The 144179-nt window shown below is 44.5% G+C and overlaps 3 protein-coding genes across 3 annotated transcripts; 2 read left to right on the top strand and 1 right to left on the bottom strand.

Moving 5' to 3' along the window:
- Positions 1–32031: 32031 nt before the first annotated feature.
- Positions 32032–34573, bottom strand: LOC131262637 (mucin-22-like). The gene is made up of 3 exons (XM_058264689.1): positions 34505–34573; positions 34177–34426; positions 32032–34090 (listed from the first exon to the last, which is right to left on the bottom strand). The coding sequence occupies exons 1-3, from the start codon at positions 34547–34549 to the stop codon at positions 32196–32198; spliced, it is 2190 nt and encodes a 729-aa protein (XP_058120672.1). The 5' UTR covers positions 34550–34573; the 3' UTR covers positions 32032–32195.
- A 10057-nt stretch (positions 34574–44630) lies between these two features.
- LOC131262626 (neural cell adhesion molecule 2-like) lies at positions 44631–106587 on the top strand. Its single transcript, XM_058264678.1, has 11 exons — positions 44631–45108; positions 70711–70827; positions 78425–78625; positions 92622–92762; positions 92850–92981; positions 99303–99400; positions 100021–100398; positions 101170–101378; positions 102887–102945; positions 103402–103467; positions 106427–106587. The coding sequence occupies exons 1-11, from the start codon at positions 44631–44633 to the stop codon at positions 106585–106587; spliced, it is 2040 nt and encodes a 679-aa protein (XP_058120661.1).
- On the top strand, positions 63712–64564 carry LOC131260569 (proteasome subunit alpha type-2-like). The gene has a single exon (XM_058262331.1). It carries the CDS (start codon positions 63811–63813, stop codon positions 64513–64515), a length of 705 nt encoding a protein of 234 aa, XP_058118314.1. The 5' UTR covers positions 63712–63810; the 3' UTR covers positions 64516–64564.
- Positions 106588–144179: the final 37592 nt, after the last annotated feature.

Here is a 144179-nt window from a genome sequence, read left to right as displayed (position 1 = left end):
GCGCTCGGTTCCGTTCGCTCCCTTTTAGCGAAGGGCGTTTGCGATCGGGCTAAAGAAAATCGGGCTGCAAGAGGGGAAAAAAAATGCTGGAAGAAAAGACGTAGGAAGTGCAGCAGGGTTCTTGGACGACGGCTTAAAAGCAACCATTTCCCGTTAAGCGCTCCGGTGGAAACAAGTGAAGAAGTATGGCAAATATCTAACGATGGACTATCGGTCCAGTCTGCCAACGGACTATGTAGGTAGGTAGGAACCAAAAAAATAAAAGGAAATGTATCGTATCGCTTCATCGGGTTGAGATTTTATCACCCCGTTCCGGTACCGTCCCCCAGGCGGGCGGTTCCGGTTCCAACGAAACGCACGAGCACGACCAGAAACACATTCCTCCCGGAAGAAACGAGCTTTCGCTGATGGCAAGTTTATTTTGCTTCAATAAAAAAAAGTTCCTGGGAGCTTTACAATCTCCCACCCGCCAGTCCAGTGCGCGTTCGTTCCTTTTTCCACCTGTTTTAAACGTCGTTGCGATCGTCGGATGGTTGGTTTTGCCCTGTTTCTTGAGCACACCGGAAGTAGTATCAGCGTACCGCTGGGAACTGCTGGAAGCGATTACGAGTAATTATCTTCCTGTTGTGAAAGGATTTCGTTTTCCGTTCGCTTCACCCACGTGTACGGCGAATACGTTCGAAGGTCCCGTAATGGAAGCGTCTTTTACTGCGTTGATGATCGTTAGGCGTAAGGCAAGCGAAATGCTGACTGAGTGCTGAGAAGCAAATGAATGGGAAGCGGTAGGAAGAGCAATAAAATGGGTTTCAACGAATGGAAATGGTTTAAACCGAACTTATACGGGGATGCATTCAGCAGGGTGCGAGACATCGAACACTGGAGCTAGTGAGTAAGAGAGGGTTAACGAGTGTTTAAGGCTGGCTAAGGAGCAGCTAGTCCGGACAAAGAACTATGTGTTCAAAATGGAATGTAATACATCGATTGTATTTATGTGCATTCAAAATAAATTGGTTGTTACATTGGTTATACATTTCAGATAGTGGCATAATTTTGAGAAGCATTTTACTATTTGTAGATTCGACTTCTTCGTAAACCTATTGATTAGTTATAAACCAAGTAGTTGAATTGCCTAAATATATTTGAAATTCTTAAAAACAAGCTAAAATAACTGACTAAATTCGCCTTAACTGTACAAATTGATCCTCTTGTAGTGAAACACTTGTACACTGGCAGCAACACTTCAGAACTAAATGCCATAAAATAGAACGTCTCGGTAAGGAAAAAAACTTCACCTTCTTCAACTCTTTGACCAACATCCGAAAAGGAAGCAACAATGATTTGCCGGGAGCTGTCGAGAACCCGGTACCGGCAAGCAACCGGATTTGTGTTCTGCCTGCGAATTCCAACATTTTAGCGCATTTTTGTTCCAGCTTCAGCACACAGCCCACCAGGGTTGTTGCCACGGTTGGATCAAAGCATTCTTTTCCACCTGCGCGGAATGATGCCGCCGGCTTTTGCAGCGAGCCTTGGTCGAGCCAAATCTAGCCGTGACACCGTTGAACGCTCGCCGTGAAAATCGCCGATATCGCCTATCCGATGGGCAACTGTCGCCGCCGGGATTTCCCGCTATGCACGGATGTGCGCATTGTCCGGTGTGGTCTTCAGATGGTTCAGTCTTTGCCTGCTCACGTCCCACCGTTCCGTTCAACCGAGCAAAACCGCAGCATAACTCAATATTCGCCGCCCAAGGCTGGGCGAATGCTTGTTTTGCTTTTTTCTTTGTATGGTGATTCCTAGCGTCTTCCGGTTGTTTGCTGGCGAATCCTGGTGGATACTTGACCAGTTGCAAGCGCACGGTCATCGCATTGTTGCAGGGAATATCACGGCATTCCGGGTTATTCGATGCACGGGACCGATCGATATCGGTCGTGGTTGGCACGACCGTGCACACGGATTAGCAGAGGATTATTTCCTCCGGTCGTGCGCGGATTTATCATGTTGTTTTTCCCGTATCCCGGAATGTATTTCCCTTTTTTTATGTGCTTTCCTCCGATCGTTCGGGTGGTTCGGGTTCCCGGTGGTGTGTCTGATGGCGGAAAGGCGATCGGCGACCGGTGCGCAGGCGAGTTGCTTCGCTCCGGAAGGTAAACGTCAAACTGCAAATGAATTGACGTTAAACTGAGGCTTTCACTTAAGGCCAGGACGTGAGGATAGTTTCCAGAAATCCGATTAGTGATGAAGCATTCGTGCCTTGCGGAAACCGCTTGGCATTGAATGCACCGGCGCTCGGAAACTCCCTCGTGCTCGTAAACTAATTTTACTCTTCTTGGAATAGTGCAAACAAAAATGAGGATTGTGTTCATGGATTCTTCGAAGAAATTATTACATTTTCCCATTTACTCTGCTACCACGTGACACGAAAGCCTCTTTTATGGTTCACTATTGCCACTGTGCAACTTGCAGGTGATTGATATACAATGGAATATTTATTTCAAACCTCTATTATGCATTGTCCTTTTGTGTCGTTACTTCTGCCACCGGAATGCATTCTGCGTATCATTGTGGGTTCGCAGCAAGGAATAAAAGGTGCACCACGTTAGTCGCGGTTCGAAACGGTTGCATAAGGTGAAAAAGAAAAAAAACCAATCAAGGCCAATTATGATTTAAATTCTATCGTATAGTGCCGGCAGTGGCAGGAAACTGGGAACTGGGCGAACAGTAGCGAAAAGGTAAACCTCGGAAAACTCATCAGGCCGCTAATGCAAACGGGGCACAATGAAACCGTCCTGTGCGACACAAAAGCTCACAGTTGATTGGGAAACTGTTGGAAGCTAGCAAAAATGGTTCTCCCTGCATCGATCCTCATCTGAACGTGGCGTTTCTGCTCTACTTCAATGATCCTCATGTAATAATGGTCGTGTGCTGCTAGTAGTGGGCGAACACGAATGAAGGAGCTTTTCTTCAATAACTTTCCCCGAAACGTGCCTCTTAGGGCCTTTCTGAAGCTATTCATGCCGAAATATCGTGCGTTCATGACAAAGTTGTACACTTTCGGGCACATAATGTACGATGAGCTTCTCCAAAGCCGAAATGGTTTGCTCTTTCGCTCGGCGCGTTCAAGAAGAGTTTCAGCCAAGTTTTGTTTGACTGAATGACAGAGTGACAACGGAAAGGCAGTATCGATGACCGAAATAGTCGCGAAAGTTTGTTGGTGCCGAAATTTTCCAAAAGAGACGCCGAAAATTCAAACGGAGGCTTTGTATTAGAGTTAGTTTTTGAATGAGTAAATTTTGTCGTTCCTTTATGGTGAAGTACTTACTCGCGGGCGTACTATGGACAAAGGTTTAAGGAAAGAATACAATATTTTCGTGCTAGAAACTTTGACCTAGGAAATCGTTCAAATTTAACATTTTCTTTTAGTTTGTGCCAGCGGAAGTTATGAATAATTCCAGCTTAAAGAGTTAAAGTACAAAAATGATTATATGAAATGGCACAAATATGAAAATTAAAGATACTAGAAACGCATTCAAAAATGGTAAAGAAGCCTTATTCGATAATTCGTTCATAGAAATTTAATTAATTGTACATCCTCTACTGAATGTTCAAAAGTTTGCTAGCACTCCGTCCATATTTCACGGGTATAAAATAGAGATGAACCTTTTCATTTCCAATGAATTCCTTTATGTTTAAATGATGACAAATATTTTCCAACTGCAGGCTTTGTTGTGGAGCGAATTTTGCTTTGCCAAATCAACAACCATAATATATTGATGCAATAAACAAACGTTTTCTCTGTTTTCGATTATGAGCGATGTTTAGCTGTTCGAAAGGATTATGTATTTTGCTGTGAATAATTTCTTTCATTTTGATCATTTTTCTTCGATCATTCGCTTTCTGCGGCATTGAAAACTCGAAACCAAAAGCAATTTATTGTGTCTATAAGCGATTGGGTAGAATTCTTTATTGCTTTTGCCGCTTCCAGCTATAACACTCATAAAAATGAGTTCAAAGCAGTGCAAGCTGGTGGTGCGAGTTAAAAATACGGGGCTAAACGAGAAATGGCATTTGGGATACGCAACAAAGCATGGCTTTTCATTCAATCGATTCAGTGTTTCGTCATTTCACAAGGCCGCGATTTCGAAGCAACACAGTCGTGTTAGTATCCGGTTAGCCAATGTTATAAAATTTAACTTTAATTTGAATGAAAAAAGCGTAAAAGAGTCACGACAAAAAAAAACTAAAGTATAGTTTATCATGCCTGGCACGAACGATTTCCTTTTAAATAGAATTTTTCATGGAAACGATGAGATTGTGAACGTTGGAAATTGATTTTCCACTTTTATTTGTCTTTTTCAAATGTTAACAAATATCGTATTGATAGCCAAATTAATAAACACACACAGTGCTTCTAGTTCGTTAGGTTTCATAACCAGATACACAATTTTCTTCCCACGTGTCCAAACGCGTGACGCAAAGACTTTGTACTCTTTTTTGTAACACATTTTTCCCTCTTTCACAAAAGTGAACTCTTTCCAATTGACATTTTATTACATCGGCTATTTCATATCGCACCTTCCATCGTCGATTTGGCTGTAAAAAAAAAAAGATCCTTCTGCTTCAAACCGCGCACCAACGACAGGGACACTTGTACACGCTCGTATGAACGGTACGTCTTCGCAGGCGCCAGGTGACGAAAAGAACACACATTCAATCGTGTTTTGCAATCGCATCGCAACGGAGATGTTGAAAATATTGAAAATTCATGTACTGAACAAGTTTACGCCGGTTTATTGCCCTCACTTTCGGCGCAATAAAGAACGAAGGTGTGGAGGGGTAAAAGAAACAAAAAACATACCTGATAGACGTTGGCAGTGAGGTCCTACGTCAGGAAGTGTTTCCTTTTCCGGGGCCCGCCACGTAGGCACAATAATAACAATGATAATAAAACAAAACTGACGCGATTGGTGGGCTGAGGGGGAATATGGGAAAATAATAGTAATAATACTAAACAGTATAGAGCACGTGCATACCTATACACACACATACATCCATACACATGCGGTTATGTTTTGCACAGCATGCACTAAGGTGGAAAAACGAAAACGAGTAAGAAGGTTCAATTTTTATGGCTTACACCAAAAGCACCATTTCTTGTTCCCTTCTATTTTGGATGGCCTTTGCCCCGAGGTGGAGCGTTTGGTGTGACTTATTTCGGCGGCGACGAGGTGGTGTTTTGGTGCAAGGTGAGGCTGAATCGTGACGCTTTTTTTATTATTACTTTTGGCCGTGGGATCAAATTGCCATTTTTGTGCCGCTGCCGGCGTCCCGATGAGATGTGTTTTGCTTCCGGGAAACCTGGGGAAGCACTTTCGTAATAAAATAAGCGCCGAAAGTTACCCAAAATTCTCCCGTCGGGCCACCACCAGCTGGTTCCGGTAGGTGACACATTAATGGCTCATTTGCAATGGCTTTATCATTAGGAAGGGAAGTCGATTTAAACTTGCGCGAGAAGTTATTTGTTTGTCCGACGTTACAGATGGCAGCCGGTGGGACGATGAAATTGGAAGCGATTTTTTCGTCACTCGAATGCGGCCGCTTAAAAGTTGGCCCAAACTTCATTACTTCCGCAAATTGATCCGTGAACCTTCGGGGCGCAACGGGACGCTCAGTGGCCGTCTGGACGGGGCTGAAGCGTTGATGATTTGCTTGCAGGACCATAAGTTAATCGCTTTGTGCAGCATCTACTGGCCGCACCGAGCGAAATCCGGACGAATGGCCATGATTGAGCACTTACAGTTTCGTGTTTTCGAGACACAAATCCTACACCCTAGTTGTTCGAATGCGAAGCGAAATTTGTTCTCGTTTTTCAAGAAAGTATGTGAAACTTATCCTTCACAAATAACAACCATTACTATCGCTCAAACAGTTCTAGTGCTAAGGGAGGAGCTGGAGGATTGTAGCTAAGAAAGACGAAAAGATTATCTCGCACGAGTAGTGGACGGATTGGAAAGGATAATTCCAAAACTTGGACTTGAATTTTCGAACAAGATTTTGAACCGTGAACTTCCACCAAGACAGCCACGGGGGAAAAATACTGTCGTTGTACGCGTTTTTTATCCAAGTGCGGCATTCGGTGGGTTGGTAAGTAGGAGCTATGTTTTGATGAAGGTGGAAGCGTATAATGTGTTTATTGCATCATAAAAATAAATTGGTAATTGCTGGAAAATGCCGAAGTGGAAATTTTATGAGAAATGACGAGCACGTTCTGTATGTTGTCTTCGGCTGTGTGGATGGGAGAGCTGGGGCTGCTTGAGGGAAAGCGAACGGGGTCCTATAACCTGTTATTGTTTCGCTTGGTGGCGCTGCTCACTAACGAGCTGGAAGAAAGGTTTTTCTGTTCTGTTTTCCTAGCGTTTCTTTATTACCATTTGTGTTGTTGGTACAGCTCGCTGCGCGACTGTTGCTGGTCGCGTGAAGCAGTGTCCTACTAGGCGTGCTACGTGAATTGTGCTGTTTGTCACCGAAATCGAGGAAAAACAAATTTCTCTTCCCTTGGCCCAGCACACTCAATCATTCACGCGCACGCACTCTCGAAGAGTTATGCTGGCAAAACATTTTATTGTTTTACTCCCTTCCCTCTGATGGTGGTGATGGTGGAAGAGTGGTATGGTGGTAGAGTGGTGATGGTGGTGGTGGTAGTAGTAAAAAAAATGAAATCGAAAGTTTCCCTTTGACTCGGCAATTCGATGAAAATCAAAGCGGATTACAGACGCATGAAAAGAAAGTATGGGCAATAAAAAGAATAAAAAAAATGTACCAATAATAAAACACAAACCTCGAATGTTTCGCATGTTTAGCTTTGTTTCGCGGCGTGATTTATCCCTACCCAACCACTTCGCTCTTCCCCTCCCAACCCGTTCTGCCCCCGGGGTTTGTGGATCGGAGTGAGGGGAAAAATCAAAGCCAAATCATCGACGCTTCCCGCGGTACGGATTGCACTGGTATCTTAAGCGGGTGCCGGATTAGAAGTGGCTGCCGGCTAGGGCTCGGAGGACGCTCGGGAAAATGGTGCGCCATTAAACGGTTGCAGATGGAGGCAGGAATTTATGGCCCCGGGGTGCTGTTTGGTTGGATTTTGAAAGAAATCCAGCGCCCTCCGAATGGGTTTATTTCTTTGTTGCCGCGTCCGATAAATGCCAAGAATGGAATTTGGGTATTTGGTGGAGTTTCTCGGCTTTCGGTCAAGTGTTGGAAGCGCGCGTAAGCGTTTTCTATGGAGAGCACAGGCATGTAGCAAAGTATTGGTAAACTTACGTTAGTCTTGAACACTTGTACTGTTTTGCTTGTAAAAGTTGTTACTTGTAAAAGTTGTGTAGAAGTACACAAAATCATTAAGCAATTGTTTCGTTTGTAAAACTTTACCAAAGATTTACAGTTTGGGAACAGGGAGCATGTTATGTGCAATGTACGCACATTTAAAACCAAATGCTGAAGACAAACCATACATTTGTTGTCATTTTTTTATTGTCACAAGGACCTAGAGCGTAAGCGGTGCGGTTTATCAGGTTCAAAATGTCCCAACCAGCTACTTAAACTAATGCAATTCTACGTAAAAAAATTATACATTATACTTACAATTATTTAACTTTAACTTCTATCGTATTCAGGTCAAAAGTAAGGCGCAATTGTGTGAATAGTTGAAGTACGGAAACTTTATTCTACTATTGAGTTCAAGTACTGACCTAGCCCAATATACACCTTTTTAAGCATCTGTAGTATTTTGGACCGCGACAGCCAAACGGTAGCGCCGGTTAGAAAATCGGACCATGAGCGCCGGGGCTCACCGCCTCGACGGCGTGGGTTCGAATCCCAACCGAGACCGGACCCTCTCCTGTACGAGAGGGCTGACTATCCACGTACAACAGGGAAACAAGTCTCGTAAACCCTTAACGGGCAGGCATGACCAAGAGGTCGTGAGAGAGAAGAAGAAGAAGTATTTTAAGGACTAAGTTTTGCATTTTATTTACTTTAACTATTATATGTTATTACTATGGTCATAAAATTTAAGCCTGTTGCTTAGAATACTGGTTATTGTTTTACAATGTCAAGAATGTTTTCAAATAAGAAAATGTTTCAAACAAATATGTTATTTATTTATTATGGTATCACGGACGATGTCGTATTTTTGAATGTGTTTCATAGAATTTATTTTAAATTTGATTTAGATAAACTATCAAAACAGGCTGAGAAAACTTTTTTTCATAACCGGAGCCTGAAAAAGAGCCTATGGCAACACGAAAGTAAGCTGATCGTGTAGATTATAAAATATTGAAAACATGTGAGGAATATAGTTGCTTGTTTTTGTTTCTTAAATCTCAAAAATATGAAAAGCGGATAAGTTACAAACCAACACAAACTAAACGAACATGCATTAAAAAAAAATGAAAACTACTAGGCGCCTCCATTGGGAAACTACTGGGTGCCCCCATATCTTTCCTCGATCAACAATGCGCGTACCGTTTTTTTTCTCAACCATTATTTTTTGTGGAACAACAAACTCCAGCACAAATGAAGCGGGATAGTGTGAAATGGATGCAAACTTCATACACTCTCAGGGCAGAGGACGAAGCGTTTTACGCACAACGCATTTCCCGATAATGATCGATCTGATAGGCTCAAAGAGGAGGCAAAGTGTTAACGCACTGTACAAACCGAGTGTTGCATCGCTTCACCGACTGGTGGAGGGTAGATTTAAAGCTTATTTATTGAATTATAAAATATATGGCGCTCACGCTTGCACGTGTCGTTGCAGGCGTTAGCGCGAATGTTTGTTTATGGTGTTTTATTACCACCCGGAACGTTGGGATTTGTTTGCCATGTCGGATTGAATACTGCGATTGATATTATTTACTCGTATTAAAATCGAAGCGCTGGCAATGGCTCGCGATTCAGGAACGAGGAATAAGTGAGAGGGAAAAAACAAATGAGCTCATTCTGATTTCAGCAATGGACAATGTGGTTCTCTCGGAACAGGGGAAAAAAGGCTTTGTGGTGGGCTATAATAAATCCGAATTTTAAACAAAAATATATATTAAGTAGAGTTAGCTGCAAGCTGAGAGCTTAACATATCTTGAAAATGTTTACACTTTTCTGTCGAGTGGATGGACATTATTTAAGCATCATGGAGAACCGTTCGACTACTTTTAATTAAAGTAGACGACACGATATCATTTCGTTTTTCCACATTTTCAATTGACTTATGATTTGAATGTTTTAAACGTGTACCACGTATGACGTATGTTAAATACAAGGTTAAGGAAAGTCAATTCAAATCCGTACCGGTTGTGAGTTGTTGAATCACAACAAAATAAGCCAAAAGTGATTTTTTGACAGTGTGTTTTAATAGAATGTTCGAAAATGTTAACCTCCAACCAAGAGGATTCATCTTCTCCTAAATATTTTTCGAAACAGTAAGAAATGAACGAATGACAACAAGTGCCCAATGAATTGTCCTTTCGGTGCACCTGGTGAATGTGTTTTTCTCCGGATGAACCAAAACAAGTGAACAAATAAACTTCCGGCCGATCATGCGCCACTGCTTCCGCTCAATACCTGCGTGCACCCAACCCTCCAAAGAGGTTTTCTCTCGCGACCTCAACAAACAGGAGCAACAATGCGTGAAAAATATGCTCTCAGCATTAAGTTATACTGTGCTCCCGGTGAAAATACACCATCGGATGCTGAAAATGCTCTCTCAAACACGGCAAGCACAAAAGAAAAAGCAAAACATGCACAGCCGTTCGTTTCGTGGCATACATTCGGCTAGCGTTCGACGCCGGTCGTGGCACGTTCGGGGCACGTTCGTCCTTCGCAGGGAACGGTCGGGCGGAAAATTCGTCGCATAACGTCGGAGGGAAGCAGCGCGCTGTTTTTCCACTGCCAGCTGTCAGTAGACGTCGAAACATTCGCCGATACGGTCCCGTTTGTCTCCGCTCTGGAGTTGACCGTCAGCCGTTTGGGGTGCGATTTTCCGTGCGAAGACCGTGGAAAAACGTTCGGACGGACGCGAACCGAAGCACGAAGTAAATCCGGATAAGGTGAACCGTATGGATTTTGTGCCAACCAGGCTGTCCTGCATACACGAGTAGGAAATGTGGATTCGTTGCATGGAAGGTGGGGATCTAATTGCGGAAAATCCCCTCCCTGTTTGCGATCGAATAAAAAATGTCTCTCAAACCAAGAGGACGTGTCGTAACGAGCACATAAACTCAGACCCGTATGCGCCAACACCACCGGGCGTTCAAGAAAAACAAGGATTAAGTGATTGAATCAAGTGTGTCCCGGTGTCGTTTGGGAACCGAAAAACGTTGCGGTGTTCGTGTGAACGTTCCATACTCATAACGTTTCGGGAAACAAAACCATTATGGAGCGAAGAACGGGGGTTATGGGAAAATACAGCCTTCCCCGAGTGGAAAAAAAACGTCTGCTACCATGAGGCTGGGCTGAGGTGTCTCTTTGCCATGGAGAGTGAGTGTGCCCGGTCACATGTGCCCGTTTTTTGACTGGCGTCGGTGAGTGGCGGTTGCCGACTTTCCGGTAGTTCATAATTCATCGTAACGCTTCTGCATACGTGACAACGCGAACGGTGGCTTGAAACCGGGCGGAAAAGAGGCCTCTTGCGGTGGGCCCGGGGATGCAAAACCAGAATTGTGTTATGCGATATGATTTATTGCCAAAACGTGTCCTGCGGTAGACAGTGGGCCTACAGCTAACCGCGCGTGCGGGAAAGTGAATAAGTGAACCCATTTTACAAGCACGTGAAAATCTGTCAACACGCAGCACCAGACTGTGGGAGATTGCATTAAATAATTTTCAAATAAATCACCTTCCCTGCGTTAGGGAAGGGTGCGCCGGGAGGCAAGAAAACGGTTGTAAATTTATCCACCCCGGCGGTGACTCATAATAATAATCGGGAAAATCCGTCACAGGGATTCGGTCGTGTGCAAGATCAGAAGAAAAGCTAAAGCAAATTTTCTAAAGATAAATTTGGTTTGCAAATAAACCACGATGGCAAATGGTTCACAAGCATCAAAGCGTGTAAAACAACAAGAGTTTAGCGAATGACGAGTGGAGTGAATGTAAATAACTGTAAAACCGTCAACCGAGAATGTGCTGATGATGCTTCTTCCCCCCTCGAAATAAGAATACAGAAGTAAATGAGCAGAAACAAAAGGAAAAGTCCTCCTACTACACCGCTACGCTTTTCACGCAATGATTACACTGTCTCGCCGTCGTGCGTTGGCGAGCAAGGAGCGGTCTCGGAGGGGGTCAAAAATTAAAAGAAAACACCAGCATCGTAGAAAAAGGACGCAGGGACTCACAAAGGGACGGCCCCCACAGTCGGCTCGTCTTACTTCATTTTCTGTTTCGGTACGCAAACAGAGAGGAATAAAAAGCAAAGCTGGAACTGGAAAAGCAACAGTGCGTGAAAATTTGGTCGTCACAAGCGGGGGCTTACAAGAAAAGTGTGCTACTTCCTAAGCCCGGCGAGTGGCAGAGAGATTGTCGGTACAAATTGTTGCGCCACGCGAAAAATCCCCCAATCGTTGGCGTAATAAAAGCTATAGTTTAGTGCGTCACTGTGTGCTGTGCCCCGCGTTCGCGTTCATAGCTACTGGCTGGTGGTACTGAATGGCAGTAGTGCCACCGGCATGTCCTTTACCCTCCATTTGTTTCACACCGAGAGCGAATAACGAAACGTCGTCGGTAGGAAATTTTCTTCGGGTGTTTAGGTTTCGGTGCCGGATCGAATGGTTTTTCCTTTGTGCTTTCATTTTCAGCTCGCATTGTTTCTCCTCCGTTCTGGTTTCGTTTCACGGGTCCTTGCCTTTTTTGGTGCTTTTGTTCCTTTAGTCTTCTCCGTACCCATACTAAGCTCCAAAGCCAGTGTGCAAATTGCGTAGAACTACGGGAAAAGAGTGCTTTTGGTGAAAGCATTACGTTTACTTTTTTTGCTCAAAACCTTACCGAGCTGGGATTTGTTTTTCCGTCGAATGGAAAGCATTGTGCTGTGGTGTGGTGACTGTGGAAAAAAGGAACCAGAATACTGAGGCACGCTAAAATGATGGTTGTGTCTGCGCTGTTACGACCGTACGCATGGCAAGCAGTTCTTTCCGTCGGAACCGGAAGAAAAGATCATCGGTGAAGAAACCTCAACATCAACATGCGTTCACTTCGAGTTATGTTCTCAGTGCAGGCATCAAAATCGCAATAAAATACCCGTCAACATCAACCCTAGCAAAGGGGGATGAACTGATCTCAAAGGTTGGTAAATTCATCGCTTCTCATAAACGATTGGGGTCACATCTCATTTGGCAGGTTTCCAAAAAAACAAAAAACGGGGATACTCTTATGGGATGATTTAGTTTCTTGAAGTGGCGAGCGAACTATTTTTCATAGTCCAGCAATACTCTCGAATAAAATTATTTTTCCCTTCGTGTCGTTTTTCTTACTCGATAGACTCAAGGCCAAGCGACAGCGAGGGTGTGAAATGTGCCACCATAAGTTTTAAAAATAGAATCACACTCGCGTCGACTGGAGTGGTTTTATTAAAAAGTTAGCCCGTACACCTGTTGATGGATTGCACAGCCGGAAAACTCAAACGCGTTTCCTCTCGTGCATCGAAGGGGTTATAAAATGGGAACGTTGATTTATCCATAGGAAAGGAATGTTATTGAACTTCGCTGGGAAATAAAACTCTATCTCGGGTGCCAATTTTCCACCATTCTCCACCCTTCCGGTCCCCGGAGGTGCATTGCACGGGTGGAGAAAAGTATCACTCCCACCGCCTATGTAGAGCAAGTGTACCGAGTCGATCCGCGAGTCGTGTCAGGTTCAGCGGTGCAGAAAGTCAATTTGTTACTGGCATGTTCAATACCATCCTAATCGCTCGATTGCACTTGAAGAGCTTTCAAATAGGCAACGCAAGAGAGAGAGAGTGGGAGGAGAACAAAATGAAAAGAAAAAAAATGTCCGCATAAAAACACGAAAAGTTTCGTCGCGGCAAGATTGTTGGCAAAAGTTTCCCTCGGACCGCGCCCCCCTTCCGTTCCGACCCGAGATCAAACGTACCGTGCTCGCCCGCCCACCCGCACGGCGACAAGGCGCGGCCGAAGTCGAACGGAACGGTGGAAAAAAGTTCACCCGAGTCGAATATGATGGTGGCGGTTGTCGACTTTCTGGAAGTCGACGCAAAGCGTGGTAAAGAAATATATAAATATAAAAAAAAGGCGAACCAAAATCAACACCGACGCATTAGAATGGTAGAAATATAAAGTTGCGCTCTTGAAGTCATAAAACGGGGCTCGAGCGAAGAGAATTCTCTTGGAAGTGTACAAAAGCCTCCATCGTCCCGGGATGGATGCGGGCGAGGATGATGATTGCCAACAACTTGTTGTCGTGACGCAACGCCCGCTCAGTCGCCCACCCGCCCGCTCGCCCGTCTCACCGGGAGGCGGTGAATTTGCGTCAACTTTTACGAAGCCCTGTGCGTCAGCCCGCGCCCTGTTCTGTCCATTTCCCGCACCGCGCCGGATTACCTCCCCGTGCCCACAAAGTGCGCAAAGTGTATTTTTATTCACGGCTGAGTGGTTTTAAACGCTTTCCCCTGCCTGGTTCACCGTGTCGGCGGGCTGGGTGAAAGCGGGCTGGGCGGAAACATTTCTCGGACGATGGCGCCCCGGCTGGCTGATTGGCCATTTTCCCTTTGTTTATCTTAAAATTTTGGGTATTTTTTTGTTGTTGGCTCTGGCCGGGTTCTGTAAATTCGCCCCGGTTGTTGCGCCTTTTTTTTCCTAAATCAACAATCAAAGTTGGTCCTGGGTCTCGGTGGATCGAAGCCTGGCTGGCGTTGAACGTTCAGTCAATCATCGATAATGCTGATTTTATAGGTGGTTTATTTTATTTCGCATGCTAATGCTGGGGGTTTTTTGTGTTGTGAGAGGAAGGGGACCGTATTTTTTTTTTGTCTTGTTTGTTGTTGCGTAAAGATTTCAGCTCTTTCGGGTGGCTTTTAGCTAAATGAACCGTTTTGCAGCTGACTTAGAATTGTTGCCCACTACCCTTCCAGAAAGATAAGGGAAAAAGAACCATCCCTATCGATTCTGCCGATGTGAAGTGTTACCACCGACTGCCCTGCCAGGAACGATGCTCTAGTGTTACGTTTCACCATGCGCGATAATTAAAGAAATCATCAACCACGGCACGTTCCGGCCGCCGACTTACGATTTCGCCCTTAAACGACACGCCCCGACACCGATCTGTGTCATAAACCCGCTGTGTTCCGGTGCCAGCCAGCGCAGCGCTGCCATTACTTACCATTCATATCGCGCTATCGCACGGCGCAAACGTGCGGTGGTCGGGCTTTCGTGCGAAGTTTTATGGCGACATAGACATCGAGGACACGATCGTCCCGCCGGCACGTCCTCACCAGGGCGAGCGCGCTGCCGTGCGTCCCGACGACGATGCTAATTGAAAATTGACATTTAAAATCAACAGTTTTCGTGAGCGTCTACAAATTCACGTCCTTGTCGGCGCGTTCGGGTGAAGGATTCGGCGTGTTCGGCCCGGGGTGAAAGTTTCCCATTTACTACATTCTATCCGCCGTTGGGCTCGCGCTGGAAACCGTGGCAGAAGCGGTTGGTGGCGATGGAGAAAAACCATCATGACATGTTACCGACGGGTATGTTTGCCAGTAGCAACCTCGAGAGCGTAGTAGTACAGGTTGAACTTTTACTTCCACCACCATCATCATCATCATCATCATCAACCGCAGGTGTTCACGGGGCGCGTGTTTTTGAAGGAACGAAATTCTTATGCCTTGAACACGCTAGATAACCACTCCGGCAGGGAACGGCCGGCTATGGGAGGGATGGAAATTTGAATCTTACCGTGGTATGCACCATTTCCCAGGCCTTGCTTTCCAATTTCCATGTCAGCGATTTGTGTGCTACCGAACGGTGTACTGCTGCTGACAAGTTTTGATAAGTCTCCGTGGGAGTTGGGTTTGTCGAATGTAAGCATGCGATGTACGGAGTTTTTGTTTTCACTGGCAAAATGTTCCCAGAACCAGATGCTTTAAGTCTCTCGACCGAATGGCGAGGGTAAGCTACGTGAAAGAATACGGATCCGACAAGCGGTACAAAAAAACTCGTTTGATGTTCATAACATATAGGATGTTGGAATGAAATTCTTGTTATTTCTCAACGACAGCAGAGGTTTATTGTTCTGTTCTTTATTTGTATTTGTATGTATTTTCTCGTGTCAGAATTTGTTGCATCCAAACATATCCTTGGCACGTAGTTTTACGTAAAACGTATAAAGAAATCCGATGAGGTTTTTAGAAAACAATTTCTTTAAACATTTTATTCATGTTTACTGCAATTCTCTCAGAAAAATGTTATGCTATAACTTTTGGCATGTAACAGTCAAAGAAATGTCATAATTTGTTAGTACTGTTGAAACATGAATGTATAGTAAAAGCCGGTGAAAAATTAGTGAACTAATGATTATTATAAACTACAAGCTGACCCAACGAACATCGCCTCGTCCCATATCAACAATACGCTAATATTGAAATAACAAAATATTGAAACTCAAGGGAAGCCCCATAGATTCGGTTCATGAAGATGTCGACACATAACAATAAAAGATCCATCTTTAAGTCGCGGCATATCCGACAAATCCAAAGAATGATTTAAAATTCCAGTTTTTCCATTTTTTGTTCAAAATTTCCTTTTCCAAAGCGATGTGAAATATCTTCGGCGATGTCATTTTTATACGTATCTCACAATCAACGGAACTTTTTATGGCTTCATCGAAATAATCTTTCTATTAAGTATATACGCTTTAGTCCTCTCCTTCAATGCAAAAAACCGCCATATCCCATCAGGCGACGTACTTGCAAACTTGTTTGATAGATTTCCCTGAACTTAAATACTCAAAATTCATATGTGTTTAGCAAGAAAACTCTTTCTGCCACTCAACAAAATACATTCAACGCCTATCAGAACCAAATATACGTGATCTAGGCGATCGCTTGTCGATTAACCGAGATGAAATTATTCGACGATCCGTGAATTCGGACTCATGATTTGTCACAATTTTAATCGGTATGGGTAAGAAGAAAAAAATCCCAGAACTTCTTTAACATTGGCCAAGCGGTTTCTTAGTTTAAATTATACATCGAATATTTGATTTGATTGTATGGAAAATACAATTTTCACAAATCTTTCCATTTTCCGGCTTTTCCTTAGACAATATTAAAGTTGTCTTTTCTTGAAACCTTCCATGAATAAAAACGAATAAATAATCTGATTACATCGTCAAGATTGGCTTAGCCGATTTTGAGGTTTCGCGTTAAAAACAAACACTCACTCACTCAAGTTTCAATTTTTTTATGAAAAAAATCATTTATCGAGTTTTCTGGGTTTCTAGCTTTTCCTAAGAGTTTTTCTAACTTGGATTGTATTTATTGGGCCAAAAGAAACAAATCATCGGAAGACTTCGTTGGGATAAGTCCAACCGTTTTCGTTACAGAAGGTAAATTTTTTTTATATGGAAAAAAGCCGTTTTTATCGATTTTTCCCATTTTCCGGCTTTTCCTTGGGAATTTTCAAATTCTCTTTTTTCCTAAACCTTCCTTGGATAAAAAGGAACAAATCATACGAAGACGTCATCAAGATTGGTCCAGCCGATTTTGAGTTTTAGCATCACGAACATACGAACATTCATTTTTATAGATATAGAGAAGAGATGTCCTTAATTTGTTAACATTGGTGTACCTTAATGAGGGACATATATTCATTTACGCCGGCAATAAACATCTTCCATGAGGGTTGCTAAGAACAAGCATGGATTATGTGAAACATATATACGAATATCAAGTGTGATTTCACGAAAAATGCGGATTTGGGACTTTTTCTAGAACCTGATCTGTTTTTAATTTATATTTTCACCACTTCACCGCCTGTTCCGAGGCGTTTATTGCAGTTCAGCTTTAATTTCATTTAAATGCTATATGAGAAATTATTAACTTAGAAAAGTATAAACATATCATGTTTTGGAGCGATAATTATTTAATAAGTCTTCATAGACGAAACTGGAGATAGTTTTTTTGTGGCTATAAAATTACGCAGATGTGGCAAAAACAAATGTTCTGAATCCAGCCTAAACATTGATTCCGTACGTTAGACACACGAACCACTACTTTCATTAATACGAGTATGAATACCATTCAATTTGTTTTCAATTTTCTTTTATTGTGATGTACAAAAGTTTTGAATAGACGTACGGAACTGTTTGTGACAGCCTTATTGTTGATTCTAATTGTTGCAATTTTCAAAGGGACACAATTGATGTGTTTTTTCAAATATTATATTTAAAAAAAAACGGCATCCGTAAAACAATAATACGAATCCACCGATGCTCGGCCAAACCTCAATCCCCGCTTAACAAGTCCAGCGAGAGGTTTTATCGTCTGTTTCCCCTTCCTTATCATGTTTTTGTTCCGGCGCATCCTACCACATGAAATGCATTTCGAGATTTTCCCGAAACCAGATTAAACACGAACCGGCAGCACGGTTCAGCTCTGTTTGCATGCGTCCGAAATAATGCCACGTGTACACGCCACACAATGGGGCACAGACTCGCTGGTTGTGCCCCCGCCGTTGCCGGATGTAACCGAGCTTAACCAAGCGGGTGTTCCACCGTTCGTACAACGTCCATCGAACCATCAGCAGATGCAGCGACATGGGGTTTTCATAACATCCTGCGCCCGGGACGCACACAAACTCCGCCCTCCGTGGGAAGCTGTCGTCGTATATCAAACATAAATATTACCCACCCACTGCCGCGCCGGATGCGGGATATGTTGGGAAACATTCACGCTTGGTGTGTTGTAGCATAAATGTTTTACGTGTTTCCTTTCGCACTCGTCGCGCACTCCTTTCGTTCTTTGGAAACAAGCAGCCTTTTATAGTCAGTATGGAGAATTTTTTTGTCTCCCCCATCGCCTTCCCATGTTGCGGCCGTGGGTATCCTGTGATCGATAACGCGTCCGACAGTTCCGCCGGTTTGTGTCGGGTTGATTTTTTCTTTCCCCCATGAGCAATGTTTTTCACCCGCAAGTGAAACAGTTTAAAATATAAAAAAAAAAATTAAAAAATAAAACACGACGAAAGCCCGACGCTGGAAGGCAGTAAAACATCGCACTCCGACGCGCCCCAACCCAACCACCCAACAGGGGTGGTGGAAAGCTAACTTGGGAAAGGCGGCCCCATGTGTTGACGGTGATGCCATTTTCCCATCAGCCATCAACAATCACCGATCTTCGTCCATCCGTCCGACATGGGATGCCGTTTTTTCATCATTTATGTTTGCCCGACCGCTCCACGCCACGATCGTTTACGCGCTGACAAGCGAGTGAGAGAGGGAGTCAATTTTCTCCCAACTTTCCCGGAGCCCGTAGTTTGGGCTGGTTTGCGCTGGTGTTGTTTGATGTAATCAATCAATTTTAATTTTATATATAAATTTACAGCACCATACCTCATTAATCATTCGATGCATCGACGGTGCGTGCACGGCGGTGCGAGAAGGTGAAAATGTGTGCGAAAAAAGGGACCGAAATGTGTCGAAAAATGGAAAAGCAAACAAACTGACGAAAAACATCCCTGGTAGGAGGACGGGAACACGCGTTCTCCACCTTCGAAACAGGCGCGGCAGGCGAACGCCGTCGATTAGCGGAAAAGTTTTTCATTTTTCAATGTTTTTCTTTCCTCTCCAACCGAAAGGGAGGAGGAGGAGGAGGAGGCATGGAGAAACCTTCGTCAGTAAGGTAAATTTTTTTTTTTGATCAGCCCAGTTTTGGCACTTGTTTACCGACAGGGAGTGGCCGGGAGGGAGAAGATATTCAATTAACAGACCGGAGCACCCATTTTGGTTTTGCGCTCATCAGCATCAATATGGGCCGGGTTTGGAAGGCGTTGGGTACCGTTGTTGTTGATGTTGATTGGATGGTACACCTGTAGCAGCAACGGTCGTGCGAATCGGAGTGCGGAGTGTGGTTTTTCCTTGTGCTAAAGGTATGGGTACAGGTTGATTGATCGGTTCGATTTTATTGGATGTTTTATTTTTTACTTCCAATCCACCTGCGATCAAATGTTTCTTCGCTTTCCTCCCAGAAACGTCGGGAAGGAAACATGGCCGAGTTTAGAAAGCGCAACAAAAAAAAATCAGTCGGTTCGAGAGAAAAGAAACTTGGTCAATCGCAAACCTCTCGGACCTACTCCTCGGGCGACCACCGAACGATTGGCCGTCTAAAGTTGCTTCAAATTACCCACAGAAACGGTTGCTTTGACGCGGGAGATAAATCTAGTGCTTGATTGATCGCCTGAAGCGAGTCGCTACACAGATAAGCACTGGACGGGACGGGGGGTTTGAAGGACCCCATCGGCCATTCCCGGTCTGCTGTGTGGTCTTCCGGTCCGGTGCTCAACAGACGAGCGCACGGACGGGCGGATGGTGGTTGCGATGGTGAAGGAGAAAATTCAAATTAATTTCATCCCGTTTCAAGGCATGGCACGGCTTTGGTCAGACCCGGGTGGAAAATGGAGCGGTTCGCACGCAAACAACTGGCGCACGAGTGAACCACCGGCCGGGACGGGTTTCCTAGCAGTAGGAAAGTCCTTCTGCTAAGCCAGCTAGCGAAGCTCGGGACATCGAAGCCCGGTGGAGCGGTGGAAAAGAAAGTGCCGGACTCCCCGCCCGGCTGGACTTTATTGAATCGTAGCGAAATGAATTTTCCACCATGCTGCCCGAGACGCCTCGGGCAAATCGAACGGCTACGTTCCCCTTTCGTGGCCTGGCAAACCCCTTGGTCCAAGGAAGCAGCCGAACCAAGTGAAGAAAATTGCACAATTCGGTGCCCAGACTTGACTTTCCTGTTTTTTTTCGTCTTTACCGACTCACTTCATTTATGTGGAATTTTCCTCCCCAGCTTTCTCTGTCGCCTTTCGTGGATTGTAGTTCCCGGCCCTTTACACCCTCGTGACAAATTTCGGCAGCGAGCAGCCAAACTAATAAGCAAGAATTTTAGTGAATGGCTAAGTTGGCCAGTTGGCCAACAAATGAGCAAAGTTTTAATCGTCTCCCGGTCGAGCGTGTTGTGGGGGAGATTTTTCATTTTCTTTTTCCATCCCACGTTTACTGGTAAACAATCCGGGCGGAATGCTGGGCCAACTTAGGGGAGCTTAGGGAATATATTGTTGGGGAAAATTGTCCCAATAGACCCAGATCCTTTGCCAACGAAACATAATGTTGAATATTGGTGGAAAACATAAATATAAAATAATTAAAACATCCACACCATTTTCGACAACAATTCCTTTCAAATCGAATTGTCACAATCGAGAGTTTAACAAATTCGTCGATTTCTTTTTATATATATTGATATGTGGGTATATCTTTACGTGTGTGTGTGCGTGTGTGGTTTTCCTTTATTAATCTGCCGATCGCTAAATAAAGCGACGACGCTAATAAAAGGATGTCGGTCAGTTCGATGATTAATGTGACCGCAGCTTTGCAAGCCACCACTCTATGGTTTCCTGGGTTCCACGGGAAAATCCGTGCCAACCACTGCAGCATCGGAACCGGATGGCATTCCGATAGGGAAAAGCTTCTCGTTGGTTTGCGCTGCCCGTGCCCGGAATTGTTTGTGTTTGGTTTTAAAATTTATGAGCACAATTTTCCCTCCCCGCTCGATGTGTCCTCGTGTCAAACAAGCTGACGTTGTCTAATATTAACCGCGGTGGGGGAAGAAAAATGATGAGGGAAGACGGGGTATGGGTCCGAGGTCCAACCACTCTTCCCAACCTGTCCGTGGGGTGCCCTGGAATGATAATTTATTTGCCACGAAAATTCTTCTACATTATTAAAGCGTCGTTACCGGGAAATGATCGTGGGGTAGCGCATCCCCGAATGCTTTCTGTGGTTTTTATATTTTTGGTTTCTTCCTTTCGGCGCATACGGGAGAGTGATTCATGGTGGCGCTTCTTCAGTTGTTTGTTTTTTCCCGCAACGGTGGCGAGCTTTTTTCTATTTTGCATAACACAAATGCGCCAGGAACGGATCTGAGGCGAACGAAACAAAAAAGCAACCTCTCGCTCGGTACGCTTCGCTTGAGTTATTAATTAATCCGAAGCGAGATGCAACCGGAAGTCTTGGTTGGGGGGGATATGGGTCGGTAAAATTTGGCTCCCTAGCGTAAGCGGATCGCACGGCAAGCCGCAAAACCCGATGGTCCTCCCCGTGCGCCTGACTTCATTACGGAACGGTTCGCGCGGAAAACACATTAGCTGTAAGCCGGTTCTCAAACAGGAACCACCGCAACGAAAGCGGGATGCAGCGGAACCTACAGAGCCCACTAACGATCTGCGCCACGGCTGGTCTTGCCGGTCCGGCGAAGGTTTCGCTCACTTTCCGTGTGGTGTGCGCTTTGTGCGAAAAATATCCTTCCCGGATCCACGAACACGAAACACAAAAATTAAGCTCCACCGTTTGCGCGTGGCCACGTTTTCCAAACGCTAAGATCCGGCTCGGTGCGTTCGGTGGATGATAATAACTGATAATAAAACTGCGCGAATGCTGGCCGCCGAACCGTCCGTCGATGTCATCCGTTATCATCAGCCAAGACGTGGCCCGTTCGAGCGGAATAAGGCACGGTGCTTGTGGCGAACTTTCCCAACAAATATATATATACACATTGAGCGGGAGACATATCCACGGCCGCAAGTAAATCAATCAAGCCCGGCTAATGAATGAACGATGAAGTGACAGGCGGTTCGGTGCCTCTGCATTATGGAGCATTAATTAGTGACCCGCGGAGCGCCACGGGGGCTATTATGGGCGAACATTCTGCCGTCCGAAATGCTGCGAGATGATGGAAGCGATTCCACCACCGAGGTAGATGATGGATGGATGTTTCCGGACGAAGGACAGCGACATGTTGCGTGCATGTTGTTTTGCCTGTCTTCCGAGCGCCGATAGGCGAGTGCGTATGTTTCGATGAGTTCATCGGAAGGTTGTTAATAGAGGAATAACATCTTCATGGAATGGGCTGTCCAAAAATATCCTATCTAGAATCAAACGCTAACAAAACCATCTCGCAATACGAATTGGAGCCCGTATGAAATACGTATATCTTTCATCATCGTACAAAGTTGTTCCGCTCGGTTCATATCATGCAGAAATAGAGTAAAAATTGCACTCCCACTCGAAGCCACACAAGCAACAAGTACGGACCTCCAGTCCGACTAATATTCATCTAATTAGGCCACTTAATAAGGCTCAGGTCCGTTTCCAGGTACGAAACAAGCGAGTTCTGTCGATGTCTGTCTACCGAATTTATCCCGAATCGCTTCGAATGGAAGTATCCCTTGCGTGAGTCCTTGCAGCTACATTTCAGATGAAATGATTCCCCGACCGTGGGCTTCTGGTGCGAGAATGGACAGTACCTCGGGGATGAGAAGCAAAATCGGATAAATTCCTGCCGCTTAGCAGGATTTAAGCTTCGAAAACTTCCTCTAATCACGGCGCTGCACGATTAGCGGGATGACGTTGAGCAGGCATTTGATTTAACGTTGGCTGCAGATACGCCGGTTTTAATGATCCTAGCTTGGATAAAGTCGGGTTCTATGAATGAACTGTTCAGGCTCTGCGTTGGCGAATCACTCCGTGACCTTTGATGAATGCTGCCAATCAAAACGAGTTTAATTTTAATCCTGTTTCCAACGCAAATCTATTCTCGCTCCGGAATCGTTCCGCAATTGATTCGTCGAAAACTGAAATAAAAATGTGTTGGCCGTTCCTGGGTTTGGCACATTCTTCTTTCTTCCAGTCCAGGCTCCACTCCACCCAAAAATATCGGCCAATCAGAAGCTGCCCTGTCAAATCTATCGACCATTGGCTCCGCACTTCGTTTTCCCTCGGTGTCCCGCTAAAAGCGCACCCACATTTCCCGCGGGCTACTTAGTCGTAAACTGGGCACCACCGAAATCTAATTTCCCCACATCGGTTTTAACACCCGCAATGTTTCCTCCGTCAAGCGGCGATGCGGCTTGAAGGATAGTGCCGCAAAGATGGGAAAATATTGGCCCAGATGGCTGGCTACCCGTTTGCGCACAAGCGCTTCGGTAGCGAAAGAATAAAACCCGGTCAGGAAACGAGACAGGAAACGTTAAGTTTTTGGGAGACGTCCTTCGGGTGGCGGGTTGGGCTCAAAGAGTAAAATTCAATCAATAAAACCTCCCACGGAACCGGTTGCTCGGAATCTTTATAGTGGCACATATAAAGTAATTCCATTTTATTTTATAGCAATCTCCCACCAACGGTTGCGTCCCATCGCCCTTCCCGGTTTCGCCGTCAGCTGGCATTCAATCGGGGAGAGAAAGTCGAGTGACGTCCGAGATCCGGTCGGGCTCCTGCAATGGCAAACGTGGGCATATATGGCGATGCGAGCCCCCTCCCCGAAATATCGTTCGGTCGGAAGGAAACGAATTCATAAAGTGAAAATGTGAATAAAATAAAGGTCCCTTTTCGGTTCGGTTGGCGCAAAATGCCGTACGACAAAAAAAGAAGTCCCGCTTTCGGGCTATAACGCACGAAGAAACCTTACGAACCGACCGCCGCATCTCTCGGGATGCCATTTGGAGTGAAAATAAAGTCTGGCCGGCGGGAAACTGCTGATCCGGCGAGAAAATAGAAGCAACAACAACAACAACCACGCAACGATGGAAGACGGTTGGGCTTAGCGAGGTCACACTCCGGTTCGATGCCGATGCTCGAGTTCGAACGCGCTATCGATGACTGCGACAACAAGGAGACTGCACAAATCCATCCCGACACCCTCCCCCCCTCGTCCGATGGTGGTGGGGGTGGGTGGAAAATCCAATCCATCCATTCTGCCGAGGATACCGGGCACGTTGCTCGCTTCCGGGTCTGGGTTTTCTCGCCACCACATCTCCAGCGACGCCAACGTGCGAACGTCGGAGTGCGAAAATCTAGGCAGCAAATTTATGTTAATGTTCTCGTCGGTTCGGTCCGTCGGTCCGGACGGTGGAAGTGGATTACGCTCAGCCAACAAACCGTTACCACCGGCCGGCCGTTCCGAAAAACGGCGCTCGAAGCGAAAAGGTCGGTTGTTTTATCTCGAGATTGCATCGGTTTTTCCGGGCGGTTTTTCCTGCCCATCCCAGGCGATTTCCACGGAGGGCTGCCACCTACGCTTCGGTTTCCGGACCACGGCGACGGCGACGGCGAGTTTACGCACTCTCGTTCGGGCGCGTTCGGGGCACAGTTCATTTGATACATGTATCACCCTAACTCACCCAACCCGCCCTTGCTGCGTACAACAAGCTGCCCATGAAAATGGGGGAAATGGTGTCGACGCCAAGGAAGTGCCGGTAGCACGATGGGCGAGGAAAACACCCCCGTCCCTTGCGGTACGGAGCGGGGTGGTGGAAATCGTATGAAAATATTTACGAGCGTGTATATTGGCAACATAAACATATTTGCCGGTTAGCTCCGTCGTCCGGCTCCCACGTCGCGACTAATCTCCTCGTGCCCTTTTTTCCCCCGTCGACCGTTACAATCGGTAGCCGGAAAAGTCGGAAAACTCATGCCAAAGCCAAAACCCCACAACCCAACACATTCCTCATCGTTTTCGGCTTTTCCAATGAGCCCTTTTCGCCGCGCGCTCCCTCGGCCGACCAACTGACCGACGCATCATCGCCAAGGCCAGCGTAGACGGAATGCGAGGGCGGTGAACGACTGGAAATGGCCAGCTGTGGGCATACGTTTTCCCAGAACCCCTTAACGGCAGGGGTGCGTGGCCGAAAAGGGCAAACCATTTCGATGGACGCAGTTTCCGCTGCGGTCCGGAATCCGAAGCCTGCCGAAGACTTTCTCTGAAGACTGATTGCTTAGACACGGCGGAGCGTGAATCGTTTCACGGAAGGGTGAAAGTATTGGTACGAGCCAATCCACAAGGGAAATGTGGTGGGGTATAAAAAGTGCGAGGTCAAACTCCTGCTCGTCGTGGGAGTGTATGTATGGGTGTGCACGCCGAGCCCGAGAAGTTGGTAGTCATTTCGTTTTTGGGTTTAATTTATGATGATTTCGGGATCTCTCGGTATAATTTGATTGATGGAAGCAATTTCGTTCCGATAAAATGATACCCCGACGCAGTCCGTTTTTGCCTGCCACGATGGCATTTTCTCGGCCGTGGCGAGTCAACTGCCCGCAACGGAAACGCTCCGGGCTCCTGGAGTTCCTTCAATAACCGCGTGGCTGAACCCGAAAGGGACGCATCCGGCCGCATGTCAAAACGTTTCATTTAACCTAATGACGGAATGGATTGAATAAGGTCGATATTTACTGCACGATGCCGATGGGTGGGAAGCTAAGAGCATTTCCTAGTTCGCCGGCCAGAGAAAACTCGCCCCTAATTGCTGCCAAAGATTTGGATCTTGCGGCGGAACGTTGGATTGGGTCGAATGATTGGATCGAAAATGATTTAGGTACATACAAACTTCGCTAAAGTGCTTTACCGATTGATTGCCACATATAGCTATTATCTATCCGGGTGAAATTTTGGCTAAGTTTCATGATACTGCGAAAGGACCTCAACATAACATCGTTTGAAACAAGCTGCGTCAGCTTGATTTTTAATGAAATGATATTAAATTTAAATGAAATTGAAAGAATCACTGTATTATGACGATTTTGACAGTTAAAATATTTGGTTTACCAAAGAAGACCTTAGTATAGTTTCTACCGAAGGGTTTTCTACCATTGTTTTTTAGAAACATTCAGTTGAATGCCTTTGATTCAATTATATTTAATTGAAGCTATACTTCTAAGGGTAAGATAAAGTTATACTAAGTTATGATAAGGAAATAATGGTCTTAAATAGAATATTGGTTAGTGCGTTTATTCATGAAAAACAGCCACATAAATGAACAGCAAGCCACATTGCCACATTAAAAGAATACTTCTTCCCTAAACTTCAAGTGGTATCATTTCAAAATTATCTAACGTTTGCATTTGAAAAAAGACAAATTTTAACCACGTTTTATGCAAAACTGCTAGCATCTTTCAGTTGTAAGCAAAATAAAGAGTAGCATTTCTTTAAAATTTAGAACAAGTTTAACAAATTTGTTATTTAAATTGAATCGGCCGTGGCCAAAATATTAAACCTACTACGTTTGATTATATGTTGCAACAACCAGCTTCATCACGGAACGAACTTGTCTGAAGTTATGAGACATTTCCCGTCCGCCAAACTCACTGATTTGGACTTTTAGCTATATTTTCACTATTGACATGTTCATTGTTCAATCATGAACCAAAAAGTTGAAAGCTTAGTCACGCCACGGCCCGAGCTGCGGGACTCCAAATTGCAACAGACGCCGTAACGACAGGCAGTAGGAAAAATGACTTAAACATCCGTTCTTTGGCCCAGAATGTCGCTTAACCTTGCTATATAGTTAAGAAAAACTTAGAACAGATGGACATTTCTAAACAGAAGTTTCGATTCAGGTCAGCCAGTTGAACAAACGGGTCGATTCCTGTAAATTATGTTTTCGGAAAATCGCAACAACGGGACAATCATGGATGTTTGAAGCTAGAGGATGACGAATGGTAAAAAAAACCTGGTTCTTTATGTTCCGGCTAGAACAGTATATTTCAAATGTTTTGGAGACCCTTAATTTCCATAGAACGGCATATCGTGACTGAAAATCAGCGAGAAGGCTATGCACAAAGCTAGTGCGCAGTACTTTCCGGATTTAACCAATTTTATCAGAAAACTTTATAAAGAGTAGGATCCAGAGGTTTGGACATACTTGGCTACAGTAAATTATGCCATGAATGGTTTTATCGGCTATGGCTAAAGTTTCGACCAAGGACCGCAAGGCCGCCTTACTGGTAGTCGGAACATTTTTTTGAAAGGAACATTTTTATTTTATTCAATTAGCTTGGTTGAGTTTTTTCTTATTGGCGACGCAAATGTTCCTATTTTTTAATGCAAACATTACACTTTTGTCAAGAAGTTTCTATAATTTCTATATTACAGTAGTAAGTTCCCTTCAATGCGTAATATGAAAATCAAGTAAATATGACCAGAGTATTATTCGTCGCTCTCATTTGAAGTTGTAATATCGAAGCAGACTCCATTGCTTTGAGGAGAAATGCGTGTCTCTAAACTCGGTAAGCAATGAACTCCTTCCGTGGCTCAACCGCTCCGAGTCGATGCTTTCCAATTTCCTCAATCGAATCTTTACGAGCCCGCTTTACAGCAAAACTTCGATGAGGGAAGTTTTTCCGGGAAACATTAGCTCAACCTAACCGCAAGTGGCCACACGGCCCTAAACTTTCCACCCCCAAAACAAGCCACTGCCGGAAGGAATCGATCTGGACCACCGTTGCCGCGCCGGAACTCATCAAACTTCCCAACTTTGGCTTCGGAAAAATGATCACCGGTCGGTGCGACCGGATAAGCATGTGTGACACGGGCAAGTGTGACAAATTCTGCGGTTACCCTCCCGGAAAGCAAACAGCCCTGCCTTCTGGTGGTGTGGCGGTCGATACACAAAGTTAACCCCTTTCCGGGAAATGTCCGCAGGGAAAACGCTACCCGGGCGCCTTGTCGTTCGTCCCACCGTTCGTAGCGGTGGAAAACGGAGAAATAAAATTATATTTTCATACTCCCAATCCCATGCATTATTCAGCCTTCCCCCCGGGGTGCGAAACCGGGAGGAAGGAGTGGGCGAGGAGGCGGAGGAGGAGAACCACCAACACCGGGATGCGGTGGAGTCCTTCACATAATCCAATTTCGGTTACACATCGCTGAATTTGAGAGGCACTCACAAAGCAAACAATGAAGCAATGCTCGCTCGACACAATCGCACCCTCCGGGTCCGACTTTTTCCGGTCCCCGGACTCGCCTTGTCCCGCTGTGCCCTTTGCTAAGCTTGCGTTTTATTTTTCGACGTTCTTCTTTTTTCCTCCATTTGCGCTACCACCTTCGTGGATCGGCCCACATCGTTTCTTTTTATTTCCCGGGTGCTTAGTGTGTGGGAGTGTTTGTTCGTGGAACGGTCTACTTCCGGTCGCAAGGAGGCATTTCTAATCAAGCCTTGGAAACACTCTCGGCGTGGGACTGTGTGTGTGTGTGGGGGGAGGGATTGTGTACTCTGTCGCACTGAGCCTGGGGAAAATGCACACTTCGCTTCCTCGCTGACGTCTCACACGTCGTGGAGTTAATCTAGTCTGTGGGTTCTTTAAATGGAAAAATAAATAGCGTCAAGGCGCTTCGCTTGCGGTAACCATGTGACCGTTCCCGATCACCAGAGCATCCAGCTTGCCCTGTATCGCTCGTCAATAGGCGCAGAAGAAAGCATCGAAAGATTTCATCCCTGCGGAAGCCCTCCAAGCCGGGATGGGCAGAACAAATGCGTCTATTTGTTGTTCCACTTTGGTGGTACGCTGTCACTTCTTCCGTTACTTTGCTCGTTGGGTTCGTTCGCTTCCCGGCTATTTGCGGATTGCTCGGTACCGGGAATCATGTTTGCGCTGCGGGTGGGCAGTTGTCCCATCCCCTTGATGTATGCGATGATCGGCTTTTCTTCGTGATCACCTCGAAGAACCTTGCGCAGCTGTTAATGGGGGAAAACCGGTCTTTTCGAGCACCAGCTCCGGTTTGTCCATTTGATAAACACACTGCTAGGATACGAAGAGATTCATGTAACATAAATAAAATCAATTGCAAAATGTTCCCAACGAAATTTACTGATTGAATTACAGTCTCATTTTATGCGCGACAGGTTTGCTTCATACAAATGTCATCGCACCGGTTAACCCCGAGCAAAACAAAAGCACAAAAAAGAAGGTTCAGTCACAAAAGAAGATTAATTATGCATATTTTATCACACCAATCGCCTACGCCGGTGTTGTAAAAAGATTTGTTGCCGCTACCGTGCTTTCAATTTGATTTGCGTGCTACCGAGAAAATCTTGATCCTCCCGAGGCCCGGGCATGCCCACAAAGACAACTCGCTGGCTCGTTACTGTCCAAACAAAGAAACGCCACGAGCAGCACAGCGCCGAGCATTCCGTTGGTGAAATATGAAAACATCCCTTTCACACACATCACGCCCGGGGTTTTTGGCCGGGTTCCCTCGGTTGGTAATCGCGCCATGCCACCCACAAAAACAACGAGCGAGCGACCCATAACTAGCTTCATCCAGGGATTTTCTACGGACGTTTGCCGAAAGGAAAACAAACTCCCGCTCCTCCTCCGGCCATTGACTTTGGTCGCAGAACCCATCCGGTTCCTTTTAGGGTCTTGGGGGTGGTTGGGGAAAACAAAAAGAAAACCCACCATTCGTTCGCCGGCATTACACACACCTCAAGTGAGCCTTTGCGGGAATCTGTTCCCCATGTGTGGGGGTGTATGTGTATGTGTGCGTGCGAGTGTTTGTCTGCTCGCGTTCCCCGAGATGAATCGTAATTGAATTTTGCCGTCGCTAAAGTTTGAATGATTTATTTAACATTTGTATTTCGCTTTGTTCGTTTGCTCGAAATTCGTCCTTTCGCTGATCCTTTTAAGCCGATGGAACCCTTCCCTTTCGGAGGGGGAGGGCATGTGGCTCGCGGGCCGGTGTCCCATCACTTTGCGCTCGATCCGGCATGAAAGCACCCAGCGAGCGCCAAACCACCATCTCTCGAACGGTAGCGAACCCTCCGCCCGTCCCTACGGGTTGTTTTCTCTTTCGCACTCCCCCTCCAGGAACCCTTTTTTCTTTGTTGCTCCGGATACGAGTTCTTGGCCGACTGCACATCGTCTACCGATGTGGGGTACACCGCCAGGGCTTCCGCCTGCGGGCGCAATTCTAGTCAAAGTTTCCGCTCATGTGGGATTATAATCCGTATGGATCCACGAAGAAGATATCGCATCGGGGCTTTCCATTTCCACGCGTGCCGCGATCGGTGGATGGCGCCGCTAGTAGCGAGTTATTTTTTGGAAGGGGCGAAATTGACCGAAGGGCGCTCCACGAGCGCGGGAATGATCTCGGGGAAAAACAATCCACCGGCGCCCGCCTGCGGGTTCGGCGAGGCGCGAATTATGATGTTTTGATTGGATTTTGTTTTTCCTTTGCGCGTGGAGCAGAGAACTGGGAGAAAGGGACGTACGAGAGTTGATTGGGCCCCCCGGGGACCGTAGGGACCGGAATGGAACCGGGTTTGGGGACAATCATCTCTCACTGCACACTGTCCACGACCTTCGGCTACGTAGAATGTCAAGGAATTGAAGTTTACAATCAATCCAGTTAAGCGTCCACGTGTGCGGGATGTGGTTTTACAAAAAAGAAAAGCACTTCCCCTAAACAACCCTCGAGCGTTTCCAGTTGCTTGGGAAAGGTTGTAAAACTGATTACGGGAGAAAGGATGAAAATTGCATTTCAGCACGTTAGGGACAAGCCACCAGTTGGGAAGCGTATGGTGGATTATGTTACACTGGGCAAGGTAAATGTAAACAAACAAATATGATTTCCAAAGTGTTCCATGAAACCGACCATTTCTACACCGCTCATGTCGAATAACCTTACCTACGCTTGCGTTGGCAAAACTTATTTTCAACCGTTGGATAAACATCAATACTATAATGCGAGCTTGAAATTAAAAGCGCTATGAACCGTCTTGGGGTAGAATAGTGGTACTTAAACCAAGTCAAAGCACACTTTTATTGCGACAAATCAAATTTTAAAACCTCTAAGTAAAGACATTTATAAAATCATTCGTTGAGTTGCTGTGAAAACGAAGGAAACCCATTTTTGTGACACGAACAGGTCCCTTTTTCACCTGCAGCATCCATCATCCTATTCATGATCAGCATCAATGCTCGGAAGCGTGTGAAATGTGCTTCTCCAGTAAAAACAAATCACCAGAGGACAAAAAAACAACACACCGTTTGATCGGTGCAACAACAGAACGGTGCAATAAAAATCGTTCGAGCATTGTGAAGCTCACGAAAAAAAAACATCACGACCCGCCACGGTGGACACCCTCTCGGTTCAATAATTGTCATCCGATAGATTGAGGTTATTTTGTTTCCATTAAAATTAATTAAAAACACGCTTCATCAAATATTTATCCGCCATTGCTGTTGACATACGGTTCTGCCCTGGCCTGGCCTGGCAAATGTTTGCCAAGCGTTAAACTCCCGACGCCTAGGAACAGTTTTTCGCTTGTTTATTGCCCCCCGCCCCCAGTGCAAACAACCGTAGACCGCGCTGGAACGCACTTCGGAAGAGTGATTGCAATTTGTTCGTGGCGGCCGGCTCCCGTAGGAATGTTTATTTCATCACCTTCCGAGGGCTCGTTTGAGCGCTGTGCTGCACTCAGTGCCAAAGGGAGTTTGTTTAAGTGTGAAAACCGAATCTATATGCAATGAAAGTCAATTTGTTTGTCCGACTGCAGGAATGAGGTATTTTTCTTTCAGGCGTCAACCAAAACGATTCCTAATTTTAAATAATCAATAAGTTGTACAATTGAAATGGTGATTTGAACTGGTGACATTTTATTATCGCTGTAAATTTTCTACTTTGTTACGTGGAACAAAGAAAAAAAAGTTATAAAGCTAAAGGTCCGAACCAGAATAATATATACTACGATGGTCAGATACCAGAATCCTTTCTTATCAATGTAAAAACATAAGAAAAGTATTTCTTTGGCAAACCTGAGCAATGGATAGTCAAACAAAACTACGAAAACCATTCAATGGACTGTAAAAGCATTAAATGGACAGATACAACAGTTTATTGAAAAGGATCAAAACCTACTATTGATAGCTGTTGTAAACACTGAACCCATTCGGATATCAATAAAGTGTCAATAAAATGTTGTAATTGTTGCCAATTTTACCAAATTTTGTTTTTATTACCAATTTGTAAACTTTAGACGTCATATGATATTGCCTATTTTCTGACTTGCAGTAATAATAAATAACTGATAAATATTTTATTCATTCTTGTATGGTCGCATTTCCTATTTCAAATGTTACTTCATACTGATCTCACAAGTTTAAGCGCAAAGAGCGTCCACATCGGGCACACAGGCGCCGACGAGTTCGTCGAACCGTTCACCGGTGACGCACTTGAATTTGCTCTTCTTGAATTTGTCCAGCTTCTTGAGGGTGCACACGAAGTAGCGACCACAGTTGTTGGGGTCAGCGAATGTACCCTCTTCGAGGCACTGAAACTTAACCTTCAGCTTCGGTTGGTTCTCTGCCGGGGCCACGGGCTCCACCGGATTCACTGGTTCGACGGGATTCACAGGCTCTACCGAATCCATCGGTTCGACCGACTCCACGGGCTCCACAGACTGGTCGTGATCGTTAGGTTCGTCCGACTGATCGGCCTGGGATGATTCTTCGGGAGATTCGACCTCAACTGGTAGCTCCTCTTCGTTCAGTGGCTCCAAGGATAGGGCACGGCCAGCGACGACGAACGTGCAGCGTGCTCGGAGTGGGTTGAACACTTGCCCCAGGGGACACTGCAGGTTGTACTGCAGGTAGCCACCGAACATGTTCCAAACGCACCAGAAGTAATGGGTTGGATCGGCCGGATCCGGGAAGCGGCCGGGGGCAGTACACGTAAACTGGCCCGGGAAGCAGACACTCTGATCGGCCGTGCAGCGTTCCAGGGTTGGGTTGTAGGCGAACCCTACCAGACAGTTCTGCTCGAGGCTGTACAGGCCGAATGGCAGCCAAAAGCAGATGTAGTACTTGTGGCAATCGGTCGGATGCGCAAACCGTCCGGCAGCTTGGCACACGAATGGTCCGGGGGTAGTCGGAGCGGCAGTCGTGCTGGCTTCGGTTGATTCCGTGGGGCTAGCTTCAGAGGGCGCGACTTCCGAGGTGACTTCTTCGGTAACCGTTTCCTGCTCGGTGGTCTCTGATGGTTCAGAACTAACGCTGGTTGATTCGGTAACCTCCGGCTCATCCGTAGATACCTCCGGAGCCACACTGCTCGTTTGGGGTACCTCAGTCTCCGTCTCCGGGTTGCTTGAAGCCTCAGTCGAAGGAACACCTTCCGTTGATTGTTCCGGCTGGGAATCCCCTTCAGTGACGGTCTCAGAGGCACTGGCAGAAGATGTTTCCAACTCTCCCTCGGTTACGGAATCTTCAGTTGTTGGTTCAACCTCGGGGACTTCGGAGGATGGAACTGGTTCTTCGGGTTGATTGGTGCTAGCGCCTTCAGAACCTTCCTCGGTGTTCGACTCGGTATTTTCTGGAACCGCACTCGAATCAGCTCCTTCAGTGCCTTCAACTGCGGGGGATTCCGTTTCGCTGGGTTCTTGTTCAGTGGCCGTGCTCTGTTCCTCTGCATCCGTAGACACCTCGGGCGAGTTAGTTACCTCTTCTTCGGTGGGATTTGTCGCTTCTGGAACTTCAGCAGTTGACGGTTCTACTGGCGCTTGGGTGTTTTCGGTTTCGCTTGATTGCGTGGTAGCTTCCACGGACTGTTCAACTGTGGTGGGATTTGACTCAACCTCAGCCTCGGTGCCCTCTGTTTCAGCAGCGACACTTGATTGAGATGCCGAATCTTCAGTGGTTTGTTCTGCCTCAGCTTCGCTTGCTACCGTTGTGTCGGCATTGGTGTCCGATTCTTCCGGCACTTCCGTTCCTTCCGACGCTACATCAGATGACTCTTCAGCCTGCTCGTTAGTCGTCACCTCAACGGGCGAAGGAGAAGATTCCCCGGCGGGCTCTTCAGTGGCAACCACTTCGGTGACTTCCCCCTCAACGAGCACCTCTTTCGGGGTCGTGTCAGTATCATCCTCTCCGGTGGCTGCTGGTTCAAGTGGCGAACCCTCTTCGGTTTCCTCCACCAGGACCGGCAATGTGGCTTCCTCCTGCTCCTGCACCGGCAATGTGGCTTCTTCTTCCACCGGTTCCACTGGTCCATTCTCCGTTTCTAGTTTTGATGAGGAAAAGGAAATAAACCGATTAGAACGGAAAGCCCGCTTTTGCAGCATACGGTCCACCGCACGATGCACTTACCACTCTCGCCGACGTCAACGTGCGGCTCGGCTGTGGTGGACGGCGGTACAAACGAGTCACACTCAAAGTGGCCACTGTTGCTACAGAACGTTCCCTGCGGGCACTGCTGCACCTCGTCGTTGACGGTTTTCGGCACCCCGTCACCATAATCTACACAAAGCTGAAATTGCACATCGTCCAGGCACAGATAGTCCTTGCCGCGGCAGTCCGTCCCTCCGGTTTGCGGTCGTACGACTGGGACCAGCACTCCCTGTAGCAGAAACGCGGAGAGTAGAAAAAACTGTCAATAGTTTTGGGCACTCACGCCGCCGCGTGGCCAAACACTTACGAATAGGAGGAATTGTAGGAAGAATGCTTTGAAGACAAAATCCATATTTCGGCGGCACGATGGTGTAAAGGTTCCTATCCAACTTCGAAGACTTGTTCTTGGTTGGGTCGTTGGTCGTTACTGATGGCGTTTGGGTGGAGGCTGGCCTTATTTAAGCGAATGTTGCAACACGGTCCGGGATTGTTTCAGTTGACGGCAGTGCGAGAAACTTAATCCCTTGCCGGATTTATCCAAAGCTAGTTGGAGATAACGTGTGCGATAGTTGAACGATTCGGCGCGTGATAAGACAGGAACAGATTCACTCAGCTTCCAGTCGTTTAGATAGCAGACAGTTTAGTTTCCAAGGGAACTAGCCTTAACCTGATAGCTGGCTGTTTCCATTCCACTGCCATGCAGGTGAGGCAATGACTCAACTTTGCCAGCGAAGATGACAACAAGCTGGTTCATATTGCATATCAAAGACCGTCACGTAAATAAGTTCTAAATAACTTTGGATTGCGAGAACTCGAACCAATATAGCCGCATTGTGAATTCAAGCTTCAGCCATGGAGGAGAAATTTTGATTTGATTTCCACAGAAGCTATCTTTAGCATCAAAGTAACCGTTGGAAACCCAATGGATCGTTCCAATGCGTTCGAAAACAATGATGTGTCTCGGAATGCCATTGACTACCTTCTCAGGAACTGTTCGGGCGGAAATTCGTTCTGCAGCAGGCTAGGTAAGGCTCTCAAACCGATGGCGTATCGAAAGGGAACTTGTGTCTTCGAGATTTGATTAGATATCCGGCAGCAGCTTTGGCATTCTTGTTTTTCTTTTTCTTACTTCCGGCCGATTTCTGAATACCAAAGTGTAAATAAAAGGAGTATCTGATTCAAGCTTAGAACGAAAATAAACAAACGCCTATCTGCCCAGATGATCATCCTGGGCGGAAGCACTTGGGCAGAAAACGAAAATCGATTTTCTTTCGGTCCATTTCATCGGAATCGGTTGGAAAGCGTTCAACGTCACCGCCCGTCGGCCCAGCAACCCTTTTCTCATCATTTCAGTCGCATTCTTGCGCTGTGTCTTACATCCACCGGAGGCGATAGTTTAATAGCGATGGCTCCGTTTAGCGGCGGGCGGTAAAAATAGTCTTCCGTTGGGTGAGCAGTAACTTTGCAAACGCCGCCAATAAACCCACACGGCCATCGGCAGATTGTGGGCGGTGGACACACACACAAAGCGGTGAAAATTCAACCCGAAAATATCGATGATGAGCGAACGTTAAATAAACCGTCCGGAATGGGCGAATCTTTCGGACGGAAAAGATACGACCGAGTGAAATTATTTTAGCTGACTCAGCAAAACCCGGTCTACGGGGGGACGGCACGAAGGAAGCGTGAAGAAAACGTAAGAAAATGATCTGCCGCATACCGGAGACCGGAGTAATGAAGCGGAAAAAGTTTACAAATAGGATTCGTTGTGACATAAAGAAGGGAATTCATTCAAATGTTCAAAGGCATTTTAACGCAAGCCTGTTAAAGACAACATTGGTAGTATTTGCATATTGTTTTGTACACCTACCTAAAAAGGGTTGTAAAAAGGGTCGTCGTCGCAAAATTATTTTTCTTGTTTTCCAATGCATTAGTTGTTTTATCTGAGAACGTCAATTTAATTAGTGCACATGAAATGATTAAAATCAATGCAAAAAGCTAACGTCAAAAAACGTACTCTGAACAAACTAAAATCAATAGAAGCATGATACAATACGATGGCTATTCGTTCAGGCTTTCCATATCCGGGGGAAACCATTCCGTTTTCCTCCCTCCCCATCCACAAACGGGGGGATCATCCGAGGAAAAATGGCTTGTCACGGTTCGTAATATGAAATTCATTCCTTCCATTCATCTCGCTCACTTTCCTTGGTGCGCTCAGTCTCTGCATGCTGAGTCTTTTGTGCATCGGTTAGTTATGTTGGGTCTCTTGTTGCTGCGTCCCTGCGTTGCAGTGACAGTTCCGGGCTGATTATATGTCTTCCAAATCCCATTCACGATCCACGTTTTTCTCTCAATCCAATAAAGGGCTAAAAAACAGGAACCAGTCGTGTCACGTATCCGCATTCTTGAAAGTACATACATACGCGAGGTTTTTTTTGTGGGAAAGTGGGTGTGTTTGCTCGCTGTCTGTACCACGAGCGATATGTTTCCGATGGCCAAACGAACCGTTACCGTTCAATCTCGTTGGGTACTTTCTTATGTTTTGACCGGCATGTCGGCACGATGCTTCATTGCGAACAGGGTGTCCTTCCTATCCGAACTCCGCGCCCGCAAGGGAGTCGCACAGGTACGAAGCTTTTCGTTTTCTTCGGGGTATCCCATCGCGGAGCTACATTTTCCAATCAAACATCAGGTGTAGTAACGGAGGTGTGTCGCCGAAGTCCGATTATTCTTGCCTGGGCACATCCTGTACGCCACACTCAACGTAACTCAAGACGCACGCTTTAGCCGGTGGGACGTAGTTTACTATTTGAGTGCAATCAACGAACACGATATTGCAACTATCGATTGCATCGGTGGTGTCTAACTTGTAGGTAGTGGGGGTGTTTGTATGTGTGATCGAGCGTGATTGTAAGTCCGATAGCCGTGTACACTTACCGTCAGACCACGCTCCCAACGTACGGAATCGAAGCGAATGGTTTTTTCTTCAAACCCTTTCTTCCTTACTTTCCGATGCACATCTTCCGGGAGCATTTGTCCCGGGGGACGCGCACCGGTTAGCTCAAGTACATGATGATTGAATTACCATTTGCCAACATAAAGCACAGAGCTGGAGGGAGCTTGTGGCTTCGAGGCAACTCAAACAGACAATCGTTTGATGCTATTCCACGAACGTGCCCGGGATAATCGGTTCTCATTCGGGAGCTGAACGAAGCGTCGATTTCACGGGAAAGCGCCGTCATGTCCTGTCCCTCATCGAACGGTTGTCCGGATTTAAAGAAATTCCTGTCGTGGTGGTGTTCAACAATGGCGTTGATTAAAAAAACAAAACCATCGTTTGCGGTAAAAAACCAAACCATGTTTTCTCATGTCCTCTGAATTACAAACCGAACCAATGGCAAACTCATATAATCTGATAAAGATAAACCGAACTCTGATGTGGTTCTTTATCGCTATAAGTTGTTAATCTGTATCTGAGAAATAGTTCTTGTGTGGTTGGGAGGATATAGATTGACGTATTTTATACTTAAAAGTACTTATATATCGTAATAAAATGTTATCAAATTGGAAACCAACCAAGTGCTGTCACCGGAAAACTCTTTCCATCGTCTTAACTTCGGCACGTTTCAAGTGCGGTTGGTTTCGGCACGTGATGAATGAAAAGGGTTTTTTGTGTGTGTGCTTTTCATCCACCAACGCCAAGGTCTTTCTTCTTCGTAAAAGTATGTTTGGGCGTGGTAGAGAAAAGAGTTGCCCCGTGCTTCGTGGCCCCGTTCCATTCAATGGCACCTCCTCGGGCTTGCAAATGGTGGAAGCAATGCACTTAAAAAAATTACCAGAAAAAGACCCCATTGGAGGCAACCTTTCTCTGCCCTCGACTAACGATTTTTCCAGAGCCGGGAGGGAAACGCTTCTCGCTCCGTCCAACCGGTTTTCAAATGTCGCGTGCACACACAATGGAAAAGTTATGGTTGTTGCGGTTTATCGGTAAACAATAAAATTTTACGAATTTGTGCAGGCGAGGTGTTTTATGTAACGAACGCCTCAGTATGGGTTTTTTTTTATATTTCGCTTTCGAATCAATGCAAAGCTTTCCATGGCAGATCCCAGCTGAACCATGTATAATGCTTTTAAAGGTTTTTTCGGTCGAAATGGCCGCCAGTGAAAAAACTAGATGCTTGCAGGAACGAATCGTATTAAGGAAAGGGTTTTAAAAAATGTTTAAGCCGGAAGCGTGTTAAAAAAGTAGATTTTTTTCAATTTTGTTTAGTTTAATTTAAATTGATCTTTTGATGATAAACTACAAAATCATCAAAAACACATAAAGTATTGTTTAATTTATTAGCCTAAAATTGTATACTCCAAAAATACTTACAGGAACACACATACTTGGGTACTAAAACTAACGACATTGCAAAATCCAATTATCGTTTCGCGATAAAATATATAGAAATGGCATATTCCGCCATATGTTTCTTAATATACGCCACGGTAGAAACATATGGTTCAATTGTTGAAACGCGGTCGGTGCCTACCTTCCAGAGTGACCGTGTGTCAACAACATACTGATGGCGCAGGTTTGGCGGACAATTTTGCAACCATACCAACCGCATGACCGGATCATACTTTTATTTTTTGTCCCACTTCACACGATAATGTAATTAGTTCTCGGGGGAAATCAAGCTGAAACAGGGTCGAGTTTCGCCCCGGTAGCTACACAACCATCGTTCGCGTCGTGTAGATCATCGTGGGGTTCTTAGGGGGTTCACATGGCTCCGCTGCTGCTTCCGTAGAAAGACAACGGGCACATTCTCCTTCATGATGCCAGCGAATCGTCGGTGAGAAACGATAATGCTTGGAAAATGGAATACGTGATTACATTTTGCTTAATTGTTTATTTTTCAAACTTTAACAAGACGTTGCATTTTTCATGAACTGATTCCGCCCTTCGCTAGCTGCATTGCATATTGCACTGTTTAACATTTGTTTTCAGCACTGTTTTCCTAAGGCATGTTATTTATTATTGAGCGTTTGAAAAACTACAGTTGACTAGATTTATTAAATCACGAGCTGCAAACACATACGCAATTTTGCAGTTTTGCATTTTATAGTTATTTGTCAGAAGGGTCAGATTTTCCAATAAGTATAACTATTCTTTTATAACACTTGAAGGAAAACTTCAAGCATAAAAATGCTCAAACGTCCTCACATATGAACTATACCAATCATCTCTAGCATAACGGTTGTTGCTGCCTGGGCATAAAGCTATATTCCGGTAAAGTGATACTGGGCGGGACGGAAAAACTACACAAAAGATACTTGTATGTGCATGGGGAGGAAAAGAAAAATCACGGTAATCGGAAAAAGAAACTAGCAAAGCTGGGCGAAACAGCGATTCAACAAAAGCGCTTTTCCGCTTTAACAAATTCAATTAATTATAAGCTGCTCTCCAGCCACCGTGGCCATGTTTGTATGCGACCATTTCGATGTTTGCTTCCCCCCGGATGATGAGGAGTGGCCGGCTGTATGCGCCGAGCTACGGACGAACGGGAGCACGGGAGCCATGGGTCCGGAAGAAACTTGAGAACGAAACATAAGAACGGTGCTTCGTAAACGGCAGCCTCCCGGGTAAATGGCATGCCAAAGCGCCTTCTTTTGAGGTCTTGGGGGTATCTTTCTTTTAATTCCCTTTTGAATAAAGCGTTCACCCGGCGGTTCGCCCTCCCGTGGCCCTTCGTTCCGCCGGGCGCACAGAATTCTTGACCTACTAATTTTTGTTTGCAATTATCCCTCTTCATTCTTGCCAAAGAGGGTGGAAAAATTCATCCGGTTGGTTCCGTGACCCCATCGACAACGCCCTGCCACGACGCCCAACAAAACCAAACAACCGTGGAAGCACAAACAACCCCTCGGATGTGTTGGTTTTGTGGCAAATGAAATGAAAAATGACGTTGTTCCTTAATTCGCAAGAACTGATAGCCGGCAATGGTGGACGGTCTTAGAGCACAAATGAAGATTTTGCTTCATCATGGAATTTTGTGCTCAATTTTGGCGCAAAAGTTGGACATTGGGCAAGTGGATTTTTTAGAACGTAAACAGGGCAACACGATGGATTGAGTTAAATAATGCTTCATTATCGCAAACTAGAGGCTCAAAGAACCCTCTTCATCTGAAACCAAAGTTGTTTTTTTAATGATCAATTTTAAACATAGTGAAGTACAATATAACCTCACATCCTGACAATAATTTTAATCAAATTATCCTTTTCAATACTTTCGTTTTAAGTTTTCTTGATATATCATTTGTCTCAACATGATCAATGATCGTCATTATGATCTACATTTAAACAAAGTACGTAATTTACTAACAGACTGTCATAAGAATATACTTTAAACCATCTAATATAATTTTATTCGGCACGAGCTCTGTTCCATAATCCTTTTATATTTAAGGAATCAATTTAAAAGCTCGGGCTTTGAAAAAAATCTCCCCAGAACTAAGCGTCTCAATTAAACCAACGAGAAAGAATTGAGCTCAAGAGATTGCATCGTTTGCCTCGAGAAAAGCGTACCATCATTTTATGCTAGCTCATAAACCGAACCGGCGAAAACGATATGTGATAATGAATAACGCTTTCCTTCTGCGAGCACACCGTGTAGCGATGCAGCTTCCCATCAAAACCGAGTTTTCCTACGGTTTTATTGCCAGTTTTATCTTTTGGCAAGCACGGAAAGGGCACAACAAAAAAAAACAACAGCACCGTTCGCTCCATCTTCGAGTCACCGGAAGGAAGGATGCTTTCCAATTTCTTGACATTCCCGTTTCTCGCCCACTTATCGAGATGGTCCACTATTGCCTTTCCGGTTTTCCGGTGCCGATTGAATGGCAGAAAGTTCGCCCGTTGATGGAACAGAAACGAATATGAACTGCTCCCGTGTGGATACAATTAAGCCGGACCATTCAGATGTCCGGATTGTCGGTTTTTGGTCCCTTTTTCTTGCCTTTTTAAATGGACTGGCATCTTCCAATGCGCTCTGAGAAAACGATTTGCTGTATCGAGGCTTTGAAAAGAAAACCCCTCATTCCGGTGTGTGTGTGTGTGTGTCTGTGTGCATCGTTTGGTATGTTCGTTTTTCTTTTTATTGACTGAAATTAATCCCCATCGTGAGATAACGACCTTCTTCCAGTACATAAATCACGAGTTTTTCACGATCGCTTCGACGAGTGTGTACGTCCATTCTGGTGTGACGGGCCGTAGGCGAGTAGGAAAAAACATTTTTCCGGTGCAGATCCTTTAGCACTTTCGTCGGGGAAACTTAGAACACTGGCCCTTCCTACTTCTTAGCCCAGCGTGAGGAACGGGAGGGTCATAAAACTCTGATAGTGATTGTCGGGAATGTTTTTGTATTCTCAAAACTGTCGTTTCCTCGTAGCAAAACAGCTCGGGAAAAAGAAACTGTCCTAGTGAGACTGGAGGGGACCGACCTAGGACCTTGGGTACGCCGTTCTTGGAAAACAATGTCACACAGTGAGCGCCGGTACGCTCGTAAATGATGATGCATATGTTTGCGGAGGTGTTTTGTTGTTCCGCCCCGAACTTCTCGTAGACCTGCACTACTTTACGGTTTTCTCTTTTTGTTGTGTATATGTGTGAGCGATGATACCACACCACAGGTTCTTGCAGCTCCAGCTAAAGGAAAAACACTTCCTACACAATTTTCTCTTCCATCGCCGACAGGCTGTAGTGTTGGCGGGCCGGAAACCGGCAGCAAAATATTTATCAACTAAACAAGTGCAAGTAGCAACGGCTTAAAGGGGTTGCAATGTTGATGCTGCAGGACCGGCCCACCTCGGGTTTGCTCGGGCATCAGTGGCACCAGATTAGAAGGGAGCTTGTTGTCATTGCTCGCAGCTTAGGCAGATGCGGTAGTATGTTACTAAGACAGGCTTAAGAGAGGTGCGGATGAATAAACCTATTAACGTTCCACAGTGCATCATCGCCGTGTCGGGCGGTAAAGCAAGTGGTTGTTTTCGAGTCTCCGAGTGTTTGCCGAACACACACACACGAACGCGGTACAGGAAGTGCACCGATTGTGTGTACCCCTGGAGCACATCTGCAGCAGAAATCGTCGACGTTTTATCAACCGCAATAAGATAAAGTAAATCCACGCGCTCTCAAAAATCAATTTGATGCCAGAGGTGGAAGAAAATCAATGAAGCGGTTCTGAAAATCTTTAATGGACGTAACATGGGTCAATCCTTTTGCCCAAACCCCCACATCGGATGAGCCTTTGCCGATCGATGCTTAAAGTTGACAAATTTAATCACTGACCCTTGTCACCGTCACGTTCGCTTGTAATCGGTTTTCGGTGGTTTCCCTTACGGGGAAAAAGATTTCGTTTTTTCACTTTCCGTTGCTTGCCACAGCAGGAGCGTGGACCCTGGGGTTGGGTCCGGTGTCAAAGCATCCCAGCCAAACCCGACGTCACAACGAGGGATAAAAATTGAATTTCAATTTTCATCGCACACAGATGCCCATCTTTGTCGGTGCACTCAGAATTCCTTTCCAGCCGCAAACTTTTGCATCAAGAGGGGATGAAATAACAAAAAATAGAGCTTTCTGTGAGTGAAGATCCCTTTTGTGTGTGTGCGAGCCAGTGAGTGGGTGTATGTGTGTGTTTGGTTCGTTCCTGCAAATCCTTTCCCAGCGGTGCCGCGGTACGAGTGGAGAATGCATTATTTTCGGGATATTTTTTCCCGATCCAACTACTTTCTTCACTTTTTAGGCCACCCTTTTTCATCCCGTGGCCATTGTCCTTGGCATCTCTTCCATTCATTATTTGTTTCGCTCCTTTTTTCCCACGGACCCTCTACCCTATTCAGTGTACGGTCCATTCGCTAAGATATTTTTTCATCCTCCCTTTTTTTTTCTCGACACTTTTCATTCCAGACCATTTGCGCTCCGAAACGAAAGTTAGACGGATGAACAGCGGTCCGTGGACCAACCCGAGGACCATCCCGCCGAAGCTCGGAAAAGCGTGAAAGCTGTTAGGAGGCCGTGCCGCACCGCTGCCCGGCGAAACTTCACCGTTCGACGGAGCCGCCGGGGGCCGAAGCGCGCGCAACGGAGAGGAAAACCAATTATGATGTGAGAAAAATCTGGTCCGAGGTTTTTTGCCCCACGGTGCAGTGCAAAAATGGAAATTTGAGAACGTACAAAAAAGTGCAAAAAAAAACACCAGAGTTCAAGGATCCGTAAACGGGCACAGGGAGCGCATAGGGAAGGAACGAAGAATGTGTAGCTACGACTCGAGAGTTCTAAAATTATATCAGCTCCGGGAAGAAAACAAAGCCACGGCGGGAAACGTTGCACCAGGAAAATTTGCGCGAACACAAAACTGGCTTTAATTTTCCCTTTTCGACTAGTCCTTCGCTGTTTCACGCCCGAATTTTGCCCCGAAGGACAAAACGAACGCCGGCTCAGATTGTGGACAGTGCCGTAATGAGGAAACTGTGTAGGAGAAGCGAATTGTTACAAACGAAGCGCAATTAGATTTGTTGGCGTGTGAATAAAATCATAAACCCCTTTTTTTGGGGTTGTTTTTCTGGTCAACAACAATTGTTCTCGGGTTGACGCAAACGTTTGACGGCGTGAAACATTTCGTGGCGGGCTTAGAGAAGCTTTGCTAGCTGCCTGATTGCTTGTGTGCGTGAGAGGTTAATTCAATCAACCCCCGGCCAGCGCCCATTGTGGTTCGCTGTATTTCGGCGTTCGTTTATTAGCGAATTTCCCGGGACATTTTTATTCTATAGCAATTTCCTTTCGCCACTGTTCTTTCAGATGACGGAAATTATGGGCTTTTGCGTGCTGTTTGGATTGTGTGACGGGCAGTTTCCAATCGGTTAAGTGAACAAAGTGCTTTTTCAGGTCAAACAATCGTACACACCAACCTGGCGAGCGGGGGAGAACGCTTTCACACCCTTCAAGGACTTGACGCTGCGGGTGGGCAGGTGTTTGTTTATGGGTGTTTTGTGTGTTTGTAAACGCGTGTGCCCGTCAGTGAGTGTATACATGGTTGTGTGAGTGCGTTTGATTTTTTTGTTGTTGTGGCACAAGGAGGAGCCACTTCCGGTAGTTGCAAATTTTATGACCGTTTGACTGCCACCGAAAGCCAGCTAACGAAAGCCAGCTAACGAATGTAAACCGGAACCCGGTGGGAGGTGACGGCAGAGGCGGCGTAAAGCAAACTAAATCAGTGGGTAAAAATAACAAATCACAGCAAATTAAACTAACGTGACTTGTTTCGTGCTTCACGGTTCGCGTGTGCCGCTGAGATTTTCGGTGTGAAGTGTGCTGCGAGCTGCGAGAGTAGGGCAAACAAACTGCGTGGCATAAATAATCGATTCGGGCCGCGAAGCGACCGCAGAGCATGAGGTTGGCGCGTGGCTGTATGGAAATTTACAACCGTCGGCGGCCGGCCGGGGACGCTTCCGGTGCTCCGGTGGAGATGAATGCCACGGGGCGGGAGAGCACGCTCCGAGCGTACGACAGTTGCAGCGATGGCGTGGCGGCGTTGGTGGCTTTTCCGGCCCACACCGTGGCCAGCAGCAGGGTCGAGGGAGCGGAAGGACGGAGCACTGGTGGGGGCGATCCGGAGCACGACACGGCAACGACTCCGTGGCCCGCCTGCGACTTCCAAGACGAACGCAGGGACAGCTCCGGTACAAGCTTGCATCGATCGCTTACGACGGGAAGGACGCAGCAGGAGGAGGAGAATGACGAGGAGGTGCAGGACAAACAAGGCGGCCGATGGAAAATACGCGGCAGGCTCTACCATCGATCCCGCGTGCACCTGTTGCTGGTCGCTGTCGTGCTGCTGACACAAATGTTTGTAAATATTAGAATAGGTAAGTGTCAAACACCTTTTTCCCCAACCTCCGGAAGATGCGCCATCATTATTGGATAATTTTTTTATGATTATTCAGATGGTTGGTTTGTATCTCGTGTGTATGAACTAGGACTTATATGTCGGCTTTGTCTGTCACTATCACACAGACATATCATTGAATATTACTAACAATTTGTATAATTATCTTTTAACATATGACAACTTTAAATTTTGATTTAATTTAATTTTATTTAACAATATTGAATAACATGAACACCATATTAGAAAAGGGTTTAGGTATTACCAGCTTTTCTTCAAATGAGAGACACTTGCACTGTTATTCCTCTCTTCCTACATACCAGATTTTGTGTTTGAGATAACAAAATATCATCCAAAGTTTTTATGATGCTACATCTTCCCTCGAGAACTGTTCCAATCAGATAAAGTACAAACAGTAGTTTTTAAACTATTAATCTTATTTTAAAAGCGTAAGCTTGATTTCACATACGTTCATGAAACCAACTGTCCTCCTCTTCTTGGCAAAACGACCGTCTTAGGGTTATGCCTTCCCTTGAAGGGTTTGCTAAACACGTTACCTTTTTAAATACGTAGGTGGTTAGTCCTTTCGTACAGGGGAGGGTCCGGTCTTGGTTGAGATTCGAACCCACACTGTCGAGTTGGTGAGCCCCGGCGCTCATGGGCCGATTATGTAAGTGGCGCTACCGCATTTTTTTTTTATAAATTTTATGTCTCTTGGGAACGAATAGAAAGTAAATTTGTTAATACCACCACACGTACTACTATACAACCACAATAAACTATGTTACATTGTATTTACATTTGACCAACCTGATTTGTGATAACTTTTTGTTCGTAAACTAGATAAATAAACAGATAATTTGCATGCAAACTATAAGAAATCAATATTCAAAAATATAGATGCTCCTTTCAAAAGTTTTTAAGTGTCCAATGTCAAAAATCAATCAGTAGTGAAAGGTTATTGATATTTCTCCATGTAACTTGCCTGCTTCTTACCTAATAGTTTGGATAAATATTATTTTCGTTATTAACAATCAAAATATAATCATTCCTATAAATTCCAATTTTACGAACTACTGCAAACACCACCATATGGCAGGGTTAGTAAAATATAGTGTGATGCATGCTGTATCCAGAACTGTTCTTGATTCTATAACGATTTGACGGATTCGTGACGAAAAGCAATCAAACACTCATGACACCAATTTCCAGTACAAAGCGAATCAAATTAACCACTTTTGACATGTGTCAAATGATGGCGCCGTCGCGGGTGCGTCATAAACGCTGCCATGCTCATCCCGTAACGATTCTCGCTAATTCATGCTGAAACAGTTTGCTGAAAGTTCCCCGGGCGGCGAAACTGTCATCACATACCGTTTAACGTTTTACGGCGACGGGTTTGGTTTGGCGCGGTTCGGTACGAGAACGTCAGCCCGGCCCCCAAACCCCCCTGGGGAGTGCTCTGAATTCACATTCATAATCCATCGGTCGAACCCACGACCGGCGCCCGCTCCCAGGCAGTGATTCTCCATTTTGACACCTTGACAGACGTGAATTTGTCCCGAATATTTTATGACGTCGTGTCGTCAGACATATCGGTTCACGTCATCTCGCGTGGGCACCTCCATCCCGGCGCCACAGAAACCAGCATCCCCCATGCCCCCTCGGGTAGGGTAATATCCGATCTCATTACTCATTCCGGGCACTGGCACTTCCTCGCCCTAGGGATGGCGGCAGCCTGCAGAAGGGAGAAGGGGCGAAGTTTGCGGGCCGATCATTTTCCCAGCCCCCTCCCCCCCATCAAACCGCTGCGGTGTGCATGCGTGCGTTTCTTTTGTTTGACGAAAAACTTGTCGCCGTAGAATAGGCAAGGGCTCGAAGAATCGGAACCACGTCTTTCTGACGGCGTTGCGGTGGCGCTTGGCAGCTGCTTAGCACGCCATCCATCATCCACGCAGACAATCCACAGTGGCAGAGACGACGTGCCCGGATGGCTGCAGGAAATTTGCTCATTCAATTATAAGATTGATGCATATGCACGTGGGATAAATTTAATGAGTTTTTAATTCTGGCTGCGAAAGTCGAAGAGGAACGACTTTCCCGAGGGCGGGGGATCGGTGTGTGACGGGTAAGAGATGTGTAAGTGACGGGTTAAATTAAAAGATTTTCTGTACATCGTTCTGATCAGCACGTCTTTTGTTTTTCTTTTTATGATAAAATGAAATCATAATGAATCAAATTTTACTGTATTAACCACCAAAAAGGCAATGGATTTATTTAAATAAAACACCATCATTTATCATGCTATTATTTTACGGCTCTTGATTAAGCTTGCGATACAACATTTCTCGGAATTGAGTATGCTTTTCCACAAATTGTTATGGCAACACCATCACGTTGCGATTCATAGCATCGACAAAGTGTTGTACTTTTACTTATGCTAACGAAGCAGCACGAATCGGTAACCATGCCGCAAGCTGGAGAAGCACAATGTAGCCCAGTTGCTCCAGCTCGGTTATATGCCTGCTGCCAGCTGAACGTTCCCCGTGACGTATGGACCCAAACCCGTCCGCTGGTCACACGCACCTGGAAGTGTGAGATTTATGGTCGGTAATTATTCACGGCACCGAACGCGATGCAATATTTATGCGTGCCGCAATCGCCGAACGATGAGCTTCAGCCGGACGGCAGCAACGACGTCCACGCCCAGGATCGGGTTCCACCGGGTCAGCGGAATCGAATTGGAAAAAGTCGGCTCCCACCGACGCGCGGTCGGTTCCATTTCGGACGTCCCGCCTCTCCGCCGGACTGATGCATTCCCGGAAACCGATCCGAGCATCGGGCGGATTAGCAAGCGTTTTGGGTTGACGGGCTTTTAATTGATTCCCTCCTGGAGCCCTGGAGGTGATTGAAAGGCCTCGGCAGCTGCTGCCGACTCCCTCGTGGGGGCGGGGGCGAATGGTTTTACGGTACGCTCACACAGGATACAGCAAATCCCACGCACGCGGCCATCATCACCTGGTACTGGGCAAACGCATTAGCAAAATCGCTCCCATACCCGCCCCAAAGCTGGCTTTAGCTGACGCTCCTGCCCCGATCGTATCCTGTCGCGATGGAGAAAGACCCAAACACCGGGATGATGGGTGGGTTGCCGTTACTTAATTGCATATGAATATTTGATGCTGCGGGAAGACTAGCAACGTTGCGGCTTCGGTAATTACCGGTGGACCGTTCGAAGGCTGTTTTGGGAGGGGGTGGGGAGAGAGGGGGGGGGGGGCTGGTTGAGTGAGCTGGGGGGCATCCTGCACATCATGGTCCGGAAATTTCTTCTGCCGGAACTGCTCCGGTCCCGGGGTCTGCTCTCGACCGGGACGAGTGCATACGAGGCTTAGAGGAAAGTGTAAGGTTCGCTGCATTCAAAGTTGGTTGCGTTGCGATCTCTCATCAAATTCCTATAGTTCCCGTATTTGTTTTCATTTTCGTAGCTAAAATTGCAGATAATTGCACTAGGCAAGGTTTGAAAGGAATGTAATAAATTCAACAATGATTTAGATTCGTTTGAAATTTCACAATGAGGTAAAATTTACGTGTGAATTAATGCACCACAGCGTCTGTTCAAAGTCCACAAACTTCGAGCTGAATATGGAAATCCTCGGAAGATCGTGACGATGAACCACCCAGCCGGTTCAATGGTAATGCATTTGGCGGTCCCCATTGTCATTGTCGTCGTTGCACCGTCGTTTGCATTTCCGCGAGATAAGATTGCGATAAGAGATGCAAATTACGCCCAGTGCGCAGCTGCTGCTGCCGCTTCTAAACGACGCTTTCACACCTGGCCAATAACAAGCCATCGTACAGCTCGGACCGGATCAGACGCGTACAGTTTGAAACGTACCTTACATTTCAGTCGAAGGCTTCAGGTGGCGTTTGAAGTGTTCATTACAACGTATCCGCCGTAGCAAGACACGTTGGACGTTGAAGTACCCGCCCGGTGCAAGCATATGTTGCCGGCGTGTTAAACATATTAAATCAAAGCGAAGCGCTGTGGCCTCATCAGCCTCTCAATTTGGCCCGTGGAAGGGCAGTAGCAGTCGTGCAATATGTTATACTGCTCGTTAAATATGATTACACATTACGAAATGCCAGTGCCGTGCGTGGTGAATGAGAATTTAATAGATTGAAGCGCCTTTTAATCGTTCCCGGCCATCAGAAGACACATTGCGATCGCGCTAAATATGGCGCCGAACGAGGGAAAAACGCAGTCTCATAGCTTTGCTATAATTTCTGCGTAAAACCGACAACCCAGAAGGGCCACAATGATTCGGATGCGTTCCATTCATTCATTCCTTTTTTTTTTTGAATATCACTTTCATCCTCTTCACTCGGCGTAAGGACACGCTCGCTCGCTATCGCCGTAGCAGCAGGCCGATTTGCTGCGACACGAACCGCTTATCATTTCGTTGCGCTCGGAATGGTGCTTAAAATATATATAAATATTTTTTTGGATTTTTTTTTCAGTCCAACAACCATCTCCTTTCGCTCCGGTTGTGGCATACGTTGTGTCCCGCGGTCGGTGCTCAAGCACACCATTCCAGCAGGATTTTAATAGGCGCTGCTGCGCGCCAAAGGTGCGCCATTTGGCCGGGAAGGTTGTGGTAATGTTTGTCATGGCACAATAATTTTCTTCCTTTTTTTTCTCTCTCTTTGGTTTCTTCGCTTGGGCTATCAATTCATCTGTCCTCCAACCACCCGGACGGGGCGGTCCCTTTGGCGACCGGCAACAAATTCAAGCCGTACGTGCTAAGCGGGAACGATGTTTTAATGTCGAAGGTGGAAGGCGCAGCACAATATGGCAACAGGCATGTACGGGCACACACAAACATATTTTCTCCGGCACAGCAGAACGCAGGGACAGCTCCGATCGTCCCATCTCATTAAAAATAAAGCAGTAAAACCTGCCCCAAAAGCGAATCACGTCCCACCGGTTATGTTTCATTGGGCGAAAGTTTATTAGGAAATAAAACGTGGGACCCGTGGGTTTCACGCGAGTGGCGTTCAGATGGCTAAAGGTGATTGCCATGGATGTCTCCCAAAGGGCCCGGACACGTGGGTGAAGCCGTGCAACCCGTATCGGTCCTTTTACACTTTTTTTCTTTCGGTTCGTTGTTTCATCCATTCTTTAAGCGGCGAAACGAATGATGATTGGGGCGGCGTCCTTCGCCCATGATTGGCGCTTGAGGCAGGATTGTGGCTTTTTTTGTTTTTTTGCTGTGCGAAATTAAAAAGAGCAAACAAAAAGAAAGAAGAGAGAGTCGGTGGAAACACGAGAAAAGAAAGCAGCTGGATAATATTTCTTTCCCGGGCCAGGTGCAAGTATCCGTTGCAAACGAGCAAGCGAAAATCAATTAATGGAACATATTTTGCTGTTGTTTAATTTTGCTTCTGTCACGCTTTCTCCGCAAACTCCAGTAAAGACGGATGCTTTTGCTATGGCAAAACAAGGTGTGGAATATCATTTTCTTTAAATTGTTTATTCGCGCTTTGATTGAACTGCTTCTATGTTGAGGCTCCAACTCTGCCAAGAAAATGACGGTCGATCATGAAATGGTTTAAAAAATGCGTGTCCTTGCAAACGATAATTATCTAAAGCGACGGCTAGACACAGCGGAATTCGCACGAATATTCCCGCCGTCCAGCGGGAATCCCGCTGGATGACGGGAAACTCCATATGAAAAAAACGGATTTCGTTCCCGCTATGTTTAAAAAACGCGAAACTACGACCCGGCGGGAACGGACGCATTTGCTTAATTGAAACGTTTCATGAAAAGTTCATTCGCTTGCTACAACAACGTCGGTATGGGCAACGTATATGGATGCGACCGATGTTGTTGGAGAGAAACCAAAAAGCGAGTAGTCTTCGACGCAAAATTTTGGAGGAGGAACTCAACAACACCATTCATAAACTTTATATTTGATAATGACTCACAATTCCACTTTTACCTGCCGCCAATTTAGATCACGTAAACAAACTAAAACGTAAACAAAGCTTCACTTTGACAGATCGGACGAATAAGCTCGTTCCCGCTGGATATTCTGTCGAATCTGGGCTACTTTTTCCCGTTCCCGCCACCGGGAATTCCAGGCAAGTTTAAACAGCGGTTAAGAGGAAGGGCCGGAAATTCGGTCCCAAACGCGTAAGGAACAAACAGGGTGAACCTTACGAACCAATTGGGAGAAAAATGGTGGTCCAACTCAAATAAAATGGTGGACAAATTGAGGGCCATGCCTCCGGGGAGTTCGTGTTGAACATTTACAGCATCGCTCTTGTTCATGTGCTCATGCGGTCTGAGTTTGTCTCTGTAGGCGGCTCCCGGATGAGGATTGCCCGGGATGGTTTTATGTGTCGAGAATTTTCGAGCAAAGCGGTGACAAAAATGTAACACCACAATGCTGCAACATTAATGACTCTGGTGGTCCCGAATTGGACGAAACCATTCTTCCACCGCATGATGATGATGATGATGATGATAGCGATGCTGACGGTGAGCACAATGATGATGGGAACAAGGATGACGATAATGGTACTGCGGGTTGTTGCACTGATGGAAATGTTCGCCAACGTGAAACTTTGTCTCTCCTGCGGCGATTATTGTTCGTTTAAAAAAAAATCCCATTCAAGACAGTGAAACCTTCTGTCTATGGATGGATACCGGACCAACACTGACGGTCCTTTTTTTTTGCTCCCCAATCGTAACGGCTCGTGCGGCGTAAAAGATGGAGTTAATAAATGAAACATTATAGCGCGTCCTTCACGCACCCGTCCCGGCTGTTGTGTCCGGAAGGTGGCGTTCGCGGAATGTGCGTGCGGCTGCGAGAAGTCGTGTCCGTCGCACGAATGACCACATGTTCCGACACTTGCGACACGTCATCCTAGACGCTCGGAGGCGAACTGGGGGGACCGGGAGCACTCGTCTCCGATGCGATTATCATCCTAATGATGATGTTTACACGTTTGATGTTGGAAGTTTTCCGTACCCGCTTGCCGGAGGAGGACGCGTGAGCCACACCGGTCAGCACCGTTTTGGAGAAATGAATCCCATGCCAGCCGGGGCCTAGGAGCCGGCGATTAGCGGACCCGGACAAGAAAGTGTCCACCAAAACGGGCGGAACGAAAAACGGTACCCTAATAGCAGCCGAGCACTGTTAAGTGAGATGAAAAATGATCCGCCATTTAGCGGTAATCTTTGGTATGGGATTACACTTGGCGGTTTCGGCCCGGGCGTCCTTTCCGGCGTCCATCTTGGGGACAATAATTCAATTTATATGCTCGAGCCGGAAATGTTACGGCTCTTACCTAACACCGCCGGCCATTGTGGGTGGTCATTTTTTGGATGATAAAGTGGAATTTGCTTTCGCTACGATGACCGTCGGCGAACGAGCGCATGGTTTGTAAGTGTATTGTTAAGCTGGCTGTTAGTTGAGGACATAAGTTGAAATTTGGAATTGTTTTGTTAGCCATACAAATCCATTGTGTTCAGTAATCTTGTAATTAAGTATCCATATGAGAAAACCGTTATCTGCCTCGTATCTAATTCAATAACATATGTGTTTCTTAGTTCTCAAAACATACTCAATGTTTGAACTTTATCTGCTTTAGGAGGAGTTATTTTATACATCGTACCTGAAAAAAGTATTTATTTTGTTTCATCTATAAACGAGAGATGATGTGCAATTTTTTTAAAAATATTTTATTTCTTTTTATATTTTATTTTTATTCTGTTGGTCAAATCAAATAACACAGAGCTAAGCTAAAATATGCTTTTTATCGAGCTAACTCTTTGATATACAAGTATTCTTCAATTAGTTTTTTGTTCAGAAAATAAACCACTGCCTTGTTGAGTTTATCGTTTGGGTTTTCATTCATTGACACACAATTATTTGACTACTTCTTCTACTGCTATTAGTTTTAGAAAACAAATCCTGAGGACTTTCTTCAACATTTATAAATTCAATACTTTTGAGACACCCTTTCAATCTTCATCCGTATCGTATCATCCGGATCATTAGAAATAAACCGAAAAGTTGACAGACATCCTGAAGTTCCAGTCAATCTTCATTCGGGCCAGTATTGCAAAAAGCAGAAAGACATACAAATAACTGTAGGAAATCTCCTTTTTTTCCTTTTTGTCATTTGAACACAAAGTCAAGGAAATGGCAACCAAATCTATGATGAGGGTTTGCTCTGGTGGACGTAATTCGAAGTGGACGAGTAACGAGAATTTAATCCACTCTTCCCAGCTGTTCATAGATTTAAGCTGTTAGTACCGAGACAATGAGAATAGTTTGAAGCAACCGGTTATTCTTCCGATAGACATCAGCTGTCCATGGTCAGTTGTAAACTGAAGAATATAAATGTAAAGGGATTTGCCACTTGATGGGTTCGGAGCTTAATGTTTGAAATGTTCATCGTCCATTGCATGTTATCGCTGCTATGACTCTTACCATGTTTGAACATAAATACATTCTAAAAAATACTTTAACTCGTACCTCCAAGTGATTTAAGGATCTATGTTGGAGAAAAAGTATAATATTCGACAGCTTCCTCATTGCTTGGGTTTCGTAACTAGAAAAAAGAATCATAGACACCGTCGCACCAGCCTGACACTGTTCCTTTGAAGGAATTCCCCAGCTCCAATAAGATTTAAGTCAAGGATGGTATGCTCCCACAAAGCAGTGAAGAAATCCTTTTCACCATAACTGTTTATTTCCATTGTAGACATCGACCTGTTCGCGCTGTTCGTTTCGTTTTTTATTTCGTCCGGCTTCGTCTTATTAACGGCGTCCTTCTGGACGGTGTGCTTTCAACTGTCACATCAACCAGCTTCAGCCGCATGGTTTGTTGCGGAGGATCAAGCGGACTGGCGATTTTCTTTTTTATTTGCGAATTTTATTTCTCGACGAACGCGACGACCCCTACCCGCGGGACCAGCTACCCCGTTCGCGAACGCTTCCCAGACACTGACGGCGCGCCGACAATCGGTTTGTTGCACAACCAAACAGTCGGTCTTCAATTTTGCCTTTCGTTGACATTTTCCTTAGGCATCCCGGTCGGGTCCGGGCAGCATTATGGGATATTTTCCCAGCCGGAAAGAAGCGACGGCGACCAAAAGCGAGCACTACAAATTTTTCTCTCTTTTCCTTTGCCCTGCATCTCTTATCTCCTAAATGCGAATGGAATTTAATTTAAAATGCTTCTCCTTCCTAAGCCACCCCCAGCAAGAGTTCACTCGGGCCAGCGAATGGGGTTTCTTTTCTTTGCCCTTTCCACCCGACCAGTTATGATCTTAATTAAGTGATAAAGCATTTTTTCATTCACTCTTCGGTCTCTTTCATTGCCGGGTACCTTCGGTTGGGGTTGGATCGGTCGCCGGTCCGAACCTCGTACGGGATACGAACGCCTGCACGACCGTCCTATCTTTCGATCATCCATTTGGCGACGCTCCTGCCCCAATCCGTTTTCCCTGCCTTCCTACTCGCCATCTTGCCTCATCGCTGTCCGGTGTGAGAACATCAATCTTCGGCATTCACTCTGGCGCATTCTACAATTTATCACGAAACCGTGTACAATTTCGGCTCCCGAATTGTACCCTGCTCCGCCAGGAGTCGATCGGAAGACGTGCTTCTTTTACTTTCCCTCCCTTCCGCCGCGTGTGACTTTAGGAATAGTTTTCATTGCCTTCCAACACTTCTTTTTCCCCGCAGCATCGACTTTTCGCCTCGACTCCCGGGGGGGTTGGTCTTTCGACTGTTGAGAATTGTTGACATTATTGGAATGTTTGCCATTATTTGGTATTCCTGCAGCGATTGCATGGTGGCGATGAGTTGGCAATGCCCTATTCCGTGCACAACTTTTACGCTTTGCGGTTGCGCTCGGTTCTCCAGCAGGAGCAAGTCTGCCATCAATTATTATTATCGCCGTTTTATCAAGTCGACGTACTTGGCGATGGACTTTGGGGTCACATTTTTCCATGAACACTATGGATCAGTTCGTTTCGGTAGTGTGAAGAATTCAAATCGTATGCAAATTGTACCAAATTCCTTTGAAACTGGTTCAGAAGCATGACACAACCCTTCTATCCCCATCTTATACCAGTCGCTGGTGTATGATGATAGTCCCATTCATTTGTTCAAAAGTGACATGCTAGAGAACAACCCCTTTTGACCTGAGCGCATCCAGGAAAATCATATCCCCATGCAATTTGCCGTCCAGCTTGGGCGGAGAGTCTCGTTATTTTTATCTGACCCAGGCGACTCTCCTACGGTAAAACTTACCCAAAGCCGAGCCAAACGATCCCACAAAGAATGCATACGGAGCGTGCATTTGCATAAAATATCGAATTTAGTATGTAAATATGTTTTTGTTTGTCACAGAGCGTCCTTGTAATTCAATTCCAACTCGCATCCGCTCGCAAAGGGAGTGCTGCCCTTGGCCACGATGCACAGTGGGTTGGTTTAGGTTGGCGTCCGTGCTCCTGAAGTCAGTTCGACAACGTTTGCTACCAGCAACGAACTGACACGAATTTCGTCTCATGTTGCGCAATGGAGCGGAAGCATACTATTGCAGGCAGGCGAGGCAAATCCACTGAAATGCATTCATCTTGTACGAGCTTTGCCGATGCCTTGTGTCGTAAAACAGGCCCAAGAAAGGCATCATCAGAATGATGCATTTTCCAAACCTCCCCCCCACCCCCAGGGAAACACTGGCTGTCGTTGGCAGAATGGCGGCAACATTCTTGACATTCCCAAAGTCGCACTCGCACTCGAGGCAACTTTGCAAAAGTCGCTTCCCGAACACAATGGGAGAACGCAAAAACGGAGGGCGAGTGGTCCGGAGTCTGCGCGAGGTAGGGTAGCTTAATTTATGAGCTGTACCAAACGGGGCGGTGGAAACTATTTGGAAAATGAAAAATAGTTCACCAACGAAACGACAAACCTACGCTTACATAATCGTAAAACGGTTGCCAAACGACCCAGAAAAGACCGGTTAATTTCGGTCCCAAACCCCTCCCGCTCGCCCAGCTTTCCCAGGGAAAAGGCCCGACGCCCGAGAGAAGGTTGCGCGGATTTCAGCAAATGAAAATGAATTGGTTTATCAATTATGAAATCGTTTGAAAGTTGGAATGAAGCACACGGAGCAGTATACCTTCCATTAAGTGCAAACTTCATATACCTCCCGAGATTGCGGATTGCCAGCTTTTCACCCCGGTCGCTGCCAAAACAATTGTGTAAAGTTTCGCAAAGACGTTGGCATTAAACATGACAATAAAATTGCACCCCGAAGCACCCTTATCGTGGCCGTAATGTGCGAAGATGAACGATGCTGTTTAACATCGATTGTTATGCTGCGCCGACCGGCCGTTTGGCCTTTTCCGGGTGGTCCGTGCGGATAGGGCGACGAAAGTTTTTCGGTGGCTTCATTATTTTTCTGTGGATACCGTTGGGCGTTTGTTGTTTACTCTTTCCTCCAACAAAATTACCTAAAAGTCATAAAAAGGTTCAGGTTTTTAAATGGTCCAGGTTTTGAATGGGAAACGCAATTTACTCGAGGCGCGGTATGTTTGTGGAAAACGTTTTTCCTTCGGCCATTTGTCATTCAGTAATGACGCATTCAGATCACACTTTACTTCCGGTACTTTTTAATTTTCAATTTGATTTATAACGTTCCGCTGTGCCATTTATTAAATCCTCTACAAATGCCTTAAAGCTTCCGTTACAGTCAAATTGTCCAGTGGTAACATAGTTTTGTCTATTGGTAATTGGTTTTCGGTACATCTTCCTTGTTCGGGTGTGTGAAACGTATAAAGCCAATTGATAAGAGCCCCGTGATGGATGGACACTATACCGTTCCATAATCATGATACCGGGTAATGATGAGTGTTTTGCCACTCGAAGCGAATGCTCCGGACGTGAGCAGCGATCCAAGTGCGATCTGAAGATACATAACCAATAATTAGCATCGATCAGGGGCTTATTTCGAAGCCTGAAGACGTAGGAAAAGCTCGTTATGTTCACGATTCGGACATAAGTGGCGGGGAAAAACTTTCAACCACATGATAAAGGGACCAACGGCAAACGGGAAATAAGTAATCGGGTTGAGGCATTTCTAGTGGACGGTTTCGTTCATTCCATCTTCTCCTAAATTCAGCGGAGTAGTTAAGTAGAGTTGAGGGCAACTTTTGTACGCCCTTCTCGGGTGTTCGTAAACGTGCTCACATATTTGGCTGTATTTGCTAGCGGCATCCTATGCTAGTTTGTCCGCAGCTCGCAGGAAATGGCACTCGCTGTAGTTTTCCGACAGCTTTCCTCTCGTTTCCTCCCCCCAATCTGTATCTGTTCCATCGCCCATCCCTTGATACTGATGTTTTTCTTTATTGGAAAAGTTTTAACAAGGCATCAAGCGATACAAGAAATTGTGCGGATTGCTTCGGTGCGGTTCTTTTTGAGCGGAACGGGAGAAAGTATTTATGAAGTAAAGTTAACCTATCATGCATCTTCCGAGGATGGGGCCAGCGACAATGTGCCGCTTCCCGAAAGATCATTGATAGCGAGTGGTCTTGCAGTCTTTCCGAGATCATAAACGGTTCTCAACTGCTTGCAGCCTTTCTTGCTCGAAAACACAGCGTAACCGAAAAAAAGAAAACGGTGCATTATTTGATTGGTTCCGAATCATTCTTTTATAATAACCACCCGGAGTGGTTCGGAAAATATACATTCCCATTTGCCCCTTTGGTGCCCGCTTGGAATGATATTAAAAATTCCCCATCCTAGTTTGTGCGGAAGTAATTCGCTTCAAGCAGCGAACTTTTTCTCGCCACGAAGAAAATTGTGCCTTGCATCGCGGTAATAGTGGTGGAAGTAAACAACGGATAAACTTTTCAAATCACTTTTCAGTACGCCCTCGACGGGATGATAAATTGAACATTATGATTCCAGGTGAGCAAATTCTGAACAGCTCACCGATGGGCCGTAACGAGGGGGAAAACATAGTTGAAGTGGGGGAGAGCGCCGTAGCTAAATAAAACCTTCTAGCACAATTGCTATTGCAGAAGCACTAACGTCTTTCCAACGTTCGTAACGTAGAGAACAGAAATTGTGAAGAAGCAAAGTTGCAGAAAGCTTCGCTGGGGAAATCCTAACGCAAGGGTAAACAGCAAGTGGAGAAAGAGAAAAAAAGAGATAAAACTCCAGAAAATATTGTAGATTGAATTGAAAAATCAAAGATGCGAAAATGATTGCGGCAAAGACCCGAGAACTAGTACTCCAAGCGGACGCGGGTACGGGAGTTGATCAAAATTGATGTTTTTATATGCTGATCGGATCGTCTGCGCCGGTAAGATGTCGCATGCGGACGTTACCGCATCGGGCTGTGGTGGAAGATGTCATCCAGTTTGTTTCATTTCGTTCCTCCCGGTTCGCTCGGATGCGAATTGCTGGTGGTGGTGAAAATTCGTACCGTGCGACTTTCGGTCGTGCCGGGGCAGAGGGGAACGAACGAAGCGAACGACTGGAAACCACGACTAGGAAAGCTTCCCTTTGCTCGATTGCCTTGGTGCGAGTGGCAGCGTTTTTTTTTTCCACCGTGAAAGTGAAAGAGTGGGTTACAAAGCACACTTCTTTTTTTTCTCCTCCCCGATGGAGTAAGACGGGGTTGGTTTGGTGATCTTCTCCTCCCAACGAGGCGACCCGCGCCGTGCCACCGATAGCGCAGTTACCACCTTATCTCTTTGAGTCCGTGTCTTCTTGGTTTGCTGAGTGGTGCTCGGTTTTCCTACTTTTTCCATGCCCGATTCAGACGAAATTGAATTGTTGTAGATTGTGTGCGGTGTTTGCTTGGTAATAGAATTTTGTCGTCTTTCCTTCCCATAGCCGCTGGATGAGTAAAACGAAGAAAAAAAATACATGGATGAAGAAAGTAGAATCAGGTAGAAACATGTTTTACTCTAGTCCGTGTACTATACCACTTTTTACCCTTTCATCATGCAGCCCAGCGCAAAAACATGAGTGCACTCGAGGACACGGAGTGGTTGGTCATTCACCACGTCAATTGAACGCACGATCGTCCCTTGCGCTGTGTTTAAGTCGTGTAGCAAGTATTGAACACACCCGATTAAAATCCTTTCTGGTCCACACTCACTCAGAAACGTAGAAACTGACGTCACACAAATCACCCGAATCCAACGCTGTCAGAAATTGTTCGCTTTTCTCAAGCGCTCACCAAAGTACGGGGCGAACAAAAAGTCAGCCTTTCCAGCTCGTTACCGGAAATGCACTCACCGCTGTCATCAAGTCACCGAGGGCGTAACATTGCACTGACAGCGGCAGGACCTCACCGTTTGCACCGGAGGTTAGCAAGTGCAAATGAAAACAATATTAATTACTATAATTATCCCAAACGCGGTCAACATTCAGCCCGTGGATCATAAATTGATTAAACGCCATGAATATGCATGATTTATCGCTGACGTTACTGCACATGGAGGTGGTGGCAATGGATGCTGCATCGTGTGTAAGTGAGCATTTGTGTTCGTGTGCAATTTTTCTCTGCCGTTTTTTCCTGTTTATTAATTTTTTTTCTTTCACCCAGCAAATTCATCGAAACACGTTTCGTCGTTTGCGTTGATGGTGAACTTTTATTATTCCGTTTCCTGCCCATGCCACCTTCCTTTGGGAGGTGCGTTTTATTTTCCTCGCTTTGGTCCGTCACCACCGTTGTTGAAGCAACAACTAGTGCGCTTGTTTCCCAAATGCACCGCAGTTGCTTCAAGTGAAAGGGTGGAAAATTTAATTTTCCATTCACTCCTCGCGGGCCTGCCTCCTTTCTGCCTCCCGTTAATTCCGTCGGTAAAATCGGCGGTGCGCTACAACGGTGGCGTGAATATAAATATTTCATTGCATTTTAATTCCCCCCCCCCCGGCCCACGGCCACGTCTTTTCGCCGCCCCCCCCCCCCCCCCCCCCCCCCACCGCTCTGCGATGCAACGTTGCGGAATGCACTCACAAAAAACCACCAAGAATTTAATACCGTACGTTCGCCGGCCAAACGATCGTTAGCGTTGTTGCGAAAGGTATCCTTAATTGGTTCGTGGCGATTGAAATTTTCCGTTCGGGGTTTTCGCGTTTTTCTCGCGCTTGTCTACAACAGATAAACCGCTCTCCATTGTGACCATTGCGGGATTAACGCGAATGTGTTTGGATTGCTGTTCTGAGGTTCCGAAAACATGTACTACTTGGTGACTAGGGCTGCTGACGGAATTTTTCCAAATTAATTGAATTTCATTAATCGTTTATCAATATTTTGACGAGTTTCCTACTGGCCGTATATTTTCTCTTTACGGAAATCTACTTATCGTTGGTAGATTGAACTAACACTACCACGATGCGAAAGCTTTAATCACTAGCGACACAATTGGTAATGAGTTTCCTCTTGTCGCTACCGATTAAACGCGCAAAATCACAGAATGCCACCATGGGGAACGGAGAAACATTACAAAAACGGTTTGAACAAGTGTATTCTCTTCATCTACCGAGTGCTTTACCTCGTCCACCCACACTGGCGGAATGTGAACGCGAATTCCACGGAATCAGCGTGGTGTGTGGTTAAAAAAATTGTGGTTGCTTCATTTAAATATTTTGATTCAATTAAAGCGTAACAAGATTTCACGCCGAGCCCTCCCGACATGTGATTAAAATTAGTCGACACAACGTTCGGTAACCAGGCGGTAGATCGTCCCCTGCCATCTAGTCCTTTTGTGGAGCATTTCCTTTGAGCATCTCCATTTTTTTTTGTGACACAACCGCATCATGCTACCCGGTCGGTATTTTCACAGTCACACACATACACATACCCAAAGGAGTATTTTGCATCGCATCGAAAAACGAGTCGCGAATTATGTGTTTGCATGTGTGTTATAAATAATGAATAATGAATAGGGCTTTGAAATTCATGACCCGGCTCACACCAGGTCGGTGGTAATTATGCTGATGCACAAACCAGCCCGAGCGACCAGGGCGATCCGGCGAAAAGAATAATCAAGCCCGACCGACATACCGCCCTATAACGAGTGTTTGTGTACAAGAGCGAAATTAACATAATTTGCAATCAACGTACGCAAATGTCGCTTCCCTATATCATTTACCGCACGCCGATTGACTGGAATAAGAGATATCTATGGGAACGGTTAAGTATTATGTCGAGCTTAAAGGTTTTGATTTTATCAAACGAAATATTATGTCCAATGTTTTGTTACAATATCGAAAAGCAATTTCAATTGAAGAAAGTGAAGTGATGTGAAAGTATTGTTTGCATCTGAAAAATCTACGGAAAAGGAAAAAAATCGGTAGGTCATGCATAGCAAATTCGATGGCAAAGGATGAAACGACGCAACACTAAGCCTCCAATTACAGAATAGAATCTTCATCCCATCCGAATTCGTCCACCAATCGTAATCCCCTTAAGCCTGTCGGGTCACATCTAGTCGGTTTGGATTATAATACTAATCAGCTTTACATTCGATGGATTCCATCTTCAATCCGTGTGGTTGAGGAGGAAAAATACCGCAGCGATCCCCCACATTACTGCGAGCAGACGAACTCTTTAGCAATCATTGTCAGCGCTATCGGGGATTAGAGCACGTGTTATTGAAAACATAAGCCCGGGTTGTTTTTTGCCCTTGTTGACAATCGGTCCGCTAGCGCTGACCACCTTTTCGAATGTCTTGCTTTCTTAAAAGTGGAATATCTCAGGCACGAACACGGCACGGTACGCACAAGCAAGGCAAATAAGCCGGGTAGGAACACACAGAAATCCTCGGCCGAAAAAAAAGGCACCCGCCTACAAAAACGGAATCAGTTTCAATCGAGTCGACCGTAATCCCCAAGATGTGTAGACAGTGAGCATGAGCAGTAAACAAAGTGGAAAACTGTACCCCAATATTACCGCAGCATTGCGGGTGGATCCAGTTTTCCGTTACCGAAATGCCAAATCATCGTAAGCCGGCGGCAATTCGACGCCGGGTCGTCGCACACGTGAAAGGACGTTTGGAAATGGCTTCGGGGTTCGCCGGTACAAGCGGAACCCATTCGGCTGGTCCTTTAAAGCCTTCCGCAGTTCCGAGATGGCTCCATCTTCCCGGCAGAAGGAAAACTGTGGCAAAACTTCATCCACATGAAGCAATCTTGATCCTTCCTTCGCATCCGATGTCCGATTTTTCCACTCGAACGGTAGTTCTGTCCGTACCGATTATCGCAGAAGTGGATGAAAATGAAAACACGATAAGAGCCGGAAAGAAGTCGTTATCGAGCTCGTTTCCTGAACCGGTTCCGAACCACCGGCGACGCTGGGCCGCTCCCAGCCACAGACTACCAGAGGGAAGTCCAGCCCATATCGACGAAAAATCGAATCAGTGGAAGCATTCTGACCAGATGCCATGTTTCGGCCGACATTTGGGTCATTTGGGCGTAAATTTTCGAGCAACTTTCCCGATCTCGACACCGGCCAACACGGTAGGGTAAGAAAGTGGAACTGCAGAAAGATTTTTCAGTCAAAAACTGTTTGAACAAGTTTCTGTACCAATTGCACATGGACCGGCACATACACTAGCTGCTCTATAATGCAACTCATTCGGGGCACCCCCGACATCGAAGACCACAGCTGGTAGATGTTTTCTTGCTAATTGGACGATTTCATGTGTCCCCAACTAAGGAAGACACTCAATTCGATATTCTTTGAACCGAGTAGTTATGATGCGATGCAAATAGATTCCTAGTTCCCCAAAAGAGCCACAGACGCCAAAGAAACCAACTTCGAGCAGTCATTTGTCTATCGTAGTTGTGTTCCTCTGTTAAAACAAGAGCTTACTGTGAAAATGGTTCATCATCTGGCTTTGTTGTCAAAGTAAACATAATTTAGAGGTTTCTTGGAATGTTAGCAACTACGAATACGTTTGAATTCATTGGTATTATCGATCATCTGCTATATACTTGGTACAATTGGAATAAGTCTTGTGAGGCAAGGCGAAAACAGTTACGTAGCAAACAAATCGATTGATAACAGGATGTTTCCGGGGCAATCATTTGTCTTCTTCTTCTTCGTGGCGTAACGACCTCTTGGTCATTACGAGACTTGTTTCCCTGTTGTACGTGGATAGTCAGTCCTCTCGTACAGGGGAGGGTCCGGTCTCGGTTGGGATTCGAACCCACGCCGTCGAGGTGGTGAGGCCTGGCGCTCATGGGCCAATTTTCTAACCGGCGCTACCGCAAAACAATTTTAAAATGGATAATTGAAAACTACTTTATTTAAACTTGGCAAAAAAGTAGCTCACATAAAATATTTAAAACCATAGTCAAAATACGGCGTTTTTGTAGTATATTGTAGGATGTTTATTTGTTTTTATCATATCATGATTTGTTCAAGCTAAAGAAATTAAAAAAGCCAGAGCCTGCAATAATTATCGAATAAAAAAAGAGTCAAATAATACAGCTGCTCTAGTTAATTTACTGTACAAAGTACGTCTTGAATCGACTGTTTTCAGAAGTTGCCGCTTCACCGTCGTTTTGTCTGTGGCGTAAAAACCACAGCTTAAATAGTGTTGTTTTCAGATTAAACTATAAGAAACTGTAAGCTATGGCTTCCGAGCGATATAGTTTCTCGCTGACCACTTTCAGCCCTTCGGGAAAACTAGTCCAGATCGAATATGCCCTTGCTGCTGTCGCTGCCGGTGCTCCGTCGGTGGGCATTAAGGCCGTCAATGGCGTCGTGATCGCGACGGAGAACAAGCAGAAGTCCATCCTGTACGATGAACACAGCGTGCCCAAGGTGGAGATGGTCACCAACCACATCGGTATAATCTACTCCGGTATGGGCCTCGACTACCGACTGCTGGTGAAGCAGGCGGGCAAGCTGGCCCAGAACTACTACCTGACCTACCGCGAGCCTATCCCCACCTCGCAGCTAGTGCAGAAGGTGGCCACCGTCATGCAGGAGTACACGCAGTCTGGTGGTGTCCGTCTGTTCGGTGTGTCCCTGTTGATCTGCGGTTGGGACGAGGGCCGACCATACCTGTTCCAGTGCGACCCGTCCGGTGCGTACTTCGCGTGGAAGGCAACGGCGATGGGCAAGAACGCCAACAATGGCAAGACGTTCCTCGAGAAGCACTACAGTGAGTATCTCGAGCTGGACGATGCGGTCCACACGGCCATCCTCACGCTGAAGGAAGGCTTCGAAGGACAGATGAACGCGGATAACATCGAAGTAGGCATTTGCGATGCGAATGGTTTCCGCTGGCTCGATCCCTCGGATGTGCAGGATTACTTGGCCAATATTCCGTAAGCGTATAATTTTTTTTTGTAAGGCATTATACATCGTGTCCTTTTTCTTTCCTCTACAATACTTTGTGGACATACGGATGTCAATGCTGTGGGAATAAACTTATGATTTGGAAATCAATCTTCTTCTATCTTGTTAGTGAATTAGTTGAAGTAGCTTGCCAAATTGTACAACATAGTTCCTGACGTAATTAAAAATTGCAGAAAAATGTTATTGCAACACTCGAATGCCATGAAAACCTTTCGTTTCAGTTTTGATTTACCTTAAAGAACTTATACATTACTATTTTGTGGAAAAGGGATCTGTGTGTCTTAAAACGAGTGCATTGCTGATGTTTTTTAAATATGATCATTTTGGACAAATTTATTGCTGGTGGGCTAGAACGTGACCTTTTTCATTTTATTGAAATATATCACTGGTTTCATCTTTCTGGGAATGGTATAACTTACTAATTAAATATATGACTTCTTCCAATGAGGAAGCGGGCTAAAACTAAGTTAGAGTGCAATTTGTAAGAGGATTTTTTGTGCGGGCACGCCAAACTCTTCGCAACTGTCACCGCGGTGATCGCATTATTCGTTCCTCCGCGCTCCGAAAATCAAATGCTGCACGGGCGGAGAATACCAAGAAGGATTAAGTTATTACTGCACCGCACCGAAACCGTTTCGAAAGTCCCCACAAAATAGCTGTTTTGCTTTAAATATTCATTCGCGCTGTTCGGAAACTCACCCCGGCTCGGAGGATTACGCCGAGTCAACTCCAAATCCGGTGAAATACTGCCTCGTGGAGAAGCGGGCCCGCGGGCGAATATTTTCGGCTGTCGGTTTCCATCTGGCTGGCGAAGAGATTTCCGAGCGAACCGAACAGCACGGAGCTAGATTTAAAATATAATGAAGTTAGGCAATTCATACCGCGCGGGACCGGCCGGTGTGGGCCGGATGGGAGTGACGACCAGGGGCAACCTATCATTATGGTCACAGAATCTTCGCTGGCTTCCTTCCGCTTGCCGTTTCAATCAACTGCGCCGCTGCTCCGCTTCGTTCGGGGCTGTCGGAAAAACCTCACCTGCCAGTGGCAGGCGGCGCTCGGTGCGGCCACAAGGCCCCGTCTCCAAGTAGGCAGAAAAATATGCTCCATCCAAGCGTGAAGAAGGCCGCCTCCCAAAATGCTGGGGAAAAAAAAACTCGGTCCTTCCATCTTCCACACGGCTCGCTGGCGCAAAAGGAGGCGCACGTTCGTTTCCCATCTTTCTGGCGCGTTGGGAGCGAATTTCGGGCTTCTTATTATTATAACGTTGAATTTATGAGATAATTAAACTTTGTGAACGATAACCACATTTTGCGGCCTGGAATCTAAGGCAACGGCGTCGGTTCGCACCGGTACGAGTGTGCGAAACATCAGGCCACCCGCCTTTGGGGGGTGGTCTCAACGAAGTCCCGATGAAACTTTGACTCGGAGCCGCCCCATGGCGTCCCGTGCCATGCTCGCGGGATGAGTCCCACCGCTCGTTTACGGGCTGATTTATCGTTGACACGACCCGTCACGCCAGACATGGCGATGTACATGAACCTGACAGTTCTTTATTTAGCGGGGAGCATTTTCCTTTCCGTTTAGCATCCCCTCGGTGTGCATTTTTCTCACATTTAGATTCCGTGGTAAAGTTTTTCGCTTATCACCCGACACATTTTTACGACGCTTAAACAAGGCATCTGCTCGCCGGAAACCGAGGGCTCCACCGAGAGAAACCCGGCCCGTGTTGCAGTTACAACCACATTTTCCGACCGAAAACCTATCGTAACAATGTCGTCGAATGCGCAAGCCTTACTCTGTGGGATCGTTATTAACGATTTCAATCGAATTTACCACCCCTCGAACATATGCCTCGTTTTGCCATCGTGCAAAGCGGATTCCTACGGAAGGCTGATAATCGTGAACATAAACCGTCCTATTAATGCAATTAAAACCCCATCTTCCCTCGCGGGGACAGCGAGCTTTCTAAAATAAACCAATGGGAAAATCGTGAGACAGCACAACCCCGCTCACGGTGGGCTTTTATCTTAATTGCAGCACGCTCGAGGTGCCATTGCTGGCGCTGTAAGCTTCCTCTGTGCCTTTTTTTCTGCTAAGCGGTTAATAAAATTTTCATAATTCCAAACCTGATTCAATTTGCCATCGGATTGCTGGCGGCGGGCAAAAGCGTCCACTTGTGTACGTGTGACGTTCCCGAGTGCCATTTGTACGGTCTGGCGATTATTTGCTCACGGGACGCGCCGGCAAACCCGGGGAAAGCATATTGGTTCGCCAACGACTGGAACGACGATGTTGAGGATAATCATAATGATGATGATGATGATGATGATGATGATGACGACGATGGGGGCTTTTCAGTTTCCGTATGGTGCCTGTGACATGTCTGGTACGATGGAAAAATGCTACCATTCTCGCAAATCTAATGCGAATGTTCACCGTTTGATGTTAGTGCAGGCGTAGAATGATGTGGCGCATCGACATACCCCTTTTTTTGCAAGTGAAAACATTTTTCCCACATGACACCAACCGGCAATGGCAAATGGTAGGAAAATGGAAAGGAAAAAAAAAAACAGCTCATTAAATGTATGCTCATGAACAAACTTAAATGGATTAATTTTATATTCTGAAAACGATGATACCTGCTGAATGTTACCTGTAACAGAAATTTTAGTTGATATTTTCTATATTTAATAAAATGAGTTATAGATCTGCAGTAGTTTAGAGTTGTAGCATATTAAAAGGTGGCAGATAAAGAAAAGTTTTAAAGCAATAATTTAAATAAATAGTATTGAGTTGAAACATGACATCTATAGAACACTAACGCTTCCGAGGCTTTTCATGAACATATTTGACTACTTCAAATTTTTAGTTTTCCTGCCACCTCACAGTGCTACCAGGTTGGACCTTGTGATCTGCTTTGTTCGTACAGGAACGCAAACTTAATAGTGAACCCTTTCCGTTAAACGATTGCCATAAGCTTCAAACGATTATTGCAAACGTAAAGCGTTAATTTCGCCTCCGGAAAGACGATCCTTACACGTACCTTTCGGTATTTATAATCAGAAACATTCCGTCTCCAGAGAATTCAACGAGTCGATTTACCGAAAGCAAGATGATGAGGTATACTACCCCAATTGTAATGTGCTACAAATTCTAATCGCTGTACGAGAGTGAAATGTTTCCCTTGAATAAAACATCTTTAAGAAGTCAGATATTGCGGATGGTATCTTCGCACGGAAAGTCTTGCTGAAATTGCAAAAATGGAATGACATGGAACGCTTACGGAAACAGACAACACAATGAGCTCACGGACGCCACTACCGACAGCGAACGGGAAAGGAAAGATGATGAAAGTGAGAATCATTTCCCATTTTCCAAGGGCCATTTGCCCGAAGCGGAACGTTTGCGTTTGGTGAAAAACCAGAAATGAGGAAAAATGGCTCCAACCTTGCCCATCTTCGACGCAATCTTAGAGAACGCACTTAAACTTCGAACACTTCAGCGCTAAGTCAACCGCGAGCAAGAAGCTAGAGTTTTGGTTTTTCTTGTTTGTTGCGTCGAAGCTTGAGGAAGGATCGAGAAAATTTATTGCGCTCATTTCATATGCTACCGGCGTACGATGGTTTTCCGCTTGGGGATAGCGCGCTGGTTGATAGCTTCGGGCCGAGAACCCGAAGGAATTCTCCGGATTGTGATGAAAGAATGTGACTGTGCGGTGGTTAAAAGGAATCTTCTCCGATCAACCGGCGAGCAGCCTCGTATGGAAACGGAAATAAAGAAAACGAACCCAAAACCGCCAGAACGTGAGCAGTTTGAGTACCCTCCCGTATAAAGAGAAAAAAGGGTTCGAGGTATACATCATACATCATACGATCCCGGAGGAGATAGTTATTTGATGGAATTTTGGGCATATTTTTTTTCTCCTACTGGGACTCACTTATAACGTATCGCTTTAACGATTTTTTACAGTCGAGGTTTGTTCTACATAGAAAGTTTATATCATAACAAGGCTGAAAACCAAAATAATGCTAAGAGCTAATTGGAAAACGGTTTGTTTGTCAATTGAGGTAAATATTTTAGTTTAAAGAACTGTACGTTACCTTCTTGAAAAGTCAATAAACAGAAGTCTGAAGGATGTAAGAAGGTTTTCAACCATCTCATAGTTGTGTTCGTTGTTGATATTCCACAACGTTAAACTTCTTGCCCGGTTTTCTTTTGTTAAACTATCCAAAAATTCTGTTTCATTCGTTGTAATCTCATCGGAACAGTAAAACGTGGCATGTAATTTACAATGATTGGAAAGTATAGAAAAAAGGTACGAATTCCTGTCCTTGATGAGGATATGTTACGTTCAGCTTATCAGTACACTCACCAACCGATAGTTTGAACAGCTCCCGATAAGATTTCATGGAATTTTGATACTTGAGCAACACCGAAGAAACTCCTAATAGTCGCCATCTCGGAAGATCAACGCCCGGAGAGGAAAACGTTTAACACACACTTAAACCGCATGCACCCGGGTTTAGTGAAAGTGACGACCTTTCGGTCTAATTTTGCCGTATTCCACCGACCGAGCCCGGCTCATATCCTGGAGGGTGCTTCACGCTTCATTAACCTGGCCCACGGTGAAACCTGAACCTTCCCGGCGTGGAGTGCGATGTATGCTCGCTAAATCGTTTCAGACTGCCTTCCGGCTAAGCCGGCGAAGAAAGCACGTTGCTCGCATGGCGTGATGTTGTTGGCTGGGAAATCTTTCCGGAGTGGGTAAAAAATAAATCATTTTTCGGGGTCCCACGGGTGAAACGGGCGCGTCTGACATAAGGCAAAACGGAAACAACATGATGAAGGTGTTTTGGCTGTCAGCAAATTATGGTTATCGATTATACGCAACAGGAAATCGTTTGAAGGCATAATGGTCCACCGGTAAGCCTTTGGCTTTCGTGCGGGGATAATCTGTGTCTGTGATTTCATGCCACGTGAGTTGGGCACAAAATGTTACGCAACTTCAGTGGAATCGAGTATTATGCCAACCTTTCTTCGTCAAAAAAATCTCCTGTGTAGTATTATGTTCAAAATAAAAGTTTTTTTTATTATGTACCGCGTACCGAAGTAGCGCAAAGTACAGTAATTTCTAACTATGAAAATTAAAATCAATATTGGTTTATGAAACATTGAACGAAACTCAATTCTTGAAAAATTAATTGAGGCGTATGATCGTGTTTGTGAGTGTCGATTTTTATGGTCCTATTCTTAAAGACGTGAATAGAATCAAATCACAATCATAGCTATAATTGCTTCAAAAGTTTCATTTTCCTTCCCTCCCCTCAGCAGCTTCAGACATTTCTTTTCTTGCTAGTCATAACAGGCAATTAATGTGAGAGCAAAAACTTATCCAAACTTTGAACGGTTGGAAGTATAATTTTCATCCCGTCTCATTAATTATTCACCATTTCATTTTTAAGGGCCAGCTGGACTAGTTTCTCCTAAGCAGCCGTTCTAACGTCCCATTTTTTTTTTTGTGAATTGTTGGGTACATTTTTTTAGTTTTTAATTGCCTACGTATTTTCCCCTGAAGCTTCGCTTGTCAAACAACAAATGCTGAAGTTTCTATAGTATGAGAACAAAAATGGACTAAGAAAGCTTACGACAACCGTTGAAGTTGCGACTTGTTTATTGATGATATTTGAGGTGTCCAATTTAAACGGCATTTAAAATATTCTATTTAAAGTATACGGTATTTTTAATTATTGTTGGGTATTGAACTGTTAAAAATATAGAATTCTGTTAAAAAATTAAGTAACAGGGGGGGGGGAGGGGGGGGGGGGGGTTGAATGATTGAGAAGTTGATATTACTAAATTATAGTACACAAATAGTCACACGTTAAATTATTCTTCTTCTTCTTCTTGGCGTAACGATCTCTTGGTCACGCCTGCCCGTTAAGGGCTTACGAGACTTGTTTTCCTGTTGTACGTGGGTAGTCAGTCTTCTCGTACAGGGGAGGGTCCGGTCTCGGTTGGGATTTAAATTAAATAATTTTTTTTATTTTTTTTTTATTTTTTTTTTATTTTTAATTTTATTTTAAATTTTTTATTTTTTTTTATTTAATTTTAATTAAAACGTTAAATTATTCTATTAACTATTATGTTCGATACTTTGTACCATTGCAGGAGAAGCAGCTAGTCAAATACTCAACAAAGCAGAACCATTGTTCATCTCAAGATCAGAAGCATTCAAGTTCGCCGTTGGCGATGTCATCACACTTCCATGCGAAGTAGCTTCTCCAGGTGAGTTACAATTCACTTCTTTCCGAGAACGTCCGCACATAAGATCTCTTCAAATCATGAAAGCAAACCAAAGGATAAGAAACTACCCCCATCGCCTGCAATGGTTATTTTTCATCCTTGTCCGGCCAACCTTTTCCCCCCTGGGGAGCAATAACTATGTGGAAATTATCCACAAGAGGTCCCGAGGTATCTTCCGAATGCCAGCAGGTAGCAATCAGTTTCTAGCTCGCATTGGCGGCAAGAACTCGGCAAGAATAAATTGTTGGGAATGCGATATAAAACAACAGCAGAAACAAAAAATCGACCACCCGGGGCGTTCAAGCAAACCGAAGCAGCAGCGTTGGCGGCGGGGGCACCTAATTTGGGCTGGAACTCTTCCAGATGGTTCTGGGGTTGCGGTTTGCTTTTGAAACGCTCTGACCGTGGTCGAGTAGGGTTTTCAGTGGAATGAATTTACGCTCACAGCGAGGGCAGCCTTGATGGGTCGAATAAAACACAAATTGATTTATCCTTTTTTGTGCCTCCGTCCAGCGCATTCGGCAGTTTCTAGTGGCTCCCGGGGGACGAGTGGCAGGATTTCGGTACCCCTTTTTTAACGCCTCCCTGGAAAGCCATGCCAAACTAAACCGGCATATAAAAAATCGCAATCTCACACAAACTGGACAACAATGGGCTCCCGGGATGCGGAGTGAAGAGTGCGGTGGAGCAGGGTTTTATTTTATTATGAAACATATTTTTCTTTTCACCGTGGGAAGGGTCAGGGAATGAAGGATGATGTTTGTAAATGGGATTTCAGCAGAAAATGCCTCTGTGAGCGCACGGTAAATGCGTATGCGGTGTGTACTGTTTGATCTTATTTCCTCGAAATTCGGATGCTCGAGTGAAAAGTGGCAGCATTCATCTTTCATTCCTGTACGTATTTTACGAAAGATTTATTCCGAAAGAGCGATTTAGAAAGAAAGGGTACTCAAGTAGCTTCTATCACTCAATTTTCTTTTTAAGCTGCGAAGTTAAATGTAAATATGTTCAATTGCAGGCACAAGGATAAAAAGAATACACGTTAAGCTCTGAATTTAAATCGAACTGTGTATACGTAAGATTAAAATATATCGAGATTTTACACGTTGTGAAAAGAAATGTGGTTCATTACATAAAAAATCAGAACAAAGTTAAAAGTCGAAGAAGAAAATAAGCACTTTAAAAAAGGTAGCTCCTCGAATTAGTTCGAGAATATTGACAAATGTGCAAATCACGCAAATTTCCTTCCACGCGAAACATAAACAACTCATTTCTTTATTTGCGAAATAAAAATGGGAAATTTGCCATTGAACTGTTTATGGCATACTTAAACGGCAAATAAATTACAGAACCACCGAGGCATCATACGACCCATTCATCTTCGGCTCGATGAGTGAAGCAGTGATTTCATCGTTCTCGGCGCGTTCCAAGTTTCGAAGGTTCGAAGGGCATCCAAGCAGAAGACAGCCGTCATTGGGAATCGGTTTCGTGCGCGATTTTCCACCGGGAAACGTCGGGCACCCGGCAAATCCGTGCCTCGCCGGGACCGATCAATATTTAATGCCGTCGTTTGTGGATGGCAAATTTATAACGATGGAATTCAAAACCACGGAAAATGGTCCCATCCGAGGCTCCAGTTTTGAGTCGGTTCCCACGCCGTTGTCCCACGGCGAGCTGTTTGTCTCCATCGGGTGGGTTAGCTTCGAACGACTTTGGTTTGTTCAGGGGTTTGCGGAGTGACATTCGGGGAGGGATGGGGCGGGGTTGGGGAGAATTTTGTCATATTTTTGAATTCATTGCTGTCATAGCCTTTCCCTGGACCAACGATGATTGCAGCGGATGATGGTTGGGTCGGTGTTTGCGGTTGGGTAAACTGGGAAACCAAGCTACAACATTGATGAGGTGGAGAAATTTATTTTTCCATCGTAGCCCGAGCTCGCCAAGCGCCTTCCCCCGGCCATGGAAAGGAACGGAAACCGACGGAAAGAGCATGGACGGCCTTTCCTGCCTTCCCAAGCCAACCACCCGGGCCTGGGTTGGAAGGACGAAAAGGACGAAATTATTCATTGACCGGGGCAAACCCAAGGCAAGCGAGGACAAATCGATCGATGCGCGTTGTGGTGTCTGGAAGCAATAAATTTCCAATGTCGCGCTAATATGCAATGCCGGACCGCCGCAGCATTCGTTCAGGGACCTCGGTGCTGGCTGGTAAAGGCCACTGAACTGGACTGGGATGGCATGGAAAAAGCTGTATGGAAGAAATGTTGTTGAAATCGAAAATATGTGACCTATCGCTTGGTTTAAGGTACTTTAAAGCTCGTTCAGTATTGGTTTTTTTTAAATTTATTGTTAAATTCCTGCATGAATCAACGTGTATGGTAGGATTGTAACGTAAAACGTTTCAATTGTTACCGAAAAGAGAGCATATGTCAGGTAAAATTGACTAGCTGTAAAATGTAATGAAAAAGTATCTAATAATGACATTGTTACAAACACCACGCTGAGAGTGCCTCTCACGTAGCATGATGTAAAATTTGCCAAACAATTAATAATCAATATTGTTTCCAGAGCAGTATAGTTGAAATGGATCTTTTCATTTCCAAACCACAAATACCATGGGTTGTACTGCTTTGCATCAATTGCAAAACATATCTTTGTACATGTATCGACAACCGTGCATAGCCATGTAAAGTTGTACTCATCTCGATTGGTTTGCGTTGGCATTGTAATAATATTAATTTGAGTTGGATGGACGGTTTCTATGCCGCACTATATGCATTTTATTGGATAGACGAGCGCAGAACAACGCTACAGGTAACGTTAGGCGAAGCCGCCAAACAAACCATTCTTCCACCACTTCCCTAAGCACCGTTCCCGTCCCTAAGGATGGTAATTCGGTCCATATTTCTGTCCGAAGCAAAACGCTGGAAACAGCCGGTCGCGCTCGTACCGAGCCTCGTAATCAGAGCCCATTCATCAAATCCCCGTATCAGCAAACACGGAAGTCAGCCAGCGGGCAGGAACGACACGCATCCGACTGTGTGTACCTTCAGGCGTGGCGTCCTGCTCGTCCTCGTCGTGGTCTGCCGGCCTGATCCGTGCGGTCCTGAACCTGACCTCTTGCTAACGACATTAATCGATTTGCTTTGACAGTTGGCTTAGGGCTTGCGTTCGGGATCGATTGTCGGCTAGAGGTTGGTTCTCCCCCCCGCCCCGGCACTTCTCGCGCCGACATGACCAAGTTTATTTTGATTGCAAATTCAATCAATACTCCGGCAGCAATCCACAGCTTCCGGTTCGGAACGGATCTGCTGCATGTGGCAGCCTTTGAGCGCACCGTTCGTGACAGATATCATTCGCCTGGACCTTGCATCCTGCGGCTATGCTACGGATGATAAGTTGATATTCAAATCGAACAACACCTCAACAGCCGGATTAATAACAGTTCGTTGCATCCAGCGAAGGTGCATCTGAGTCCAATGATGTACAATTGATTTACTCGATGTAATAAGTTCTGCTTAGTTTTGACCTGTTTAAAGGAAGAGTTGATATCGAACACACGTACGATTTCCCAATTTGGTTGGGGTCTAATGCAATACAATTGAAAACCAACCAATCTTTTAGTGTGGACTGGCGTGCAAAATGAATATATTACTAGTTTCGAAAACGTTGAATATTGCAGAATAGTCAAATTGGTTGTCCATAAGACCCTCATGTTCTTGTCAACAATATTTGGTTGCTGAATGGAAATCAATCCGTTGGTTTCCTGCACCTATTACAAGCATGTTTAAATAACAACGCTCTAATGAACTTTAAGTATTCTTTCGAAGTGAAAATACATATTTATTTAAACTTTTCATATTATTGTGCCTTGAAAGGTTTTGAGTTGTGATCTGTAATATACCGGTGGGCTCGAAACCTAACCGGTACCCTCCCCTGTAGGAGAGGACCGACCATCTACCATCTTAAAAAGGGAACAAGTTTGTAGTAAACGCTTAACGGGCAGGTATGACCAAGACGGTCGTTACACCAAGAAGAATATCGCTTCGGTAATTTTGATGGGTATGTTATACAAAGTTTTTTTGTATAATTATTGGTGAAATATTCGAATCTTAAAACTATTTTGTATAACAAAGAAAATTGTGTTTAACATATTTGCCAAAAAAAAACTAAAATGGAATTTCGATTTATTTTTTCGACGTCAAATTCAAGTTAATATTGATCTCAGCAACTCAAACTGTCAATCTGCCGTTCAGGTTTAGAACGATATGTTCACTAATGTTAAGGGTTCAATCGATCATTTCAATTCAGTAATTCCTCATAATATGCTTCCTGTAGCGATTCCTCGTTTTGTCTTGTGTTATTCATAATTCAAAGGACAGCGTCAATCGAAAGAATCCGTTCGAAAGCAACCCCGGACTGACCTTTTTTATATTGATTTCACCGCCTGCACAGCACTCGGCCAATGTGGTCCAGCGATGGCCCCTGCTGGTGGTACAATTATTTATGACAATCAATCAACGACAAGCACAGAAACCGCCGACGCCAATAACGTCGATGACGCCGGTGGGCTATTTTCGTGTACAGCGTTGACCGACCACCAGGAGTTGCTGCGATCGAGGCCAACCCGGCGAAGTAATGTCGGTTTGAAATTTTATCGATTCTGGCATAAGACCGTCTGCCGTGGTGAGCATCTGAGGGAGCTACATATGTGTGCGCAATCCGGAGCCACAAGCAACGGTACGAGGCGACTGTACGTTCTACGGGCCAACTCAATTTGAATCATGTCAACTGCAGATCCTTTATTCGAGCTCGTTGTGCTTCCAAAAAAGGTCCAAAACCCGGTCCAAAACCCGGTCCAAAACCCGGGTTCTCCGATGCTATTCCGCAGCAGAGAGCTACCTTAAACCGCTGTACGTTCGTTGGCCGAAGAGTTCATCCAATCACGCCAACAAACCATGTTTTTTTGCCTACCGGTCAGGTGTTTCCCGATGCAGGGAGCATCAGTTCTTGTCGGCCGTGTGTCACTCGAAAGTGATTGCGTAGTAACAGCGAGGAAACAAGGGTGGTTTACAGCATCAATAACCACAGTGGAGCCGTCCCAGTAAGGGACACATTTGCCAAAGGAAGGGACACATCCAAGTGATCTTACGAAACGTGGTTGGATATTTCCTTCCTTTGCGTTCACACGCAACATGCGAAAGGTCACTGCTGCGTGTGAACAAAACATCGATGAGACACGATGATATCATGGGGTAAAACCTGCCAAACATGTGAAGGGTATTGCCATCGTGACATTAGCTCAGTGGGCTGTATAGAAATAGCTTTCGTTGGCATCAGGAACTTTTAAAAAACTAGCGCGCTGAAAAGAAGCTGATTGCACTCTGAACAGTGCTTGTTGATTTATGCATGAAGACTCCGTGGTAAATTTAGTAGCAAACATGGTTATATCTTTGCAAGACCTAGAACAATGTGAAATTATCAGTACCAATCATTCAAAGGCTGGCACAAACTGCATGCTAGTTTGTAATAAGCTCGTGCAATATTAGCATTATGAAGCTGGTGTTGTTACTACCATTTTTTGGCTTATATATTGCTTAGACGATAGAATTAAAAAACAACATGACTTCATGAAATATATATATCGCAAGACTATAAACACTTATATTTATCAAATGAAATACTAAAAGAAAAAGAATACAATTTCAAATAGAGTTTTTACTTCAAACCCATTATAGAACTGTAAATTATGTATTTTCATCTTTATTTGCTGGATCACTTCCACAGAGAACATAGTTACTTATGAATAACTGTGGTGTTAAGAAAAGTGAAGGTTTATTCCTTAAAGTGATCTAAATGTGTTCTAAGTGTGCCCGGAACGATTTCACTGAATTTTGTTTGAGGCCTTTGATTTGCTGTGTAGTATAACTATACGGACCTAGAGAATGGGTTCGAACATTCAAATGTTTTATTTACCGTGTCAGTAAAACCTTCTTGTAAGGCCATTTGTATTTAAGCAACACAAATTCTGGAGCACGTTATCGTCGGGATAAAATGGTCATACTATCCAATCACGACTTAAACTCAGTCAACAGCATGGCCTCCTTCTCTGATCCGCTTTAGCAATGTCAGTCCGTCGTTCAGTTGCCGCTCATCCGCAACGTTTTATTATGCTTTCCCCGATTATCAGCTACCATTCTTTCAGGCCAATCGAAACAATCGTAAAAAGCGGCAGTGAAATGAAATTTGTCTCAACTGAATAAACATTTAGATTATCACCCGGGTCGGGCGGCTTTCAACTTAGGGCGTGATTTCGGTGCCGACTGCCAGCCTACCGGCCCCCTCCCTTCCCCTAGACCGCACGCCCCCCAAACTCGGCCACTGAAGTCGACAGTTATCACTGACCACGGCCGGACCGCCCGGTGTGGCCCCTTATCAGCGGGTGGTACGGACTTCTCCCAGACGAGCCGGAATAACCTATTCCTAAATACCGGCAGTTTGTTGTCGCTACTGAGGACACCCGCTGGCGCGGTAATAATGGCTGGACGCTCGCCGACCCGGCCCCTCCAACCGCTGGCGCTTGGGGACGAAGGCAATAACATTTCATCGACTTTCGTGTCCGCTTTCTCCTCCACCATGCGAAAGCCATCACCCCCTGGGGGTCCCGGGGATATCCACTCCGATAGCGATCCTAAACAAAACAACAAAAAAGTGGCCCTTTAACGACCCTCCGGAGGTGTCGGACGGGTTGGCCGGGTCCCGCGCTGTACGTCGACACCCAGTGTTTGGATCAATTTTGCATGTAATTTTATAGCGAAAGACTTCATTAATTTTAATTAGGTTCGTTTTTCGCGTCAGGGGATTAACGGGCCGCGTGCGTGGTACGCCAGGTTCGGCGAGCCGTCGAACGGTGGGTTGACGCAGTGCCTGCGAGCATGGGTGACTGGTGACAAACGAACCAAGTGTATCCCCAGGACCCGTTCCCGGAATGTTCCCGTTAATGTTTGATCACTTCGGTCCACGCCGGACGTTGCGTCGTAAGATGCTTGGTAACAAATGACGACGCTGTGTTATATGAGCCCCTAACAGAAGGCAAGATAAAACCTTTCAGCAGGATACGATAACGAAAATAGGTGGTAGAACAAGGTACCAAATAAAATTCGCCTTCAATAGGCCAAACCCTGCGTTAGCGTAGTGTCCCAGAGCTAGCGCTATCAGTTTTATTGCCAGCAAGAACTCATAAAAACTTAGCCTTTATTGCTTCCCTGCTCGAAAAGCACGCAATGGTCCGGGGGTAAGGCAGTAAAGTAAGGAAGCAACTAGGATTGATGACAATGCGTGGGACGATTTGTTCGAATTCCAAACCGGTACCGAGATTTTGCACCATGATCTACAACCCGAGCTACTTCTTCCACCATCCACCGGAAGCTCCAAATGATGTTTGTCCAAATTAGGCACGTTCCTTTGAAGCCATTCGAGCCGATTCGTTTGAAGACCGCCTAGCCGAAGCTGTGATTCTCTCTAATCGAACGTGATTTAACCTATCCTCCCGCGCTCTATCTCTTTTCATTTAATGCAGGTTCCTACGTGCTGGCCTGGAAGCGGGGCATTGCGATCCTGACCGCGGGCTCGGTCAAAGTGACGCCGGATCCACGCGTGCGGCTCGTCAACGGTTACACGCTGCAGATACGGGACGCGGTACCGCAGGATGCCGGTGACTACATCTGCCAGATCGCGATGCTGGACCCGCGGGAAATCACGCACCACGTGGAAATTCTCGGTAAGTGAAACGGCGGTCGTGTGGTTTGTAATTAATTCACAATCAAAGGGAAATTCGAAGCGACGATGGGGCGCAGATTTATGTGACAAGCAGATTTGTTCGTGGTTTGTTTAGTGATATTCTCAGTGGCGTCTCGTCCACCTGAGCAACCTGTGTACTGCACAGTCATAAATTTATAAAAAGAATCACAAAATTATTTGTTTAGTTATGGTATTGTTATTTCCACCCGCAATAGTTGCGTTCAAAATCTACTTAACGCTTTACAACGTTGCGCTGGGCACTTCTGCTGGTGCACCGCTGCTACAAACGAGCATCTTTAATCAAATAAGAGCAGTTCTCTTAACCACAGGCTCATAATACCATTCTCATTACGAACGGTGAAGAAGCGCTAGTTTTCGTATTAGTAAGAGTCAAAATCCAGTTGGAAAGTCGATCAGTTTTGTTTACGGGTGGGCACTTCTGCCAGTGCACTAGCCAATCGTATATGTACACCTTAGTTTTCTCGTGCATGTGTTGAATGCGGCCATGTGAAATTGTCAGTGTATAGGTGGCTTTCCTGGGCACATTAGATTGTACCCAGGCCGGACTCGAAGTGAGTCTGACTTGCCAAATAAGAATTTGATTCACAGACATTGACTAACCGCGGATATATTTATCGAGTAGATATTGACGATCGTGAAATGAATTTGGAAGAAAATAAAACTTTGGAATAAAATCGAAGAAACAAATACGCAAATATAGCCAACAATTTGAAGCTAATTTAAAAATGTCTAAGCAGGCACGCTGGACTGGGCAATACTGCTGGTGCACACAGTTTCATTCGAAAGATTGTTCATGCAATTGTTCTATTTAGCGTGAAATTTCCAGTAAATTTATACATCAACATTGAGCATCGTAGAGGAGCTGTTAAACTCGTTTTTTCATCTAAATCCATTGAGTAGCAATTAAAGATTGCAGAACTAAATAGACCATTCACGGTTCCTCAAACTATTCTTTCACTTAACATCCTGACCAAATTCGTCCTCGTGTGTCGTGTTGTTCCGGTTCTAGTAAACCACGTTATATGGTTTACCTAAGAAGGTATTACTTTTTTTGAAGGTGCACAACCATCTCATTTTCTCACGAGACGCCACTGGATATTCTATCTAATTATTTAAAATTTACGTTTTAAAACATGATATTCTCATATATGTTTTGATGTGATGCATTGAAATGAACTAAATTTAGTCATTCGTATGAACTTTAGTCGAGAACTCTGATAAAATGAGCTCTGATAAAAAATATTTGTCACATACCAAACAGATGTTGCGTATCTTTTTCATAGATCCTTTTCACTGTTTGAAAATACCATTTCCTGAAAGTACGTGGTGTGTGTGATTCTTGCTCCTCCTGCGACCATGTTGACAAAATGTTCCCACTTTCCCAAACATTGCCCCAACGCGATACACACTTCCGTTCGTGCGATTATCCGGCCGAGCCGAAACCAACAAAACTTCCCGGGCCAACTTCCAGTCTTTTGTGAGCTGTTTGAACAAATCGTCGATAAGCTCTTCCGATCATCTCTTGCGAGGGCTGGGATGCTTTTCCCGCTCGGTTTCCCTAACGGCGCCTGAAATTATCACTGCCGGCGTCGGTGTGTAACACTTGTTTGGGGAAGCGTGCACCCCTCCCTTCATCCACCCCACGCCGACCCCCAACGAAAACTTTGCCAGGCCAACATGGCGCTCGTGATGAATCATCGATCGTTTTCGTGCCCGCTGGCACGAAAATTTTCCCATTTTCCAATCCATTCTTTCATTTTATCCCTCACCCAGCCGCGCCTTCCCGTCTATCGTACCCCGGGCGCTTGGGGACTGACAGTTCCTTCGCGGGTCCCAATTTTCCGAACCGACCCGAGGAACCGGTGGAAATCTTTGCCAAAGAAAACTTGCTGTCTTGCATGCTGATTTATGGCGGTTTTTTCCGTTTCGTTCGCCCTTTTGGCCATGCCTCGCTTGATCTTTTTACTTTTCTTCCTTTTCCTATGACACTTGTAACACCGCGTGCGCAACCGGAGAAGGATTCCGCGTGTCCCCGGGTTAGTCCCTTATCAGTTTGATTCACACAAAAGAGGCCCCAACCAGGCGTTTATTGTTGGCGGGCAAGGTGGCGGCTGGGGGTGAGCGGAAAAGAACGGAGAAACTGTAAGGTCGGTAAAAAATGGCGACAACCTTTCAACTTTCACCGCACGTTCCGTAACAATCATGGGTTATTAAATCTTTTTGAGTGATTTCATTTGGCAAAGCGAACGTTTAGAACCCCTCACGTCCCTAGGAGGGGAATGCTGAAGTTCGCGACAGACAAAAAAAAATGTCACTGGATACAACATGGTAGGTTACAATAGGGGCGGAATATCTTTCCCTTCGTTCCTGCCCAGAGGCGGGAGGATAACATCCTATATCACAATTTATTGAAAGAGTTTTAGAAGAATCTTCGAGCGGACGTGTGTAGCACGCTTTAGTGCGAACGGTTGTTTGCGATCATTCGATAAGCGTAGCCGCGGTGTATAGCCTTACATTTTCTCTGATAGAAACTTAATCAAATTGAGAAGGGAAAACAAAGATTAAACAGTGATAATACTTACACAGTCAACGAGGCAATGCCATTAAAGATTTGTGTTGTTTGCTCCACATAAGCTAAACAACTTCATGAAAATAATTATAATGCTAACCTATGTTTTTGGATATCCGTTAAGCATTGAATACCTTGGAAAAGAGCCTTTTACTAAAGAATTGTATTGCAAAATACGTTATCTTCACTAGAAACAGTTTCTAACCCGAGGTAAATTAATGAAGTTGTATGAAAGTTCCTCTAACTTTTTACGAAAATTGGTTGTTTAAACATGAATAATGTAATCAATTAGGCGAAGCGTGGAAAATTGATTAAAACATAATGACACTGGGACCCCCTCTAACCTCCAGAACAAACTGATATCTTTCCAATGAGCTAATCCAAAGTAGTTGGTGTAAAGGCATATAAACATGTTAAAGGCATAATCAAAGACTAGAGTAGACGAAACTCGTCTCATATTATGATGAAAAATAAGGTCTGCCAATTAAATGAAAGCATTTGTAATCAAATGGATTGTTGAGTAACCAATATACAATACAGAACTTTTTGTAATGAGCATCAAATCAACTCCACAGCAGTACATTGGCTCTGTGCGGTATGCTAAAAATAAGTATGGATCTGTTTCTATTCTATTTGAAACAGTTCCTTCCATCCACGAACGGCATTATATCAAATTGTACACACCTGTCTGTTACATTATTGAAACTATTTCGCTATTGCAACACTCGGTATTTTCCACTATCTCCACCGATGCACTCGATGCTCTCGAGCATACTGCAACAGGAATGTTTTCCAATTGACTGTTCAGTGGTCCAAACAGCAGTTTTTATGCGGTGTTCCGCCATTGAATTTGTGCAAAATGTATTTTCGGTGGGTTCAGGGTAAATTAACCTTCCAATTGAGCATATCTGATCAATTCGAATAAACGGAAAGAGGTACGTTTTCAATGGTTGCTGTCCGATGAAATCTATTTCAAACTATCTCTTTCGCAACCGTCGTTCACAATTTTCCGGAACATCGGTGTCTAGATCCCGATGGTTTCAATTTTATTGCATGTGTGATGGTATCTTGCAATAATGTTCAAATTATACACTTCAGTTTTGTTTACATAGTGAGCTCTTTTGATTCAAATACACGGATCAAATATTTGAAAAAGACTCACTCGGATGTCGTTGAATAATCCTTTCGTGGAATAAATTACAAAAAGTCGAATTGCAATATGCATCGCAGAATGTGTACAGGGAATCATTCACAACCATCTCCTATTCGAAAGTGATGAACGGGAAACCTTCATTTAAAAAAGAGCTCAGATTGAACCGCAGCACAAATCCGGCTTTTCCGAACCATAATACAGTTTCACTTTACGTCAATTCGAAACAAATCGGAAAAACCAACGCCGGCGAGCAGTTGGCCAACGGACCGCATCACGAACCAGGAAACGGGAAACGAACCAAAATTTCCACAGAACCCGTAATGCGGGTGGTCATTTTTAACCTTTTTTTGCTTGAATCGCTGCTTTTCCGACATTTTCCACCCACCTCTCGACCGACAAACTGTTGTCACATCCTTTTTTCGTATGCTTTTTCCTCGTCGTTTCACGTTCGTCCCCCGTCCGTCCCCTTGACCGCTCTTACAGGGAGCTCTCACGCGGAACCGGAATGGTTGAAATCAAGTTTTCCCGGGAAAATGCTGTGACGCCCTTCTTCCCAACGGCATCTTTATCTCCCTCTATGCCATGCGTGCGTCGTGCGAGCATAACGCTCCACCGTGCTCGTGTTTGTGGCCAACGGAAACGGAAGTCAGCAGGAAAATGAACTTCCACACGAGAGTAGATTTCCGCCCGGGGAAAAACTCACGTACTCACCCGTCGCGTGGGGTGAAAAGTTTGACTCCTCCACTCAAGCGCCACTCCGGGCTGCGTCCCGTCCCGCATGGTCCGTGAGATGAAGGAATGGTGTTGCAGGGTGTGTGTTGTGTTTTTTACGTCAGCTTTTAGCTGAGCTGATCGTTTCGATGGTTATTTCATCCGCAGAAGTTTGCCAGTATCGGCACTACATTCACTGTATTTTTTTTTTGTATTTGTATTTTAGAATCATTTGGCAAGGGGCGAGAATGTTCACACACTTGTGCACCACAGGAGGGCGATGATGAGAAATTCTTTGGGAGGGGCAAAGCCCGGTCTAGAATGACTTATGCCGGTCCGCTGGGAGCCGTGACTCGGTCGCCGGAACAGGCTTCGCGAGGACGGAGGGAAGGAACCGATGACGACGATGACGAGAGACGGAAAACGAGAGACATTTTGCGAGTTCAGCTGCTGAGCGTGCCAAAAGTACGATTCGTGGGTGCGACCAAATGTCCTTGAGCGCGGAAATCCTTCGTCGGCTGCGGGTGAAGCGTGGAGGAGCAGGAAACGCTTTCGGAAAGCTTTATGCGTTGCTGAAGTTCAACCCGCCATTTCGGTATTGCCGTTTGCCTCCAACGTGACAACGGCCCCGTAGGGATTTCAAACATTTTTGGCCATTTTTCGCCAATGTTTCCGCCGTTCACTGTATCTCTCTCTCTCTCGTTCCTTTTTTGGGGTCCTGCTTTCTACCACACTAGGCCCGAATGGGATGTGACTTTCGAGCGGCTACACACTCGTATGTACGCACCCACACTAGCCACCGGATGGGCAGCTGGCCTGCTGACGGAAATAATAAACTTTTCTAGACACAAGTGTCGTAACTGTTTGCGCGATAGCGATGAGAAATTTCGTACGCCATACGAGATGCCGTAAGGGATCCGAGGTTTTAGTTTGGTGTAAATGTTGAAATGGGTTTTATTTCCGTGCGAGAAATATTCGAACCCACAACCGGGCCAAACGCGGTTGGCGCTATTTTTACGATACGGAATCCTCAACCAGCAGATGCTTTTAAAAAGTGTTGTATTAAAGTTGTTATATTTTATATCTAATATGAGAGCGAACAATTTTGGTAAACATGGGTATCAATTTCGTGGTATTTGTGGTCTCTAAATCGAATGGCTTCACTCTTAATGTTCAATCTTACCTCAGACTCCCACTACTCTCTTCTTCTTCAGCATATCAATAGCAATGCTCAAAATGAAGAACGTTAATTCTTACCATGTATTCAACAGCTTTAGGGACCAATTTGCGCCAAAGTTGACTGGATATTAGCTAATTTTTCAATGATAAACTATTTGAACTTCGTTTGTTAATATCCCCATACCTCGCTACTCCTCTCAGACACCTACCCTCTAAAAATAAGGAAAACCAATTAAAGCTCAACGATTATTGAAGGGATTTTCACAAAAATTGGTACATATACTGCTTATATAAGGACATAGCGTATGTTAAAATTTCATTCATTTAGGTCAAGGGGTAGGGGGCTCTCATACTATCCCCTACTCCAACAATGGTAAAAATGCAATATGGGTATCAGTTTCGCAGTATTTTGGGTCTCTAAATCGAATGGCCTCACTATTAATGTTCAATCATAGCCCAGACTCCCACTACCCTCCTTCTGTCCTGCAAAACAATAGGAATTCTCAGAACAAAAAGCGTCAATTCTGATCACATGTATGCAACGCGCCTACCTGTACTAATCTAGGCTGGAGTGTAGGTAATTTTTTTATTGTGTAAAATGTCCTCCTTTCCTTTCCCCCTTCCGTACATCTAAGATGATGAAAAATAATAATAATTCAATAATTATGGAATGGGTTTTTACCAAATTTGGTACACGTGGTACTTAAATATGTAACCGTCATGTAATAAAATTTCATTCATGTACAGGAAATGGTAAAAGGGGCTACCATCTTACCCCTATAGCTCAACAATGGTTAAAATGCAATATGAATATCATTTTCGTAGTATTTGGGGTCACTAAATCGAATAGTCACAGTTTGAGTGCTCTATCTCATCTCAGGCTTCATCTATCTTCTCCTACAAGTTTTCTCAATCACTTAATATTTTTTACCCTATGCTCTTGAACTAGCAATTACCATCGTTTCAATATGCATCTTCTCCTCTATCACTAGAACAGTACAGCTGATTGAAAGCTTTCCTAAACACTCAATATTCAACGGAGTTGTTGCGTAAACAATTTCCAAATACGTCATGCATATGCGTACGAAGATTACAAATAATTGCGTGAAAGATGGGATGGTTTTTTTAAATTTCACCCTAGTCATTTCGTTACATCATTTGAACGCTTGTTTTTGGGCAACTCTTAGCCATTTTTATATTAAGCTTTCAAATGATGACTTCATCTTGAGAGAAAACCATTTATCAGTATTTGCTTGGCTAACATGTTCATTTGGAGCGTTATTCATGAATTATTCAGTTTGAACCAGGTAATTTTTTCCAATCCAAAAAAAACCACATTCACAACGACACGGGAAATTAAAAGGTAACTAAAATCAGTACATCCATAAAGTTTCAAAAGTAAAAATTATGAACAACATAATACTACATTGATTGCTGTAAAAATTGCTGTAAAAAATATCTGCATTCTTTGCAGCATAAGAAAAGTGCAGGAATAAAAGACACAGCTATCTTCTATGAGAACATAAGTCGAAATGTGTGTGAAATGAATTATCTCGGATATTTTTAAGAATCTGTAATGATTGTTATTGTTTTTTAGCAGTTTGACCGTATGCACACGAGTCATTGTTTTAATTTTAACACGATTTATGTTTGTTGTTTCTAACCAGGAAACGGTGAAGTGTAATGAATTCAAAGGAAATTTCAGGTCAAAGTTATCTAGGAAAATTAACTTTTACTAAGTAATAGGAGCACTCTGGTTTTGTTTTCTTTGACTTGGATATTATTCTTTGAAATTATATTTTGAAATAAAATATCTATCAATACTCTACGTACTGGTGATTTTTTTTTATATTAGTTCTGATGTTGAAAAATCAACTAAAATGACTAGCACGAGGATTGCTCTCAATGAAAACTGCAAACGTCCCACTAGTTTTCGTACAATAAAAGCCAAATTCGTGTCCACGTCAAATCGACTAATCTTGGACAGCTGGGTAGGAAAAATCATTCGCCAACGAATCCACATGCAGATCAAATCATCATCAAAATCGGTATCAGCGTGAAGTAAACCCCTATAAAAACGAACAGCACGAGTTCCACGCGAAGGTTGATTTTCTTTTATTTTTTTCCAAAGTCACGCTCGGTTGCATCCATGACAGTTGCATCGTTTTCCACTTGCCATGTTGGCAGTTTTGCATAGAACAACCAAAAAAAAAAAACCCGTAGGATGTTCTAGCAAAAATACACGACTAGTCCAGTTTTATCATATGTTCGCTTCCTGAGGATTTCTGGTACACTTGCTAGGGCCAAAAGCACAAAAGTGTTCCCGCTGGTGCGCCCTCCCTCGCTTTCCCACTCCCCCGCCCATACATATTTTCATTTCGCTTCACGCTTCGCCTGCAATCATGCAAAACAAATACGGCCGGAAGTGGAACAAACGATTTCTCATTCCCCGCTCCGGGAGGATCGGCGAAATGGTAGTCTTCTCTGCCCTTTTTGCGTCCGTTCGCAGATCTTTGTCCAAAGCCGGGAGTAAATGATGGTCATCCGGACGACGGCAAGAAATAGTTGCAAAGGGAATAAAGCAGCGCCCGGCGTGGCATGGACGGGGTGTCCTTCGGATGTGGCACAATGGCAAATTTGGCCAACACGGGTCAGAAAAATTGCTCCCGCCCCCAGCGGACGGGTGGCTGTGGACGAAGTGGACGAAACGCAAAACGGGGTGGAACAAAAAAGTCCCATCAGTCCTGAACGGAAGTTCACTCGCGAACAGACAATCGTTTCCGGCAGAGAGGCAATGCAATTGTCACTGCCAACACAGAGCTCAGCATTTGCATTTGTCAGCCCCGTCCACCGTTCCGCCGCGGAAAGGAGGGGACGGGAAGTTCGAAACAAAACGTGCCACCGGGCAGGAAAGGCAAGCTGGAAACTACCGAACAACTATCACACACCGTTGTGGCCATTTGGCCAATGGCAGCCGGGGAATAATATTCCACAGCACGGCTGATACTACCACATTGATTGGGATGGGAAATTCTTCGGGTTGAAAAAAATAAAACAGTAAACCTTCTGGCAGTTCACATGTGACACTTGTTTCATTGCCGCCACGGTTAGGCAAGCAAAACGAATCCCTTGCTCTCCTTTTACCCGTCTCCACAAACCGTGGAACAAAAGTGCATCCCTCTCCCCCCACCCCCCAAAACGGCACCCATTCAAAAATGCAGCTGGTGGTAGGGAATAAAAATTTACATTTTGATAAACTAATTGGAGATATAACTGACCGCTTCATGGGAATGCAAATGTTTGCTCGAAACTAGCTGGACTAGGATTCCGAGGATCCGCGATCGAGGCACGTCGTGCGCCGTCGAAGTGGCCGCTTCGGGTGCGTGAATTCAGCCATTGTGCCCGCCGGGATATGGCACAGAATGCATTGAAAGCGGCAAAACGGCAAAATAGAATTAGTAATCCGGAAGTGAAACCCGACGGCAAATATTTGCGTAAGCACTTTTCGCCCAGCCACGATCCGGCTCCGGTTGTGTTTTGCTGTTTTTTTTGTTTTTTGTGCAAAAGCGGTAATGGAGATTAAATTTGCTCTCCGATCGCTTTTCGTGATATCACATTCCACTCAAAGTACAGCTGGTTTAGTGATTGTTTTTATGAACAATAAAAAATCGATCTGCACCGTATTTGTTTCCATTTTGCTGTTTTTCATGAGCAAAACTGGCGAAACAAAACTGGCTGGAAAATGTTTTCCAACATCCGCAATAAAAACAACACAAACCCACCACACATAACCAATGCTGGCACGGTTTGTTGCGGTGAACCACAAAACAGTTGTTCGGAAAGATGTAAAAGATTAATGCCGGCCCATTTTTCTTCATCTTTCATCCGTACCCGCACCGCTTTGGGGGTTTTTGGGTGGGCAATCGGCTCGGCGGGGCCATTATTGCCTGCATGCCAACGGGTGGTAGATCGAATTTTATTGGCCCTACATTAAGGACACCCAATCAGGCCAATAAAGCCGGCTCGCTTGCCTTCGCATGCACCCGTTTATGGATTGCCATTCTAATCAATAATAAACGAGCCTTTCTGTACCTGATTTCCTGATTGGCCATCGGTTAACCTCGCTCCCGGTCTCCGGCCGCTGGTGCGCACACATTCGGTCCGTTGTTTCGCGCGTGGGTGGGAGAAAAAGACTCTTAATTTTCCAATAAAATACAGCCCACCGGTAACGAAGCCGATCTGGCGGGGGTTTGAGAAATTTAGGGTTGGTGTGAAGATTTCCTCCATAAAATAAAACCACCCCAGGCTAAGTAAATAGCTCCTTAGTGTGAACGTGGCAACGGAAAAAAGGAAGCACAGCATTTTCCCACCCCCGATCGGAAAACACGGACGGTTGCTTGAGTGAACAGCAGTGGCATAATGCATTCCCTCTTGGTTCCTTTCCCATCCCAACCCGCCCGTATCTCACGCCGGTGCTCACGCAAGGATACATAAATATGCCTGCAGCCCGGGTCCACCTGTCGGACTGTGTGGGCATGCCGTATGCCGTTGCCGGAGCATGAAAGAAATCATGAACCCCCGTGGGGCCCGGACGAGATTTATGTGACTGCAAAACTAATCCCAAACTCCTCGCCAATAAATCACCATACGGGAGCGCTAATAAATAAAACATTTCGGTCGGACGCGCTCGCCATCTCATGCCTCCTTTTTCTGGCGTTTTCTCCGACTCCCTGCGTCGCCCAGGTTCGGCCGGCGCAGAGCTATGCCTTCGGAATGGCGCTAACGAGTCGGAAATCTAACCCCACGTCAGCCCGAAGTGTCCATCACGCCGGAACCGATACGCTCCGGTGCCGGCGTCTTTGACTTCTTGCTCCGGCGGGATCTTCCGGCAAACCTCGAGCTCGAAAGTCCACCCACCGGTCAGTTTATTGTTCGGCCGGGTGGGTTTCACCGCCGGGCTGGGGCGCGGCCAGCAGTTTTCGCCCTTCGCGAACCATGAAATCGGACTCTTGATTATCTCGTTATCACTGGGCCGTTTTGGATTTACGGCACCGGGCGCTCTGCATACGTCTCCCGTAACCGTGCCGGTCGTGATGGACGGAATGGGAAAAAGTTAGCCATTCCCCGAACCACACGGGAGCCACAGCTTTAATCCACGAACGTGCCGTACCGTTTCGATCATTATTATCCGATCGGTTGTGGCATGAAATATTTGTTGCATTGCAGTCGAACCCCCGCGTCAACCCAAGACACTCGGGCAAAATTCGATAATAAATGTACATCGGGAAAATCGCATCGAACGGGATCGCCGGCGACCGGGTGAGGGTGGGGGGAAAGGGAACGCAGTATAAATTATCTTAAACCGTGTTTTCGATATCCTCGCCTGCCGATGCCCCGATGGCTCGTCTTATTTTACCCTGTGTCGATACGGGGCTAACCGTGTCCGGAGCACCAAAGTCATGTAATGGAAATAAATTTACCGACCCACCAACCGACCCATCCGTCCGCTCTCCAGTCCCCTCCGCTTCCATGTGCTTTTGTTGTGGTGCGCACCGATTGAGAGTCAATGAAAAATCAACAAAAATATGCTCTGTGGCTCGGTACGCATGATAAATGGGTCACTTTCTGCCCTTCCGGGAACAAGGCCACAAAATACACCCGTTGCTATACGTTCGCGTCATTCGACCACTACACGTGATACAATAAATTCCCGCGAAAACTGTATGCTAGGGATTACTACACTCTGCTGACCTCTTTCGTTTAAGTTTGTTTGGTGTACTATGATATTAAAGAACATGTAATTCTTTAGATACTAACATGTACCACTGATAACATTATTCAACCGACTAAAAGAATAATTGATATTAGAAATTCTATAAACAAAATTTTTGGCGGTTATTTTATTATAGCGGTAATAAAAAAAGTTTGGTTTATTACACTTACTTAAAATCATCTAGCTAATGGTTGAGGCTGATAGATTACTAAGTACTCTAACAGTTTTGCACACTGCAACATTATCTAGGTAATGGCATCAGAATATTAGTTATTTAATTTTCACGCGCAATGATCTGAACAGTTTAAATTAATAATATTTGTAATTGCCTAAAATTTGAACGTGACATTATTTTTCGTTGCACATTTTATGAACAGCCGACTAATTACTACCGCGGACACTGGTAAAAGTTTGACCAATTTTCATATAAGTATGATTTTTATAAACGATCGGTTTATTTAACAAAATCTTTAAAAGTTCTGGTCAACTTGGTTGGGGGAAAAAAATTGCTTTTTATATTCCGATATGTCCATGTGACAAAAACATTCCTTTTTTAAACGACCAGTTCTTGTAAGAGCGAGTTTGGACTCCGGGTTCCGGGTTCTAACATTGATTGTTCATGTAATGTAAAATTACAACTCCTCAGCAAACAAACTAAATTATTTCTTTCGAAAATGATCGATATTAAGTAGAATAAAATGTCTCTTAAATTTTTTTTCCACGATGTCAAAAACGTCCTGAAAAAATATTTATTGCTAAAATGCGCACCGCAGAATGTCATGAAAGTGTTCTCGATGTAAACCTCTACATTAGCCGGAAACACTCACGTCTAAATGGACTTTTCGCAAAGCCCCTCTGCTCGAACCATTCACACTACCAGGGCATGTCTCTGCTCAGTTATAATCACAAACTGGTGAAGTGTACCGGTTGTGGTTTTTACCCGGCCTTTCACTTCACCCTCCCCGTCCCGGCCGTTCGAGATGGAACGGTTTGTTCCGGAGCGATGAGTTTGCTCTTGAATTATCGCTAACTTGTTACGCAAACCGTTACTCTTTTATCACCAACCACGCAGCGCGCCCTTTTCGCACACATTCTTCCACGAATTTGTCATTAAATTCTCCAATAAAACCGCGCCATACGCAGCAAGATGGTATGTCTGTTTGCAAAGCGCGTTTGTGCCACGTTCCGAGGGGCGTTGGTGTTAAATAAAAATAAACCTTCGCATCATATCAAACGGAATAAAGCAAGCCTCTCTACCCACCATAGGCGCAACGGTTGGCGAAAGGTGCCCTTAAAACAACCATCTTACTTATTGAAAGCCAACGTCGTAACATTTTGCAGCCGAACCTCAAACACACATTTTAACCGATTCAAAATGGGTTGTTGAAAAAATGTAAACACTTTTCTGCGCTTACGAAGCAAGAAACCACCAAATGAAAGCCATGAAACAAATTATTTACATTTAACATTTTCCAGACCCCTCCAGATGAGCGCTTTTTAAGCCGAAAGCCGACATTGTTTAGCTTTTTGGGGGACATTTTCAATCAATTCGTGCAAAGCAGACGGGAACGGCTGGAAAATGAATTCACAAATGGAACGCTATCGATGCTGCAAATTGCAAACTTAACACCAAAACCGGTAGCAACCAACGAGAAATTTCTCGCTGCCTAAAAAAGGGGTTTAAAATAGTTCAAACATTCAATTCGCGTTCATAGAGGGCCGAAAAACCTTGGCAAAGGAAAGGGAAGGAAAAAGTGCTGTAACATAGTGAACAAGAAAGAAAAGCAGCACCCGTTGTACGTTTGCGATACAACAACACGAGCCAGCAACGACCAATTTGTGTCATTTCTGGTGCCGGTGGGTTTTCCGTTTGCGGGTGAAAATCATTCCAAAGACGCCCGACTCGAGGTCGAGGCACCAGGAAGCGCGCCAAACCGTCCCCATCTCGCTAGCAATGGGCTCTCGAATTCTCTTTAATTTGAAATTAATTACTTGAAAACTCCAGCGGAGGTCACGGGGAAGAGGGAAGGAAACGACCGATGAATATTGGGCGGTTGGTAGGAAATTACGCGCTTTTTGACTTTCCCTTTCCCGCTGGATGGCGCAAATGGTGTCTGAAGTGGAAAATGACGCTCCGTCTGGAAACCATTTTTCCCTCGTAAGGACCGCTTGCCGAAGTGGTCGGCTTTCCCACTGGTGTAAATGTTTTTCCTGTGATGCCCCAACCGTTTTCTGATTCTCACGCAGACGGAGACGATCGATACCCTGATGGAATGGTGCTGCGCTGGACGTCGAAAGGCAGGAAGGAAGCAAATTTATTCAACTCTTAATTTAATTACACTTTAATTGATTTGAGCCCTCTCTTCCTTCTGGTGGTTCTTCCAAACTCTATGGCGTTGGACAATCTTCGACGTCTTTGACGACCCAAGTGTGGGTGTTGATCCTTGAACGGAGTTTTATTTTCATCTAATATTTCTCTCGGCATTCGAACTGTTTCGGCTATCTTTCGAGCGATAAACTTTGGGCGTTTCACGAATAACATACATTTCGATCCCTTTTTCCCTCCCCAGTTCCACCAAAAATTACGCACGTCACGTCCGGTGGACATCTGCAGGTACGAAAGGGTTCCCCGGTCCGGCTCGAGTGTTCTGCTACTGGCAATCCTATGCCAAACATTACGTGGACAAGGAAAAACAATCTACTGCCAAACGGTGAGTGTATCTGCTATCTTCGGTTTTTAGTTCACAAAAGGTAATCTTCAATAATTGGGCTTTTATTATTCCCTTACCATTATGAAGGCGAGGAACAATTCACCAATCCTGTGTATGTCATTGAGAACATGGACCGACACAAGGGCGGAACGTACATCTGCACTGCCAACAATGGCGTCGGACAAGTGGCGACTAGTCAAATCATCTTGCATGTCCTTTGTAAGTATTCTTCGTACATATTAAATATGTTGCGTTGTGATGGTTTTTGAAATAATTTTCATTATTGTTATTTATGCCAATACGCATAATATTTCATAGCATAGCATTTGGAAATAAATATTGTAATGTGCTTTATTTATTGTAAACAAATATGGAAATATTTAGCTATCTTCATACAAATGATGTATGTAATACAATCCATAACCCTTGCTGGCTCGTTCTGGCCTTTTAATGAGAATAAACATATTTACAGGACCTTCCTAATTTGAAGATAAATTTGCTTTCTAGCCATCTGTTATTTATAATTGTTAACCATGAAACATATCTTAGTGAATAACGAATTAACGAATTCAAAGACAGTAGTGACTTTAGTTAAGTTTTATAATCAAATTATTCATAAACAAAACAGATTCCTATCATTACCCGATAAAACACATTATACAAGTTTAACGTTAAATTTAAAAATGAATACTTGAGCAAGCTTAACAGGTAGAATGTTTTTACCCACTTCTCTGAATTTTTGTTAACCGTATCAGAATTATGAATCAATTTTTGCGTTACTCTGCTGAGTCGAACACCGAGCCACAACGAGAAGCACCTGTGTGTTCACCATAACAGTGCATGACAGCGGTTTTGTCGCGACACCGATGGAGCCGCCTGGTGCTTCACTGCGTTTACCGTTTGGAACAAAGCGGTAGACAAAGTTCATTCGAGCAACCCCACGGGCAATGACTCGCATAATGCATTATGGATGGAAATAAAAGAGCAGTTTTGTACGTGCTAGACTAGCCGTTTTTACTAAAACACACTGGTATGTCAACAGTTGCGATTTTCAAAAGTTGATTTATAGTACCAATACTGTATCGTTCTGAAAACGTACAATGTTTTCAACATGTTAAATACACGTACAAAAAATGTTTTCTTCATGGCATGGATAACATATTATAAATTCAAGTTTAAATCAGGAGTACAAACAAGAATAGGTTTATTTAACTACATATTCATCCACTTGTGTGTGTGTGTGTCTAGCAATCGTTTCACTTCTATTACAACCCGTTCGTGTCAAAACAAGCCACACAAATTTAAATAACGGCGGTTACTCGACCACTTCGTTAAAATTATACCCACATGACGGTGCTGCCTGGTGGGCAAACTTGACAAACGTTCCATCATATCCAGGCCGTTTCACGATGTCGTGCGACAATTGCGTGTTCTTTGGCAAAAAGTGACCCACCCTTACCCTTCAGCAATTGGTTTGCTTTCTTTTTAAAACCTCTAATCAGGCTAGTTACTGACGAGCCGGCAAAGGTTCCGTAGACCTGTCCGATTATCGGCTTGGCATGAAGGGATAAAAACAAAAATAACGCAACCATCACGCGACACTATCGGAAATGTCGGGTTTGACGAGGAAAATAGGTCCGCTGGAAATGTATTCATCATTTCCTTGTCTCCGTTCTCTCCTCCTTCTTTGGCACTAACTGATGGCCTTGCATGTGCAGTAAGGTAAAGTCTCACCAACGTCTGGGTGATGATTACAGAAACATGTCGGTGACCGGCGGCGGAAATGACCGGCCAAAGACGCAAGCCTAACCCGCGGGTACGCGAGCGCACGAGCATCAATTGCTGCGATGGCTGCTGGAAGTTCCGTGTTAATCTGCATATGCAAATTCGAACCAGCCCCCGGCTCGAGCTTGACCCTTTGCCCCGAGCTCCGACGTTGGAACTTTCCTTCGAAGTGACCGCGAAGCGAAGCACACACGGTTTCCCGGCACGGGGGTGGGCATTTCCGTACGGGCCCTCGTTAGGAACAAACCGTGCATTTATCACATAATCAGACCTCGCCAACACACAAACCCGTTGATATAACCCTTTCATTATTTTCGCTCCCGGGAGGCACGACCGTCCGTGAAAGTCCTCCCAAGGACCCGGTCGGTGCCCCCGTTGGCACACCAGAAACCCCATGGCCGGGGAAGGGATGGTGTGAAAGGGTGTGGAAGAATTTCGTGATAAATGAGATTCCATTCCCAAAGGGTGCTGGCCGAAATCCGGCTGCCCCGGGAATGGGCTTTGGTCACACGAACCAAACTCTCCTCATCCTAAGCGCGAGAGCACGAGAGAAAAACAGAGAGCGAAAGAGTGAAGGATAGGAAAATAACAAGTGGGGACGGGTGGGTAGTGGCATAATGAAATGGAGCGGTGAGGTGTTGCTGCTCGAAATTTTCCCCCGACACGCACGTGGTCTTTTTCCGCAACCCTTTACTTACTTCCGACAAGCAAGATGGGGGGAGGAAACAATAGGGTTCACGCACACACTCTACCTTGTTGCTGACAAACGTGCACAACGGCCTTGGAATGGTTGTTCGGGTAGGTATGTGTGTGCATTTCTTTCCCTACTAAAGAAATCCTTTGCGCTTAAATCCTTAGGACCCCGTTGAAAAACGCGTCTCCGTGTGGAAGGCGGCAACTACCGAAAAGTAAAATCAGAGAAAACCGGTACGTGCCAAACGCTGCAACGTCAAAGATAAATAAGGTGAAAATAAATTGGAATTTCCACTCCACCCGCCAGTCCCCCCCCCCCCACGCCAGGTGTGGCGGCACGGACCAACGGCCCCTCGTACCTGAATTTCCGTGCACGGTGGAAAACCGGTGAAGTGGGCATCGCTCGGTTGGCCACATGATGACAGATTATACGGGCACGTAGCGATTCGAGCGTTCCGTACGAAAAGGACGATAATCATTCCGTTTGACCTTTCTTTTTCCCCGGCGATGGCGGGCGAAGTACGTGCTTTAAAGAGCCGGAATCTTACACTTAGCGGTATGTGGTGTCCAGATGGGCCGTGTTGTCATCGCGTGCTCGCTAGCACTGACCGTTTACCGTGCAAACGAATGAAAAATATATTTGGTTCGATTCTAATTCAAGTTTTTTCTTTATCAAGTCAACCATTGATTTTTATTTTTATTAAATAAAAAAAGACTTGTACTAGAGGTGCTGCATTTTTCTCAAGAAGACAAACATCAAGCTAATCCCTTGCCGCACTTGAACCGTGCATTCTATTCCAATCACGTTCATTCACGCTGCCTTAAAACGGACCGTTCCTTTAAGTGGATATATCCGTTGATACTCATTCCGCTCGCACATTCGCTGGACACCGAGAAAGGCGATTTTCATGATGAAACAACAAATAATTGTAATTTTTATAGCCCTTCCGTGCTTTGCAGCCGTTTATTTTACCAATGTTCCCCATCCAATCCTCAAGCCTTTGGTCTTCACCACACAGTCACCCTTCCGACTCGGCACATTAGTTTCGTTCGCTTTCCTTTTCCTTCGGGGCGTGCATGTTTTTCATTCCGCAAGTGCGCTGACGTTGCCCGTTCTTGCTGTGTTTGTTTGGCGGAGTATTTCAACACAGGACGCGGTAACTATTTCAACGCATAACTTTCGGGGGGTTTTGTTTTTTCCTTATCTCACCGTAATGCGGCTCACTTCCTGCTCTGGACGGTAGAACAATCGCTCTTAAAAAGGTTTGGCGAACGAAAAAGGTTACGGATTTGATAGCTCAAAAGGTTTCTATTCCCACTCACTTCTGCACATCCAGTTTATTTTTTGAGATGGGGATTATTCGGTTTGCCTATGATTTTCGCTTCCCCTAGCTGTTTTTGACACCATCATCCCAGGGACGGTGGCCAGGTGTGGATTTGAATTATAACGCAAGCGTAAAATTAAGCGCCACAATCGAAATGACAGCTGCTGCCATGCTGGGTTCCGTTTCCGGGCGCCCTTTGCGCGCAAAGGCAGAAAATGACGGTTTGCCTCGGGATCAAAAAGAAATTCGAACCGTGTTCTTCCCACGTTCCCTAGGGTAAGGGAGAGTTCCGCACAAACTCACCCCTCCAGACTTCCCGAAATGAGGCCTTGGCACGAATTACCCCCCTACGTTTGAGCAGTGAACCTTCATGATGAGTGAGGGGGTTTTTCCTTCTTTTTTATTTTATTTCAACTTGGTTTCCTTTACGCTGCGAGCTCTGGACGGTGGATCATGCGAGAATCGTGACAGCGAGGAGCTCACTTAAATCACGGGAACTCTGCGCGGTCAGGGGTGGCATAATGTGATGATGGTTTCGCAGCGATTAACAATTAAGATAGGATCTTTCTCCCCACCGAACTGGTGGTGATTGAGCTTGCCGAAACTGGCGTGAAAAGAAAGTGCGACACTTAGAGGGCTGAATACGAGACGATAAACGAACGTAAATAAATTCTGATTAGGTAAATGTGGTAACGGAGACCATATGGTGGAAAACATACCTTTTTTCCGTTGTTTATATTCTCCTTTCATGGTGTTATCAACCTGATTGCATTGAATTACGGTGCCTTCGAATCCACTTAGTTTCAATTATGTTTATCATAATATCTTTCGATCATGTGCATGTGATGCCACTTTTGAAACTTTTCTGTTTATGATATTTCCATATTTAAGATGTTTCCTGAATGGTGATAATAAAATTTAGTTTTTAAATTATTTTCTATTGCACAAAAACCGCTTTCCATTTCTCTTGAAGCTTTGTTTATATAACACACATATACACACATCAGCCAATGTAAAAATATAAATATTGTACACTTCGATGTGATGATAGCTCTACAATTCCTTGCAGTCAAACCAATGCGGTCTACGGAATCCACTAAACAAATGTATAGGCACCAAAACTTTCGTTTACTGCCGTTGCCTTGCTATAAAATCGTTTCAAACTACTTGAAAACAAATTTACTTTTGGCTTTATACCAACCAGACCAAACAACCAACATACCGATAAAACAAAAAAAAAACCCACAAAACCGAAACCACCCTTTCAGCGTGCCATTCACCATTGTCCGGCGTTTGCTTTATTTCACAAAGCCACGCACTTCCTGTCAGCACTACCCCCCTCTGAGGTTCTATTTCTAATTATATCACTCGCAGCGTTACGTTGCCCCAGAAGCAAAAACGGGGAGGCTTGACCCGAAACTATAAATCCGATGGGCGCGAAACGCACTCACACACCCATACAATGCTACATCCAACAGTAAAATATACGGCTCAAGAAGCACCGCAAATAATGAAAGCGGAAAATGGGCACGGAAAGTCGAGAACAAGTCTATTACCTTTATGGTGGAGCATAAAATTATGCTATTTCCTCTTCGCATTACGTCGGTGGAAAGCTAGCAACCGTCACTCATCGGACCACTCCCACCCACCTGGGTGGTAGAGGCCGCTCATCCAAGGGGAAGCGAAACAAAAAGTCTAAAACAAACCATTTTTCTGCCTTCGATACATTTTCCGTGCTGCAAGTGTGCGATACATGTCGAGCCTACGGGCTTTTTCCGGCCTGTCGAACATGTACACACGGCTGGCTGGCGCAACTTATTGACCACGCTCGGAGCGACCCATCAACACTGCATACGGCGCCGGCTTCGGTGGTCAGCACTCTGTACCGCGTGTCCTTCCCGTAGCCTTCCACCCTTTGGAAAATGGGGCGAAAGTTTTACGAGTATTAGCCGTCCGTCGTTAATAGGCAACTAACACTTTGCCCCGGGCCGCTCCGGACTGCGGTTTTTGCCAGCACTCGGACACGGACGGTGTTTTAGTTTCGGCCAATTAGCCACGAGCAAGCCGGCGGGTTGCCAACGAGAACAGGCTCCCCCACCCTCCGGCTCGGGCAGGGCGGCGTGGTGTGTGGATGACGAATGGACCGACCTGGGAGCAGGAAAAGGAGGCCGGGAAGGAGGAGCGCAAACGTAACGAGGGTTGGCAAACGGAAAGAGCACTAGCGTCATTTGTGACATTTGACTTCCTGATGATGCTACTTCCCGGTTTGCCGCACGAACTTCCGCACGACTGTTCCGGCGCAGCGGCAAATGGCGTTCGAGTGCAGCACATTTGAAGTTGAGAATTAATTTAATTATACGGCAGTGGTAAACCTTTGCCTTTTTTTCAGTCGGTTTCAGTCGGACTTGCCGAGCATCCGGTTTTTGCATTTCTTCACGTCAGTGCGTCAGCACGGGCGGGAAGGGGTTTGGTACCGAGGAAACACTTTTGACCGCTCTACGTTTCGTGCATTAAATTCAATTTTCTTACTCCACCGTTTGCGGTGTGGCGTGAATGTTTCCAATAAAACCACCCCGCTCACGGCCTCTTTACCACATGTTTGTTTATGGTACTGTAAATGAGGTTCATTTCACAAAAAAAAAACCATTTCTGTATTCAGGCCGTTTGCTTGGTTAAAAAATCATATGTATATCGCAGTATGTATAAAACCCATCTGTTTTATGTTCTACCGTTTCAGATCCACCGGAGATAAGCGTGGAAAACCCGATCGTTTACTCCGGCGAAGGCCAGGAGGCGATGCTCGTGTGTATCGTGCACGGTGAATCTCAACCGGAAGTAAGTACTTTTCTCCAGCTCATTAAGATGCTTCGTGTGCGCGTATGGCCGTGTTCGATTTTCCTGCTTTCAGCACCAAATCACCCTTTTCTCATGAAAAACAAGCTAACATGGCGCTTAACCGTCGATACTTATCAGCGGGATTTATAATTTCCATTTTTAATTTTCTTTCCACTGCGGGAAAACTGCGCCACCGTGTTCTGATTTGCATTTTGAGTTTTTCTTTCCACTACGCTTAAAAACTGTAGTTGTTTTGTGCCGAACTGTGATTTTTTTCAAAGCTTACTCGAACTTGTATTGCTTGCTTTGAATAATTTATGTCTTCCTTGCTTTAGCACAACGTACGTGAATTGTTCTTACCTACCCTTGTGTGAAATTGCTTCATGCTTTTAGCTACAAAAGTGTTTACTATTTTTACTTTTTTCTTGTTTCTCTTTCCACACCCCGTCTCTTCTATTTCTCTTTCTCTCTATGTTTCTGTCTCTTTTCTCTTTTTAACATAAAAAAAACCACACAAACACACTTGTTTCCGATCGTTCTTTGTGTGCCCTGTGTTATCCTATCGGCTCGTTCGTGAACCGTCCTCACCGAACCCCCACCCATTTTCGCACCCGCTGAAGGTACTGTGGCACAAGGACACGATGCAGATCGATCAAACCGAGCGGCACGTGATCGAGAACCGGGGCGCCCGGCACACCCTCATCATACGGAAGGTGCACGCGCAGGACTTCGGCAACTACTCCTGCATCGCCGACAACCAGCTGGGCAAGACGCGCAAAACGGTGACGCTGACCGGGAAGCCGAAGACGGCCGTCTTCCGGTCGGTGCCGAACAGCCAGTGGAAGGACAAGTACAACATTTCCTGGATCGTCGACTCACACTCGCCGATCGAAGAGTACAAGCTCTACTATCGGCAGGTCGATGGGGACACGCTCCAGGCGCACGACGGCATTTTCCTCGACAACCGGAAACCGCACCCCAGCTACATGGGCGACAATGTAAGTGAGAGTGGCGGGCGGGAAGGGGACGAAGGGCAGCGTGGAAAGCATGGTCATTAATCCGCGTCGCGCCAAGCGCAGACCGAACCGCCGATCCCAGCAGGCCCTGGCTGTCAAACTCAATCGAAATGTCATCATAAACGTCAGTTCAATTTGCTTTCCAATCGTTATCCGATTGAGTTTTCCTTCCGTTCATTTCCGCTGACCGGCCGGGTCACGTCTCGGGCGGGGTCAAGTTTGTTTCACGCTTTTATTGAAGATGTCACTTTTGCGTAGGTTCGCTGTCTCCCCTGTGACCGACTTCAAAATGGCTTCCACGCTGTGCCGGGAACACGACAGGGCCCGGAAAATGGAAGAATTAATTCAATCCCATCTGGTTCATTCGTTTCTCGTTCTCGGTGTTCCATTATGCGGCTCATTCATCATTTCGGATCTTGGCGCTGCTGGCTGTAATGCTGCTGGTTTCGTTTCCCACCACGCGGACGTGCCTTGGACGTGTCATTCATCTTTCGCCGCGGTTTTTTTTCCACCTGCATGGTTCGACTCGTCGCCACCATTCAAAAAAACCAAATCGCCCCGTGACAACCTTTATCCTACCATCGAAACGGTTGGATCGTCCGTTGCGTACGGTGTGCGCCACCTAAACGGACGATCGGACGATGCTAAAATGGGAAAATGAATCGCTCAACGCAACACATTGGGGCACCACCAAACAACATCCGCAACAAAATCGTAACCACCAAATTCTGCCTCAACCGAACGACCCGGCAGATGTTGGACTACAATCGGAAAATCAGCTCGTACGACAGCTACTCGTACAACAATGGCTACCACAACCTGCACCACAAATGGTCCAAGACGGACTGGCGGGACATAGTGCTGCCGGCGTTTCCCTACTCGCACCACTACACCCAGGGCATCAGCTATCTCATACGGGGCCTCGAGCCCGACCAGCAGTACGAGGCACGGGTTCAATCCAGGTAATTATTGATGACCGATCCAGTCAGATTTTACCCCGGCCCCGTCCACCCACTTCGGGGTGACCCGGAGCCCCTTCGCTAGATAATCCTCACAGCGAACCGGGTTTTGGCGTGTTCGGGTTTTGCTTCCGGAATGACCACCGCCCGGCAGCTGCACTCTCCGGGCAATCCTTCTTCGGTTACGGTGAAATTGCCATCGAAGCCATGGCTTGGAGCGTTGGCTTTTATAATCCCTCCTTCGACCGGTGCCCAACTCGAACGACAACCACTCCGTCCGGATGCTGCAGGAGAAAATTAATGGTTTCCTCTTGCAAGCGACGCCTGAAAAGTGATAGGCTCCCAGCGGTGTCCCGTTTCCGTGCGTCCGTTTGGTCGCATGTCGGAAAAACCTCGCCTCGGCTTTCTATTCTCCGTAGCAAAAAGTTCTCCGTACGTTACCGAACACAAATCATGCCCGGCGTCGAGGAAGGAGCAGAAAAGACAATCCAAGATTAGTAGGTAAGCCAGCCTCGGTGCGGGCGGTGGTTCTTGGCAATTTCAAGACTCTGTTCACCGACGAGGCGCATATTGTAGTAGAGCGATTCTACAAATTCATCATACTGAAAATCCAATCATCCAGCAAACCCCGGGCAACCCGGGGACAGTTTCGTCGCTTGCAGCCAACCCGTGCGGCATTTTTGCGTCGGGCCGTATTAACTTCTTAAGCACCCCGGCATCCGAACTCTCCCGTGCACGGACATGTGATCGAATGATACATAAATGCTAATCTTCTTACGCCATCGGTTCCCTCCGGGCCCGAGATTGGACGCTGTTCATGTGAATAAAATTGATTGCTTCTAATCGATTTTTAATAATGGCGTCACTCGCTCCGGGGAATTTGATCAATCCAACCGGTTCGATTCGGAGCCGGTTGAATACGGGCCACAAAGCGGTCGATGTATGGGATGTCTGATGCAGCTGCGCTCCGGCAAGAACTTCCCGGCAGCACGTTTCGACCCCTGCGCTGTGTCTTAAGATGACGCTCACCGGGAGGTGGAAAGATTCGTTGCACGTGCTCGAGACATGCTACCGCCCCCGAGAACATAAGAGGATCGACCCGAAGCGGGTGAACGTCGGTGACATATTTTCAATTTAAGATTTAAATTAAATTTATTTTAATCAACTCATCTTGCCACCGCCTCACCACGACGTTTCCGTTCTCATTTCATTCCACTCCGTGCACCTGTGCTTCGCCACCTTCGGGATCGTTGGGACTGATGAAACGATTTTCCACCGTGATTAAAATCATTATCCTTTGCGCTCCCACTCGTAAAATACGGGGAAACATTCAACTACACAACTGCCGCCCGGCCTCCACATCCTTGCGCCCCCGCAACCGGCGGAACCGTCCCGGTTGGATGCATCGATGCAACGATTCGGGGTGGCGCCGGTACGTGCTTGCAAAATCATCCAATCTCATTACTCTTCTTTGGGTGCGCTGTTTTTCGCGACGCTGCCGCTCCTACCAGAAACCGGTACGGTTGGAGTGACTTCTCCGAGAGCTTTCTGTTCACCACGTCAAATACAGGTAAGTGAAAGCGTTTGTCCCAACGTTTCCCCATTCGTTTACCGTTCAAGCGCAATCAAGTTACGTTTCAAAACAAACACTTCACCAACTGTGAACGTACAAAAGTCTGCTGGGCTGGGGTTTCCTAAAGTATTTGCGTCGTGGTTGAACCATTTCAGTTGCAGTTGTTGATTAAGTATCTGAAGCTAACGTATGAATATTGCTTTTGCCCCAGCACTCTAACTGCCTGTTGGTGACTTGTTTTGTAGAAACCATTCACGCGTGATACGACACGCCTCGGATGTGGCCTCAGATAATGTTTTACTCTGCATCATCCTTGGTTTGTATCTTTTTTGACTGTATTACAATACAAGCCAAAATCTTTCGAACGGAAAGAATAAAACCTACTGAACTTCATGAGTTGATAAAAATCATGATTATTCTAATTCTTGGTAACTCTATACGATTTCTACTTAGATACAGAGATACGGGATCTAAGCGTAACTCACTACAGCTCGTCGCGAGGATCGAGACAACACATCAGCGAAATCCACTGCCTACTAAGTGGCCTGCTGTTAGCGGGCCTCTACAGCATGGCAAGCTTTTGAAGTTGACACCTTTCCTAATCGGTAAACAGTGCAGTTGCTAACATAAACGTAAGTAAATTTGGTTGTACAATCAATGCCTTTCCTTATTATTTAGTGTTGTTGTTTGCTTTATAAACTCTGTTGTGCTTCTGCTCGTTGAATTGACGGATGAAATAGTTAATCAATAGTTTTACAAAACACTTTTATACACATAGAAAGCGACTTTCGATCGTAGAAAGCGTCAGACAATGCTGCTAAATCTTGAAACCTAAGCACCACTTAGATCGTTATTCTCAATTATTCTTGAAAGGCTGTTCTTTTGAAATAAAAATAACCGTCACATACGATACCCATCCTAACGGCTGAAATTTCAAAGAAAGAAGAACTTAATTTGCGCGTCGGCAGAGTTCTTGCCACTGGAAACCCAACCATTTTAATCGTTCTACTTAAATTTTAAATCGAAGCGAGTATTTACAGTTTTATTTTGTCAAAAATAGTTCATTTAATTTTCAAATTCTTCTTACACCTAACTGTTCTTAACTTTCTACTTATATAAATTAACTTTGCTCTAGGAGAGAATGTTTTACCATTATAAAAAAGTTTCGAATTGTAACACATGTCCTATCCTGTAAAGAGTAACCTTTAAAGTGAGTCATTGGGTATAAAATTTCAACCCAAACAGCGATTATGTTTTTGTACCGTGGAACAATAAACCGCGCGTCATTCGGATGGCGAAATATTTATCCACCATGCCGAATGTATCATGTGGTGCATTAATTTCAAACTAGCTTCCATAGCTATTCGTCCCATGGCTTTTGCTCTAAAGATTCATTAGCTCCGGTAATTACTAGCTGTGCGTACAATCAAATGCTAGACGAAACTGCACGCTCCCAAAACACCGAGCCTATTTGTGGTGACATCATTATGACCTTATGAATATGAAAACAGTACCATTGCCATGGTTTGGTGTTTTGGTTTCTTTTTGGTATTTTCATTTTCCCGCTCGCATGCGCCTCGTGGCCTATTACCCAACGCTGAGGAGCTGGATAGGGTCGATCAGCGTATCCACCCCTGGAATACAGCCTGTGCTGGCAATTAAAGCAACGTAAAATGCAATCGTTTGGAAACAGGAGCTGTTCGGTCGGACGGCCGGAGATCGGTGCGCAGCACAGTGTCGCACCGGCACGGGAAAGAACGACCGACCAATAATAACAACAATAACGGCAATAATACCCGCGAGGGCATACGGTCGACGCCTAAATGGTAAATGGTGCCGCGAAATTCATGCTTCACGTGCTACCCGAATGCTGCTGGGTACGTAATTAAATTGCAACCGAATTTAAAACAACACTCCAGCCCCTGTCGGAGGGAAATCGCGCTTCCAATTATGAGTCCGAGGCCGTGGGTTTTCAGCAGTTTTTGCGCACTTTACTTTTATTGTGCCATATGAAAATAACAACAACCAGCATCGAATGCCGTGGGGCTCCACACAATTGTTTAATTGGAAACTGAATCTTTACGGTTACGGTGCGACATTTGCCTTCGTACGAGAAAGTCTGAAAATGATAGAGAAAAACTTAAGCATGATCGGGTCATTGCCTTGTTTTGGAGTTCAGTAAACTCGTTCTGATTCTCTCCCCTGCCAAACAACACGAGGAATTGTGTTGAGACAATCAATCAAAGCAAAAACTTACTCGTCTTGGCTTGAATCTGCAACGTGAACGCTGCATGTTTCGAAACTCAAATTTTGTTAACAAATAAAGTGTGAAATGAGTTACGCACTGCCACCCGCAAACACCTCCCGGGTCTCAATGGACGTCACAGACGATCGCATAACTTTGCGGCACCAACTCTGATGGCGTGTTGAACGGTTTCCGGGAAGCTCTAAAGATGCCTCTGACCATCTCGTTAGATCACCCACCCGTTGACCGTGACTCTGACGAATGCTCCGTATACAGTATACATGATATATACACACACAAACTAACACACCCAAACGCAGACCCCATCGGCTCAGTAGGCTCCGATGTGGAAAGTTTTACGTCTGTCTAAGAAAACCCATTTCCACCACGTTGAGTGATCGCAACCAAACGCCCCGCTCGAAGGGTTCTTTTTGTGGAAGCCTTTGAAAAACCCACATCTGTTGAAAGTTTTTCCTCCATCAGTGCCATGTGACTCGCTGCCATGGGCCATGGCAACCATTGAAGGAAGAGAAACGTCCCTTCGAGCGGCTTTAGAAACTCCTTGGTCAGCCTTTCCAACACCTCGCACGGGAACGAACAAGCCCGGTATAGGGTGGTGCGTTGTTTGTGGCTTCAAACCCCCGGATACGGTGCTCCGACGAGGCAACCAACCGGCAGCAACAGGCCTCTCGAGGGCCGTATATTCCACGGAAAGCCGACGTTTGACTTGAGCCATGTATTCCGGTGCGGTTACGGCCACATGCCGTACAGCCGGCATCCTGCTTCAAGTTTATCTCGCTCCAGACCGTTCCGGATACCGGGAATTGCCCACATTGATTAGAGTCGGACTACTCAAACACTCCCAAAAACACATCCGGCGCTCCGGTTTTGGGTGGCAGCGGCGGCCAACAAGCAGCATGCGGCGCGAAATGCAGCGAGATACACCGGACCACTCGATGGCATAAGTTTTCCTTGCGAAATTGTACCCGCTGCACTTGGAGGAACACTTCAACGAAGAGTGGTAAAAAAGCGGCATTGAAACGGAAAACTTTCCCCACCACCGCTTCTAATCCGCTTCGATCCATTTACTGCTGGCCACAAAGCAACGGCGCGCCAAATCGAAATCGAGACGCTTTTCTCGGAAACAAGCTTCCAAAGTCCAAAGTTTCCGGAAGCAGATGCAATCCAAGTACGCCGGTGAAACAAACACCATCCTCGTTCGCGGTTATAAAGATGCTCTTTCTCTCTCTTCCTTCCTTTCTCTCTCTCTCTCTCTCTCTTCCGTTTTCTCAAAGCGATTCTATTCTAATTTTGCCTATCCTTGGACGTTATGTATTCATGACTCTCCGTCTTCCACTCTCACCGCACAGGCAAATTGCGTCTTCTGCATTTAATCCGGCAAATCTGTGCATCTTCCGTTTGCAAGGAAAAACTTTCACCCAACTAGCTCAACAGTGCGCGGAAGCAGCACCGGTCTCAACGCAACCCGGATGTGGACTTACAGCTCCATCTTGTCGCGGCTGCATCGAAGGTGGGACGCTTGCGTATCGCTGCGACCGAACAGTTTGGGACGAATTTTCACATGGTTTGTAGTAGTGTTTTATTTTTTCCTCCCAACTTTTCTTACATTCAAATGCACAAAAGTTTTCCCACAAATGTTTGTAAGATATTAGTTTGTTTGTGACCCGCACGCTCCCGGCCCGGGAAGGAAAAGATTAAATTTTCTTTTACCAAGCCAGCGGTCCAATTTCGGTTTGGATTTTTATTCGTTTTCTTCGGTTTCGAATTTTTTAACCTCAATTGTTACCAACCAAATCTCATGTAAATAATGGAAGAAGAAATCAACACATGGCCGATGGTGTCCACGCTACAACAAACCCTGATCCACCCCGTTCCGCTCAGTTAAGGGAAGCCTGCGTGAATGCAGCTACTGCAGCTGAAGAAAATAGATGTATCGGTCGTAGGGTAGATCGGTTTATTTAGTTTTTTGTTCCACCAGGCAATGGATATAAAGAAAAACTCTTCCAGTGAAGAGAAATTTCATAGCAACATTGTTAAGCTAAGTAAAGTGTGAACAGGGAAGAGGAGACAAGGGAAAGAGAGAGTCTAATAAAAAAATGTTAGGAAAAATAAATTTGTTGTACATCCCCCCTTTGGTCCACTCTTCCTTCCCTAACCCCACTTTCCACTCTACCAACTTTATCCCCACTGTATATTTGCTAGCGCCTTAGATGTGTGTACCCGTCAGTGTTTGGAAACGCTTGAGCCGCCGTGATAGGAACAAGATATCTCGTTACAATATTGGTGCAGATTGTTTATTCATCATTAAGTCGTATGATTTAGACCACGGACCGCACCGGACAGCACGAATCGGTTGCGATCGATGAGTTTAGCGTAGGGAAATATGTTAGCGTCGTATATCTACTACTGCCGCGGCAGACACGAGAAAAGCAGAGTGCGAAAAACAGTCGGCCCTGTTGCCAACTCTCTTGTCCTCCCTTTCCCAGTGTTTCTGGGTTCTGGTCGACCTGGCTCGGACGAAAATCTTTCTTAACCGTGCTTACCGGGAATCCACACACAGATATGAAAAAAGGATGAAGTAAAACACTATGCTCAACGTTGGCAATCCTTTACTGTATGCGATGGCAGGGAGTGTGATGTAAATGTTTAGATTAATCAGATCGATGAAAAACCAAAAACACGAAACATAAGCGACACAAATTCCAGTTCTCAAAGGAAGAAAAGATACCCCTAAGAAAACACTATCGCATAGCTACCGTTACTCCGTGTAGGATAAGTCAGTCAGTAAGGAAGGGCGCATTTCCAAAACCCCGAATACTCCTGAGTGTGTTTAGTACGTGTGTGTGTGAGGTGGTAAGAAAAACGAACCGAGAGATATAAGCTTGAAGCACTGACGCATTCCACCACAACCGACATAGCAAAAGCACCGCCACCAGAAGACTCATGAATACAAGACTCACACTACCGATAATGTGTGGCAAATGGCAGAGAAAAACAGGTCCCGAATCGAACGAAAATTTAATCGGACGAAATGCACGATAGTAGCACGAAAGGCGAACCTTTTCCTAGAGATTTCTTCTACATCTTCGCGGTCCAGCAAGCAAAGCTAGTGCAAAACGTGAGTAGGTAACGGTAAAGCAATTTCATTCCGACGGAATGAAATCATACTATGTATGGCGTGTACGGTGATGATTGATATGGTAAAAGGGACAAATGAACAAAATGAGAAAAATGAGAAAACCTAAGGAAGAAACAGATACAAAACTCTTTATATGATGACTTATAGTTTTTATGAAACATATTTGAGTATAGTAACAAGCAAGGAAGAATAAAAATAATAAACAAAACACAGACAAAAAATCTCAAATCAGCAATTCCAAGCTGATGATGATTATGATGAAAATCTAGATGCACTTTTGTATATATCTACACAAATGCCGAGAATCCTAACATAAATGAAATGGGAATACTGCAAACTAAAATACACGTTGCGCCGGAGTTCCGCAGGACGCGTACCCAAATGCTTACCATGTGTCGAATATATTGATAAAAAAAATCACATCCTAAAATCTACTCTACAAACATTCGTCAAAGTCACACGGATGGATTGTAAACTCCCTAAGATATATTCGTTTGGGGCAGCAATTGGCTACCACGAATGCAGCAACCCATTGGATGCATCCGGAAGGCACGCAAAAGATTAAAACTACATGACTCGGGTGGAAACACTTTGTTTTCACGATGCGGAACCGCTCTTCAAGATATTCGCACATTACTTCTGCACAGGCGTAGCGTTTAAGGAGCAAAGAGCAATCATCACATTCAAGAGTCTCGAATTTTTTAATCACCTCCAAGAACGATCGGAAACAATCCCCTCTGCTGGGAAAAGAAACCGCCTCGTGGGAAACATTTCTTGGATTTCATTTTATTTTACTATCCCTCTGAAAGGTACCATTATCGAACATCATTCACTAAAACACTCCCGGAGCGATGAATTGAAATTCTCTGTATCAACGGCATTAAAGATTAGATACGATCTTTGCACGGAACAGATGAAGAAAAATAGAGCAAATGATAAAAAAACAACATTCAAAATCATTATTGTGGAAACAGATGAACAAATTTAACGGATAAAGGCATAGACATAAAACACACAACCAACATCAAACAAATATTAATTGTGTAACGACAAACATACAAATTTGTCCAGAAGATGAAATAAAATAAATCCAATAAGAGATACAACCACTGTTTAAAAATCTTCTGAGGATGATGACAATATTGCGATTTTTTTAGGTAACCAGTTTGTACGGTAAGTGATTTTGAAAAGTGTTACTATTTTGCTATTTTTCCTTTTATTTTCAAGAATTAACTCCAACATTGTTTTACTTGATTTAATTTAGCTATGTTAAATATTTACTTTAATGAAAACATCATCTTTTCTCTGATCGAATCTTCTACTTGTACAACATGTTGGTCAAAGAGAAAGCTTTTTTTTATGTCATCCACAAATACTAAACAATCTGCATGGATGAAAGTTTGTCTTTATTGTTGTATTACCGATGGTTAAAATCATTGATCAAATGAAAAGTTAACGAAAGATAAGCTGCATGCTTTCTTACTTTTTAAATAACGACACTATATTGGATTTATTAAAATTACTTATATTTGCTTACTTTTAAACTACATAACGCATATTCCAATAGTAAGTATTTTAATCACCAATTAGTTCTGCCTGAAAACGCACGGCGAGTTAATAAATTCGTATCATGATTGCTTGCCACTCACACTACCTCGCATGCCATTCTCAGGAGAAACCAAATTCCTTGCAGCATATCGACTAAATATATCTGCATGATTAATTAAACCCGCCAGCCGGGGTACGGTCAAGTGACGAAATAGGCTAAACATTGGTCCGTTTCGGCCACGGCGTGACTAAATCATCAACGCGCTGCCTCGCCGTTGATCAATTAGCAAACGGCCAACCTGCCAAAACTAATCAAACGCAAACCTTTACGCCCTCACAGCGATTCTATCACTGCTTCGACGCAAATCAAGCCGACGGGGACCCATTACTCCCACGAAATTTCATGGGGTCAAAAACGACCGAATTAGCAATTCAATTGGTGGTGTCCCTTTGCCGTTTTCCCTTCGGCTCGCTAAATCTTGCTCCATTTCCGTGGTGGACTCGAAACGGTCGCTTCGCATTGCGCATTTCCACCGGGCCGCGTTGGTGGGTGGTATAATTTTCTTACAAACAGTAAATCCGACAGTCACCTGAAAAGCCCCCGAAAACGGCGTCTTTACTGCCACACGCATGGTGCTGCGTGCGGTTACGTCATTTGCCCGGTCAAACCCTTAGGCATTAAGGGAAATTTTGACGGGAGTCGGGTTTTGGTGCATGCACATAATGAGCCTGGCTAAATAAGCGAAAGGGTCATGCGAGAAAATTAAAGCAAATGAAACCATTAGGCGTTGGGTCGGTATCACCATTACGAGAGAATGGGTCGGATTTTCGAGAGGTTTTTCCAACGCCATATCACCAGTTGCGCCATTAAGGGGAGGTTCTTATTTGTTTATTTTTGAAAGCAAACAGGACTGTTTTTTATTAAAATTATTACACGAAGCAATGAAATGGCAAACGAACAATAAGCGTTTAAATAACTAAAAGGACTGTTTTTTATTAAAACTACTACACGAAGCGATTAAATGAATCGATTCTTATTATTGCAAATAAACTATGGAATTTTTTCGCACTCCATAATCCATTCCATCTTACTTTTATATGTATTCAGATACTCGATGACAGCTAGAAGTTAAGGACAATATATTAGCTTGTGATTTCTGGGCCCAACGTTTTCTCTGGTGCGTTGTAGCTCTTCGTTAAGCGTACATTCACTTCAACGGGATTTTTTTCTATTCATTTTTACTCTTGTGAAAGTATGATTCATGGCCGTTCGTTTGAGTTTCCTTCTGTTTTTCAAAATGAAAACGAATCTGAAGGGGGCGAAAGGGAATGCCGCAGCTCAGGCGTTCACGCAGAACACAAAATAGAAACCAAAAACCAAACCCCAGCTACACGCCGCTTGGATTAAGGCCGCTTCAAGATCGAAAACCTACCTTCCGTTGTTGGTGCTATTCGTGCGCGACTTTAGTGCTGCCCTGGGAACCCGCGCGTTCCCATAAAGAACGTCACATTTCAACGAATTATTTAAGAGATTACTGTTCTTTATAATGCTTCGCCTGTGCTTTATCGTAATGCTTTTTTAAGCTTGCCTTTTTTTTGTTGGTGTTGCCTTCAGACAGTTGGTACCTTCACTGTTTTGTGGAGCCCTTCGAATTACGTTATAATGGATTATTGTACCACCCGGATGTAGGTTGGTGACACTGTGGGTGACGCCGTGACACAGCAATTTTATCAACCGCAGTTTCTCCACGCACGCACCGGGAAAGAGGTAATCATTTCGCTGAAAAATTGGTGCTCCTGGGCTCATCTGTTCTCATAAGCTAGTGGATAAATACGGGCGAATTTAATTTATCAATTATCATGTGCGTACTGGCGGAGGTGCTGAAAGATTTATGTTTTTTTTTTACTTATCTTATCTGTTTCTTTATCGGAAATTCTTTTGTATCACGAAACGGCACTTGTTGTACGAAATAACACAACATGGTGTTGTACTTACGCTATATTTAAAGTTTTATAGCAATAATAAACAAACCACTTTTGTATGAGAGTTTTAAATGAGTTGCTTCAGTTTTCAACTTGGTCGATTACCGGTTTCTTTACAGTACCATGTACGATTATTTAGTCATACGATTTAAAACATGTCTTAGCAAACGAATCATGGGCAAAATAAGGTGGCAAATAGTTTCAACTTGTTGGACAATATAAGAAGAAAAAAGGTTTTTGTGTTTCTTTTTGTTATTCATTATGATTGCAGCAAGGTGAACTCTTAGTCATTTTCTTCTTGTGGTATCGTTGAAATTTAGACATGTTCGGGGTTTTGAATGTTTTGCCAGAACTTTATTACTGGGTTGATTTGCAATAAAAAACTTTTGCCGTAAATTTAACTTCTATGCTGAATTAAGTCAATTAATCAAAAATCTTCAAAAATCTTTAATCATACTATAGCATGAATATCAACTCTATAGCATGAATGTCCAACATAATGGTGCTGAATTTATTCCTCTCAAATTGTGCACTGGAAACAAACCGGAACAGGATCTTCGTACAATTGAAATTGTAATTGATTCCTCTCAAGTGTACATCCGCACGATGCTGGTCGCCAGGGTGTAGCTTCCGGGCACTTCTGCTACCCGCAACCAAAATCCGGACGCGATCCAGGGTTTCCGCAGGAAAATGAAAAATTAAGCGCAAATAAAAACGCGGCCTCCAACCCTCGATGCCCAGCGGACCAGCGTGCACCCGGCACGTACGCATCGAGTACGGCCGGACGGTGAATACCGGCGTACTTGCACGTTTCATCCCCGAGAATTTATGACCCTGAGTGTTACTCACGCTTCCTCCCCATCTCTGGCAAACGACCACCACCACCACCACCTAATGCTTCGAAGGATGGTTTTGGCTTCGGGTGTGTCCTCCAGGCCTCGAGTGGCTCCCACCGCCACGGTAGAAATAAAGTAAAGCCGTCACCGTAGAAAATGCGCCGCACTTGACCGGGTCGTCCTCCGAAAGGCTCAAGGTAAAAGCACATTGGCCCTAGAAAACGACCGCACTTAGACCATCTTGTGTGCCGGCACTTGGCGACGTCGAGCGTCGAGCAGGAGGAGTGGAAAAGTTAAGAATCTTTCTTCGGCACGCAAACACACACAAGGCCGCAAGGAAGGATCGGTGGGGAAACGAGCACAAGGCGGGAAAGCGGAAATCTTCCACCGGGATAGCTTTTGTGGTCGTCGGTGGTCCTTCTCGGGACACGTAAGCTCGAGGCGAAAGCGGATCATAAATGAAAATAGCACGTCGCCGACGCATCGGTCCGGGTCGGAATTTATGTCCATCGAGTTAATTGTGTTCTTGTGATTGAGAGGACACACCATCGTGACATGTGTGTTGCCCCGTGCGGTGCCTACGTGCGAACTCGAGTCGGGCGGCCAAACCACTCGGCCGGTTTGTGGTTTCGGGGTCGCACGGCGAAGGATACGCAAACTCACGGTTGTGGCTCGTGATAACGCCAGTGCGAATGGAACCCGTTCCGGCTGGATGGCATACGGTTTGATAGTCAGCAGATTTGCGCCCGGGACCCACGGAGATCCCCTTTAGCGGAACCTATTCATCCGGTGACCGAAGCGGCCACTAGCCGCACATGTCTACGGTTCCGTTCTTACCGCTCGGCACAATGCGGCACCCCGAGCGAGTGGCGTCGGTGTTGAGCCGCCGGTGCAATTCATTTGCAAGAGCGCAGCCGAACGTTGATGAAGTTGCCCTTATCCACGGTCGGTCGGGCTCGACTGACAGATTTGAGGTTAGGATCGGTGTCTGTGTCGCACTGCTGCACTCCGCCTGCGGCCTGCTGCACGACGTTAGCCGGTCCGGATGGTTCGGGAAACTAACCGTGCGTTAAAACGTCCGCGGGTAGATGACGTTGAACGCAGTCAGGTGTAGGATATGAGATAAATTTACTTTATTGTTTTGTAGCGAATCATTGCTAGATGAAATTCCAACGATCATTGGTTCATCATAATTATGATCCTTATGAATAACAGGGAAAAACATTTTCAAGCCCAAATTATTATAACTTTCTTGGATTTAACATGTATAAGCAATATAGACAGGCCGTTTTTCTGACGTAAATTAAGATAGAAAAGGCTACACTACAACTATAAGGATATGTTAATCGCACAAACTGTTTGAAAAACGAATAACTACAATAAAAAAAGTCTTATTCTTCTCATTTGTATGAAATACATAAGGAAGCTGTTTGCACATTAAAAAAAAAATAAAACGCTGATATGAAAGGACTTCGGGAATTTCTTGTGACCGTTCTTTTATATTATTTTTCAATTAATAAACTCTATTCATTTACGTTTCTTTTAGTGATATTTTCTTAACCTGCCTTTTCCTGCTTTTGACGAGAACGGAAAAAGAGAAAAGGAAAAGAAAAGGTTGCAAACCAAATCGATTGTAACAGCAGTACTGTGTGTTTGCAATTGCTATCAAGTTTTTTCTCTTATCGCCGGAAGTAACACATCTAAATAGAAATGAGGCTACTACGTGAGATCGATAAAATAATATTAAAAAGTAGGTTGTTGTAGCTAATAAATGCTTTACAATTTCATTAGCTCAACCAAAAACTATTTTTTAAATCCATTTTCCCTTTTCAATGTTTGTTTCACGAGATTGTTCAATTTGATAAAACCAAATTGGAATGTTTTACTGAGTCTCAAATGAACATAAATTCTTTTGTTTCGAAGAGGAGAAAATAAAACGCAACCGTCATGAATGCCATAGTAATTCTTATTTGCACAAATTCGATACCAGCTTGCCCTTGTTTAATAATACTTAACATCAGGAATCTTCGAGAATCAACTTACGTTTCTTCGTACGACTCAGCCTTCATTACTCGACGATTTACAAAGAACCTAAAGCAACAAGGCATTCCGACTGGAGGAAAAACTATCGTTGCACTGCGTTTTCTACGGCTTCGAAATCGTTTGCGGTTCCGAACGCTTTCGATGGTATGTGCATCATTGCAAGCCTTTAAATTTATTACCTAAATCCCATTAGTAATAAATCTTGCTCTTTTGTAGCCCCTCCCTCGGCACAGAGAAATACCTTCGACTGCGTTTTCAAATCTTGCTGAACTTGTAACAGAACGCCGAAAAAGTTTCCCGAAGAGTGTCCCTCCTCCCGAGCTACTCGGTATGGGTGTAGAAATTATAGACGTTTGCAGAACAACACAAAAACTGTGTCGAGAAGCACAAGCATCTTCTGAGCGGAACCAAAAAATCTTCAATAGTTGTTCGGTTAAAGAACCGGGGGAAAAATCGGCTGGTGTGCTTCAAAGAACACCATGTCTGCAGTATATGGTTTGACGATAAATCCTCCCGGGTGTATGAAAGGATATTTTAAGTTTTTGTGAGGAGAGAAAACAACCCACCGTAGATCCGGCAAAGAAAGTTGCACCACCGTCTCTTTCTGGTGGTTCTTTCTTTTGCGTTAGACGCGATTATGCAGAACTATTTGTTAAACCATTATGTCAAGCACATGAACGACAAATACCATAAAAAACATGAAGTAATGTTTTGAGCATCATAATTTTGAAACGCTAGCTTTTTTCCGAATTTTTTGTAACGTCGTAACTTTCATAAGTACGACGCTTTGAACATTATCTTAAAAGTTAATGAAAGTTCTAACGATGAAAGCCATCTGATTTGATCGTGTCAAAGTGTGTCTCTTATGTGCCGTTTTATTACTAATGTTATTAACCTTATGCCAAACATTGCCATATATAAACAGCCGAAATCAACTGAAACAAGCTAAAAACAACAAGAAAATAAACCAATTCCATGCAGTTGATCTCGTTTCTCGCGCAACCACATTTCCGATCTATTCCCTCAACCACCAACCGTTTAGAACACGTCGAACGAATGGCCACTCATCAGCTCCGTAAAAACCATTCCGGGAGCAGGTCTTTCGTCTCCGCCACAAGAACAAAACCCAACGGCTACCAGATCTGGTGCTTCGTCTTAAGTGACCAAGAAACCACCGAGATGCAAATCATCATGCACGGCAAGCTACTCCTCCTGGAGGCCACCGGAATGTCTGCTGCTACTGCTCAGCAGGGAGAAATTGAATATCTTATACCATTAGCATATGCTTATGTGTGCGGGCGTCGTCCGCGTCCACCCGCAAGGATGCCCCAGGTGCATGTTTACGGTGGGATTGGCCTAACGTTTTCACCAAACAGCGATCCATGCTGCCGGGAGGGACTGAAGTAACGGCCATAAAGAAAAAAGGACGGAAAACAAAAAAAAACGGATTGGAAAACTTTCCCCCCAAGTCAGGTTAGTGGTTCTTTCCCGTGTGCTGGGTGGGCTTAAGAAAGGAGGGATGCATTCCGCTGGCATTGGCGATGAGTTAAGCTTTTCCTTAGAGCAACCAAGAGTTGCTAAGCGTGACGCACACGTCAGCGATCCGGTTATCATTCGACACACGGCGCTCGTCGGCACAAAACTTCCTCCAGGTACGTGAGCGACTGTATGTGTGTACAAGGGGTTCGGGGTTATTTGCTCATCGGAATCGATCCTTGGCAGCACACCAGAGCGCCAACCCGGGAGGATCGATGAAGGATGAAGATATGGCCATAAAATTTAACATAATTTGAAGCGTTTTACCAGGTTAGTCCTGCCCTTGGATGTGGCACGGTGCCCGACCAGGGGAAGTGAGGGTTGTCGGAACACACTCTCCCAGACTAACAATGCTCGTAAATAGTACGGCTCCCGATGGTGCCATTGTTTCGGGCTTTCGAGCAGGCAACTTTTCGAGCAGGTTCAAAACTGCTGCTTTTCGGTTCATTTTTATCGGTCGAAAACTTCAATCCACTGCTCAGCAGGGTATCGTTTTTTATCTCAGCTTCCTCGGTCGTTTCTTTGCCTCTCACATTCTACCGTATGAACTTCACCACGACTTTCCTAAGACTACCTATATCGCACCCGCACCACTCGCTTAGACAAGCAAGCTGCCAGGTTGGGTCCTACGGCTTTTGGTTTGGATAATTCTCTTTTGGTTTTTTTTTGTTTGCCTAAATTTTCTTGCCTTACCCACCACCAACAGCCGCTGATATTAAGGAATGTTTCACGCTTTCACACCGACTACCCACTGAAGTAAGGAACCGCCCAATGATAACGGCGCTTCGGCGGTTGGTTTCGTTGGTTGGTTGGTGTTTCTCGCGATGGTACATAAAACCGTTGAATATTTCTGCGAAAACAACATTACCGTACATCAGCCATACAGAAAAAAAACAAACCACCAACCTAGGACGAGCATTTGCAAACTCACCATCACCGAACAGCGAAGGTTACAACTTCATCAGCTTCAGCTTCGACAGGTGCCTTATTCTTGGTTTCGCGAGCGCAGAAGCTTTATGCTCGGGCAAACGATGCTGCAGCATGCATCCTAAAACCGGCATTCCATGACTGATGGTTCGGTGTCTCTCGACGAGATATCAATTTAGTAAAGCTAGCAAGATCCCGACTCGATGTAGCATACAGAGTGAACTCGAAACCGCCAACGGAGACACCGTTTGATGTTATGCTTTCTCAGACATTTTGTGTGTTTTGCCTGGCAGCTGCACCGGCTCGTGCACATCACGCAGAATATGGAGCTGAGCTGAACGGGACCGAATTGGGTTACGCTCTTGTTACGCGACGCAAAGAAAAGTGGCATAATGGAGGATAAATAAATTTAAAAAATGCACTTCTAAGTGAAACATCGTTGGAGTGTGCTGCATTTTATCTAACAACAAAATTCACTTATAGGAATTTGATGGAGTTTCTCTGGCAGCTAGACCGGGTTGAAAAGAAAGTGACATTTTGTATTCAGTTGAGTTTTTTAAAGTGCAGTAATATCTAACCCTTGTTTAAGTTTCCCATTGGCATCAGTTCTATTGGTCGTAGTTCTATTGGAATTGTATTTTTGTATTTAAATTGATGAAACTGCTTTTCTTTATTTAGAAATTTTTATATTGATGGTGAATTTATCAAACTTTAACTGTCAAATGAAATTTAAGTTTCGTATAGCCTTTTCGTGCTATATAGCACACTCCTAAACTAAACTAATACCTAAAATATTTAAGATATAACAGGAGCTATTCTTCATAAAGGATCAACTTAAGTAAAAAATGTTTCATTCTTTGAGATAAATTTCTAGTTATTTTTAGCTCCTAGTAAATTCTAATATTTTTTTAATACTGCCAGAAATTGCAGTTAGCCAGCTCGTAAATCGTAGTTTCATTTCTCAATGTTAGATAGTACAGATTTAAAGGATTTTTATGAACTTCAAGTATATCATTCATTGCAAATACATTAATGTAATCGATTATATCGTCAACTTCATTCCCGAGCTCTTTTCTATGTATTGTTTGGCGAGAAACGGCAAAAAAAAGATTAAGAAGAGAATAGACAGTTTGTACTGACCATTCTAAATGGATGTGATCTTGCGGTTGGTGAATTGGGTGCCAGGAGTCACAGGGAGCTAGCAGTGAATTCAAATATGTAATAGCACGCTTTCATATTCATATCCACTCATGTCTAGATATTGACGATGTTCAAATATAAATAGATTATTACTCTCTACCACTTCCGCCCGGGGTCCGGCTTTCGGAAGCGGGCACCCGACTGGAGCTACAGCGTCGTTTAGTTTCTTCGTTCCAGCGGACACAAAAGCGCACGGAAATCGTCTCTGACACACGCACTCACACTCATTCGCCTTCGTCTTTAAGCAACTCGAACAGAGCATAACCCGACAACCGGTCCCATCCCAGCCCCCGAAGAAATGCGAGTGTGTGCAGCCATGTGGACATTTTTCTTGAGGAAACGACTCTCCCCACTCTCCCACGGACGGAATACTTGCTCCCGGGACGACGGACCTGCTTCTTCCCTTGCCCTTGCTTCTCAATCCTGTTGCTGGTAAGACGACGTAGACTCGATGCATGGGAATGCTGATACGAGGAAATGGTGCAGAAATTGCAACCAGCCAGCGTTAGTTTCCTTTCCCTGGGAAAATTTGCCTAAGGTGGAAGAAATCTCGGTAGGAGAGTGGAAAAATAAAACGGGAATCTCAAAAGACGACACTCGCCGACGCTCCGGTAGTACATGTGGCCCGGTTTGGGAATGTACTTGTTGAAGATAATATTTCGATACATAATCCGGGTGGCACGAGTGGTTTGCTGAGTGGGATGAAAGGTATTCAAATATTCATACAAATCCATGAACCCCATAAAACCCTGCTGGAAACATTAAACCAACACGGATTGTAGTACCACTGACCCTGGCAGGATATTCAAGCTTACTTTAAGATAATATTCTGTTTCGCTTGATCAATCGACCGATCGATCGATCGATGGTGAGAGTTACCGGGAACGGATGCTTTCTATTGGATGACTAACGGTTGTGGTTTGGATCGAGCGTCAAATAATCATAACTCTTACGTTTCTTTACAAAAGGCTCACAGAGGGATTAAGATAAACAGTATATGGTTTGGCATACAACCACAAATTGAACAGGGCTGACTAAGTTTTAGGATAATTGTATGGCAAAAAGTTTCAATCCCATGGTAACCAATTTTCTCACTCTCCAGTTTGTAACGTCTACTAAGCGTTCTGGAACAAATGCGGCCCACAAAATACAATCAAAATAATTTCATCCAAGCCACAATGGTCACTTTTGCAGAAACATAAGGTTACTTTTTCTAGTTCTCGTGGTCCATTCAGCACTCGAGCGGTTGGAAACGCATCAACCGACTTCATCTTACGTTAATCATCCAGACTTAATGCTTTCCATTTGGACTAAAAGTCCATCAACCCAAAACTGGCTGGCACACAAAGCTTTCCCTTTCACATCCTTGACAGTTTTTCATATCCTTGCCTATGCGCCATGTGTTCTTCTGTGTGTGTTTGTGGATATTGGGTACTTGTTTGGCCACCAAGCGCGCTTGGCATATACTAGTTTTAATAAATTCAACCAATCTCCTCCTGCTTGTGCAATGGCCCGTCGGAGGAGACCTTACGCTCGGTTCGCCCGAGAGATGACGATGATGGAGCTGCAACTCCGAACGTAATGCCGGATTCGCGTCCACAGGCAAGTTGCAGAAGCTCAAACAATCCCGTTGGTTTGGTGGTGGTGGTGGTGGTGGTGGTGGAGCGGGTTGGTTCCACTCTGTGACCGTCCTGGAACGAACGAGGGACAAAGGTGACACTAACAAGAAAATGGCTCAGATAGCTCAGCAGAGGGGCTACGGAAACTGACAGCCATCCAGCGCAACGTCCACCGTCAACTCCAACAAGCCAAGAAACCGTGGGCACATCCTGGGGTCTCGCGGACCGGTGAACACGGGGCCGGCAGGGTGGACTGTTACGGAACGCGATGAATAATGTTAGGAAATTATGATTAACTGCATACTGCGCGAGCGCACCGTACTCGTACTGTGCCGTGCATGCCGAGCTGGGTCCCTCTTGTGCCGGAAAATGTCCCCGTCCACGTGCCAGCCCATGCGTTCGTGACGGGGTCACGCGTCGTCCAACCGGGCGCGTCCGATATTTGTTTGCACTTCCGAACGTCCGGTCCATGAACCGCTCGGAGTTGGTCGCGTCGAGCATAATGCTTTTTCAGTGCTATTATTTTTGTTTCCTTCTTCTTCCGTTGGCTTTAGAGATGCCCCGCGCCCCTCGCACTATCGCCGTCGCCACGGTGGGCAGCAGATCGTTCCCATCCACCCACTTCCGTCTAAGTCACACTGCGGGACCCGCGAGCTCGTGCACCCGGACGTGTAGCCCGAGCGCGTGTAGAATGTCCTTTGTAATGATGAATAAATTATAGCGAATTACAAACGGTGTGAAACGGTGAAGACCAGGGCCAGCGCATAACGGTGCTGCGTTGCTTGGTGCGAAAAATATTCACACACACACACACACACACCACAAAGCGTAGACTAGAGATACTAAAGAAAAATGTGACATAAGGCTGCATTTCAGTGCGGGGCTAGTGACATGAGATGAGGAGAGTTCGGTCAACGTGGGTGACACTTTTTGGCTCCAGTAAGCCTTTTTGTGATGGACCAACGATGGACGAGCACACCCGGAGTCCTTACGACTCGCTCCACTAAAAGAGAAGCAAGAGTAGCACTAAGGTTACGTGATGTAGAATGGTGCTTTAGAGTGACGGATGTCCGCATGTGATGGCAACGTTAGAGACAAAAGTTTAGCAAAAGCTGCGAAGGGATGTTCACTGAATATATTGCGCGAAAAACCCAATTTTGTCACATTATTTTCAATATTTCATTAGTTTATGTGATCGTTACACTCCTATGGGTAGACATGTTTAAGGCAATGATAAATAAATAGAATCTGTTTGTAATTTAAAACTAACTATCAAAAATTAACATATAGAACAGTACGTTAATAAAAGAGACATTTACGTTGCAGGCGGCCAAACCGATGCGTTTAAGTGTAATCATATTAGTGGGTAGTGTTTAAGTGTGTTATAATTCATGTGAAAGTTATTGACTGAATACAGTTTACTTTGAAACTAGCGTTTTCCTATGCATAATACTAAAATACATAAAATATTTTCAGTACATTGAGTACAATCATTTTATATAGTTTTTTGTTTTCAAACTAATTAATTCTAGGAGTTTCCAAAACCAAACAATGACTGAGCTTCCCAAGTGTTAAAGTTTGGCAATTAGTTAGTCTTTTATAATTATTTTTCTATTTAGTTTAGGTTCAATAATATTTTAAAACTCGACTAACGTCGGTTCCTCGACTTAGCCCGCTAAGTTGATCGCTAACCTAAAGTTTGTTTGATATATTTCCTTCGTGGGACGGAGTAAAACAGGACAAATTATGCAGAAAAAAAATCTTGGTCAGAATTACGCATTAGTATTGTTGTAATAATTGAACTAAATAAATAAATAAATTAATTAATTAATTAAATAATTAATAAAAAAATAAAATAAAAAAAATTTAAAAAAAATAAATAAGTACATAAATAAATAAAAAATAAATAAATAGAAGTACGACACACAGACAGCACGAAGAACTCGTGTAGGAAGAAGCTGATGTAAAAAAATGTTTTAGACATCGAAAAACCTTTTGACCCTTGCACAATTAGCAGGAACGCCAACGCCATATGTTGCCATCGGCTCCCCCTAATGACTGCGTGCACCGGAGCGTTTGTCATCATCACCGGTGACCTTTTGGCGTACGGGGCTGTCCGCGGTATTGCTGTCCACCTAGACAAGAATGATTAAATAACGGTAATGATAATGCTAATATTGCATGCCACCGTCACATTTGCTTGCAGCGGCTCTTCACTTCCGGCGTTCGGTATATATGTTTCCCAGCAACAGTTTCACCCTTCGGTTACGGTAAAATTGTCGCCTTTGGTGGGAGGCTCATTTATGCCCGGTCTGGTTTTGTAAGGGGAGTAAGCATGATAACAAAAGGGTCAGATGAAAAGAAAGTAATAACGTTAATTGGATTTGTGCAAGACTCCTTAAATTATCATAAAAGCAAGATTAAAATAAAACAGCATTTTTTAAACTAAAAATAGTACTACTAAAGCAGACTGTATCGCGAAACTATAGTTCGTACTACAGAACGTATATACAACGGTCTGTGACAGGTAAAACGAAGAATGCACAAGTTCTATCGGCCTTTGGTTTCGCTTCCAAATCAATTAATTTCATGAGAAATCCTTTAGTAGACAATCTACAGTCGCACGTTCCTACTGGAACGCCTTCGAAAGAGCTGAAGTAGTAATTTATTTTTTATCACTTGCATCAAACCAACATCCTTCCTTGGCTCCACGTACATCCTCCCGAGGCTGATCGAAAGATGTTTCAATTCATCGTAGTGAACGGTTTTTGCAGGCTCAAATTGAATTTTATTTTAATTAAAACCTTAGACAACAGCCAATTAAAATTCAATTATTTCTGAAAGATAGGATTTCGTGAGGTACGAACCCCGCCATGCCCATCTCCTTACCAGGTCAGATAATCGACGTAGTGTCAAGTGCTCAGCTGCAGCCTAGGCTAAGCGGCGATTCGGAACGAGTTTGCTACTTGCCTTGATAGTTTTGTTCCACCTTCGTTTTTACCATGCATTCTCCGAGGCCCGGGACACATTTGCAGCGTGTCACTGCAATGAGCCTCATAGAGAGCCGTGCCTCCTTTAGTCTATTCCGCCGAAGCCCGTCTTCAGCGTTCTTGTCGACGAGTCTGCTAACTGTGTGCTCCCGCTCGAGATATTTAGGCTGTTCGGAAAACATCAGAACGTTAGATTATTGCCTTTGCATTTCGAGTGACACAGAGCTTTCAAACCGTTCCTGCTTACCCTTCACGAACCATTTGCTACTTTTACCCGTTTGGTTTAGTCAACGCGAGAGCAATGTCTGTTCCGGTACCTCCACCAGGGGTTTCGCTACTGGCACGGCCCTAGCTTACAATTTTCCATTCGCGCCCACGGAATGGAGGGCACGGTGAACACAGTGCCAGTGGATCCTCCTTTTTCCGGTGCTCTTAAAATGAAAATTAAATTTATTTTAGGTTTCCATTTTACCCCCAGCACCAGCGGAGGTGCACAACGTAAACATCTTATATTCTCTGTCGGATGCAGCCAAAGTACGAACGAAAGGTACATGCAAAGAAACCGCTTCGCACTACCGCGGGATTCTGCTTTTATTGAAACATAGCACCGATTTAAGCATACCACTTTTGCTGCTTGGAGGCTTGAGGCGCATGAATTCTCATCATCGCAAGAAGAAAGAGCAAAAACTTCAACAAAAACGAAAGGAAAACACTGGAGTGACTAGACGTCCGGTTTTTTTCAGTAGTGGTTAACAAGATTAGAGACATTTTGAGTGACACTTCGATTTTGACCTTTTATCACCTAAGATCACTTCTATATAATATTTTTTCACAAAAACTACAAACATTTACAAGGGGTCAGCTTGATGATTTGTTATGAGGGTCGTTTTTTGATTATTTTTTGTAAAGCGAAAAATAAAAAAATCGAGCAACAAAATTCGATATCAAAAAAGTAGTAAAATATGTAAAACGCGATGGTTGATAAATAGAAAGAGCAGGACACTTGACTACAACATTTATTTGTAACTTCTTTGCTACTTTCCTACTCAACTAAAGGACAATTATGAATTATATTTTTTGAGTGATAATTCAAAAGAGGCATTGACTTCAAATGGATAACGCACAGCGTAAAACGTCAAATATGAAAAACTGGTTCAAATTGATGTCACTTAATTGTAAAATTGTACAAAGAAAAGAAAATTCACCCAATCAAACAATTTATGACGAAAATTGTCTGCGAAATTTTCAGTTCACATCTTCTTTCAACTGCAACATGGTGCATATTTCCCACGAACCTTCCGTCTGCCTCGAACAGTCCAAAACTTTCACCACGACTCTGAAGTGCTGACATACGTAGCTCAGGTGCCCGGACCGCTTGCATCTGCTACTACCCCTATCCCTCTGTGCAACACTTTCACCGAGTGTTGATTGGATAACTCAATTTAGTGGTACAGGTAAAATTTCCTTCATCTTAAAATGTTCAATTTAGCGTGCCACCCGTGTAGTGATGCTTTCGGCCAGCAGGAGAACTCGAGCGCATTCAGTGTTTTGCCTCCATGCGCGCTCCAAGCTGGATGTGGTCCCGCCAACGCCAGACTAACTTTTTCTCCACCTCGTCAACCGCCATGGAACGTGGTTCCCGGGATGCTTATTCTATCGAACCGATGCGCAACATTTCTCCAGCGCAAAGATTTCGGGAGTGACACAGACACAGACCCACCGAGCGATACGGGAAGTGTTACAGGGGGCATCGTACGCCCAAACCCGAATCGGAAATCCTATGCACGGTCGTGACGTGGGAGATGAAATTCATAATTTATGCTTTCATTACGCCATAACTAATGCAAATACCGTGTAACGATGAGAGCGAACGCGCGAGTATCTTCAACTGTATTTCCTGCCATATTTTAGCACGTCGTAAGTTTACTATTTCATGGACTCCCTTTCCGCGTTCACCTCACTACAGCTACCACGATTTCCAAAGCGCCGACCAACGGGAGCAGTGCCGGTAGCGATGCCGTTTGCGGAATGCTTCCTTCCCATCCGGCCAGACGGCGGCTCTTCTTGAAATCCATCCAGTATTTACCCCGAAGGTGCTTACCAGGGCGCCAACGGTATGTCGAAAGTTACCGCCGATGGATGATCCTACTAAATGGAAACCGTCTCCGGTCGAACGCCTCTTGCGAGTATCAATTACGGAAGGTTTTCAACGAGCCGATTGTGGCGCTTTCGTAATAATGCGCCACTGCCTTTTTGTGACCGTCACATACCGCACCTTTACCGCGGTACGAATCGCGCCTTTGCCCTCGATTCAAAAGCATTCAATCCGGTGCACGTGATTGACGAACTTTTTTCCAGCAAATTTCTATCCCAACTTCAACCAAATGAGCAAGTTCGGAGTAACTGATATGCAGCCAGGTTTCGTTCCTCCATCCCCCGAGGGAACCTTTTTGCTGGCGAGCCCTCCACCAAGCGGGAGAACGTTCGTTCAGAACGTGGTCACATCCATCATTGGCACTTTTCAGCGCAGGAGAAGAACTTTTCATGCACGCAGCGTTTCACTTTGGAGAAAGTTCCTCCGATACGTAAGCACCTGATGGAGGCGCCTGGTTGTTTGTGGGAATGCTTTCAGGGCGTGGGAAGAAAGTTGCAAAAACTGGTTTGAAAATTCTAAAACAAACTATCGATGAACGGCGTGTGTAGGGAAAAAAACCTTCTGGTGTTGAACCATGGTTTCTACATTACAACCATGTTGCATCAGTTCTGAGCATCATTTAGCCTTTCAAGATCTTGCTAGGACCAAGAATTCAACGAAGCTAATTTGTTCGAGAACTTGGTTCAAATTTTCCTTCTCAATCATTTATAGCATTGCACTGAACTACAGGCAAAAGTGCACTAACACTTTCAAGGGGGATGCTTTTTCCTCACCAATTAGCAAAGTCCTCCCGGTTCAACTTTGCTGAACAGTTTCGACCCTATCGAATCAAGTGACTATTTGCTTATCTTTCTTCGAATGTGACTTTTTGGATTAAGTTTGGATGCAACCAAAGTGACTGCATTTTCCAGAGGTGTAATTTAATTTCGAAAGAGATAAAACAATTTCATCGCTTAAAAGAGACCTTCCCAACCCTTCCGAACGAACGAAGACTTTTGTCAGTCAAACGTCACGGGCACTGTCTCTTGCACTGTTTTTCTTGACCAATCCACTCAGAGTGGCAAAGAGCAAAAAGGGGTACAATAATATCTGCCAGTATCTTTGGTAATGAACCAACCCAAATTCTATTACCAAGCTGCTGCAAATGATTGTGCCTTGCCTCTGGCATCGAAGCACTTTGCTGCAGCCAATGCTGCTCAAGTACAGTTGGCATGTCAAAAATGAGAACTTTTATATCAAATTAATTCCATTAGCAAAAGTGATGCACGAGGATGCTGATGAACGCTAAACGTGCTGCATTGCTAAATGAGTCTGGAAGATAAAAGCTGGTCAAAGTTGCTGCTCGTGTGTACGGGCGGTGTTTATGTTGAAAATCTCGGAGTTTGGAATTATTTAGACAATCTCTTTCTAAACTTTTCCTCAAATCAGACTTTTGTTCGTGACTTGGCAACATTTAGCATTTAAAAGATACAAGAACTAATTTGAAAATTGAGAGTTTTATAAAAACTTAATAACAACAGTTTTGATGAACTCAAGAATGTAATGTAATGTAAATTCAAGACTTTGTAATTACATTCCGTTTGTTGGAAACAATGTGCTTTGCACATCTAACCACAAAGAACACGCTATTTGGGACGTTTGTTTCTAGTGATGAGAATAACAACTCTTTTTAGAGATTTGAATCAGAGTGAATAATCATAACGATGATTCGAATCCTTAAGTCACTCTTTTGTGATTTAAAACGTGTAAAATGATTTATTAACCTTCGAGGTGATTTGAAACCTTAACTGGGATTCGAATCCCAAAAGAATGAATGAGTGGGTAAAAGAGTCACTAGTCGCCATAGAGATTCGAATCCCAAGTTGTGTTTCGAATCCCAAGTTGTGATTCGAATCCCAGTTTGGGAATCACTATATGGGATTCGAAACCCAAAAGAATGAACGAGTTGGTAAAAGAGTCGCTAGTCGCCCATGTAGTGATCCCAAACTGGGATTCGAATCACAACTTGGGATTCGAATCTCTATGGCGACTAGCGACTCTTTTACCAACTCGTTCATTCTTTTGGGATTCGAATTCCAGTAAAGGATTCAAATCAAAGGGAGTCACAAAAGTAAAATATTTTTTTTAAATTTTCTACTTGCCTTAATCAGTGTGATGATCTTTTTCAACAATTTGCACGGTTTACTCCTTAAAGTTCATCAAGAAATGTTGTAGTGTGGACACGCATTTAGTTTATAGTAAGTTGCATTATAGTAGGTTAGTGTTAAATTAGTGTTTAAGTATTAGTGTTAAGGAAGTTTATAAAAAGGCAGAATAAATTCCGTCGGGCTCTCTTCTTGCTCCGACCGGACACCAAACAACACCTGCACTCGGCACCATCATTACATGGCGATCCTGCCAGGAGTCAGCAACCTTAGCGACCAGAAACCGACACGTGCCCCACGCGGATAATGGATTTGTCGAAGTAACCGGCGCACAGATAGAAGCAGTCCCCGGCCGTTACCGATGAACTAGCCGACCATCACGGCAAATCGATAGCAGCTGGCTCCCGCTACGAGGACAATATAATACACCAACCACACAATCTGTGAGTACCGCATGCAGAAGAAAGAAAGATCATCCGAAATCGGCAAAGAAAAGTTCAATAGTGTATGTTAGGAGTGTTAGTTAAGATATAAAACACCGCGTGTCAAAGTGTTAAGATAAATTATAAGCTAAATTTTATGCGAGCACAATTTTATGAGTAACCCGTGCGAAACAAAAAAAAAAAAAAAGACAAAATCCAGAAATTAACAAAAGAATATTAGTGCGTTCCATGGCCTATTTTCACAATTACATAGACAAATAACTTTTTACACTACTACATCTGTACATGTCTAGTTCCACTAAATTCCCTATTCTAAAGGCTGGTGTACCCAAAAAGACAACCAGAAAAAATAAGATAAGCCCTACAGATACTGCTGATACAAAACCAAAAATGGCAACCAAACTAGATTTGAATCTCGCGTTAAAAATCGTAAAGCCCTTTTCTGGTTTAGCAATCGATCTACCGAACTACGTTGAGAGCATCGAGCTCCTGAAGGATTATTCTGAAAACGTTAATGAAAGTGAGCTCCTTCGTTTCGTGAAATTGACCCTAACAGGTGTAGCACACGGTGCGATTGATGGTGCGCTTACCATAGCAGAAGCAATTACCAAACTTAAAACCCGTTTTTCTATAAAAGTTTCACCTGCCGCAGTGGAAAACGAAATGAAACTAACCAAGCAAGGATCAAAATCAGTTTCAGAGTATGGCTCAATTATAGAAAACCTAGCAGTGAAACTAGCTGCTGCCCATGTTTCTAAAGGAACATTTTCTACAGAATCAGCTTCGGACAATATCGTACAACCTGTAGCAGTCCGTACCTTTATCGAAGGACTTGAAAATCCAACAACGAAATTTTTTTTAAAGGCACGAAACCCCCAAACGCTAACGCAAGCAGTGTCTGATGCGTTAGAATGCAGTGAATCTGATGCAGAACACGAACTACAAACTTCAAGTGCTATGATGGGATCATATTATTCTAAAAATAATTATGGGCATTATTACCCACAACATAATGTTCCGTTCATGGAGCAAACATACCATTACCCAAGCAGAGGTTATCCAAAACCGCGTGGTAGATTTTTCCATAACAATCCAAGACAGAGAAATTTTAGGCAAAACAGGGCTCAATACCATAACAACTTCAATAGACAGTCAGAATATTACCAAAACTACGATAAGCATACAAGAGACCGTTCTGAGGAGGAAACAAAAAACTATGGGAACAGAAGAAATAATGTAAACGTGGCTATTCCGCATCCGGAAGCTAGGTCTGATAAAAATGAACCTCAACGGGACAATGAAGAAACTAATTCACTAACAGATTTTTTTCGTTAATTTCAATAGTGATAGCAATGTTAAAGCTAATTTTCTTTTTCTCGGTAAACTTTTTAATTTCATTATAGATAGTGGAGCATCAGTTTGTATTTTAAACTCTTCATGTCTCCCGAAAAATATTACTATTAACACTTCAGTTACAATGCCACTTAGAGGAATCAATGGTAATACAAGGACAACGGGATTTATTGATACGTTTGTCACATATCAATCTCAAACATTCCCGTTGCGTTTTCATATTTTGAACGAACTACCACACGATGTAAAAGGATTAATTGGAGCAAATTTTTTGAAACAATTTGGAGCGAAATTAGATTTCCAAAATGAAACATTAACATTTCAGAAAAATTCACACTGCTCTAGAAACATACACATTCCTCCTAGAACAGAAATTATCACATACATTGACACGGTTGAGGTTGATACATGTGTTGTTTTGAATGAAGAAATTAGTTCTAAAGTTTTTTTAGCGAATACTATTGCTAAGCCTTCAAATGGGAAAGTTCCGATAAAAATTATAAACTTAAGGAATAAAAGTGTTGAAATTAAGAATCTTAAACCCATTCTAAAACCAGCATCAGAATATTCTATACTTGCTATCAATACATCTAAATACAATACCGAACACGCAAAACAAACCCTAAAAGAGATCAATTTAGACCATTTATCTAAAGAAGATAAACAAGCAATAGAAACTATTTGCTTTAAATTTAATGATATTTTTTGTGTAGAAAATGATTGTCTAAGCACAACTAAACTACTACAAGCTTCATTACATTTAAAGGAAAATACTGAACCATCATATACAAAACAATATAGACTACCACAATATCAAAAGCCAGAAGTAGAAAAACAAGTGAGGAAAATGATTAAGGAAAACGTTATTGAACCAAGCAAATCGGAATGGAATAGCCCTGTCTTATTAGTGCCGAAAAAAGGTTCAGGTGACAAAAGAAAGTGGCGTTTAGTAGTAGATTATAGAAAGTTAAATACAGTACTCAAAGATGATAAGTTTCCTTTGCCAAATATTGAGGAAATAATAGATTCTTTAAGCGGTGCCAAATATTTCACACATTTGGACCTTTCACAAGGTTACTATCAATGCGAACTGAAGGCTGAAGATAGACCAATAACCTCATTTACAACCCAATCAGGGCAGTACCAAATGACTCGCCTTCCAATGGGTTTGAAAGTTAGCCCGTCCGTTTTTTCACGATTAATGACAGTCGCAATGTCAGGACTCAATCTGGAAAGGTGTTTGGTATATTTAGATGATATAATTGTGTATGGAAAAACAATGAATGAACACAACAAAAATCTCATGGCAATATTCGAACGATTGAGACAGGTCAATTTAAAGCTCAATCCGTCAAAATGTAATTTTCTTCAAAAAGAATTAGTTTATTTAGGGCACCTAATTTCAGCTGAAGGAATTAAACCTGATCCTGCAAAAATTGAATGCATAAAAAGTTGGCCAGTTCCATCAACAGCGGAGGAAGTAAAACGTTTTATTGCGTTCGCCAATTATTATCGTAAACACATTCCCAACTTTGCTAGGCTATGTATTCCCTTAAATCAATTAACTCGAAAAGGAATAGTTTTCAATTGGTCACACGAATGTCAAAAAGTATTTGAAATACTTAAGGAAAAATTCATCAATCCCCCGGTACTAGACTTTCCGGATTTCAGTGACAAAAATAAATTTACTTTACATACGGATGCTTCAGGCCACGCTATTGGGGCAGTATTAAGCAATAGCAATGGTAAACCGATCGCTTATGCAAGTCGTGCGTTAAATAAGGCTGAACAAAACTATGGAACAATCGACAAGGAACTTTTAGCAATCGTATGGGCAACTAGACATTTTCGACCATATTTATATGGAAAATCATTTGATTTGTACACGGACCACCGACCATTAGTATTCCTTTTTTCTATGAATGATCCATCAAGTCGTTTAACAAAATTCCGCCTAGCACTGGAAGAGTACAATTTCACGATTCTATACAAAGAAGGAAAAGAAAATGTTATTGCAGATGCTCTATCTAGACTATCAAGCTCAGAATTAAAAAATTTAAGCAACGATGTCTTTCAAGTGGTGACGAGATCGAAATCTAAATCTGAATCCGTTAAAGATCATACAAATATGAGCGAAGAAAACAATGGCCAGATCAGCACATGTACGGTTTATCTTGAGCTAAAAGTGGACACTAAAGCAGAAAAGTTAATTATAACACAGGAAGAAATCATTATTCCTTCTATTACGAGCTTAACTCACTTACGAGGGGTTATGACAAAGATAAAGGAACATGAAAAGAAATTAAAAAAGTCGATATGTCTTATCACGAATGAAAATGAAAAAATTATCAACGATTTGATAAACAAGATGAAGTTTTTAAATATGAAAGGGTTACCAAGAATAGTGCACGTAAAGAAAAATGTTAAATTAATCGATGAAAAGGATGTTGGAAAGAAGAAGTTAATAATGAACGACCACCACGTACTACCCACAGCAGGGCATGCAGGAATCCAAAAAACGCTACATACTATCAAACAAAAATATACCTGGAAAGGAATAGATCGAGATGTAAAACAAATGATTCGAGCCTGTCCGCATTGTCAATATTTCAAACAAAATAACGTACCTAAAATCCCTATGAAAATAACAGAAACCACATCAGAGCCAATGAAAAAGCTATATCTTGATTTAGTAGGTCCGTTAGTTAATTCAGAAGGCCACGAATACATCTTAACCACTCAATGCGACTTTACGAAATTTATAACGGCAACACCGATAAAGAACAAGAAATCAGAAACAGTGGCAAAAGCGTTTACCGAAAATGTTATACTACGTTACGGAATACCAGAAATAATTTGTACCGATAGAGGAAAAGAATTCATGTCGGAGCTTTTCACAAGTGTATGCGAAATGCTACAAATTGAAAAACTGAATTCCACAGCTTACCACCACCAATCAATAGGTTCATTAGAGAACTCACACAAGATGCTAGGGAATTTTCTAAGAATTTACTGTAACAAAAACCCATTATCTTGGAAACATTGGGTCAGCTTTTACGAATTTGCTTACAATAACACGGTTCATACGTCCACAGAATATACCCCGTTCTATCTAATGTATGGTCGACACCCTAAGGTACCCTCAAATATAATAGAAGACAATGCCGATCGGATTTCCCAGAATATGGATAACTATACTGATTTTATAAAAACTAGATTAAGGATAGCCCATAATTTAGTAAGAGAAAGGTTAGAAAAAAGCAAAAATACCAACAAAAAAATCTACGACATAAAATCCAAAGATAAAGATTTCGAAAAAGGCGACAAAATCTTGTTGAAAAATGAAATTGGTAAAAAGTTGGACACTAAATATACAGGCCCCTACACCGTACTAAAGGACTGTAAGGAAAATGTAGAAATAGACCTAGGTAATAAGATTGAAACAGTTCATAAAAACAGAGTTAAACTGTTTCACGAATAAGACTAAAATCAGCGAAAAAAAAAAAGGGGGCGTATAGCTAAGATTTTTGTAAAGGAGGGGCGTGTAGTGTGGACACGCATTTAGTTTATAGTAAGTTGCATTATAGTAGGTTAGTGTTAAATTAGTGTTTAAGTATTAGTGTTAAGGAAGTTTATAAAAAGGCAGAATAAATTCCGTCGGGCTCTCTTCTTGCTCCGACCGGACACCAAACAACACCTGCACTCGGCACCATCATTACAGTATTTTAAAAGACCATTAAACTATTATTGCCCCGAACCAGTCACATACATTTTTCGTAGTGACTTTTGTCCTCGAGGGTTTTATCGAGAGCCTTTGGTAAAATCCTTGACCATCCGCCAACGGAGCAAAACGATTGGATTAATACTATTTTGAATCCGTTGCTTTGAGATGCTCTACTTCATCCAGCTTAATTTGGCCTTTTTTTCGTCTTCCCAATTTCTTCCGAAGGTGAAGAAAATTTATTTTTCCGAAACAAATTTGTGTCTCGCAAAGGATGGTGCTTATTATGCAGGAATATCACAACACAGGGAATGAAAATGAAGTCACTTACATGGAACCGAGGCTCAAAAGTGAATCACGCAAGACCACAGTCTGCAGAGCATCGAATGAATGCCAAGCCCAATCAGGCGAGGGTTCCTGGTCGGTCGTCGTAAGCCCAGCTCAATCCGGGAAGTAATCCTCCTGGCATGAAATGTACGTGTACGCAGAGCAAACGCAGTCTGGACGGCTCCGAAAAATGCCTTCCGAAAATGGAGAATGATAATCTTCATTTCACGCTCTTTAGCGGTTGGTACGCTGCAGAGGTTTCTTGTGCTCGTTGGCTCAAGCTAATATTGCATGAATCTTTTTTTTTTTGTCCGGAATTGTAATCGAAGACATCGAAGGTATTTTTCTCGTAACACCAAGCAAATCGAGGAAGCAAAGTAGAAGGAAAAGGTTGAGATATTTTATTCCCAAATTTGGTTCACCTTTTGCAGCACCTTCCGTTAGCTCGCTGGACTGGGATTTCACTTGCACACCCCTGCATCTCATCATCACCATCATCGTGATCAGCGTCATGATACACACTTTTCGGGGCACAAGCGAAATAATCACCCAAGGGTATTCGATTTGAAGAACCACAGCGCTTTCCCTTTCAATTCTCAACCCAACCATTGGTCAGCCAAGAAAATGTGCCCAAGGTGGGTGGGTGGCTTTACAGAAAAAGAAAGAATTGTGAAAAAGAATTTCGTTTTTTGTGCCTTCCTTGAATATTTCCTACCGGCCCGGCCTCCCGGTAAGCCCGAAAATATGGGATAAAAGTAGCTGGAAGACGAAAAAGTTATAAGAATTTTGAATAAAGGTATAAGTGTTACCTAGGGATTTATCTACGCTCCAGAACCCTTTGGCCGAGGGATCAGATAAACCATCGCAGTACACGCGATATTAGAAGCCGTTTCTTTTCCTCCGTTGTCTTTTCCCTAGGCGAGCCGAAGGAATCGAGGTGGTAGTCCTATATACAATGAACCCTATATGTCCTGACCAGAAGGAGGATTTTATTTTTCAACTCTTGGAACGAACGACCTTTTTCCGTCGGACGACAGTGTGTGAGCGAAATATGAAAGGTAACGAACCGACGTAAATCGATTGAGTTTACAATTTTTTGGATATTGGATAACCATCGAGTTCGGTTGACGGTGGTCTTTGCGCAAGATGTTACTGGCTCGCGTTCGGTGGCGAGGTCCGGAAAGAAGTGCCCATTTTGGAGACCAACTTGCCTTTCATCGCTGCGACGAGAGGATCAATCGATGCTTACGGGCAAATTTTGGAAAAATCCTTTGAAATTTGTTTACACACAATTCGACCCACCCAAGGCAGGGCCACAGGATGTGTTTCGATTTTATTTTCGTCTCCCAGGCGTCTTGAGGCGTGCCTGCGGCCGTAGCCCGGTCCAAGCGAAATCCATTAGGGACACCTCCGTGGCAAAGGAAGCATTCCGACATGTTTGTCCTTTCGTTAGAAAAAGGCTCTCAAACGATTTGTCCACTTTGTGATGATTTGTAAATATTGACCATTTTGGGTGGGTTATTATCGAATACTGGCCACCGGTCGAGGGCGTGGTTCGAACCCTCCTACGCCGGTCGGTGCTGATGTTTGGTTCGTTTGAGGTGGTAATTTATCTTCCGCACAACAATCCTTAGCTTTATTCATATTTCGCCGAAAAGGGTTGCCACATAACGAGTTTCATGGAGGGTATACAAATGAACCTCATCCGTCACAATGAATCAACACATTGTAACAGTATTATTTCGGCTATGGAATGGTTTAATAAATATTACGTTTGAATTAAATATTTTGTTTTTAGTTACTTCTATTAAAACAACATTTTGTCATAACTGTAACAGATAAATTGTATTGAATTTGGTGAGTATATTCAAAAAGCTTTATTGTGTGTTTGTTTTATTCCCGATGAACATCAACTTTGAACGAAGTATGAAAATGTACATGCAGTACGAAAAGCTTAATATCAAAAGACAAAAATACACTAAAACATCATACAATTGATCAAACCATGATCTATTTAAAAAAACTGTTTGTGTGACATTACAATAAGTTAAAAGCATAAAACTGAAGAATCCAAATGAACAGCTTCTAAGCATGAAACTGAATGAATCCAAATGAGCAAACTAAACATGTTTTTAATTTCGTTTGAGACATTTTATTTTCAATTTAAGTTCAATTTTTTCCAGAATAGGAATACGTTCAAGAAGTAATTCTAGTTTTTTTCTATTTCAGTTTAAATATTTCCACACGCTAGAGACGAGATTTAAAAACTGGGAGCTATGCCGTATGGTCTCGTTATAAATTTCATATAAACACAATTACACGCTACTTATTAAAACTATGCGATTTGTTTTTGCGATCCACACTGAAGTAAATAATCGATAAATCAAATAGATTATTACAGTCTTATTTCTTTATACATGCAATGACTTGAAACATAAAATGAATTGGTAAAATGAATTGACTTTAAATTATTTTACAAACGCACCTAATTAAATTCAATATAGCTTCAAAGTAGCTTTCTAATAGAAATACTTTGTTATTTATTACAAATGTTATGATTGGAGCTATACATATCGCTCCTTTTTCAATCCATCAGCAAAGTAACTCGATAGTCGTTATATAACAAAGAGCATGAAGCATTTGATCCATCTTTACTTCGAAATATAAACAGTAGCTGTAAGGCGGACGATACTTGAACCAATCGAATCGAAATCCGTATCAACAGACATTGGCCGACGACATAAAGAAAACACGAAATGAAAGAAACTCGGCGGGCGCGTTACAAACTCATGTACACAATCATGGATGGCCGCCTGTATTCGCGGAAAAAGTTCAAAAGTCTTGCAGTGATATCGCTGGTTTTGGGGTCGGGTGGTATGGGGCGAGGGTGGTGGAAATATATTCGCGTTCTTCAATTTATCATCGCTATCACGCAATTATCGTAAATCAGCACCAATCAGCCAGCGAAAATCCTTACCTCATACTGTACATAAATCATTCCGGAAGCCGCCGGAGCCGAACGGCTTAGGATTGGATTGGAGCGATGATGAAGGTGAAGCGAAGGGAGCGAAAAAGAGCAGTCGGGGCGAAATGAACAGCGCCACGCCGGAGGAGCGCACCGGGAGGATCTTCCTATCGCCGGCAAAGTCAAAGCAATCGAAAACATTCATTGCTGGGCGAGCAAAGGAGGCTCAAACAGGGACAAACATTGAAGCCCATCGAACGGAAGGCGGAAGAAAAACTTTTGTGTTCCTTTTTTTATGCGCCAGGAAAACCGAATTCGTATTGTACCGGCCAGGAGCGGAACCAATCAGCCGAACCCAACGATAGCGCGAGTGTTAATGCTACCTTCTGCGTGGTGGATTTCCTTTCAAATCTTTCCTGCGACGCCCTACCGGCCATTCCCGGCGAGATCGATGAATTTCCCAAGGACTCGTTCACCTTCGTTTCGCATGAAAACAAATGTTGTGCCTGGAGCCCCAAACACGCGTCACGAGCGAGATAAGGAACAAAGTCTCGCTAGGGCTTTTTTGGTTGATTTCTGTTTGTCCCTCTTCATCCACTCACTCATGCAGACAGTTATCAGATGGAAGTGGCAAAAAAGGCCCAACACAAGACGCCCAAATTCGTACGCAAGCTAAATAATACCGGGATAGCTAAACAAAACAACATCGGGCAAGGTACCGACTCGTACCATGAGGAACGCGTTAAAAGAAAACTAATCGTTAGCTTGAAAAGCACGTACAAGATATTCAAATAATATATTCCTCCAGGGTACGAACCTGACGATAACCGAACCCATCTTTTCACCCTCCGGTAGCGCGTCTGGCTGAATGGAAGCTGGGAAAAAATAAGGGAATTTAAATCTCCCTTACTTTTTGCCGGCGCTTCCAGGCACTCCGCTCTCCTCCACTTGCTACCTCTACAGCGTTTGATGCAAAAGAAATGAACAGGTAAAAGGGAAAGGCATTTGAAAATGCCCCAAAAAGAATGCCTTTCGTTGGGTCTCACGCTTTCACGGCGAGCTTCATTGCGAGCGGTGAAAGTGATATCCCTTTCAGGCTGAGCGCTTCCGTGATCCGCCCACCTCCGTCGGAGCGGAACCTGGTCCATCTGTTCCCGGTGGGTGATTTTTTTTATCGTTCAACATTACAGCGCTAACTTTCCAAGGCACTTTAGCGTAACCCCAAATGGCTCTAAACATTGGCGAGGACTGGGGTGAGGGTGAAAAAAAAACAAACAAATCCAGTCGACTCTAGCGGGCAAGATGGTTTTCAGTTTTTTTTTTCGGTTCTCATTCTTTCCTGTCTCCCAAGGGACATGGTGAAATGCCCCCCCGGCGCATTCCAACGTCAGATTCAACGCCGAACCACTTTATCGAGAGGGCGCCCGGTGAAATGGTGGAAAACAAAAATCTTTTCAAAACGAAATTTCGGTTCACCTGAAACCTGGCCTAGGCGCGCTGGACCGCCACGGATCTGCCATTAAAATTAAAAAGCTGTTAGCTCTAATCCCCACAACCCATCTTGACACGATCGCCGTCGACGCTAGGTTCTGATGTTTCGGTTCTAGATTTTGATCTTGGGAGGTTTAGTTTTGTGTGTGTTTTTTTCTTATGCCAATTAAAAGGTGTTGTTGTTGCGGAAGAGTTCTATTCCATTTGTTTTAAGCGTTTTTGATTAGTTACTTTTACTTACGAGAAAGACAAAATAGTGCGTGGAGTTGGCACAGCATTGACAATATATTTAATTGGATTTGATAAATTTCGAACTGAAATGGAACATTTCAAAAATTCGTTTATTTTATATACGCATCAGAGCAATTATTTCCCAAGAGATTAAAATTCCGCCCACGGTGATACGAATTTCTCGAATTTAATACAGACTAGCTGAAGAATGAGCCTCACGTTTAACTCATCCTACCTTCACGAGCAGCCTAACCGCAGGCAGGAAATCAAACGTCTTCTACTGCCCGCCTCCTTGGCGACTTAAAATTGGAACCCACACCATGGGGCCATGGCACGGTACTTGCCAGCCACTTCATCGGAACAATTTTCGCAACAACAACAACCGCCTCAAGCATGCTTCAGCCAAAGGCAACAAGATGCTCTTCAAAATCCCGAAACACGTTCATGGAAAGGATCAAAATTTATTGCCCCTATCGCCACCCACCCGAGCGCTAATGTTTGACGCTCCGTTCACCGCCAGATCCATCGATTTGCCGATCTGGCGCCACTCGGTGCCGTCGAGCTGGCAGGAAAATCCATAATTTTACGGGTTTTTCACACTAGGCGCCACGGAAACAACTTCAAGCACCACCAGACCAACAAGGTTTCTAAGCTTCTGCCGCCGAAAATGGACCAATTTCTCGGGATGATGCGGGTGGTGAGATTGAAAAATCAAACACCCCGTCATCGAGAGCTACAGTTACCGCTCGCAAAAGCCATCCGCCGACGGGTAGCGCGGAATCGATGAATACTTTACATAATTACACCCGCTGCTCGACGGCCCAAACTCATCGAGGACACGTGCAGTCGCCGTTTTTCGAGCGGCACGACTTCCGGCAAAACCTTTTCGAGAAGCTTAACCGGGGCTGATTGCCGGGCGTGCACGGTCGAGACAGTGGCCGCGCCGAGAGATCGTGAACGAAATGGTATTGGTACCGTAAGTAATTGCCAAAATTAAATTCCTCGCCTAATTAACTTCTCAAGTGCTGGAGCGATGATGATGATTGGGTCGTACGCGTCGTGCGTGGCGCACGTCTAGTGACGCTACTTCAGGATAACTTTTGCCGCGCTCCGCAAGGGCTTTTCCGAACTAGAGCGTGTCCGTTCAAGCACTACAAGTGTTTGTACAGGCTGGCCAAAACCGGCATTATCAAACACTTTTAAGTCTGCGATAGCGAATCACCATCACTGGGACTCCAGTATTACACGTGATACTTTAGTCATAGCTGTTTTCAGGAGCATTCAAATATTTCATTACTGAAGTTCTGAATGGGCAATATGTTTGTGTCCCTCAAAAGGACGTTCATTTTTACCAGGAAAGTAGGAACTCTGGGAAGCTGAAATTTAATTTGGTCTCGTATATTATCAACCCAATTTTAGAGCAGGGAAACCAATTTAATTAAACTACTCTGTTTCGAGGAAACCAATGTTTTTTTTTTCAACTCGGTTGATTGCAGGATTCAGCATGATAGCTTTTTCTATGCATTGAAAACATGAGGGTAGTCTTGGTCCGATATCCCGTTCAAATTTTGTTTTCTAATCTATTTCCCTTCACCTTCGTCATTATGCTCGATAAAGCTCCACTCCCGCGAACTGAAGGGCGCACAATACAGCGCAAATGTTCTGCATCACTTAGTCAATTTGCATTAAGACCTCACAATTCGCCGTTATCTCGGAAACATTTCCCAGCCGGTTCGTTACGCTCGGCCAGCCGGTTCGTTATGCTATGGGAGGGATTATGGGGCAAAGTAGAAATCAACCCTTCCAGAAATGGACCATAATCTTAATAAACCCAACGACCGTGTAACATCAAACGTCGTAAGCACTTGATGTCGATGATTCTGCTCAAACATTCCGCTTCGGTCAAGCGGACATTTGTGTTTGTTGTGGATGTGTTATGTTTTTCGTTTTTTCCTTTCCGCCCGTTGTGGCGTCCTGCGGCATCCACGGCTAATCTTCAGCTTAACTGAGGTGGCCCCAAAAACTCCACCGTCGCCCCGCACCGCTCGAAAACGCAACAGTCTGGTCCGCCGGGGAAATCCGAAGGAGATACTACCGAAAGCACGCAACAAATTCTACTCCTAATGATATCAAAACCACCGCTCGAAGGCCTCCCGCGGCCCGGTCGAGCTATAGTCGTTTCCGCTGTTTATGGTATAATAAATTTTAATCGCATTAAAGTCAACCGCCACCCCCGCCCCTCCCGGGCCTTTGGCAACATTCGCACGCAATGGCGATGGAAGAGCTGGGGAACCGCCGTGACTTTGGTGAGAAAAATTCTGCCCACGCGAAATGGATGTGTTTTTCCAGCAAATTCAAGGTAGAGCTTTTGTGTAGAGAAGTACGTGTTGAGCAGTTCCTTGCCAGACCGGGAATTCTTTTGATCACATTCATCACGCTCTCCCCGGTCGGGACGGAAGTGCAGGACCATGCAAACCATGGAATTAATACCAATGAGGGAAGCCGGCGCAACAACAAAAAACTCTGTACGTCGAAGTTGTGTACAACGTGGAAAACATGGGACGAAGAATGGAAGGGAAAACAAACTCATCCTGTAACAGGATCCTTGTTGCAATTTCCAGATCGACCCACTCTTCTGGTCGTGTTCCAGAGACGATTGATTTTTATCGGTTTCTTGTGTATTTCTTAAATCATTCTCTTCTCCGCCCACGAAGATGGGCCCTTTCCGGTATCTATTTTTCTTTGATTGTACGTCCTCCGCCACCCCCGAGGCACTGTCTGTTTTCTGTGGTTTAAGGCACCCATCGGTGTTCGTGGGGCAGTACAGAAAGTCGTTCTTCGGCCGCAATCGAATCACATCACCCCACCACTCGGTTACAAGCGCCAAACTTGTGGTATTTTCCACTACCCCCGTTTGCAGAACCGTTTTTCCCCGGGCTTTCAATTTTATTTTCCCGCTCGCAGAAAAGCCAATCCGAGCCAGCACGTGTGGCCAGCGGCTGTGCATGCTGGCACACCAACCAAGCCCACCGTATAGATTACCGAAGGGATCTCTGAACTTTACTCCTAATTTAATTATATCGCCCGGTCGGTGCGATTCGAAGGGCCGTGCTGGAGTATATTTATGCGACCAGCCGTGCTGGTCCCGGCGGCAAGTGCGAGAAAGAATTAGAAAGTGATCCGAAAAGACCGGCCGTATCTTAGGCTGCTTCATTGCGGAGGAAACACTGGTCAAACTGGACCCCGTTCTACTCTGACCGCCTCCCGCTCGGAAGAGGATGTGGTTTGCTGATTGGTCAGCAGAAAACTGCCCATCTCAGTAAAAACGACACTCCACGAGACACCACCATACCTTGTTCGGTTTGCTCAATCGCCATATTTTTCCGACCAGAAACGGGGCACCCATGCACCCATCCCGCCCAAGCCGGAACGGACGATAATCGTGTAGAAATTTAATTAATTTAAGTGCGCCAAAAGGTTTCGAAAAGTGATAGCTCAATTTATTGCGCACCATTCCAAAGCTGCTGTATGGTCCATTTTGTTTCAATTTTATTTTTCGCTTATTCTTGCCTCAAGAAGCAGGTTGTATGTACGAGGGTATCGGTAGAGCTTATCAGTCCGGTAATATTAATCGCCCGTTAGGGCGATGGAAAGTCGGAAAATGCAATCGAAACCACATCTCGTAATCCAACAATTAGGTAGGAAAGAGACTGTTCTGTTATGTGAAAGCCGATAGATTTTAAAGAAGTAAAATTTATTGCCATAAGAAATTTATTAGCTACATCCTTTGTTTTATCGTGTCATTTCTCGATGGTCCAAGGCACGGAGAGGAAGTGATTTGTTTCCCAGTTTTATCGCTTCCCTAGCGTAATTCAACATCTAACTGGTCGCAATCGGACTGTTGCTCGCTCGCTACAATTACGCCCGGCGTGACTCCGCTTCTCCAGCATTAAACGTGCACCGGTTTTTGGGGCACACAACTAAAACAATAACGCAAATCATAACGCAAATCCTCCGAAGGCTTTGAGTCCCTGGCGTCACATAATAATTAATTTCTTTGCGCGTTGTTTCACCGTTCGCCAGCCGGTGATTATGCGTCCGAGCCACGCGCAAACCGTTCCACCGTGTAAACGGTAATGGACGACTTTAACGAAACAACGACGAAAAAAAAATTATAAAAAAGAATACAATCACGCCTACAATAAGTTGACGTTAGAAACGTGACACCATTTTGATAATGATCGGCACGAACTGTCAAAATGAAAATGACTTCGTTTTTTTGCGACAGCACTTGACTCGCCGCGATATTTGGAATAAATGGAACGATGAATAATTGGCATATACATTAGGCAAATTAATATTGCTTATCAAAAACAATGTTACACCTTTGACAACTTGTGATGACTACCCTGTACCTAATGAGCTGTACTTCACAATCGCTGAGAATTTTTTTTCTTATTCCCGAAATAGCTTCTTTCACGCCATTCAATGCCCGGCTGTAAATTAAAACTTCCTACGAGGTTAAGAGCATAAATTATGCACAGTTCAGAGCAGCAAGGATAATTGATGAATCATAAGGTTTACGAGTGTGGGAGCGATAGCGAAAAATGTCTTTATCATCGCCACGTTTCCACGTTAACGATGATAATGAGAATTGCTCTTGGATGTAAAAACATAAGGGGGAAGAAATATGACCAGCTTGTACCAACTAAGCGCATCCGATAAAGCATAAAACCAAAACACATTTTTAATACCATTTAATTTATTTTCCGACGTTAACACCGGTTCCTGTCAATTACCTTGTCATGGGCTTTGTCCTTCTCCCCGTGGTTAAAAACATCTTTCTTGGAGGGTTATTTTTATGTGATCATTTTTTTTCTTTTCTTTTGAACTTCTTCACTCATTCAATCCCGAACCCCACCCCCAGGTTTGATCCGTCCATCATCGGGCCATTGTTGTGACGTTCTTCCCTTCCTAACCCAGGGTCCCAGGGAAGTGTCCTGTTTACACCTTTTCGGGTAAGAAACACAGGCGAACCGGATGGCCGTTCTAGGATCTTCCGTTCCAGCGCGGGACGACGCGTCATCGGATAAAGTCTGCAAACAATAGCATTAAAGTGTAGATGTGAGAGAAAATATTGTCATAAAGTATATTAAATTACGTACCAGTCCACCAGGACGGTTCATTGCCACCGTTGGAAGTATGTTTGTTTATTTATGTTTTTCATTCTTCCTTTGCCGGCATATCCGGCCACGAAAGGGGGAGGTGTACGGGAATTTTCATCACTCTAATCAACAACAGCGCACCTAGGCAGCCTAGCGGAGAGGGTGGATGAGCTGACGAGGGGAGGAGGAAAACTTGAACAAAACTCTGCACACTGCCCCGATGCCCAGTAATCGAACCACCGCAGACCGATCCATCCAAAAGGGAGTGGAGCTTGTTTTTCCCCATTCTGGTCTGGGAAACTGGTGGAAAAATAGAACAACGTGAATCCGGAGCGTGGCAAAGGGAATCCGATGGATGATGGATGAAGTGAAAACGAAGTAAGGCAAATGGACAACGGAAAAAACAAACCAGCGATATACACTGAACCACTATGACTATGAGGCTTTTTTCCCGGCGGAGTGACACGGTGGAAAGTGAGCTTTCTCGCATAATCGGAAAGGATAATGAAGATCTGCCTTAAGAAAACAGCCCATTAAATCCCAATGGCTTGCGGGAGGTTCTCGGAAAAAAGCCACATGCCTTGAGGAAAACAACCGCACCGGTGTGAGAAAGTAAGCAAAAGCGGAAAGCTTCTAGCACCGGCAGGAAGTCGCGGTCACCCGAGGACAAGCACCAAGCCACCGGGACAATCGACGACGACCATGATGTTCCGGTTCGAAGGCATAAGCTTTTTATTTTTGTTCCGTTCCTTTGCGGCCACGTTTGCTTTCATATTTTGGTGCTCGCAAGCACTCCCGCCGTCACATACCGCCGGTTTTCGTACGGTGCTCCAAGGACAGTAAAAAGATGGAGCAGGAAAACCCACACAAGAGCCATGACGAAAAATTCGCCCCATCTCTCGGAAACCGACAGACAGAACCGACGGATGCGGCTTCAACACACCGTTGCTTCGTTGCTGTCATCATCGTGCTTCACTATCAAGCCCGTCGACGCGCCCCAAAGGCACGGACGTCGAGCGGAAGCGGAAGCTCGCTCGGCCAGAGGCCACAGCCAGTGCCGGTGGTTCGGCGGATGATATGTCTGTCATGTCAACTAAATGAATTTTGACACTAATGTTTCCCCTTTGTGAAACGACGTCCGGTTCGGTT

Source organism: Anopheles coustani, chromosome 3 (genome assembly GCF_943734705.1).
Source record: "Anopheles coustani chromosome 3, idAnoCousDA_361_x.2, whole genome shotgun sequence".
NCBI classification, from domain to species: Eukaryota; Metazoa; Arthropoda; class Insecta; order Diptera; family Culicidae; genus Anopheles; species Anopheles coustani.
The sequence above is the reverse complement of the archived record's forward strand: the minus strand, read 5'-3'. Positions and strand labels throughout refer to the sequence as shown.

What these genes read in the sequence shown, in the direction of transcription:
- LOC131260569 (XM_058262331.1), top strand. Translation starts at nt 63,811, where the DNA reads ATGGCTTCCGAGCGATATAGTTTCTCGCTGACCACTTTCAGCCCTTCG.
- LOC131262626 (XM_058264678.1), top strand. Translation starts at nt 44,631, where the DNA reads ATGAGGTTGGCGCGTGGCTGTATGGAAATTTACAACCGTCGGCGGCCG. An exon ending in AATCATCTTGCATGTCCTTT is followed by an intron (nt 92,982 to 99,302) that starts GTAAGTATTCTT and finishes CTACCGTTTCAG; the next exon opens with ATCCACCGGAGATAAGCGTG. An exon ending in AGGATCGAGACAACACATCA is followed by an intron (nt 103,468 to 106,426) that starts GCGAAATCCACT and finishes GCGGTTATAAAG; the next exon opens with ATGCTCTTTCTCTCTCTTCC.
- LOC131262637 (XM_058264689.1), bottom strand. Translation starts at nt 34,549, where the DNA reads ATGGATTTTGTCTTCAAAGCATTCTTCCTACAATTCCTCCTATTC. An exon ending in TCCTACAATTCCTCCTATTC is followed by an intron (nt 34,427 to 34,504) that starts GTAAGTGTTTGG and finishes TTTCTGCTACAG; the next exon opens with GGAGTGCTGGTCCCAGTCGT. An exon ending in CGTTGACGTCGGCGAGAGTG is followed by an intron (nt 34,091 to 34,176) that starts GTAAGTGCATCG and finishes CATCAAAACTAG; the next exon opens with AAACGGAGAATGGACCAGTG.